At 41.6% G+C, this 144,179-nt stretch overlaps 2 protein-coding genes across 2 annotated transcripts; one reads left to right on the top strand and one right to left on the bottom strand.

Moving 5' to 3' along the window:
* Positions 1 to 12,197: 12,197 nt before the first annotated feature.
* Positions 12,198 to 25,889, bottom strand: abhd15a (abhydrolase domain containing 15a). The gene is made up of 3 exons (XM_004543821.3): positions 24,924 to 25,889; positions 16,348 to 16,700; positions 12,198 to 14,479 (listed from the first exon to the last, which is right to left on the bottom strand). Exons 1-3 carry the CDS (start codon positions 25,470 to 25,472, stop codon positions 13,828 to 13,830), a joined length of 1,554 nt encoding a protein of 517 aa, XP_004543878.2. The 5' UTR covers positions 25,473 to 25,889; the 3' UTR covers positions 12,198 to 13,827.
* A 48,775-nt stretch (positions 25,890 to 74,664) lies between these two features.
* On the top strand, positions 74,665 to 143,867 carry LOC101484372 (cGMP-inhibited 3',5'-cyclic phosphodiesterase 3A). The gene is made up of 15 exons (XM_012917068.5): positions 74,665 to 75,775; positions 121,792 to 122,037; positions 127,012 to 127,157; positions 127,231 to 127,346; positions 127,464 to 127,707; positions 127,948 to 128,024; positions 128,711 to 128,907; positions 131,071 to 131,208; positions 131,457 to 131,568; positions 133,598 to 133,705; positions 134,318 to 134,517; positions 135,485 to 135,688; positions 136,386 to 136,547; positions 140,078 to 140,327; positions 141,054 to 143,867. The coding sequence occupies exons 1-15, from the start codon at positions 74,870 to 74,872 to the stop codon at positions 141,365 to 141,367; spliced, it is 3,420 nt and encodes a 1,139-aa protein (XP_012772522.3). The 5' UTR covers positions 74,665 to 74,869; the 3' UTR covers positions 141,368 to 143,867.
* Positions 143,868 to 144,179: the final 312 nt, after the last annotated feature.

Raw genomic sequence — 144,179 nt, 5'->3', positions numbered from 1 at the left:
TCCAGAAGCCTGGTAATGAACTAATCATTTGATTCAGGTGTGCTGACGCAGGGTGTTATCTAAAACCTGCAGGACACCGGCCTAGAGTGTTAAACTGTTAAACCAGTGCTAGAAGACAGTGAAAAAAACCCAACAACAACCAAAAAAACCTTTGGCATAAGCCAAACAATGGCTTAAATTATGACAATCACTCCATCGTACTCGAGCCCTGAAAATGACAGAACAAAACACAAATGTTTAGACAGTTAAGCAAAATACAATATCAAAGATAAATGACGAAGACCGCATTCATTGCAACATGCTCTTAAAGTCATTTAGTGCTCACTTTGAAGAGCTACACATTAAATGAGTTATATTGCTATGGTGTACACAGGTGCTGCTGTCCTGTCTGTTTTCAGCCTGTGGCACATTTGCTCTGTAGAGTGAAAACCAGTTCAACAGAGGGTGTGGATATTAACTGTTGCCTTAATAATGTGGCTTGTATCAACTGCCGTACTTATATGTAATAATTATCCCATGAGCAGCTTGGCTCAGAATAAGTACCACAAATACATATATCAGCATACATATATATATATATATAATAGGGGTGCAACGATATTCGTATCGATATTGAACCATTCGATACAGTGCTTTCGGTTCGGTACGCATATGTATCGAACAATACAACATTTGTAATTTCTTTTATCAATTTTCCTTCTGACGATGCTGTCTGTGTTGAGCGCTCAGTGAATCTGTGTTCAACTACTCCGCCTAGGCTGCACTGTCGAGCGCAGATCCACTGAGCGCTCAACACAGACAGCATAGTCAGAAGGAAGAGCGCAGGGCAAGCTAGCGAGACAGAAGTTAAGCTCTCCTTGCAACAGGCAAATTGAACGTCATTCAGATCTGGCGTTTGGAATTATTTTGGTTTTCATGTGACGTATGACCCTGAAGGTAAGCGAGTCATGGACTAAAGTAAAACAGTATGTTGGATGTGCCATGCAATGCTCAATTACATGGGTGGGAGCTAGTGTGTTAGCGCAGTTAGCTCGTTAACGTGTTGGCCGTCTAGCCCCATGCACGGAGTGATCGGCGGTAGCTCGTTAACGGAGATTTGCCGTGTTGTGGCGTTAAGGTCATTTCAACGAGATTAACCTGAAAGCACTAGTGGGAACACAACGAATATGACTGCACATTTACGCCGACATCATCCTAGTGCAAAGACAAAAACAACAAGCATGCTACTAACTTTAGCCGAGTCATTTAGACAGCTGTTAGCACATGATTCTCCTTATGCTGCTGAGAATATAGCCCAGAAGAAGCGGATAGTATAGCTTTTATTTTAGAAAGAGACATTTCTCTGTAATAAACTCTCTTTTCCAAAGATGAGTGATTCCTCAATCAGATACAGGGCTTGCAATATCGCTAGCCCGACGTCCTGGAGCTAGCGATTTTTTTCAGTCGGGCTACCAAAATCTATCTCTTCCCTGCCCGTCGGGCTATTGTAGGAAAAATATATGTCAATACTTTTGCATTCTTTCAGAAATGTAGCTGGGTAATTATGTCATTGGCATCGGTGAGCCACTGTCAATATGTGACATATTGAAATCGCGTTTGAATTTGCGCTTGTTTTTTTGCTTTCACTTTGCAATCGTGCGAACTGTGTATAGAGAGCGACAGCACTGATCTGTGAGTGATGATAATTTGTGCACCAATTCCTCTGACATCGTCTTATTAATCGTTAGCTTACTATGCAAACATGACAAGTGAAATCTCCCGCAGCTTACACATGTGAGAGGTTGATCGCGCAGAGAATCGCTGAGCTTATGTGAGTGAGCGTGTAAAAGCATTTCAGTTCTGCTGAGCCAAATAAGACAGGTCAGGGTGAAGAAGTGACAGCCAAAGAAAAGCTTTCCACAAAACGGAGAAGTTATGACAAATCAGACTATAAGGCAAAAAGAAAGTGCAGCTTTATGGTTTCATGGACAAAAGAATTTCTGTGGCTGCGATATGATGAGCTAAATAACCAGGGCTGCACATAAGTGGTCCGCAGGTGCGCATTCGCTGTCAAAATAAAAAACACGCACAAGGGTTAGGGTTAAATTTAAAAACTGTACTTTTGAGTTAAAATATATATTTATAATTTTAATAAATGACAAATTAAAAATGCATGAACATTTTTTTGTATCGAAAAAATACTTTGGTGTCACGGTTCGATATTTTTTCGATACAAAAAAAAAATGTTCATGCCTTTTTAATTTGTCATTTATTAAAATTATAAATATATATTTTAACACAAAAGTACAGTTTTTAAATTTAACCCTAACCCTTGTGCGTGTTGTTTTTTAGCTCGTCATATTGCAGCCACAGAAATTCTTTTGTCCATGAAACCATAAAGCTGCACTTTCTTTTTGCCTTATAGTCTGATTTGTCATAACTTCTCCGTTTTGTGGTAAGCTTTTCTTTGGCTGTCACTTCTTCACCCTGACCTGTCTTATTTGGCTCAGCAGAACTAAAATATATATCTGTCTGTGAAGGTTCTCAATCATCCAGGTCATCGTAGTGAAATATATATCCTGCCGCACTCACATAAGCTCAGCGATTCTCTGCGCGATCAACCTCTCACATGTTTAAGCTGCGGGAGATTTCACTTGTCATGTTTGCATAGTAAGCTAACAATTAATAAGACGATGTCAGAGGAATTGGTGCACAAATTATCATCACTCACAGATCAGTGCTGTCGCTCTCTATACACAGTTCGCGCGATTGCAAAGTGAAAGCAAAAAAACAAGCGCAAATTCAAACACGATTTCAATATGTCACATATTGACAGTGGCTCACCCAATGACATAATTACCCAGCTACATTTCTGAAAGAATGCAAAAGCATTGACATATATTTTTCCTTCCTACAATAGCCCGACGGGCAGAGCAGAGATAGCCCCGGGACGTCGGGCTAGCGATATTGCGAGCCCTGTATCTGATTGAGGAATCACTCATCTTTGGAAAAGAGAGTTTATTACAGAGAAATGTCTCTTTCCAAAATAAAAGCTATACTATCCGCTTCTTCTGGGCTATATTCTCAGCAGCATATTAAACATATCAGGTCTCCATAAGGAGAATCCTGTGCTAACAGCTGTCTAAATGACTCGGCTAAAGTTTGTAGCATGCATGCTTGTTGTTTTTGTTTTTGCACTAGGATGATGTCGGTGTAAATGTGCAGTCATATTCGTTGTGTTCCCACTAGTGCTTTCAGGTTAATCTCGTTGAAATAACCTTAACGCCACAACACGGCAAATCTCCGTTAACGAGCTACCCTATACAGAGGGGCTAGACGGCCAACACGTTAACGAGCTAACTGCGCTAACACACTAGCTCCCACCCATGTAATTGAGCATTGCATGGCACATCCAACATACTGTTTTACTTTAGTCCATGACTCGCTTACCTTCAGGGTCATATGTCACATGAAAACCAAAATAATTCCAAACGCCAGATCTGAATGAGGGTGGGGAGGTCCACTTCTGTCTCGCTAGCTTGCCCTGCGCTCTTCCTTCTGACCATCCTGTCTGTGTTGAGTGCTCAGTGAATCTGCGTTCGACTACTCCGCCTAGGCTGCACTCTCGAGCCTAGGCGGAGTAGTCAAATGCAGATTCACTGAGCGCTCAACACAGACAGCATCGTCAGAAGGAAAGTTGATAAAATAAATTACAAATTTTGTATTGTTCTTTTTTTTTCTCCCCTTTGGTTTTCTTTCTTTCTCTCCCCCTCTTTCTTTCATTCTTTCCCCCTGTCCTATCCCACAGTCATGTCTGTCCCGTTTGCAACTGAAAATAAAATAAATTCATAATTATAATAAAGGTCAATCAAATGGACCAATATGATGATCCACTTAAAATAAATCCTCTTGGCATCTTTCTTGGCCTCAAGACAACAATTCTGATGGCTATAGATCCAAACGGGACACAAAAAAAAAAAAATTGAAAAAAAAAATTGAAAAAAAAAAAATTGAAAAAAATTGTATTGTTCGATACATATGCGTACCGAACCGAAAGCACTGTATCGAACGGTTCAATATCGATACGAATATCGTTGCACCCCTAATATATATATATATATATATATATATATATATATATATATATATATATATATATATATATATATATATATATATATATATATATATGAGCCTCGAGGGGGAAAAACGCCTTAACTTGATTGATCAAAAGCTTTTATATCCAGGTTTTCAGAAAGTTGAACTCCTCTATTAAGCCTGTTACAAACATATGTGTGCTGTGTCCAACTTGTGTGACTCGGCAGACATCTATTTAAACTGCCAGCTAAATTTATTCCCCATGTGCTTAGCTCTAATTTTAAACAAGGTGCTAAATATACAGACAGTTTCCAAGCCAAAAGCAGAGATAGCTGCGTCATTGTATCTCTCAGAGCGGAGTCAACCCCTGGAGAAGGTGGTGTTGAGCTTTCCAGGCAGAAACCTTGTTAATGCTACCATCTGCTGGTCACTGACAGCAACCGAGCAGGAGGAGAAGGAGTAGGTCTCCATGGCGACGTCAGATGAGATGATTGGTTAATTTGGATGGACAAGTAGGTCGAGTGATCTTGCTAAAGTCATCTTCGGAAAACCAGGTCACAGGGAAACAGCAATGAGGAGGCCTATTTATGGACTTTTGGATGTAAAGCTGCACTCACTTATGATGTGATCACAATACAGCCATGGTTGGGCAGTGTGCCCTCTTATTGCTAACAGACTCTTGCTGTTTCTTCTAGCTTTATTTAAGCTATTCCCCACCTTTTCCTCACATATCTGGGTAAATAAAGCACTTATTTACCTTTTATTTAAAAAAAAAAAAAGGAGTAGTTCTGCTTTTGCTTTGAGCCCATGTATGGATTCAACAATATAATATAATAAAATATAATAATAAGATATTTCTGATCATGTACAATTTTCCAATCACTATACAGTATTTGTTAAATAAAGTGCTTATGAATATAAAATGGAAGGGATTGCTGCAGAGTATTAAAAACTATTAGTGCAGTATGGTAACAATTGAACTGTTGTAGCTGTCAGTATCCACAAGGTGGAGCCAGTGTTCAAAGTAACAATCTGGGCGTTCTTTGGCATAACAGCACTTCAAATACAAATCCGTACTTGACTGATAATGTTTTATACACATGACTGTGCAAAAGTCTTGAGCCACCAACCCCAATTTCTTTATATGTTGCTTCCAAGCAGCCAGACGTTGTTGTAATTTTTAAAAGTGGAGCAAAAAAAGAAAACAAACAAAAAAAACAAACAGGCCAGAAACAGGACCTGAGAGATGCATCTGGTCCTTCAGTTGACCCATCTATTGTTCCCTGAAGCCTCATCATGGAGGAGGTGAGGAGACAGGTCCAACAATAAGTATCTGTGAAACAGGGTGGAGGCTCTGTTCTCTGAAATTATGATAATAGAACTGTATTATACAGCTGAGATGTGACTCACTGCAGGTTTTCATTTTTTAACTATACTCCCCTGAATCAGCATGAAAGAAGAGATGAAACACCGAGAACCACCTTCCCCAAGACTTTCACTCTCGATTAAATATTAAAAAAACCTTCAGCTGGTGTAGCTTTTACTTGTATTTTACAGAACATTACAGGAAAGCTTAAAGTTTCATGCAGTTACTTTAGAGATATTTTAGCTATTGGATTCTCTTCAGTAGATGTGATCACAGAGAAAAATGCAACCAGCTGGCCAAAAAAAAAAAAAGACAAAACGGATGTTTAGGTTTGGGTCAGTGACGCTCTAATCGAACTTGGTCCGGTTGGTAATCATCGAGTGAGGAGTACGAATGTTTCAGTGTCTCTTCACTTCTCTGTTCCACTGTAAGCATCAAAAGAGTTGTACTGCGCACCGGGTTTGTTTATAGTGGAGGAGTTCTTGCCTCCTGGATGTTTACATGAGGGTACAACTTAAATAAAACACCAGAGATACTGTGGTAGACAGTTCCTCCCCTGCTTTGTTAGATTTTTAGTTTTTTTTTTTAAACCACCATCATATTTTTATATTCTGTTTATATCATACTTCAGTTCTCAGTGTTTATTAATGTTCCAAATATTAATTTAAAAAAGAGGTTGTTCTACTGTAGCATATTCACTGCATGTGCTGTAACTCACGTGTGCCATGCTGCTTTTTTATGCTTTAGAGTTAAGCACAGAAACTTATGATGATGACATCAAGATGGAGCTGGAATCAGTAATTACAGCAAACTGAAAAAAGACACAGTTGACCACACACACTGCTGCACTTTATGACTGTTAGAATTTAGCAAATATGTGAATCACTGTTTGCACAATCAGTCTCTTACAAAAAAGGAAACTGTACCTTTTGTTCTTTAACATTGCCTAACAGTATTTCCAATACATAATTTACACAACAAAGTTTAAAGCTTAAAGGAAACTACAGACCCTGCAGAGCTGAAACACTCGGCCTAGCTGCTGAAAAACCCTATCACAGAAAATAGCTTATTCAGTTTTATTCTGACTAAACTGTGCAAAAGTCTTGAGTCACCCCTCATTTCTTTACATTTTGCTAGAAAAACTGGAATTGTGTGCATTGAAATGTGCAGACAGAGTTTGTACATTTTTTTTGTGACCACCTTTATTCTGCAATACAGCCTAAACTTGCTTAGGCAAACTTTCTTGTCATTTCTTTAAGTAGTCTTCAGGAATAGTTCTCCAGACTTCTTGAAGGGCATTCAAAACTCTTCTTTGTATGTTGGCTGCAAGATGATCTTACACAACTTGAGTGATGTTGATGTCCAGGCTCCATGCCTGATAAGCTTTAGCTATGTGTTAGCTATGTACAGCTGAATCTACTTTCAGTCAGATGGAATCCAAACTATGATAGAGCCTCCACTGTGTTTGACAGATGGCTAACCACCTCCATATATACTTATGAAGATCTGGATTCAAATCTGGATTCGTGAGGCCATCAGACATATTGACACTGATTTTTTTGTCCAGTTCTTTTGTCATTCAGCATACCTCAACCTTTTCTCCCCGTTGACTGCCAACCTTTAACTGAGATCATTTCTGAGGAAGCTTCAGAGGTGGCTGTAGCTATAGGCACAGCAAGTCATTCTGCTCCTGTCTGCATGTCAAATTATCCTTGGCCAAGTTACTGAACTGATTTTATCAGAAAAATAGTGTGCCGCCCTTAAGAGAGCCTATGATTTAGTACAATCAAAGCAATGGATATGTCAGGTTCTGTTAATTGAATATCAGTCATTTTAATTAAATCAGTCTCTTATCACTGAAGCACACCATTGGGTCAGAATTAAATAAGCAAAGCGGGAAAGGGCAATTCAATCTTAATGGCTTAATCTTTTTGGAGGCTAGTGAAAGTCAGCGTTTATTGCGAAGAAACAGATTGGTCATAAATTATCCGACTTAATATCAGCAACAGCGACAGACCTTTTTTTTTTTTAATTTTTAAAGTGGGCACGTCTCCTGTCAGCACCTTTCACCATATGTAGGGTAGGGTAATTAATTCAAGAATAATTCAAGCTTCACAGTCTGATCATTTCAACACCAAATAGAAGCATGTTTAATGGGAGATGTATAAATGCAGTTTAGTAATAATAATAAAAATTGCCTTGAAGATAAGACTAAAATAAAAACATTTCATGTCACCTATGGGCAGACATGTTTGTGTGTCAACTGACTTCTACTGACACTACTGATAACATTGGTGATTATTTCTTGTCCGCTATAGAATGTTTATATAGTAAACTGATGTTTAGTATCTGTAAATATAGAACTTTATTTGCTACTTCATGGGAAATGAAACAGGGTGGCACAGTGGTGAGGTGCTTAGCACTGTAGCCTTACAGGAAGCACGTCTCGCTTTGGAGCCAGGCTAGGGCTTTTCTGTGTGAAGTTTGCATGTTCTTCCCGTCAGCATGGTTACTATAGTTTCCCCACAAAGATATGCAAGTGGTGGATGTGGATGGTTGCCTGTCTCCATGTGTTAGCCCTGCAATGGACTGGCAACCTGTCCAGGGTGTACCCTGCCCCTCGGCCTATGACAGGAGGGATAGAGTCCAGTGACCCTGTGTAGTGGAGATATCAAAGATAGGCACGGCTGTGGCACTGATTCAGTCTTTGAGCACTACAGTCACCCCGGTGTGTCGGCCAGAACACCACTTAAGGCCAAATTGTCCCAGAGTATGAAAGAAGAAGGGAGCTTGAGGTTCCGTTTGAGGCACTTTATTGTCACCAGTCAATTTCTGGGCCTGTAAACACAGTTGCGAGTGTACATGTGTGTGTGTGTGTGTGTGTGTGTGTGTGTGTGTGTGTGTGGTTTTCTACAAAGGAAATAAACAATGGAAATAACGATAAAAAAGAGAATAGACAAGTAAAACACTCAAATACAGACATAATATAATACAGTTAACATAATCAAATATAAAGATCAGCAAAAATATAGCACACTTCAACTGCTCACACTATCCGGTCTTTAAGTGATGACGTGACGAATCCTACTTCCGGGCCTAAAGTAATCTGCGTTTAATGGCTTTTGTGTTGTTAACATGTTTAATGTTTTGTATTTTCTTCTATTTATTTAAGTTTGGTCTTTTTACAGCATCCTGCTATGCGATTACATTTGTTCCTGACCACCGAGAACACTCACGTTAACTTTTATTGAGTGGAAAAAAAGTTAGCTTGTTTATATTATGCTAACATAGCTGTGTTGCTAGCGGTCACATAGCACATCATTATATACCAGCTAGCCAAACTTCAGTAACCCTACAAACATCACTGCTGTTTAGTTTTCTGTCTTCATTTATGTTGGAAGTGACTGTACGTTTTAATTTGTTTCCAAAACCCCGCAGTCAGGATATGCTATATTGTATTTAGATAGAAGCTAGCGAGCTAACTTCCTGCTAACTTCTAACTCCGTTAAATGTCACAAATTCCATTTTCATGGATGCCTGGATGTTAAACTCAATTGTTACACCCGGTAGAACAGAACGCTGATCATTTTATTAAAGATGAAAGACTTTAGACAGTTTTTCAACTCTCAGTAATGCCATAGTGATCGTTTGATATGGACCTGCAGCGGAGTTTAGGCCCTGACACGGCTAGTGACGTCAGACTTAACGACTGGATATGCAGCTAAACAGCATCCAGTGGACAGCCTCTTCCTCCCAGGCTGTCCACTGCTGCATAAGCTCCTGAGGTGGGTGTGGGTCATCCCAACCCCTTTTCTTGTCCCAAAGATGGCGGATGATTACCTTCACTTTGGTTGTGTAGGGTAAGATGAACCCTAGGGTGTCGTACTGGCCGGCCAGGACCTTGTAGATATTGCGCATCGTGGGGACTGCATATGGAACTTGACGATGATTGTAGCCTAGGACATCTGTGTGGAATAGCCAGCTCAATTCAAGGGTAAATTCTGGGGTATCTACCTTGTTCTGGGCCAGCCATAGCTCCACACTAGCAGAGCAGCTCTCTTCTGGAAAATGACTGATGACGTCACGTTTATTGCAGGCCCACTGTCGTAGGTCAAACCCTGCTGAGGCTAGGATGGCCCGTAACTTGTCGACAAGGTTCCTTGCCTCTTCCACGGTGGGGAAACTCTGAAGGCAGTTGTCCACATAAAAACACCTTTCGACTGAGAGTCTCACGTCATCATCTGGCTGGCTGTTATCCATGACTTGACGCTGCAGGGCGAATGTGGCACAGCAGGGGCTACACGTGGTTCCGAACGGGGGCACCCACCACTCGTAGGCTGCTGGAGGGCTCTCGTCGCCGATGTCTCGCCAGACAAATCTGAGCAGTGCACGATCTTCTGGTAAGAGACGAACCTGGTGAAACATGCCTTTAATGTCCCCACTCACTGCAACTGCATGCTCTCAAAAGCGTAATAGAACTCCCAGAAGCGACGCACCTAAGGATTGCTCACCATGTGATGAGGGATGTACCGTGCCTCCTGACCTTCTGTCACAGGTGTCCCAGAGTCCCACTTGATGATGGAGCCAGCCTTGATAAACTTCTCCATCTCCACCTTGTAGGCCTCAGCTCTTTCTGGGTCTTTGGCCAGCCTTCTCTCCACACCCCGTAGACGTGACATGATGGCGTCTTTAGTAGCCTGCGGTAGAGGCATCCCATTCCGGCGAAGCAGTGGGGGGGGGCATAGCGGAGTATGCCTTCAACCTCTATTTGGACAGTTCTGGTGTCTAGAATGCGTATGGCCTCTTGAACGAGTAACAAGCTTCTCGTTTCGGAATGGAACGATGTCAACCTGCCATAGTTTCTCCACATGTTTCATTAACTCACTGACCTGAGGTGCCACAGTTGTCAGTAAGCATTGCTGCGGTTGGGCAAGCTGGCCGACTATACTTGCTGGCCCTTGTAGCGCCTAGCCTGGTACGAATAGCAGCAGGCCCTCCTGGAGGTCCCAGCCTGACTGGTTCAACGGGGGTAACCAGATGGGGATGGTCACTGCCAATGAGTAGCAAAGGTTTCACATTTATCAAGGTGTGGATCGGAAGGCCAATCAGGTGCTTATACCTTTCTCTGAGTTGCTCCATGGGATAAGTGTGGCCTGCAAGTCCGATGCGTGCAGCAGTGAAGGCCCCAGCAATCTTGAACCTGGTCCTGGGCCTTGAGGGAGAGGAAACAGAGAACGACACTGACTCACCTCTGAGAGTCTGCACATCCTGCCTAATCGTGCGCAGTGGGACGTCCTCTGCGATCCCTTGCATGCCTAACTTCTCGGCAGCCTCTGGCAGAAGCATTGTCCTCTCTGACCCGTCATCCAGTACGGCGTAAGTGTTGATTGTTCGCTTGCCATAATGAATGCAGGCTTTGACGATCTTTAGAAGGACTCTGCAGCCTTCAGTGGGTCTGTCTAGATACAGGACGTCGGTCGCCGCCTTCGAGTCACAGCTCACCACCGCTGTTGTTGGTGACCCTTTTAGGTGTTCTAACATTGACATCATGCAGTACCTTGCAGGTGCTTCCCTTGGCAGAGGCTGCACGTCTTTCTCAGATTGCACTGGGCCGCCTGGTGTGACCGTGCGCAGCGCCAGCATATCTTGTTACTCTTTATCCACTCTGTTAGCTGGTCCTTTGTCAACTTGGATACCACTGTGCACTGACTGAGATAGTGCTCTTCCGTGTTTCAGAATGGACAGTATGGCTTGTTCTTACTGGCCACACCACCTGGCCTCACAGCCTGTGGCTTTGTCGTTACCTCCTTTGCACCATGAAGGACTGTGATGGATCTCTTACTCTGGCGCATCTCAGGCCTGGGTCACTGTTTCTCCTTTGTCCCTTTCACTGCTAGCTGCCCTTCAGAGTCTTGGCACGAGGGCTCATACTTAAGCCACCCTGCGAGATCTGCCAAGGTATGCATCCTCACACCTTGTTGGAACATGCAGCGGCGGAACTCTGCTCTCTGCTCGGGGGGTAGTTTACTAAGCAGACGAGCAACATGTGAACCACAGTGTAGTTCCACTTCTCCTTCTGGGCCTAGTGTCCTTAACATCCCCACTAGTGACTGTATCTGGAGGGCAAATCTCTCAAATGCCGAGACGTCTCCACGCCTGATGTCAGGTTGTCATTGTCAATTTAGCATTGAAGGCCTCCATAGTATCAGTGAAGGGTGTGGTAGAGTTGAGGTAAGCATCGGCTATTAATCTGGCCTCCTCTAGGTGCAGGTGATCAACCAACACTTGATACTTGAACAGCTTAGTCGCGTCCTTAAATGAACTTATATAAACTTATAAACACCAATAAAACTACTCTATGAACTTTGGGGCCTTTTATACACCCTGAATTAGATATGTGGAAGAAAATGGATGGATGATTAGTATGAAAATCTTCCTGCAGATAATGTGCATCGATATGAACAATATATATCTGACAGCTTGTTTGTTTTCCTCTAGGTCTCTGTATTTCTATTTCTATTTGTGTGCTTTTCTGACCGCAGGGCTGTATGTTGACAATGTGTCTGCCAGCACACATTTTGTGTCTTTCAGTGTGTACACTGCTGGGTTCCAGCTGTCTGAGTGGATAAGGCTCAATGAAAGGACAAATGCTACAGTGATTGTAACACACATGCACACACAGAAAGGCCGTGGGTACTTTACCATAATAGATAGTGTCTGTGAGCACTGATTTAAAAAAAATAAATAAATAAAATAAGGGGTTGACAAGACCACAGGTTAGCTTTAATGAGATCTGCAACATGGAACAAGACATAATATCATGCAACATATCGTTATTAAAGAGGAATCTGTTTAACGGTAGTAGAAGGATGCATGGTTATTAAATTCAGACCCAGCAGCGCGTCTTGGTTCACTCAGTATACTTTTAATTTCATCTTGTCACATAATATAACACATCAAACGTGGGCACAGCCTGTTCAATAAACACAAGACAACAATCATTTGTGCACTGTGGTACTTAATGTCCTGATTTACTGTATACTCACTGTTATAATGCACCTTGGCTTTTCCTTAATTAATAGGAAACAGAAATACTGAGTTTTATTTATTTATTGTTTATTGTAGAAGTATGAACCCAAAATTCTCCTACTCAGAGTAAAACAACAGCCACCTGCGGATCCCAAGCAGCTCAGGAAAAAGCCTCGGAGCAGGAAGTCAAAGGATACGAAATGAAAACTTACAAAGTGCTTCCATTCGCATGACACAGACCTATAAAAGCTGACTGGTTAAAAGTCTCACAGGTGTTCACCTATTCTGTTCATCACAGGATATTTTCTGACACAGAGGAGAACATACTCACTTAACTCTCTGTAACACATAGAAAAAACAGTCGATTAACTAATTAAACTCCTTTAACATTCAGCTCCAATTAGTCTGAAACTCTGATTCACTTAGGCATAAGTCTTAGTCCTCAATAGATATACTTGCAGTAAAACCAACAAAATACAATACACAGTAAGGTTTCAAAAGTCAAAGCAAATGTGGCTACAAATGTAGCAAATGGGGGAAAATGTGCAGCAGATGACTTGGACCCTGTAAACATATAGTGAGCTTGTTAATATAACTGAGAAATTCCTGCAACAGCTGACGTTACAGAGAACCTAAATCTGTCTGTAGAAAAATATAGAGACACTCATAATTTGTCGATTTTTTTTTAGTGTCACTTTTGAACATAACAACTGCTTGCAATCTTGTGGTCTGTCATTTTTCTATCCTAATGGTTTGTGCCCCGACTTAGCAGTGTGAAAACAATGCACGCACGCACACACACACACACACACACACACACACACACACACACACACACACACACACACACACACACACACACACACACACACACCGACTCAGTGCTTCACAATCCCAGCACTTTTCAAAGTTTGGTTGTCATAACACTTTCAAGTGAGTGCCACACATCCAGAGAACAATTTGGCCCCTCACATCCCAAATCGGAAAAAAAAACATTAGAAGCATTAAAGTCAGACGTCACTCGTGCCCTGTGGTGGTTTTTTTTTTTTTTTTTAGTTTTAGCAGTGCTATGAGTTCACATACATACACAACAATGCACATGTACACACATATGGCGTTACACCATTCCACTCATCTACATGTGCATCGAGCATCATGTATAATACAACAACGCATGAACAATGGGAGGCAAGACGAGTCAAAGGAGCCAGCAGAAAAGTCAGCTCTGTTGAGGACTAAAGTGTATCTGAATGTAAAAGTTAAAACTTTCTCCCTTTTTGGTTTACTAAAATGGAATAGCTGAATGTGATTACACAGAAACTCCACAGGGTACCTTTAATCTCCATAAAGCTTCCTCATCGTGTGTAGGATCTCTGCCAGCTGTAAATAGCATGGATATTATGAGAACAAGCTGGCACTCTTTTACATGTACTGACGCTGCGGTGGCGAAAAAATCTTCCTCCTGCAGCTCCTCCCAGGCCCCTCCTCCTTGAAGCAAGCTGCTTCGCTCTCTCCTCTGCATTGAAGAAGTCCGTGGTGGCCCTAAAGAATTCCAGTGAAGCTCTGTGGCTCCAGTTGATCCCGTGACTCTCCATCCCTCTGTTTGATGCAGCCACGGAGCCCACTGCACCAGCATCATTCCCTTCAGATTGGGTGGAGAAACCGCAGTGACCTCCACGGTCAGTTAGGAGGAGAAAAAAATGTGGATTTGTTTCAAAAAGTTCCAAGGGGACTGTGGACTGGGCGTCTCCACGGATAGGGTCATCCTTAGCACACACGCTCAAAACAGGAATGGCCACTTCATCCACATCTCTTAAGGGTTCATTGTGTTCCCAGTAAGCATCCCAGGTAATTGATGTATTGCTGCTACAGCCGTTTCCTGTTGGTGCTGCAGGTGTAGAGTCAGGATATCCAGGCTGACAAAACAGTGCTTCCTCCAGGCCACGCAAAGAATGGCTGGAGAACAGAGTGTCTGTCTGCAGGGTCTCAGCCAGCACGGTCCTGTATCTATCATTACAAGCACGCACACACACACACACGCGCACACGCGCACACGCACGCACACGCACACACACACGCACACGCACACACACACGCACACACGCACACACACACAGAGGGATGGTTACAAAGACAAATGAAAAAACAGTAAATCAATTCTGAAGAGCTGCATGGGTCTCATACTCCTCATTGGCCTTGATTTGAGAAACTTTGCCATGGTCACGATGTCTCTCAGAATCAATGACTCAACACTGAGCGAGCTATTTGTTGCTACAGTGACATGACTGTTTCCTAAATTGTATGTGCCTCTCCAATTGAAGGTTTGTGAGTACTTATTTGTCTGTTTGTCACACAAGTCTCCTTCTCCCTTTCAGCCCACAAAAACATTGCGATTTTCCGTCTTAAAGGACATAATTTTAAGTTGTACTTCGAACCGGAGCCTTATTGAGCTCCTATTTTTCTTCCCTTTGCAAGCTACCAAATATCATTAAAAGAAAACTTAAATTTTCATACAGTTGTATTTATAGAATTCTTTTATTTTGGTGTTGTGCTTTGTGTATGCCACATGATCACATGGCCTCATGACTTTGAGTGTACAATGCATATTTTACTCATTAGTATAGGTCAAATTTGTACATCCTGTGTCATAAACCCAAACATAGCACAAGCTCATGCTATGTTAATTTCAGCCACAGCATGCAAGCAGCTCAAATGAATTACCTTGTGACACAATGCCCTTATCCTTACATGGCTGCACTTTGACAATTTAAGCTGAATAAAACTGTTCCAGCACTGAATTCCTGAAATGTTACCGTGTATTTGGACAAATACACACTTTGTCTCGTCTTCTGTTGTTCTGGGGATGCAGCAATAAACCCCAAGAATAAGTCAGAATGGACAAGACAAATTAGCAGTCAAATAATTAGACGAGCTTCTTACATTATGGAGGATTTTACTTATTTAATCATCTGCCTTTTTTTGACTCGCTGTTGCGATATGGATATGCATAAATCATCATACAATACAAAATGTAGCCAAAGCTATAAAAATAAAACCCAAGTGGTAATATTGTGGAGTTAAGGCCACTGTTTTACTATCAGTCTGTCAATACACAGTTTTTTTCAGTCATGTGACAGACTCACTGCTCTCGTGGTCACAACATTACTCCATCTGGCTCATAGTGGACAGTACTGCAGGCCAAAAGTGTTGCTTTTTTCACCAGTCTTGAGTCTGGTGACTACTTGGATCTCTTGTGATCCATATTCTGACCCGGCAGCTTTATTTAAGTCCCTGAAAGTGACAATATCTCTCCTAGACCTGCAGTTCGGTGCCAGGATGAAAGATGTCATCCTGGCGTAAAGTATAGACAGGTACATGTATTTTGATCTGAATGGGTAAATAATGTCACCGTCTGGGAGGTGAAGAACTAGAAATTGTTCATCATTAAAGCAAAGGTAAGTAATACATAGCAAGCTTAAACAAAGCTACATGTAAATCTTACAATTTGTCAACTTGAACATTTACAGTGTAGGGCCAGAAAAGTTCTGGTAGTATAAATTTTTCACATTAATGTCATGTCATGACAGTAAAGCTGACTGATTATTTTCCAGTGTCAGGTAGGAAACATTTCTATGAGCTGCCACTAACAGCGTGTGTCGCTGGCCCTTCTGGCAGCTGTAAATAAACATTGATGTATGCATCTGATAGCACAGCAACTATCTGATATTTCGGCTAAGTTCAATTTGAAGACATTCAAATAATGGCTGGAGTGCAAAGGACTACTTTTGCCCATGAGGTGGGCATGTCCCAGTAGTTTTGACATCATGTAAAAACTATGGATAACTGGTTCTTATCCCCCCCCCCCCTCTCTGTACCTGCTGAGACATATTTTCTGGTACAGCACCAACGCCCCCTGCAGAGGCCAGCACAGCCCACTCTCAAACCAGCTCTGGCAGCGGAACACAGGAGACAGGCAGACAGCCGCCGTCACGTAGCTTGAAGATCCACACTCCCCCAGGTAGGACAGCAGAAGGCCCGACCCTGAGCTCTCGCTCACTGCATACAGTCTACCCGCAGGCTGCCGGTAGCGAATGTAGCGCACAGCCTCTCGTAGATCTGCAGGATCACCAAACTGCTGCAGTTTCACGGTTGTAAGTGGGCAGCTGTTGTGGTTGCGGCGATTGAATACCACGGGAAGGTAGCCATGGGACAGTGCCATTTCACACAACTGTTGAAAGAAACAAAGCAGATTGATTGATTATTTATTTATTTATACACACACACACACACACACACACACACACACACACACACACACAAGTAGAAAACTTTTTTAGAACACAGCATCTTCACAGCTGTAACACACAAACATGAATAACATTACTTTTATTGTATGGAAAAAAAAAACTATTACTGTAGGAAATCAGAACATGGTAAAACTAAGAAAGCTTTGCTTATTAAGTGTCCATTAATTAAGTGTCTAACTTTGCTTAAAGTGCACACGACTGTCTTACAGCATAGGTTTAACTATCAGCTCCCAACAGCACACATCAATGCTCAGATACACTTAAAACAGCTACAGACTATACAGGCTTAAGTTAGCATATTAAATATAAAGTAAATGACAGTACAATTAGAAAAAGACAGCGGAAGAATGGGTTATGCATCTGTAGGTTCTCCGTCATCCAGGACATGGTAGTCTTAAGACTTTGAAAAGAAGGTAACTGGACTTCTCCAAGGTTATTTTAAAGAGTTTTCACCTCTCATCTAAAAGGCTTCTCCAGTTTTAAAACAAGAACTACAGCACCATGTTTGGAGAAAAGCAACCACAGCCTATCAGCACACACACCTCATACCAACTGTCAAGCATAGTGGTGGAGGTGTGATGATATGGGCTTGTTTTGAAGCCACAGGACCTGGGCACCTTGAACTCACAGAGTCAACCATGAACTCCTCTCATCTGAAGTTGTATTCTAGATTCAGATGTGAGGACATCTGTGCAACAGCTAAAACTTGGCCCAAACTGGTTCATGAAGCTGTGGCGGGAGCTTAAACATGGAATTATATTTGTGGTAAAATATAATTATGAGCAAAGTATTTCACCTCACAAGCACAGGCACAATGCTGCTTATGCAATCCTATAAGGATCTGGGAGTTCAACTGGATCACGAGCTGGAGTGCTCAGCTAACACTGACTTCTACGAAGGCTCAGATCATTCAATGTATGCAACAGGCTGCTCTACATGTTTTATCAGTCTGTTGTTGTGAGCACCATCTTCTTTGCTGTGGCGTGCAGGCATCGAAGCAAAGGACGCAAACAGACTGAACAAACTCATCGGCAGAGTCTGTTCTTGGCATGAAGCTCGCCACCATGGAGGAGGTGATCAGTGACAGAATGCTGACAAGACTGCGGGCAATCATGGACAATGACTCCCACACTTGGGACAAGCTGAAGAACAGTTTCAGCAACAGCTTCCTTGAACTATCTGAAAGAACATTAAAGGAGGTCATTCCTTTCTGCTGCTATCACACTCTTCAATTCATCGACTTGGGTCAGGTCCACACGTGTGGAACAGAATTAATCACGCCTCAATGCATCCTGTCACTCTTGTACACCACAAGATATATTTGCATGCGCACTTGTCTTTTTATATTTATACCTATATCTCTATATTTATCTATTCATCTTAATATTTATCTATCATTATCTCTGTTTCTACCCTCATTTTATATAAGTGCTTGATGTTTGTTGTATATTTGCTGCTATGACAACCCAATTTCCCTCTGGATTAATAAAGTCTCTCTGATTCTGAATTAAATTCCTCACATGTAAATTCAATAACATACACAGGTAGAACTCAGCAACCAACTACACAGAGAATCCATTACAAGAGTATCCACTTGACAAGTGCTACAGCAGATTCACGCTCTTGCAGGCAGTGCTCGCTCTAATCAGACTTCTCATAGTGATTTCAAACGAGTAATTCCACAACCTTTGTGACTGAGACATTCAGATTATACCCTCAAACGAAATGACACTATGACAGCAACATAATTGCTCTTTAATACCATATCTGTTCACAATTTAACAAATAAACTTTGCTGAATTAACTGCCAATAGTTATTTTTTTGCGGCGTAATGACGGAAATACTGACATCAATGGATGGACTTTAATGCTTCCGTTGGGCTCTGCCCTCCAAACTGTCAAAATTTAGACTGATCAGAGAAAGCAGAATTCAGCTTTGAGAGCATAGTTGCTTGTGAGAGCAATAACACTTTATTTCTTTATTTATGGTACCATGATTGCATCAGTTTGCACAGGTATTTGCCCATCTAGGGCCCACAAAGAGGTTTTCAACCAAAGCAAATGTGCCTCTGTGCAGTCCTCCAAAATCCCAAATGCATTCTGCTCAATATGACGGCGATGCTGTCCACCATTATAAGCTTTATGAACAGGGAAGGCTGTGACAGTGGAGTTGACTAGGAATGGAAGAAGCATGAAGAAAACCTAATCAAGGCTTTTAAAAAAAGAAAAACACCATAAGAAACACAGACAGTGGCTGCAGTGGACACTTAATTGTTTTTAACACAGCATTTCATTTCAGCTTTTTGAATGTAGAGATGGGAATAAACTCAATAAACTCAGTAGCTCACTTCCTTTCAATTGCTGCTCTTCTTGGCAGTTGGATCCGCTTATCAGTTCCAATTGCACTTGTGCAACAATCAGCTGATTTTAGTTTGTGAAGGGAGGATGAAAATAGTGACAGTCTACAGCGTGGATATGGACATTACTTTTATTTTTATTGAAAAAAAATGTTGCAGATTTTGCAACAATGTTGCCGATGTAAAGCGCAAACATCTGCATTTGCAAGCACCTGCACAGACAGCATGCTAACGCTAAACTAGCTAAGAACCCAGAGTGATGTTAAAGCTGAGTGAAATTGGTGTGTGGAACTTTACCCTATAAGTTGATATTGTTAACTAGTGTTTGGTTGTTGTAACCGGGTATTGTTAACTATGAGGCAGCGTTTTTCAGGTCATTTTACGGAGAAAACATATTGTACTATAAAGAAAAGTGTTCTGTGTAAGATTACATTATTTTCTTTGATTAACATTGGACATAATATAGAGGGAAAATACCTGCAACACACACTAAGATTTGACCACATAACGTAATTTATTCTAGACAAATGTCATGTTTTTGATAGACTCTCAAAGCTGAGCCAATGAGAATTGATAAGGAATCAAATCGAAACGAGATTTAAAAATGGAACAAGAATTGCTAAATTTGATCAATTCCCATCCCTATTTGTATGTTAGAACTTCTCTCTTCTCTGCAGCTTGCTGACAGACCAACAACATCACCAGCAGGAGCCCACAGACGGACTGTATGACATATTTATGACATAGTCCCCGTCTGACAACAGACGCTCTTTGCAGGTAGATGGACTGTCTGAGCATGCAAAAGGACTGCAAACAGGCAGACATGCAAACATAATTTCCCCATTAACCTGCTGCAATGCTCACCAAACAGACACTCTCACGTGCATGATGAGTTTTTTTTTGGCTGCTGAGATCTACACATGCAGGTTGTTGAATTTATGTGCAAGGAATTTAATTGTGCATACCGCATTAAATAGCTGCCCCTGTGCAATAATATTATTTGCTCATGATTATATTTTTACACGCCAATTTTTACACAAACATAATTTGAGTTATTGCTGCTACAGGTTGGTCTACAACTTACTGAATCACGGGTTATTCTTAGTTCTCTAACTTTCCTTTTCACATGACAAACAGACAACATCAAAAAATAGTGAACCTCTTCGTCTTCATTTATTACCCTGGAAAAAAAATGACTGTGATTTAACTCTGGGAAGGTTTTGATTCAGAGCAGATCACAAATGATGAGTGATTTTCTAAATTACTGTGAAAAGCTCTCCATGCAGAGAGGGACTGAAAATGAGAAACTGCTGCAGTCTAGTCTCTAAATATTACCATTAGACCAAATGACCCATTATGTTGTCTGGAAGCACAGGGAGAAGATTTGTCTTCCCTCTAAATCTGCAGTGCTTCTAATCCTTTATCTCAGCACAAGAGAAGGAGAGTGCACAGACACACAGAGGCTTGTGACTCGGGACGACGGTGAGATTATTGTACATTTTGTGCAAATAAATGGCTGGATTTTAAATGACCTTTCACTTTAAATCTGCAGGAATCCCAACGGGCTGCGGGAAGAGCATTAAATATTTACCAGCTGAGAAAGACTGCAGTAGCAGTTTTGCCACTTCTTCGTTGTCTATATGAAAAGAGGATTTACTGTGCCAGACACATTACTAGGTCAGTGCTGCGCTGAGTTCTTATACCAGAACATCACTCATTTGCTCATTCATTAGCCTCTTCCTCAAATCATCAGGATTTGAGAGGAGCACACAGGAGAAAGGACTATTCACATATGAATATAAATCACTTCTGGGTTCAGTTAAATTCCTGGTGATGCAGAGAAACGCAGAGCGATCTTACGGTTTCAGCAGCATATTAGAGCTGTGACAAACAATGAGCGCTCCAGCTGTGATTAAATTAGGAGAACTGCCCGCCTACTAAGGTATTTTCCAGTCGCACAGTGTAAACAAACATCAGACGGTGCAGTTTACCCACAATAATGATAAAAAAAAGCTTTATCATTAAACCTCAAAAGGACTTGACGTTTTTAGCCTCAGCATTACCATTTGGTACTTGATCACGAAAGATTCTGTGATTTTAAAGTCGCTGCAAAGCACATGTCAGATCAAATGTACATGTTCTAGTTTGTGGGGATATATTATACTAACACTATGCAGTTGGTTTTGTTAGAGATTTAAGTTTAATTGTACTGCAACAGCCACTCCAGCACTTTTTGGCTGGTGCTGATAAACTGTCAGCTCCGTGACAAATTCCTCCACCCAGGGCTGCACACACTGCGCAACACCCCTTGTCCTCACACAGCGACAAAGACATTAATACCAGAAGGTTTCTAAAGGTCAGCGGTGCTCACATTCAATTAGGAATGCTACTTGATCAAAAGCCCTTCAGAGGCAACAACAATGTGTCCGCTGGTTAACAGTTTGCTATAATACTATTCAGCAGTCACATGTACAGAACGTCAACACAAATTTTTGCTGCAATATATTACCATGTTGCCGTTTATACCGCCATTCACTTTAGGCTATTAGTTTTAGACGTTGAAATCAAAAATAGAAATCTACAATTTAAAAAAAGTTGTTGCATTTGTTATGTATTAATCACGATTTCTGGTGTCCTGGTTTATTTAAATGGTTGGCAGTTTTATGACCAACTATTTGTATGAACTCTAATCAAAGGAAAGGCTGTTTCATATTAATTGTTTGGAGTAAAACACACAAACAGTAGAGAAACAAAAGCCTGTGTTGCTGGAAGAAATGGGTGAGTTTATGATGCAACTGCGTTGCTTTACAAAAACCAATGCAAGCAAAGCGTGAAACTGATTTGTGGATGTAACGTTGCATTAAATCGAGAACTTTGTGAATGGTTCTCAGAAAGTTTTAATTTCCACCCTTTCCAATTTGTTATGTTCTGTACAGTATATAAAATTTAAGTATAAAATAAAGCAGTCTGCATTGTTCACTTACACATGCACTGGTTACTTCATTAGGCACCAGTGCTTTACAGCCACCTGGCACCAGCTCAGTGCATTTAAGCACGTAGACATGATCAAAACGACCTGCTGAACTTGAAACTGAGCAGCAGAAGAGGGAAGAAAGGTGGCTTAAGTGTCTTGAATGTGGCAGGGCTGGTGCTGCCGGAGGCGCTGATCTGAGAAAGTAGATCAGCAGTTCACAAACTGCTGATCTACTGGGATTTTCCCACACAGCCATCTCTAGGATCTACAGAGAATGGACTGAAAAAGAGAAAATATGCAGAGAGCAGCAGTTCTCTGGGTGAAAATGACTTAGTGATGCCAGAAGTCAGGGGAAATGGCTTGAACCTGATATGAAGGCAACACTAACTCAAAATACCACTTGTTACAACCGAGGTATGCAGGAGACCATCTCTGGACAAACAACTTGTTGAAACTTGAAGCAGATGGGCTATGGCAGCAGAAAAACAACATGCATGGATTCATCTTCCCTTGTATCAGCGGTTCAGGCTGCAGCTAGTGCAACGATGTGGCACCAGCTGGTATTACCAAGGCGCACTTACTGAAGAAGCCATTGAGGTTATGTGCGCATCTTTATACATATCTTGACATATGCACATCTTACACCTTTAAAAGATGGAAATCAGATTTTTGCAAGGACAACTCAGGTTGAGCAGTTTGGAGACAAACTTTGGGAGTCACGGCTGAGATGGTTTGGACTCTCTCACTGCTCTGACACTATAAATTATAAAAACTGATGGGGGAGACGGAAAACAGATCCATGATCAGGTTTTTTTTTCTTGTGAAAAAGACAGTAAAGTATTTGATGAACAGTATGCTCAGGATTTTGGCACATTTATGCAGAGCTTGTCATATTTTGTTTAATACTGCTGGTTAGCTTTTTGATAAACATACTTTTTTTCCAGAATCGGGAATGTTGAGGTTTTATTGCATCCCTCACTGACAGAATCATGAGTGTTGATATTAAAAATTTCCCCACTTTTACTGAGCAAGTGCTACGCAGCTATTCCATCCAAGACGTTCGTAAGCTGAAAGCTGCTTTTTTAACAGTAACATAAAGAAATGGTTAAAAAAATGTAAGTGATAAAGTGTAGTTTACATGTAACCAAAACATTATCTAAACCCCCATGTAGTGCATTTCTCCATTGCTGCACCAGGCCAAGAAATAAACCACAGTAAAGTATTTCTTAATTTCAGTCTCACAGTTTAAGCAAGCAAGATGCAACTTGTTAACTGGAAAGGTTTATGAGGACTGGTGGGAGTTAGTTTCCACTGTTTCCAAGGCAAAACAGCCACCAGCAACTACCAGCAGCTGGGTATGAGGTATGCAAGTACATTTAAAACTCTGACCTGAATATAAAGGCAGTAAAAAGTAATAGATATGATAAACAATGTTTAATGCATATGAACCGTACCAGAATGAGAGAGACGAAAGAGGTCTAAGACAAACTGTGAGTAAAAGTATGAATAATTGATGAAGAGGTGGTTCATTCATAAATTCATAAATCCCTGGAATGGGATGCGTTAAAGAGGAGGCGACAGGAACCACAAGCCCATAAAAGAATCTACATGTTCCTTGGTTTCAGTCTTGTGTGACAGATATAGATGCATGGTTGTGTTTGAGCTCTTTTTATCTTTGCCTCTCCCTCCCACACACAGAGACTGTGACTGCTTTATGCATAGTGAGTCTCACCAATAGCAGAAGCAATCTTAATTGGTGCACATCCCTTGTGGTGCCTCAGTTTCCAGCCCTCCCAAGCGTAAATGACCGGGTTCATTGTAAATACTGTATTCTGATAATGGGTGCTAGTAAAAAAACCGATCACTTACTCTTCATCTCTACATCATTCAGAGGCTTTTCCTTGTGGTAAAGCTGTAGGCTGCACTCTCCGTTTTCTTTGCTTCTTCTTATTTCTTCCTTATTGTCACTCTCTATCCTTTCCTCTTTTTTTTAAAGAGTTGCCCTAGTTTAATGTCAGGCACATTTGATTTTCCAGTATTCCTGCAGACTTGTCATTTCTGACACAGGGCTGACAGTAAGCCTGTGAGTGCTTTACACACAAAGCTAACAGTATGAAATGAAGCATGATACCAGGTGGCCAGAACGGTGAATGAACCAACAAGCGTTCATGTGGAGCAGCACTTGCACTTCCCCGGCCTTCACAAGTCAAGCGATGCTTTGTAATCCCTCACTCAATTACCTCAGTGTATTGAAAGAGCAGTTGAAAGACTGGCGCAGCCACTGCATCTGCTCTTTTCACTGCTCTGCTCTTTCCTTTCAACTCAACTTGCCATGGCTTAAGCTCAAATGGCTATTTGGCGTCTTCTCTTTTTAATTAAGATGGCAATTCACTGTGCAAGGGTGTGCATTAAAAATTACCTTATTTGTTTCTGGTTGTATTTTATTTTTAATCATTTGCCCAGCTATTTAGCTCTTGAAATACTCAAACTGCTACACTTGTATTTTTGATGCAAAAACCTCCCCCAAATAAGACAGAACGAACTCCCAAGCGACTGCTGTATTTACATCACGTTGGTTTATGCTGTAACACTGATAAGAGGAACAGGGCATCTGTAAAAGTTCACAACACAAGTTGAGATTCATCTGCTGGGGACTTCAGCCATTTGTATCTGCTTCTGTCTCTAAAGCAGATACAAATGGCTTCCTGTTGTCAATACGCTGTATACAAACTACTAGCCTCCTCTTTGTTCCACAATATACTTCTTTACACTCAGTTAAGTTTTTATTGACATGCCGATAACGCACGAGTTACCTTCAGGACATTTCTAGTGATCTTCCCAAAAGAGTTTGGAATGATGAGAAGAACCGGACTGGTGGAGTGACTCGAAGTCCTGCGACGTTTCTGGTAGGATGGCACAGCCCAGTCCAAGGCCACCACTCCGTCATCACTTAGCTGCAGGTTATCGCGCACAAACTGGACCGGGCTTTCGTACGGCCAGCACGCCTCGTAAACACTCTGGAGAAAGGCGCTGGCCCGCCATGTCCAGCCGACACACGGTGAGTAGTTACTGAAAGTCCAGCAGTGCTTCAGCAGGTAGTTTGCCAGCGCGGAAGGTTTACATATTAGCGCCACGGTGCGTTGCTTCTCACCGGTCAAAGCGCCCACGCAGGCCGACTGGGCATCGTCGCTCCCCTCTCGCTCCGAGACGCACTTCTCCGTCTTGCCTTTCGCCACCTGCTGTAAAATTCCAAATCTCTGAAGCAAAGCATCGCGCTGGCTCTCGGTACAGAAATATTTGGAGCCTGGCCAGATTGAGACCACCAGGATCACAAAGCACAGAGCCAAAAGCCATTCCAGCATTGGCACGGTTCGGGATGAGCAAAATGCGACAACGCGAACACTTTCCACTTTATATTCTACATTTGCATATTGCAAATTAGTTAACAGAAAGATTAGCCGTCTTGCACCTTGCTGCTTTTGTCTGTTGGTGCTCAACTCCTCAGTTAAAGCTTAGTGCTCCCTCCGGTGCCAAAGCGCACGAATCCCCGGTCATTACAACCGCGCGGTCCCGATTACGCAGCGTTTCTGTCATTCCAGCTCCCACAACAGAGGCTAGTTAATGCCTTCAGTTGTGATTATCTAGCTGTAAAACACTCAGGGACAGTTCCGTTCACTTATCCACACTGCACTTTCCCGACACCAGCGCTTCCACCCAACAGTCTATAGCGCGAGAAATATCCGTGAGCAACGCGCTGCTGGAAACGCCCCCCACGATGGGTCCCATTAAGACCAACCCCTTATAGGGGAGAACAGGTATGTGTGGTTATCTGTGCTGTTATTTACTCTCCCATGAAAATACTTCCTGTAAACAACGATTTTTAAAAAAACAACAACAAACAAACCCGTACACTTCGTCTCCATCAGCCTCATGGAAAGAACCACACCCTCCCGTAACTGCACTTTGCTCTTCACACACGGTGGAGGCAGACCTGTGTACCGCGCACGACCATTATCAGATGTGACCTTGTACTCGGAAAGTGTGAGAGAGGTAAAAATGAATAAAGAGTGATCTGTGAACTTTTGGTGGAGACCCTGTTAAGGCTTCTGTTCATCTTCAGTTTTGCTTGGTGGCACAGTTTTTGTGATTTTCACTTGCAGTGGCGTGTCTAGAAAATTTTTGTTGGGGGGGCCAGGTAGGGGCACCGATTTGGAGAAGGGTGGCAGATTTAATTGGCAGATAATGTTTAAAAAAAAAAAAAATTCTACCAACCCTTAACCATAATTCAATAATCCTAATAACCAAATGCACTTTTAATTCTTATTAGAATGAGATTTTAACCACTACGGTGCAAAGTTTTTAGATACTGCGTTGATAAAGTACAAGAGATACAATCAGTGCTTTGTCAGTGCTTACTCAGCATTCAAGGACATCAATATTTGCATAGTATTTTTACTGACATATAGTGCACATATGTTTTGGGCAAAAACATTTTTGAAAATTAAAATACGAACATTTGTAACAAACAATTGACAAATTAGCCAATGCCAATGCAAAACTTTATCTGCCTGTTAAAAAAAGAAGATAATCTTCTCACAAACTGGTGTTTGATTTTGAAACAGGAAAAAAGTGGGGAAACAAATGAAAAGACTAACATTTGAATAAAACCTGAAAGCAAGTAAATACTTTCTATGCTGCCTTATGGTAAACTTTGGTAATATTGATAAAGAACAACACTGGCTGATGATGAAATACAGTCAGCTGGCATGGTGACACTGCCAGTATTAACCTGCAGGGCTGGACTGGGACAAAAAAATTGGGCATTTTGACTACAGACCGGCCCACCAGGTATTAAAGCCATAAAGCCTTTGAATGAAAACAAATGCTGTTGTGACAGTGATGTACAGTCTTGTTGGTATATGTATGATTTCTATACATTTTACGTCAGATAAAAACTTTGGTTGTAAGATTTAGATAATTATTTAATAAAAACTAGGTATTTTAAATGAGAATAAGAAAGAAAAGTATTTCTTTGTGCCCACCATTCCCTGTTAATGCCCTACCTGGCCCCCTGGCAAAACTTTGCTAGACCTGCCCCTGCACAGTTACCAGCTGTCAGCTACATAAAAAAGGATCCTGGTGTTATTTATCTCTCAGAAACAGTTGATAACTTCAACTCATGTCACCTAAAAGGTAAACCTGTTTCTCCATCACCTGTTCAGCTCTGATGATTCAGTAAGGACATCTCCTGGTTTCATCTTCATGTTTCCTTCTCACCACATATCCAAACAGACATCATGACCAGCAGCTTTACAGCTGTGGCTCCAGCAAACATCAGCTGATACTAGAAATTAATATTAAATACATTCTAACAACAGCTGATCAAGCTTAAACGTGCTGCTGTTGTTTAGCGCAATATCCGCTGGTTTCCTCTTTCTGGCGCAAAGTGGGCGATAAACAAACAAGAGAGAAAAGCCGATCAGCTGATCATTGATCAGTTTCATGATTGAAGTAGCAACAGGAGAGAGAGGGGGAGAGAATGAGAGAAGAAGAGGCAGCTGTGCAGCATAAAGACAGAATAAATCCAGCTTTGTGTCTTTTTTCCATTCTAGCTAAAGTCCGGGACAAACTGCGTCTCTTCTCAGCTCAATACGAAACGCGTAATATTTTCTCTGAATGAGGGACCATCCCATTTTTTTAAGGAGCCGTTGGCAACTCTACTAACCTTATGAATAAAATAAAGTTCACTATCAGTAACATCATAGCACCCACCCAGCTGTATAAAAACTCCATCAAACTGGCTAGAACGCAGTACGAGTTATTGCAACTGACAGTAAAAAGTCAGCAACATGAAAATAAACTCCACCTAAACTTGGTTTATATCTGACCCAGATAGACTGCAGGTCATAACTTCTTACCTGAAGTTCAGTTCACCTGACACTCGGACTGGCGGCTGCTTCGGGTCTCTCCTCCTGCCTCCCCTTCCCTCATCCACCTGTTGCCTCTGTGGAAGCCCCGTCATAGCCACCACCAAACAACGGAGTTATTTCTACACATCGACCTGCATCTGGCCAATCCACCACCTCTCATTGTTCATGCCATTACAAAAAAAATAAAAAATAAGTCACTGGGGATATGCCCGGTATGCCCGATGGCCAGTCCAGCTATGTTAACCTGCAACCAAATCTGCAGCTCCATACAGCAATGTTACGACTTAGATTATATCTTATAACTCATAACTCTTATGTTAGCTGCCCTCAGTAGCATACTGTCTGAAATATTCCACGGCTGCAATAATTCTTTAAGTGTTATTTTTTTCCTTGGTATTCTAATTTCACCGAAGTTTACTAAACTCAACAAACTTGATATTACTTACCGGGACATTTATTCTGTCCTCATTTTCTTTCACCGAAAAATTGTTTCCTGCAGTGCCGTCTTTCGCGCTTGGCTCTCCTACCTTTGCTAACGTGATGCGCATAGCGCAGAAGCGATGCTGCATTCACTTACACTCGGATATCTGAGCGTCACCGTGAAAACATAATCGGACATTTGATATTTGATTGAATTTTATTGTTTTGCCTTTGGGGTGGCACCTGGGGTGGCCAGTCTGGTTTGGGGGGTGGCCTGTGCCCCCCCAGGCCACCCCGCTGGACACGCCATTGTTCACTTGTGGGAAAGGCTGAAAAAAGAACAATTGTCATTAGACACACAGACTCTTCTGCAGTTTAACTGCGGGGAGATCCAGTTTGTACCCACTCATCTCTCTGGTGCCCGAACTCAGCATACTACAAAATTCAAATGAATGAAAAGAAATTTAACACTTTAACGATTTACAAATGTTTCTCTTCTCCACTGTGTGAAGGGCGGGACATTTGAACACCATGCATAAAAGATTTTTTTAAATCAGACACGAGGTGAACCCATATTTGTATTTACCATGGAATATCCCATTTGAATCTTTATCAGTAGAATCTAAAGCTATTACTAAAATACTGTTAATTAATTTTGTGAAAAGCTTTAGTGCTGTCATCTGTTTTTGCAGTGAAATATATCTTTAACACTCAGTCTAGAAGCACAACTAAGTGCTTCATCCTGATCTCACAGTGACAGTGTGGAGATGTAATGTGTACAGGCAAGAGGAAACACACCCAAACGGAAACTGGCAAGGCGATAGTGCATTGTGTCTTTGTGGCAAGTTTCAAGCCTGCATCAGTCCACTGGATTAGCCAGAAAGAACAAATAGCCGACACCAAAACATTGAGCAGAGAATAAAGAAAAACAAGAGACCGAAGCATTGTGGTAACACGCCTCACAGGCACCAAATATTTGCTTTTCTGCACTTTGTGTGCATCCATGCGTGCAGTGATGCTCTAAAGTTGGGTGATGACCAGCTTCAATTCAGTTCTTTAACTTAATCTCTAGAATGTGTATATGTGTTCAGTCCCCTTAAATATTGCATTCAAGTTCTGTTTTCATTTCCCAGAAAACTCTTTTTCCTCCACTGGTTCTGAAAATGATATATTACCCTTCTTGCTGCCAAACGATTACAGCCACGGCTATTCTTGGACAAGCAATCATTTTTGTTTGTTGGTGAAATCGGTTCATTTTGAAAGCTAATCAAGGAAAACTCTGACCTCTGTGCAGTGCATCAGACTATCGAAGTCTCTAATAAGCACGGGTTTGCAAGTGTCAGATCAGGTGTTCTCTTTAAACCAGTAACAAATCTCATTATGCATTACTTTCTGTATATATGTGAACCCAATATTTGTAAGCGATGTTCTCCAATATTTGGTATTTATAAACTTGCTTTACTAAAGTAAAATGTGAGGCTCATTCACAATGATCACAGTTAAATAAACCATCTTACTGATGTAATTTGTAATGGATAGAAAGGGTCAGGACTTCATGTGTTTTGGATTTTAGATTGACTTTTGCACAGAGGCCATTTTTCAAAGCGGTATTAATTTGAAAAACTCTTGAGGTCAAGATGTTGCAATCCAGATCCAGTCTTTGTTCAGTCAATACACTGACTCAAACAGTCCCAAGAGACAAACTGGCGTGGACCACAAAAATACATTTTGCATTGATGAGAAGAGATGAGGAGGAAAATGAACTAGAAATCGACCTGACTTCTACAAGTAAAAATGACTACAAAGTTTAGACTAAACAGATTGTGGTGCTTTTTTTATGTTCAAAACAAACATCAAATGCTGTACTGCATGAAAAATATCCTCATCTTTGCAACTACTTACACCTGACAACAGATTGTAGATCCCATCAAACATTAGGAGAATAAGATAAGATAAGATAAGATAAGATAACCTTTATTAGTCCCACACGTGGGAAATTTGTTTTGTCACAGCAGGAAGTGGACAGTGCAAAAGTTATGACGCAAAAATTAGAATACAATAAGAATAAATACAGTACACAACTGTACAGAATAGAATAAAATAATATACTATATACAGTAGAATAAAATAGAATAAAAATATACAATAAGATAAAAATAGAATACGAATGCTATATACAACTGAGTAAAAATACAACGATGCCAGAAAAGATTATTGCACTTAGTGTTATTGCACATGTGTGGATGTGTGTGTTTGTTCAGTTAAAGTCTTTGTTGTGGAGTCTGACAGCAGTGGGGAGGAAAGACCTGCGAAATCTCTCCGTCCCACACCGTGGGTGCCGCAGTCTCCCACTGAAGGAGCTGCTCAGTGCTGTCACAGTCTGCTGCATGGGGTGGGAGATGTTGTCCATCAGGGATGACAGCTTAGCCGCCATTCTCCTGTCACTCACCACCTCCACTGGGTCCAGAGGGCATCCTAGAACAGAGCTGGCCCTTCGGATCACCCTGTTCAGTCTCTTCCTGTCCCCAGCAGAGATGCTGCCGCCCCAGCAGACCACACCATAAAAGATAGCAGAAGCCACCACAGAGTCATAGAAGGTCTTCAGGAGTGGGCCCTCCACCCCAAACGACCTGAGTCTCCGCAGCAGGTACAGCCTGCTCTGCCCTTTCCTGTAGAGGGCGTCTGAGTTATGAGTCCAGTCCAGTCTGTTGTTCAGATGAACACCAAGGTACCTGTAGCTGTCCACAGCCTCAATGTCCAAACCCTGGATGTTCAGTGGTTGCAGTGGAGAATGCTTGTGCCTGCGGAAGTCTACCACCAGCTCCTTGGTTTTACTGGCGTTGATCTGGAGGTAGTTCAGCTGGCACCAGTCCACAAAGTCTTGAGTCAGTCCTCTGTACTCCTTGTCGTCCCCATCAGTGATGAGGCCGACTATTGCAGAGTCATCAGAGAACTTCTGCAGGAAGCACTGGGTGGAATTGTGGGAGAAGTCTGCAGTGTAGATGTCTGTAAGAATGAGTGTTTTCCCAGGAGTGCTGACTGAATAAGAAAAGAACTGGGCCAATATGAAGATGTAGCCCAGAGGCTGCATTTTGCACCCTGGATGAAGTCTCCTGGCTGAGGTTCTGCTGACATTTACGTACACTGTGTAAGAGGAGACACAATCAGCATAAAGAACTAAATGCAAAAGTTAGAATATCTTGCTGCAACAGCTTAATGAATCAAGAATGGATTTTTACCTAAAAAAACAAAGCACGATCAAACCAAATTCTAGTCTTTAACTTTTTTTAAAGGTAGTTTTAATATGAGAATTGTTCCAATTTGAATATGAAACTAAGGCCGACAAACAAAGTCCATATACAGTGCTGTGAAAGTATTTCCACATTTCTGATCCCATTTCTTTTCCTTTTTTTTCCTTTTTTGCAAATTTGTCACTCTGTTTCAGGTGATCAAACAAATTTGTAATATTAGACAAAGAAAACCTGATTAATCATTTCTAAAATGATTTTATGTATTATTGGTAAAATAGCCATCCAACCCTACCTGACAGCAGTTGTGTCACCCTTGAAGAGTCTTTCACATCCCTGTGGAATAATTTTGGCCGACTCTTCTTTGCAGAATTGTTTTAATTCAACCACATTGGGGGTTTTCCAAGATGAACGGTCTGTTTAAGGTCATGGAAAAGCATTTCAATTGGATTTAAGTCCAAACTTTGAATAGGTCACTCCAAAACCTTCATTCAAACTGATGGCTGGACATTGTGTTTCAGGATTTTCTGGTAGAGATCAGTGTGGAATACACCAGGCACAGACACACGCACACACAGGTAGGTACAGCCAACTTCCACATTTATTCAAGTGTTGTTGTTTTGACAGCTGACTCAGTCACACAGTCTGACAGCTCACGAGCCCAGCTGATCTCTCCCCTGGCCGCTCCTCCTCGTCTCACTATAAACACAGCGGAGGGAGACCATCATCAGTCCATAAACAACATCAGCTGTTCTTACCGGCCTTGCAGCGCCGCCCTGATGAGCTTTCCGCTCCACTCCTCCCCTGCAGCTGCGCCCGGGGCCACGCCTCCGCCACACACCCCCACCGCCCGTTCGAGGCCGGGGAGCCGTCCGGCCGAGCCAACTCCCCCCCCCCGCGAGCGAGAGAGGAAATCGGCCACTGCCATCTGCGCCCCCGGCCTATGGATCACCTTGAACTTAAAGGGCTGCAACGCCAGATACCACCGGGTGATCCGGGTGTTGGCATCCTTCATGCGGTGGAGCCACTGCAGCGGGGCGTGGTCCGAACAGAGGGTGAATGAGCGTCCCAGGAGGTAATAGCGCAGGGAGCCGACCGCCCACCGGATGGCCAGGCACTCCTTCTCCACGGTGCTGTACCGGCGCTCGCGCTCTGCTAGCTTCCGGCTGATGTATAGGACAGGGCGGTCGGCCCCCCTTACCTGCTGGGACAAAACGGCTCCCAGCCCTCTGTCCGAGGCGTCAGTCTGCAGAACAAAAGGGAGGGAAAAGTTAGGAGTGTGAAGCAGCGGCTCCCCACAGAGAGCCTTTTTCACCTGCACAAACGCCGCCTGGCACGGCCCCGTCCACTGGACCAGATCCGGGGCACCCTTTCGAGTGAGATCGGTCAGGGGGCTGGTTAGCTGCGCAAACCCCGGCACAAAGCGACGATAGTAACCCGCCAACCCCAAGAACCGTCTCACCTCCTTTTTCGTCCTGGGGCGCGGGCAGGATGCGATAGCCGCCGTCTTCTCCACCTGTGGACGCACCTGCCCGCCCCCCAGGTGGTACCCCAGATACTGCACCTCCCTCCGTCCAACCGCGCACTTCTTCGGATTGGCCGTGAGCCCCGCCCCCCTCAGGGACTCCAGGACCGCGGCCACCCGCAGCACATGCTCCGCCCAGGTGTCGCTGTGGATGATCACGTCATCCAGGTAGGCGGCAGCATACGCTGCGTGCGGACGCAGTACCCGGTCCATGAGACGCTGGAAAGTGGCCGGGGCCCCGAACAGGCCAAACGGAAGTGTCACGAACTGGTACAAACCGTACGGAGTGGAGAAGGCCGTTTTCTCCCTGGCCTCGGCAGACAAGGGAATCTGCCAATAGCCCTTGGTTAAGTCCAGTGTCGTGAAAAAGCGGGCCGTGCCTAACCGGTCCAGGAGCTCGTCGACCCGAGGCATGGGGTAGGCATCAAAGCGTGACACTTCGTTCACCCTGCGATAGTCGACACAGAACCGTATAGACCCATCCTTCTTCGCCACCAGAACGATGGGGCTACACCAGGCGCTGTGCGACTCTTCTATTACTCCCATCCTCAGCATTTCCGCCAATTCCCTCTGCACGATTTTTCGCTTGTGCTCCGGGAGCCTGTAGGGCCGTGAACGCACCGTCACGCCAGGCTGCGTCACGAAATGGTGCTCGATGAGGGACGTCCGGCCGGGCAGGGGGGAGAACACGTCCACAAAACGCTGTTGCAACGCGACAACATCCGCTCTCTGGGCCTGTGTGAGATGGTCATCACAAGGGAGGGAGGCGGGAATGATAGAATTTGGCACCTCAGGCCCCAACTCATCTCTCTCCTTCACCAAGCTCACCAGAGAAGCGGTTTCAACCTCTCGCCACAGTTTGAGGAGATTGAGGTGATAAATCTGCGTGGCTCCTCCCCTGTCCGACCGAGCGACCTCATAGTCCACGTCCCCGACTCGCCGTGTGACCACAAAGGGTCCTTGCCACTTGGCGAGCAACTTCGAGCTGGAAGTAGGGAGTAACACAAGCACTTTATCTCCCGGTGAAAATTGCCTGAGCCTAGCCCCTCTGTCATACAGGCGTTGCTGACGCTGCTGAGCCTGGAGCAAATTCTCCCGTGACAACCTCCCCAAAGTGTGGAGTTTTGCTCTCAGGTCCAACACGTACTGAATCTCATTTTTGGCGGGGCTCGGACCGTCCTCCCAGCTTTCTTTAATCAGGTCGAGCACCCCACGTGGCCTCCTGCCGAACAGCAGTTCAAAGGGAGAAAATCCCGTGGAGGCCTGGGGCACCTCCCGCACTGCGAATAACAGAGGGTCTAGCCAGTGATCCCAATTGCGTTCATCCTCGTTAATGAACTTCCGAATCATGGACTTTAAAGTCTTATTCAGCCGCTCCACCAGCCCATCAGTCTGAGGGTGGTAGACGCTGGTCCGAATAGATTTAATGCCCAGTAATTCGTACAGTTCCCGCAGTGTACGAGACATAAACGACGTGCCCTGGTCAGTCAGTATCTCTTTCGGGATTCCGACTCGGGAGATGACCTGAAACAGTGCCTGCGCCACACTCTTTGCAGAGATGGTGCGCAGCGGAACTGCTTCCGGGTACCGCATTGCGTAATCCACCAAGACTAACACAAAGCGGTAGCCGCGTGCACTCCGGTGAAACGGCCCGATGAGGTCCATGCCGATGCGCTCAAACGGGACCTCAATGAGGGGGAGAGGGCGCAGCGGCGCCTTCGGTATGGCCGGCTGGTTAACAAGTTGGCAGTCCGGGCAGGACGCGCACCAGCGGCGCACATCCGCTCGGATGCCCGGCCAATAAAATCGGGCCGTTATTCGCTCCAGAGTTTTCTCATAGCCCATATGCCCTGCCATGGGGTTATAGTGGGCCGCCTGGAAAAGCGTTTCCCGGCGGCCCTGCGGCACCAACAACTGGGTGTGTGTTTCCTCTGTCTGAGTGTCACGACTCACTCGATATAATCGGTCGTTTAATAAGACGAAACGCGGGTAGGTCTGCGCGGCCTCAGGGCGCACCACGTGACCATCAATAGCCATCACTTGGTCAAAGGCTGAGCGTAGGGTGCCGTCACGAGACTGCTCCAGTGGGAAATCACCCATGGGGGACACTTCCGGGGCCGGCGGGACGTCCCGTGAGGGACCCGCCGGCTCCTCCCCCCCGGAGTCAGTGTCGGACGACCCCGCGTCACCGCTGAACGCCACGCACACGCTACACCCCGCTTCCGGTCGTGATCGCACCCCCGCGTACTGTCCCAGTAGCTGATGAAACCCCGGCCAATTGGTACCCAGAATCAGGGGGTGCGACAGGCGCGGGCTAACCGCCGCCGTTACTCTATGCGTTTTGCCCTTATACTTTAATAACAGCGGCACTATGGGATACCTGTGAACGTCACCATGCACACACCTCACCTCCACCCATTCTGCCTCCAGCAATGCCCCGGGGCGAACCAAGCTTTGGTGTACGAGGGTCTGCGTGCAGCCCGTGTCCACCAACGCCTGGCGTATACCCCCTCGAGTCCTTACCGGAATACTGTATGTCCCTCCTGGACCGGGGGAGGGTGCTGGGGCGCCAGCAACACGAAACACCTGCCCCACTTCCATAAGCGGACAATCCCTCCTCAGGTGCCCCGGCTGCCCGCACTTCCAACACTCCGGCCCCGGCGTCTGTGCTGCTCTCCGTGGCTCGGGGGCGGCTCCACTTGGCTCGGCTGCCCTGGACGGCACCAACGCCGCGAAAGGGTTAGTGGGGCTCAGCGCCGGCAGCCGCTCTGCCTGCCCTGGTGCCGGCACACGGCGCCTCGGGGCCGGCACCGGGGCCTGTTTGTTCGGCCTCCGTCCGGCGTCCCCGGGTTCCCCTGCTCCAGCGGCAAGGTGGTCCTCCGCCAGCGTCACCGCTACCTCCAAGCTTGCGGGCCGGTGGCACCGGACCCATCTCGCCGTCTCCGCTGGCAATCCCTCCGTGAACTGCTCCAGCACCACCTTGTCCACCAGCTTCGTCTCCCCCTCCGATGTTCCCGGTTGCAGCCAGCGTACCGCCGCGTCGCGCAGCTGCCGGGCCCAGGCGAATGGTCGGTCCGTTGTAGCCAGCCGACAGGCCCGGAACCGCCGGCGGTGGTCTTCGGCGGTGAGCCCTAGCCTGTCCACCACCGCCCGGCTCACGTCCGCGAAGCTGCTCCTCGACACCGGGGGCAGACTCAGGGCCGCTGTTTGTGCCTCCCCGGACAGCAGGGGGAGCAGCCGCGGAGCCCACTCCTCCCGCGGCCATTGGCAAGCCTCCGCCGTGGCACGGAAGGTCTCCAAAAAAACCTGTGGGTCGTCCCCGTCCCCCATCCGGGGCACCGCCACCGACAGTGGCGAGAGCTTCGGCGTGGCAGCGGCCCCGACCAGCCACTCCAGAACTTGCGTCTGCCGGTCCGTCTGCTCCCGCAGCGCGGCCAGGTGGGCACGCTGGTCGGCCGCCTGATCCCGGCTCATCGTCGCCATCTCCGCCAGCATCTGCGCCAAGAATTGCAGAGGCTGGGCGGGTGGCGCGGCCTGTGGGTCGGACATTTCCCCACCGGCACTTTCCTGGGTTTCGGCACCACTTGTGGAATACACCAGGCACAGACACACGCACACACAGGTAGGTACAGCCAACTTCCACATTTATTCAAGTGTTGTTGTTTTGACAGCTGACTCAGTCACACAGTCTGACAGCTCACGAGCCCAGCTGATCTCTCCCCTGGCCGCTCCTCCTCGTCTCACTATAAACACAGCGGAGGGAGACCATCATCAGTCCATAAACAACATCAGCTGTTCTTACCGGCCTCGCAGCGCCGCCCTGATGAGCCTTCCGCTCCACTCCTCCCCTGCAGCTGCGCCCGGGGCCACGCCTCCGCCACAATCAGAATTCATGATTTCATCAAATACAGCAAGTCTTCCAGGTCCCGAAGCAGCAAAGCTGTCCCAGACCATCACACTACACCACCATGCTTGACTGTTGGTTTGATGTTTTCTTTTATGAAATGCTGCTCTAGCATCACTGCAGATGTAATGGGGCTCAAACCTTCCAAAAAGTTCCGATTTTGTCTTGTCAGTCCACAGACCTGATCTTGGGGATCATCAAGCAGTTCTTTGGTAAATGTGAGATGAGCCTTTGCGTTCTTTTGGTCAGCAGGGGTTTTCTCCTTGAACTCTCCCATGGATGCCATTTTCCCCCAATCCGTCTTACTGTTGAATCATGAACTCTGACCTTAACGTAGACAAGCGTGGCCTGCAGTTCTTTATATGTTGTTCTGGATGATGCATGCATGGATTAATTTTGTTAGGCAGGCCACTCCTGGGAAGGTTCACCGCTGTTCTCTGTTTTCTCCATTTGTAGATAATAGCTCTCCCTGTGGTTCACTGAGGCCTTAGAAACTGTTTTAACCCTCTCTAGACTGATAGTTGTCAATTATTACTGACATGATGTGTTGATTTTTGAGATCTTTTAACCTACTAAACTTTGTCAAACAGGTTCTTTTTCAGTGATTTTATTGATTTAACAGCTCTGACAGTAATAAATTACTTTTTCAGGGGGGCAGGTAGTTTGGATAGCTTCTGTTCCTGTAATAAAGGACATCATCCTTTAAAAACTGCATTGTGTGCTTGCTCATCTATCTTTGTCCAGTGTTAAAATTAGTTTTATCATCTGAAACAATTAAATGTGCAAAATATGCAAAACAGAAAACAGACTTTGTGACTTTTTGAAGAAGGCAAACTTTTGTTGGAAGCTTCTTTAAAAATACTGAAAGGGAAAAAAGGTTTAAATCACTGAATCCATGGTTTTTATCTAGAAGCCTGAAAGTAATAGAAGCCAAGTTTCAATTAAAGGTTAATGTAAGTTCGAGTTTTGCGTCTCTCATCTTTTATACACATTGCAGTTTCCGTCTCTTAGAAAGGGTGACTCATGTACAGTTTCATTCTCAGAAATTTGACAGATGTCATCACCAGATTTCCAGTTTTGAGATCTGGATTTATTTCTTTAAATTGTGGAAATGTATAAGATCTTATCTTCTATGCTTTACATCCCGCTCAGTCACAGTGGTGATCATCATGCTTTAGCTCACCGCAGTGTTGCCAATCTAGCAAGACTAACTGACTTGCTGTTGTTGCTCTTCCACCACAAACACAGGTCTCTGTCTGCGCTCACCACAGTGCAGCAGCACCCAGATGATTGTGTGCACGGTATGAGAGAAAAAAATAAAGTCAGTGTTGTGCTTCTACTTTCTTTCTAAGGGATCCTTCTCTATATAGAAGTCTTTGTGCCTGGCTAGCTGTAATTTGCGAGCTCAAACAACTGTCACATCTGCACATACAGAGGAGACTGCTCTGCTGGTCTCACACCGTCCTCACCCCCTCCTCTCCAGCCTCAACCTGTCATGTGCCACTATGGAAAAGCCAACAACCTTTGACATCAAAACAAACAGTGACTCTGTCATAGTTCCACACGCACATCCATAATGCAGGGAAACGTTTGGCTGAGCCACAGTTTTGTTGATGTTCTCCCGTTTTCTTCTCCAACACACCTCGACGTTTAGGAAAGCAGAAACCTCACAGTCACCTCTCACCCAGCTGCTGTAATGGCAACCATATGCAGAGCTCATGTTTACGCTGGCTTTAACTTCTTCAAACACTGACATGTACTTATGTGGTGATGCAGTAGATGTCCTCGTCCTGAACCCGGACTGTGACGTAAGCCTTTCCCTGACTGAATTATATCCATGATCTAACAAACATATCCTCTTCCTCTGGTGAATATTTTGAAGGGTTGCAGTCTCCGGAGAATGTTGGACACACAGAAACAAATGTCTCCATTTGCTTTGATAACATCATTAAATTTGATATAAAATGTAGAGAACACACATTATTCTCCACATCTACCACAGAGTAAGAGAGATAAAAAATGAGGTAACTGCGAATGTTTTCTAAAGTCACTGCCTGTGACTTTCAGCCACAGTGTAGTTTTACTAACCTCTTGCACATGTCAGTGCATGACCACTTCCTCTCAGACGGCCTTCCTGTCCCACTTAAATTTCCGTTGATATTAAAACGTAAATTTTAAACATGACATGTATAAATCTTGTCATTTTGCAATGACAAGATTTAAGTGTATGGACAAAAGCAACTCACTAAGCTTTACCTGCACACCCTTGCCAAAAAAAAAAGAATAAACTGTAAGTCTGAGCTTATACATGCCAATACAGGTTAGTATGAATTTCTTCATAACAGCCTTCTGTTTCATTGCTTACAGCTGCCATTTGCCTTTTGGTTTTTGTCATCAGTCATTTGGTGTTGTTTCAACTTCAGCTTGATCCACAATACTGGCAGCAGAACCGAATACCCCGTGAACTGCAATATGCCGACTCCCACAGCCCTGTTCTAATTTTAAAGCCCATCAAGAGGAAAGCTAATCTGAGACTAATTCTCTAAACATACCCATTCTCTCAAATTAAAGGAAAGATGAGGAATAGATTGGAAAAACAAAGTGTTGATGCACCAGTAGTCAAAGAGGGAGGAGTAAGAATTGGGGGTAAAATAAAACAAAAAGAGGAAAAAAAGGACCTGGAGAGTCTCATAGAAGAAGATGCTACAACTTAATATGATTGTAAAATATGCAGAATTATGTAGATCTGCCCTGAATGCTTTCATAGTTTGCTTCTTGACCCTCTTCTCAATAGGGATGCCTAATGGAAAATAGATTAGACGGAGATTAGCAAGTCTTGGCTGTCACCACAACAGTCCTTACTCCTATTCCTGTGCTCTAGTTTTGTCTAAGAAATTGAGACAGGTCTACTGTTACGCATACTGTATAATGTATTAATAGGATAGTATGCCAGTGTTTTCCAGCAATAAACCTACATGCACACTTTTAAAAAGCAAATCTGAAGTGTTACTTTAAATAAGGCTCTGAATACCTAATGGTGGGTGATACGTCAATACACAAATATCTGCCGTATCACTTATATCACCAAATAGATTTCTGCATTTGTTTATGTCTTTGAGTCTTTTCATTAGTTGGAGGCTCACTTTGAAAATGTTAATAACAAGCATTTCTAAGAATGTTATTACACGTTTTCATTGATATTTTATATTATTGAGAAGATTTGAAGTTTTGAATCCAGATTCCACGCGACATGGTCAGAAACAGTCAAAAAATCATTAAGAATATGAAATCCTGTTTCAGCATCACATCAAACTGTATTATGAGTTATCTTCTGTTAAAAAAAAAGTCTTTCCATTTTGAGGAAATCAAATCATCACAAGGAAAAGCATCAGCAGGAGCTCGCAGCTGGGAACAACATGATCTCGTGAAATGTCAAACGTCTCTTAATGTGGGGTGCTTGGCAGGTTTTTACTAATAAACACTCTTTAGCTTCACTTCCCAGACGTGCGAGGAGTTTGGACAAATAGATCAAGAGCTGACCTGCACATGCACAATATCATTTCATACCTCTCGGTCATTAAAGGAAGTTACGATTAACAGGGGAAAATGTTTTTCATCACATGATTCTAAATTGCAAACATGTGGTCTGACAGCACTCAGTCTGAAGTGTTTACTGATGTTTTTCAAGGATATATTGGCAATTTTATGGGCTGAAAATAGGTCAATACTACTGGAGCCACTGGTGACAGTCAAACATTTGCAAACTATCTGCACTATTAAGAAGTATGTAAAAAAACAAAACAATGTTAACACCTTTCAGTCAGATGCGATGATTCCCATCTCCCTCCTCTGACTTTGAATGATTGTCTGTGAAACATGCCCTCGTTTTCATCCATCAGTCCAGCCATTCTCTTCCACTTATCCTTATCAGGTTTGTGGAGGCACTGGAGCCTATCCCAGCTGTCATAGGGCAAGAAGAGAGGTATAGAAATTTAGGCCATTTGCTGTTGTTTGCTCAGCTTCTACTTTGTATGCTTTAAAAAAAATAAATATGTGGTTATTTTTGATCGTTGTAGGAGCACCACCAAGCTGCTTTCTTTCCCTCCAGATCCTCTTTTGAATTGGGCGCAGTCAATTAACTCATTCACTGCCATTGACGTCTATAGCCGTCAATTGCAGTGAATGAGTCAATGGGTTTAACTCATTCACTGCCAATGGCTGGCAGTGAATGAGTTAATTTAATTAATGAATTAATTTTTGCATAAACCCACATCACAACTTTCTCTGAAGTCCCCAGCTCCGAAGAGCCCTCTAAAAGTGTGTTGTGTCACATTTAGCATTTAAAAACTGCAGTGAGTGGAGAAAAAGGGTGCTGCTCCAGAAACCACCTTATGATTGCTTTACTTGCTAGCAGACTGCTGCAGCTGCATGTAGCTTGCAGCTTGTTTGCAGAGACTTGCTAACAAACCAGCTGGTTAGCAAGTGGTTAACCAGTCTTTAAACATGAAACAATGCTTCACAACCAAAAAAAACCCAAAATGGAGAACCTTTACCTACAAAGTAAAAGATAGCACTTTTTGCACTTTCACTTTCACAATTGCAAGGAGATTTTTGTTGCAGCATGCTTTAACTCCTTAGTTTCACGTAGTGACAGCCAGCATCCCCCGAAAAACACTTGCATGGCAGCCAGGCAGGCAGACTGGAGTTTACAGTATATTGCCTTGAGGTGATTGTTGTTGTGAATTGGGGCTATAAAAATAAAACTGAATTGAATATAATTGTATAATGAGGGAAGGCAGTTTTACAGATCTATCTATCACTAGAGCAGCAAAGGCTAATTTCCTTTTCAGCTGTAGTGTAAAGGCCAGACACTATAGTGCTCCTCTGAAGGACCAGTGTTCAGGATTTAGTTTGAATGCATTGTAATTGTACTGTGTGTGCGGTGGCCCTGAGAGGCCAAATGGACTGCAACTTAAGAAAACACCAGCAATAAGAAAAATGCTGCAAAAGCACACAAAACAGAATGGAAATAGGAAAAACAACAACGGAAATAGGAAAAAACGACAACGGAAATAGGAAAAAACAAAACACAAAGAGGGAAAACGAGTACAGAAATAGGAAAAAGAAAACAGAGATAGGAAAAAACAGATTTCCGAAAGCACAAGGGAAGTGTTTCTGGGAAGACAATAACCCGACGGACTAGTTGCCGGAACCCAAAACATGATAGGTGTGTTTTATCATGATTCATATAATAGTGATGATGGATTTTTAGGCTAATGGTTAGTCTAACGACTTACCTCTCATCTTTTCTTTCCTCACAAATCCTCCACTTCTTTTAAGTATCACCCAGCGCAATTCTTAGCATATTTGGTTCCTGCAACTGGTCCGTCGGGTTATTGTCTCCCCAGAAACATTTCCCCTGTGCATTTGGAAATCAGTTTTTTCCTATTTCCGTTGTCGTTTTTCCTATTTCCGTTGTGTTTTGTGTGCTTTTGCAGCATTTTTCTTATTTCTGGTGTTTTTTCTTAAGTTGCAGTCCGTTTGGCCTCTCAGGGTTATGTAGAGAATAACACTACATTTTATTTGAAGTGGGAATTTTCAACCGGGACACCCAGATTTCCAGTTGGAGAAGTCTGACCCAGCCCAACTTCATCACATACTGCAATCCAAGATGGCAACAATGCACGTAAACATTAGCACCACTGTACACATTGTAATCTGTGCTGTGACTGTTGTGTATTTATGATCTGCACAATAAGCCCGGCACTAAGCACTGACCAGGCTATTTCCATGAGCATGCATGTTTTTTGTTTTTTTTTTCATTCCATCCATTCTCTTACGCTTATCTAGTTCAGGGTCAAAGAGGGACTGGAGCTAATCCTAGAAACCATAGGGCTAGGATAAGCTTTTTGTTTGTTTGTTTGTTTTTTAAGGAAAGAAACCCCCCAAAACAGAAATCAGAACAAGAATTTCTTTGTGTTGCAAGTGATGGATGAATGAACGTTGTTCTGGTAAGAACCAAAACAACGTCTGTTTTATTTTAACTCCAGAGTGGTATGACACCCAACTCTGTCATCTCACTTCTGAGCTAACTGGAACGCAGCATGCATGTTTAATTGGTTAGCTTTGGTACGTCATTGGCCACCCACCTAACCTCTACTTGGCAGAGATGTATAATAAAACTCAAACATTGACTCAGATCATTCATTCGTTCTTTTGTTTATTTAGTTTGCAAATAAGGATACAGCATCATTTTGTCTATGAGTTCCTCATGAGCTGTAACTCTCCCAGTGAGTCTTATCAGTTAATTACGAATCTTTCAGCCATTGTGCAAATAATTCAAATGCTACCAGAATTACGCAGAGGAATAGAGGAATCATCTGCACTTTAAAACTGAAAGTTCCTGCAGTTTAAGCAACACTATTTCTTGTTGGACATGTGTAGAAAGAAATCAGGTGTCTGTTCTTGACCTTTTACTGATAGTTGTGTTACAGCTCTGACGATATCTGTGTTTGTTCTCGCTGTCATTGTTTATAATCCAGAGGGATCTCCTTAATGACACAAGCTTCAGTAATCAAGGCCATGTGAAATTGGGAATTCATTTTTTTCTTTTTATTTGCAAGTTGGTGAGTCATGAGAGCACATTATGAAATGTGCAGGTTGACATGCTGATGTCATAGCCAAATCTTTAAAAAACAAGCTGTTGACTGATTTCTATTTATTATTTATTACAATAGAGAATGTAAAGGTCAAAATGAAGGCTAATGGCCATCCTTGTGGCTAATAGAACAATATGTAAGGACAACAATGCTCATTCAATCTACAAAGAACTGAATAGTTGAAAGCTTGTCCCAGTTGTTCATGCTATCATTATATCATCCAGTTACACTTGAGCTGCTGCAGTAATTCAGGCTATTTTGTTTATCCTTAGCATGGCCTGACACTCTCTTTGAACCATGCAGACTAAATCCACACTGATAAGACTTTGTTTGCTAAAATTCACAGTTCTGCATTTTAGCATCCAGTAACTGTTGAAAAGTTTGCTGCCCCACAATTTTCAGTTTGAAAGCAATAAAAACAGACTGTTTGGAAAGATGACAGAGACCCTCTTTTGCTCCTTGATTGGGTCTTATCAGTCACGAGAAGTATTCCCCTGATTTGTTATAGCATGATCCATCATGTTTGACTACCAGTTGTTAAGTCAACATGGATAACAAATTACATTCATTGCTGACCTTTTCTTTTTGTGCAAGCAGGTGTTATATTCTGCCTTTAATCATGTTACAGCTGCATACATGTGCAGAAGCCATGCCAAGTGTGCAGTGAGTCACGTTATCTGCACATCATGTCATGCATAGAGAGAAATGATGTGCAGCATGTGTTCTTCCATATGTGATGTTTTTATGCGTATTTATGGCAGCATAATGGTGCACTGGACTCAGATTCACTGGGGTTAGGTTAATTGGCAGTTCCCAATTGGCTATAGGTGTGAATGTGAGCGTGACTAATTGTCTGTCTCTCTGTGTTAGCCCTATGACAGGCTGATGACCTGTCCATGGTGTACCCTGCATTTCACCCTATTAATACGGGGTGAAACAAGGCTCCACGGCCCCTCTGTGACCCTGAAATGTATAAAATAGAAGAGGTTCGGACAGATGGACGGATAAACAAAATGTGACCACTGCCTGATGGATAAAAGGTTCTTGTGTGTTTCATTTTAATAGAAGCCTATCCAGGAAGTCTATGCTCCAGTTTTGTTTAGTTAAATTCTGGGACGTCTTGGATGTTACTGAGCACTAATTAGCAGTTTTCTGTGTTTGTATGCCCTCATCCACTTGTGGCTAAAAAAAGTGCTTCAAAACAAGATTTGAAACTAAATTGGTGGCCAAAACTAAATGGTTACAGTAAGAAGAAATCCCTTCATAGGAAATTCAAAAGGCGCTGGCATGATACATACTTCCAGTTAAAATACATGAGCCTTAAAGTAGTCCTATCTGTCAGGAATAACAAAGGACAATGCATCTCCATGCACACGAACAAATGAATCACATTTTGTGACTATTTCACAACTCCCCATGAGACTGGGCCGTGTTATTTCTGCTAGAGGCAGACTCAGAAGGTCATGCTGCTTTCCAAGGGTCAGCCTGTCAACTCTGCTAATGGCCGGGGTGCTTCAGTTACTGTACGGGTGCATATTATTACCCACCTTCTTCTTCCCTATTTCTTTGCCATTCACAGAAAGAGCTTCATCCTAAGAAATACCGCCCTGTTTTTGTTGAATTTATTGCTAAATGCAAGCATAACATTTTCATTCAAGTGCAAGAAAGTTTTCTTTATCTAAGTTTCCTTGAAGTGTACTGCTCATTTCCGTGGCCTCACACACACACACACACACACACACACACACACACACACACACACACACACACACACACACACACACACACACACACTTACTTAGAGCCTTCACATAGCTGATTGTGTGATGAGCTCTTGCTCCACCTCTTGCGGGGTGAAGTCAGTGCACATAACTGTTAATTACAGTCACTGAACTGTTATATTTATACACAAACCCAAGAAAGATAATGGCGAGATTTTCTTCCAGGTTCTTACTTCATTCTTTTCCATAAAAGAATTTCTTAGGATTTAAACTGCAAAGTCCAACATTTACTTTGGTTAAATATTTAAGATTTACAATGACTGGCAAAACTTTATTACGATTGAGACTCTAGTATTACAGCCTTCTGAAATCATACATCACATGACATAATGTTGAAGGTTATAAATCACAAAGAGGATTACTTCATTCTGCCTGTTCCTTGACGGTCAAGGCTGCACATAAACTATATGTCCCAGTACACTGAACCTCCCAGCTTTCTGCATACTGTATTTTACAAGTTGGTTTATTGACATTGTTATTTGTCCTGCCTGAGTGAGCGAAATATATATTTAGGAAGATTAATGTCATGAAAGAAGTTGGAGATGATTTTGCCGGTTTACAACAACAGTTACCTCAAGGTGTTTTACATTGCAAGGTAAGGACCCCATAATGTTAGAGAGCAAGCAGCTCCTAATGGTGGGAACGAAGAGCTCCTATTTAACAAGAATATTCCTACTGGCAGGCTCAGGGAGGGGCAGCCATCTGCTGAGACTGGTTTGGGGGAAAGAGGCTGTAGCAGCATAAATAAGAGGTGATCACTCCAGACTGAGAGGTAGTTGCACAGGAGAGGGGCCAGATAGCTGAAGGTTCTGCACCACTCTTATTCTGCTTTTTAGAAACTCTAAGAAAAACAAGTAAGCCTGCAGTCTGAGAGTGAAGTGCTCTAATAAAATAACAGGACACCACAAGGCTTTTATGATCTGACGGGGCCTGATCTGACTTTGTATGTGAAAAGAAGAATTTAAATTCAATTCTGGATTCAACAGGGAGCCAGCAAAGAGAAGCCAATATAGGAAAAATATATGATCTTTCTAGCTGGTGTTAGTTTTATTATTGGTGTGTTAGATCACACGGAGGCTTTTCAGGCAGCTTTTAGAACAGCCTGATAACAATGAAATACAGTAGTCCAGCAAATGCATGAAGACAGAGACAGTTTGTTTCTAACTTTAGCAGGATTGTGCACACAAAGGAAAGCATTCATAGATATTTGCTTAATGTGTGTGTTGAAGGATGCGTATTGGCTAGAAATTCCTCAAAAATTCCTCAAAGTAGTGCTGGAGGCCAAGGTAATGCTTTTATGATTTTGTTATTGCCAAGTACAATACTCTCTGTTCTGTTTGAATTTAGAAACAAATTTGGGATCTATACAATGTATAAAATAAATATGAATACAGTAAACGTTCATTTTTATTTCTTCAGCCTTCAACCTTAACTGCAGATCAACAACAACGTGGTAGTCACCAATTCCTGAAACCTGGGAACTTGATTTACCGTCTTTTTATGATTTGTTGACAGCTACTAGTGCAAACACGGTGCTAAGATAAGAGCATGTTGACAGACTCTGAAGGTGAATAAAGTGCAGCATAAAAGCGTGTGCGGCTTTTCTGCAACATGAGACTGGATTTTACTTACTGCAACATTAACCCATTAGTCAGAACATCGAGCCGCGAATAAGAGTGGAAGACTCAGATGCCTTTCACTTCACTGTTGCAGTCGTTCAAACATTTTCATAAGCTATAAAAAAAAGTGTTATTTTTGTTCCTGATTGTTCTCTGTCACTTCAAATTCACACTTAGAGAGTACAGTCTCACGTTATTTAGAGACTTGCAGTCAGTTAAACAGCGATGAGAGTTTGTGATGTTCTCTTGAAATAGCACCAGTGACATCAACAGTGAATGGCAGGAAGGAAGTTCAACATGAAAGGATGAATGCATTCAGAAAATGGCCTTTACCACCGCAGACAACAATAGTCAAATGAGCCCGCCCCACCTCAGCAATGACGTGATAAAAAGAAATAACAATAGACCATGGCCACTTTGCAGCCAACATTCAACCAAAATAAAAAACCTCCAAGACTGACCGGATCCACATTCACGTGAGAGAGATGCGATTTGAAGTATAAAGGAAAATAATAACTAAATGTATTTTGCTGGATGGTCTGAGATTCACTACTGACAGATCTAACTAGAGCATTCCTTCTTTAACTGAGATAACCTGAACCAATAAAGGATGCTGCCCTTTAAGAGAGGAAATAGACTAACTGGCCACTTCATTAGGTACACATGCTAGTTAGCCAATCACAAGGCAGCCTACTGAAGTTCAAGCTGAACATCATAATGGGGAGGAAAGATGATTTCAGAAATTGTTGATCTACCGTTTTAGCTCAAATGTGAATGACCTGAAAAAGAGACGATATCCAGTGAGCAGCAGTTCACTGGATCATTACAACCAAGGCATGCAGAAGGCCATCACACCATGAAGCAGATGGGCTGTACTAGCAGCAGAAGGCTACACCAACTATCACAAGTAACTGAGGCTAAAATTTGACCAGGCTCACCTAAATTGGACAATTGAGGACTGGCAACCTTTCCATGGTGTATCCTGTCTCTCGCCCTGCTTAGACAAGCAAAGGAGACCTTAAATTTTCTTCTGCTTAGATAAGCAGAAAAAATGGATGGATGGAGTTCACTGTCCTCCACAGTTAGCAGATCTCAGTCCAACAGAGCATCTTTGCAAACTGGTAGAATTGGAATTTTACATGTGCAGCCGATAAACTGTGTGATGCTATCATGTCAATATGGATCAAAATCGCTGAGGAATGTTTGGGGTCCAGTACTAGTAAGGTCTACTAAATAAAGTGCCTGGCTTTCTCCATACATTTCTTTTGCTTGTATATTTTCCAAAAATAAAGCTACCCCCCCCCCCCCCCCCCCCCCCCCACAATTACTTTATAACCACGATTTTATTTTTCTGCTTCATAAAAAACAACTGCCGAGAAGCTGCATTTCATTTTAATTCATTTCGTTGTCATTTGATTTTAATAGGTTTTTTATACACAAGGAATAGTGAGGAATAATGAATATACGGGACAAAGGATGTTAAAAATGGAGCTGCGAGGCAGAAAGAAAAGAGGAAGAGCACAGAAGGTTCATGGATGTAGCGGAGAAGGACATGCAAGATAGTTGGTGTGATAGAGGAGAGGAAGCTGGAGATAGGGTGAGATCGAGGCTAAAAACCGAGGAAGTATAAAAATACTTACATATGCATATCATACACACACGGTTGGATTACCAGAGAATTATATTTGACATTTAGAAACATATTCACCATGCACTGAAGTTCTCTGGACCACACAATAAGGCTATCATGCCTAGATAGTGTATTTGTGCATGACTGCATATGGTCTGTTTAAAACTCATGTTGTTGCCTCTCTAGAGTGAAATAAAGCATGTCATATCACAAATTTGTATTCCCATTCTGGCTACACTGATTTGTGTGAAGCAAGACAGAACATACATTGTTTACGAAGGCAGGATGCCAGCGAGGGCAGTAACCCTCATTACTGTTGAACTTTTTTGCATTTTTGTGCTTGAGTGGCCACATCCACTATGACAAAATTATTTTAAAGATTTATTACAGAGATTATAATAATACTGATATCAGAAACTGCACTTAAAGTCCATGGAAGTACTCTCTGACAGGTGACAGTCTGAAGAGTATTTTGCCTGCTTTGTACTTTGTCTGCTTCTCACATTTGTGTATTGCAACTTTAATTAAAAGTTAATTTCCCTTGCCCTGGCAGAGTCCTGTCAGGGCTGGAAGTCTGACCGAGGCGGGAGGAATTCCTGAGGCCCTGCCATCGACTTCCACGCCTCCATAAAAGGTGTACCTGCACAAGTAATAGAATATTTTTATAAGTAGCTTTTGTTCATGGCTGTGAGTAAAAGTAAGGCTTCAATGTCCTGGAACAATAACATGTTTTTTTGTTGTTGTTATTGTTTTTTTAGCAATTAATATGAAAAGTGTAATTTCTGAAGAGAATAAAAATGTCAGACACTTCTAAGACATGCTGTCACTTAAAAAAAGAGAAAATATAAGGAAAGGACCACCTGATCACCAGATGATAAATTTACTAAAACTATTGATAAAACGAACAGAGAGATACTTGATGACATCCACGAAGCATGAAAGGTTTTTTAACGACTATAATAATAAATATAATATAATTATTTTCTTCATTAAATACAAAAAGTTGGTTTTAAATTCTTTAGTGAAAAGCAAATTTACATTTCAGTTCTCCAAAATACCCAGTCTCAAAACATACGAAATGCTAAAAGTTGTGTTTTATTGTGTTAACTGAGTATTGTGAAAAATCAAAATCAAAGTGTTTTAGAAGTCATTAAAATGTGTTCAGAATTTCCAAAATGGATGATGAGTCCTCGCATAAGTCATTACACACTGATGTTCCCTACATGAGCATCCTTAAATTAATTTCATTATTAGTGAAATCTGTCAGTATTGGTCTTGGTATCGGCACTGGTGGTACTGGTGCTGTATTTACTTAATACCGGACCAAAGTTTTCAGTTTTGCACAGCACTAACCACAGCTATATAATGAAGCCTTGGTGTTCTGTTGGCTGTCACCTCCCAGGTGGAATTGGTCAACTGGTGCTTTCGTTTGTGATAGTGGATTGCCACGTTCACCCATAGTTTGCATGGAAACACTGATTTGTCAGCATCTGCCTGCCAACTAAAGTAGTAATGAAACTGTGAACAAATGAGAAGCATGACATTTGCCTTCAAAGTAAAAGCTGAAACTAACTGTTAGAACCATCGTGTTTCAAAAGCTGTAACTTTTAATTCAAAGCGAAATCTCGTTTCAATGACGGCATGCTGATAATAGAAGGGAAAAAGACTAATTGTTCAAACTCTTGATGCTGCAACAGACTCTTCAGAACTTCCTGATTGGGGTAAAACTTTTAAATTTGGAGTCCAGGGGATCAAAGTCAAACAGAGGTGTGAACGTATGACCTGTTACACTCAGTGTTACACAACATGTGACACTTTATTGAAAGTGCTTTATGCACAAAAACTGGCTGGGTGTTGCTTTCCGACTACTCGAGCTTTCGCTCCTGTACACTCTGTCCCTCTTAATATAGCTCTGTCTACTTCCACTCTTCCAAATCCCAGGGCGCTACTGAAATAGAGGAGACATGATGGAAATAATGAGGGTCAGCTCTGGCCTCCAGCCTCTCCTAGCTCCCTGAAACAACTGCTCCACCCATCCCCTGCAGCTGACCCACCAACCACACCCCACCACAGGACGAAACCTCAAGTGTGGACGTCTCAAATCTCCTGCATTTTAGTCAAAGACCATTCTTTAATTTATGGATCTATATTTATTAGCGTAGAAATCTCGGTAGAAGAAAGGAAAATGTTGTATAACTGATCTGCAGTGCATGAAATGAAGTTCTCTACAAGTCGGGACGTTTCAGTGTTCCTTCCTGACATGTTTTCTGCTGAAGGAGTGAAACTAAAACTGTGCAGCATTTGGCAATCGAGGGAAATAAAAGTTTACTTTGCCTGTTTTTCTGTAGTCCTTGCATAAGAAAGCAGTACTGTACAGAACTCTTACAGCTGATGGATAAACTTCTGGCTGAGTTTTGCCACAGAGGAGCCCCCTGGCAGGGAATGAAGAAGGAGGAAGAGGAGGAGAAAAAAAGCAAGAGGAAATTGAATTAGAGACGGGAGACTAAACAGAGTGCTCTGAAAAAAGACACTTCTTGCACTACAGTTTTTTGTCTCTCAGTGTATTGTAGATTTAAATAGATATCATGTTTTGTATAGCTGGCTTTCAAGTCAAAGATCAGCTGTGGGAAATGTCTGAACACAAAAAAGAAAGAAGAAAGGCCTAAAACCTATAAGCTATAAACTGTCATATGCACCCATAGCAGCGGTGAGTCATGCTGTACATAATGTAGTTAAAAATATGTGTTACAAAGAATATGCAGTATCTGGTTGCTAAAATTAGCCAACACAAAAAGAAATTTTACTGGGTAGTTTTTGTGCTTAGGAATATATCTTTTTTTTGTAGCATGATACAAGACTTAGGCATTACATAGGTGTGTCTTGAGGAACTTCTGTTCTTGAACTGTCATTTTTTAAATACCTCTGCTGTCTTAAAGGAAGTCATTAAAGGACTTTTACATCAGACCGATGCACTTTGCAGCATCAAAGGGAGAGAGTGAGCGCTGGCTGACAGGATCTCTATTTCCCAAAATAGAAAGTGAAGTCAGCTGTAGTGTGTGTGACAGAGAGAAAGTGAAGAAAAGAAACACAGAGCTAATGAGAAATGTGGGGGTTCACAGACTCTGGAAACCTCATACACAGTCACACACTCACACTTGCTAAAATGGAAACACATATTCATGTTTCGGTGTTCCAGTTACAAACATGCAATGCAAAAAACAGGTGTTCATTAATATACTGAAGCTTACAGTGTACGGAAATCACAGCAAATTCACATATTGATGAATAAAAACGTTCATACACACTGTCACATAAATACACTAACTGCCCTTTTAGCACAGATGATAAAAACAAACTCGGAAAGAATACTTAGGTCCTATTTGAACCTACTCAACTGAAAATAGCATTTTGTTTTTCAGATAAGATGTCTTAGAAATTTCTCATTGATTCTGTATCATGTTACATAAAAGCCTGCATAAATATCATACAGTTTTTGCTCTGCCCCTTTACCCAATTAAAAGGCAGCCATAAATCATAATCAAGAACAAAATGCCATGCGGACTGAGCACGAGCTTCGTACTATAGAGACTCGAGCAGGTCTGGCTCCCCTCAAATAAATAACACAATTCCACAGACACACTTTACTGTTTATTTTCATTCATTTAAAAAGGCTCAGCCAAGACAAATCCAAGTGTTGAATCAGATCGATTGCAAAAGCAAACCTATCTGTCTGTGCCGATGTGGCTAAATCAACCCTGTTGTTAGTGCTACACATCTCGTGATAATGCTGGAGGGGGGAGGGTGTGTGTGTGTGTATGTGACTGGAAAGGAGCGACAGTTTACTAAAAGCTCTATGTGCCATGGGCAATAACCCAAACATCCTCTCTCCTGCAGCATCTCCAAACAGCATGATAAGGGCCAGTAATTTAGAAGAGAGATAGGTGTAGTATGAGCAATAGATTGTAAAAACTAATGGAAATTCTGAACTGGCATCCATTAATTTTTTTTTTTTTTTTTTGCATTTCAGGGAGGAGGGTCTGGACCCCTCCCCTCCTGTCTGTTATCCAGGCAATAGCAAGTGCAAGAATATGAAAAGCAAACAAGTTTAGGGATGTTTTCATTCTTTTCCCGTTTTGAATATCTCATCTCCAACAATGACGACTCTGTTGCTCTTGTTCTTTTTTAATATTTTAGTCAGCAGCTTACTTTAGAAACTCATTTCCATTGCAAATATATTCAACAAAACCAGGATGCTGGAAGAGTAAAATTTGGTTAACAGCATCTGCAGTGTAATAAGAGCATCCAGGGACTATATTGCAGCTTTCATGCAAAGAATGCTTGAATGATTTTTCAAAGTGCTCTTTCACATCAAAATGTGGTTTAAAGCTGCTATCTTCAGGCAGAAATTGAAACCTCTGAAACATATATCCCAATTAAGCTTTTTATAAGCTTTTAAAAGCAACAACTTTGCTTGATTTATGAAAAAAGTACAATTCAAATATTCCATAGCAGAACTACATAAGAGCAGAAATCTAACACCAAGATTGTGGCTCTAACAAGGTCCAAACACAGAACTATCAAACAGTGTGGAATTCAGATAGCCAAAACAGCAAAAGCCCTCACACTTTGTAGCTGACACAACCATTTATGGTAGACAAATGCATCCCCAGCTCAGATCTCCCAGCAGCGTAGTGCATCAATCACACTGGTGGAGGGTGATATAAAGAGCAGAACCCTCAAATGTAGTGCAATAGAGTAGAATAGAAGAGCAAACCCTCAGGAAAGAAAGCAGCATTAATTTCAGAAAAAGAGAAAAAGAAACAAGCAAACTGAGCTGTTAGTGCATGAACAGCACAAGGACGGTCGCAGCGACTTTTGGCTGATATGAAATGACAGGCTTTTTACTGAGGTAAGAGAGGGCAAAGGTAAAGCAATGGGGAGCACTTTGCCCTGCCATGAGGCTTTTAAGAGCTTCGATGAGGGTTGGCGTAACTTCATTAGTGTCACAGGGCGGCAGTGAGAGCAGGTGGACTGCACTGAAGGACTCGAGGGAGGAGAAACAATCCCATCTGCAACTAAACAAGCAATTACAATTACAGTTACAAATAGTCTGTGCCACCTGCCTCGGCTATGACAAATAGAAGGCGGATGAAGATTACTGTGCAATTACGATGTCTATCTAAGCCATCTGTCTAGGTGCTCGTGGTATAAATGTGTTCTTCCTGGTTGCTTTTAGTTTGTGCGTGTACGTGTGTATTTGAGTGAGATTTTGCGGAGGTGGAGATCACACTGCTGTCTGCCGAACAACAGGGAACGAGTGAGGGCAATGGGGGCACTCATTGATCTGGACACTGAACATACAAACACACACACAGAGTTAACTGTGTGGAATGGAAAGATTGCCTATTTGTTGCTACGGCAACAGTTTGATTAAGTTCTTACACCCAGAAGGGAGTGCTCAAAAACAGAAATTTCCATTAGTATGCATGTGACAGAAAACACACGCTCTCTGTAGAGAACATGGCAATTTAGATAAGTGGGGGTAAAGTATACTTAGTTAAAAGGGTTAAAAAAAAACAACCACTAATGATGAGCAATAAAGATTTTTTATAGACTTAATATATCCAACAAACCTGGATAGATCTGAATTAAACTGTTTACAGAAGTAAATGAAACTACCTATGAAAAAAAAAATCCATAAACCAGTTTTAAATCTGTTATCTGAGAGACTGTGGATGTTCTGGGGGCATTTTATACACCTGCGTATAGAGCCTCTTTTTGTACTTACAACTATCTCAGTTTTTTCGCATTTTGAAAGGTTTTATTTCAAAGCTTTTTAGTAATGAGCCACCATAAAAATGTGTTACAACCCTGTTTTGTTGGGACCCAAACAGGGACAATCCACTTAAACAACAACAACCTCTTGTTATTGCTGTCTGACACTCTGTGAAAGAAGCTTAATACTACACTGGATGTAGTGTTCAGATACGGAGAACCTATATGTTATATATGATCTTAATAACCAAAGGGCTGCAATAATTCTACAATAGAAACTGTCAGTAATTGATGCATACTTTTTTTGGATGACCTGTGAATCTTTTGTCCTCTAGCATCAGCTAGTGGATGGTAGAAGCTATTGTCACAGTGTCAATACTATACATCTACAGGAATATAGCAAAGCATTTGATATTTGCTCTGCTTGCCATTAGGGGGAGGCCTTATTCTTTTCATTTCCAGCTGTGGGTAGCCTTGGGGCAGCTCATTACTTTTACTGTGGCTGAGACAGCGAGAGTCTGAAAGCAAACTGAAACTAGTGCTTTTCCTCCACATTAAGGATATTTAATACACTCGTTTCTTTTTGCCCTCTATATTTATGTGCACATGACACATTGATGTCTTTCTTTCTTAATTTATTTTTACTTATCTACTCTCTCTATAATGATTCAGTTATTTGGCCATGATCCCTTTTTTAAAAAGAAAAATAACTGTTGTTCTTATACAGTTGTACATTCTCAAAAAATCCACCTAGTAGGGTAATCCTGGCACCGAAATATTTTGCAGTGATTCCAACAGTGCCATCATGTGGCTAGTTTAGTAACTCACAGTGTGATGAATGCAGTCCACACCAGTGATTCACACATTTTCCCCTGACCTTTTGATTTTAACCAGCATCAAGGACGCACTAACAGCCTGAGTATCTGGGAAACAGTACCAAGATTTGTTGATTGATTATAACTATGTAAAATATGTGTATGTCTAGGTTCTTCTGTGTACCTTTTTCACTGTGAATAACAAGAGTCAGCCAGAGGGAAGACATCATGAAGCACTAAGTGCATATTTTCAGAAATGTTGTAACGTGAAGGTAACGTCTATTTATGTGTATGTTAGCACACACTAAAAATATCCACAGTGTCTTCCCTGCTGGCAATCAGTCAGAGTATATTAGGAGATTATTTGATCCCTAAGAAAAAAAGCAAAAATACAAACTATTGCCCCTCAATAATGGTGACATGCCCAGAGTTTATTCTGCCTCATGCCTTAGGACAACTGGAATAGCTTCACCGCTATGACCACGAATTGCACAAGTGGTTGCAAAGTGGATGGATAGTGCTCCCTTAATTCTTATGCAGACTACAGTTTGCAGGCTATTGGTCCCTCATTCGCGTTTTTGTCTCATATCATGCATAGTGCAACAAAACAATGCAACTGCAAGATGTGCTTTGGCATTCAAAATATAGATGCTACCTGACACACGGACTGAGTGACATGGTCAGTGTGGTTTTCGCCTATATATTTATATGCCAACACAGTATTGCATAAAAGACTTTTGCCAGACTTTTTTTTAAGTGGTGTTGAGCAATATTTCTCAGGCTTTCTGACAATCTTTCTCTGGACATTAGTTTTCACTCATTTTGAGTCGACTCCTAAATATTCTTATATTCAAAAGAATATTTGTGCATTAAGCCACTTAGCACTGACCTGAATAATTTAACCTTTCAGTTGCTTTTCAGTCCATTTACTGTTCACCAAACTGTCATTAGAAATTGTCTCAGTGGGAGAGAAGCTGTTCTTAAGGAACTCAGTAGGGAGAAAATGCTGAGACACAAGAAAATAACTGAAAATCAGTGGCAACAGGTTTTATGGAGGGGCAAATCTACATTTTTCTAATGTTTTTTGGTTCAGACTGTCACAACAGTGAGTGTCTTTAGCCATGTGTAAAATGTAGTAGGGGCTCTGTCATGGATTGGGACTGCATTTCAGCCAGTGGTGTTGGGCATCTTGTTAAAATTGTTGGACTTATAAACACAGAAATATCCAAATCAAATTTTGATTCACCATACAATACCACGTGTAAAACATCTGATTGACAGTGTGGTGCAGTCAAAGCATAAAACAGAACTCATTATTAGCAGTGCGGTATCACCGTGGTGGACAACAGAACAAACACCAGCCAAAGAATTACTTGGATATTACATGGTTATTACTTTGGTAATTGCATAGTAATAACTTAGAAATTACCACATTATTACCCTTTTGTTTCCCCTCGTTACCCTACTATTACCCCTTTATTACCGAGCTGTAATATTAAGTGCTTCCATTGCTTTTTATTCTCTAGTAATTACCATAAACTATGCTTTAAATTTTTTTGCCATTGTAGATCTATCCTTTCTCTTTCACGTACTGAAAATGCTGACTTTATTCTGTCCACCAGAGTCTGGTGGAGCTTTAATCCACTGCATTTGTAGATTCCATCATCATTGGATCAAATGTAATATGTTTCTGTATGATGATTTTTATTATTTTTTTTAAATGGAAGGATGGTGCTTTGAAGAAAGGTGCTGTTTTTTGAAGGTCTATTTGTTCCCTCAAACTGAAAGTTGAGTTATTATAATCATTCAAATCTAAGGACAACAGAAGGATTGAAATATCCACTGAACCTTTTAGTCAGGATCAGGTAGATGCAAACCCTGACACCCACAACCACACCTACACATGCATATACACCACACACAGTGACACAAACAAACAAATGAGTTCAGGTTTACTGAGGTCTGTTTATGTGTCTGGCAGCCACATGCATCACTGGCTGGTTTTGACTAAACCAATCAGCAAATGGCTCACTTGGCATTTCCTTTTACCGCAGCGAGTGACCAAAAAGACTGTAAAGAATAAAGAAAACGATGAAAGGTGCACGCGCGAGTGGGGGAGACATCAGACCACTTACTACAGTGACGTGGATTTCCTAATTGTACGTCAACCAGAAGAGCTGTGTCACGCTGAACGGACCAATAGGAGGCACAGAAATGGGGCCATTTATGGCATCAACGCTGGCATGAGATGAGAGCTGCCTGCATGAGGGAGCTTTCCATTGAGTAGACAGACGGAAGGAGCATACAGAAATTCTCCAGTCACTGTTAATACAAAAACACAACCCACATGCACTACACCTTTCCACCTACAGCAGGTGGATGTGCTTGCTGTATTAGCTTGAAATAAATCCACACAATTCAATTCTTGCAGAATAAATGATATGAATGTAATGTGTCTCCTTCTGTAAATGTGCTGTTGCTAAATTAAAGGTTTAAAACAACCTTTAATAGAAAAATTCATATGCATTTGTCACAGTTCTGGGTCACCCAGCATTTTCTGTTTCTTATGTTTTGGTGTTTTTCTGTATTATGATTTATATCTGATTCTTTAGCTATCCTGTGTTGATGAGTATTATAAATCGATGTTTCAATTGGGTTCTAGTCATGAGTTTAGTTTGATGTTAATTCTTCTTTAAGTCTCTGTCGTCTCTGGGTTCCATGTGTTATATTCTTTCAGTCTGCCTCTCAGTGTCAAGTCTGAGTCTTTGTGATTTGTTTCGTGTTTTCTGTTTTATTTTGATAGTCCCAGTCTGATGTCAGTGTGTTCTGTTTTACTTCTCCCCTGTCTCGTTAGTCTAATTTCTCCCAGCTGTGTCTCCCTCCTGTTTCCCGTTCCCTGATTACTCCCCAGTGTATATAAGCCCTGTGTTTCCCTTTGCTCTCTGTCGCGTCGTTAACATCTGCTCACCCTCAGATTTCGCTGTGTGTTCCGTTACCTGTTTTGCCTGCCTGATAGTTTATTTCCCCCCAGTATAGTTAATCTTCTGTTCAGTCTGCAACCTGCAATAAAGCTGTTTATTTTGAGTTCAACTTTGCCTCAGTGAGTCCTGCATTTTGGGTCCTTCCTCCCTGCCTGCCTGCACACAGCCATGACAGAACAACCACAACCTGGACCCAACGGATTCATCCCGGGAGTGTGATCTCTCCCGCATCCACAGCCTGGTCAAGCGGATTTCCCACACTAAGGACGCTAAAGTGATGGCAATGGGATTAACGCTATTGAAGCGGTCCTGGAGGGGTATCCTCATCTGCGCCCGCTAAGAGGATTTATGGGCTTGATGGACCAGCTGCACAAAGCCCAGGAGGTGCTACAAGCTCGGGAGCTCGCAGCTTTCGCCCGTAGTCTATCCCAAAGCCCCCGCTGCCGCCGCAGCGGCACACCGGCGACCGCCATTGGAGAGAGGAGTCTCAACACAGCTGCCGTGGAATTCCTCCTCGTGCCATTCTGAGCCTAACTTACCGGCCTTCTTCTTGGCAGCAATGTGGTCAGAGGATGAAGAGCAAGCCTTCATCGCTCCAACATCACCAGTTTCCTCCATCACCTCCATTCCCTCATCGGAGAGGAAACGCCGTCGTTCACGCCGCTGGCACCCCTTAACTCAGCCAGATTCTGGGACTTCTGAGCAGCCGGCTGGGGTGAGTGACAAAAACACCAACTCTGTTCCATCTGAGGGGGGCTGTTTCACCAGGAGACACAAATAACTCTGTTCATGCTCCTTTAGAGCCTAGAACTAAAACAAATAATCTGAAGCTTAACTCATCGACTGAACATTCAAAAACTGTGCATATTGCTGCTAACCTTGCATTTTCAGAAACTATTGAGCTAGTGCAGCCTGCTTTTCCCTCCGCTGGCAGCTCAGCTGAGCCGCCTCTTCCTCCTTTTCCGCTGAGAGCCCAGGCGAGCTCAGCCAGCCTGCAAAAGACTTGTTTTCCTGTTCACTCAGAGCAGAAGAATCTAAGACTGTTTCCTCTGAGCTCTTCCAGCTAGTTAAACCGTGGTTCAGGGACTCAGGAGGACCTCCATCCCTCATTTCACTTAGTAATAGCTCAGTCTCCGGTGTCCCCCGCTACCCGTAGCTCAATCATCTGCTCCACCACCAGTTTCATTCTCACCTCAACCGGCACTTCAGCCTTTAGCAGCCCAGTCTCCTGCTGAGCTGCCCTCTTCACTCACTCATGCTAAACAAAGAGATGCACTCATTAAGACTGTCTTGTTCCCTCAAAAGCTGGTTTCTCTAGAGACTGTAACTCTCCCAAGGCCTTCCCAGAGGCTGAGCTTCAACCCTCAGCTGACTCTGGACCCCTGGAGACCAAGAAGCTAGCACAACCCGTGTTACCTGAGAACTCTGAGCCCTCTCAGCAATCATTCTCCGCTGAGAGCCCGGGAGAGTTAACCCAGTCACCTCCGCCCTCTGTTGGGAGTTTCTGTGAACTATTTCAGTCAGCAGAGGACTGCACCTTGCTGTCAGTGCCTGAGCCAAACCCATGTGCTGCTCAGCTCCAGTCAGCATCAACCTTGCCAGAGGTCCCCGCACCTGCTGGTTCTGTTTTGTCTGCCAGAGGCCTCCGTGCCTGCTGGCCCTGCTGGAGGGTCCAAGGGGCCTGTTCAGCAGCCTGCTTCCGCTGGAGGGTCCGAGCAGCCTCGGCATCTGCCCCGCCTGGTGCAGCCTCGGCATCTGCCCCGCCTGGTGCAGCCTCGGCATCTGCCCCGCCTGGTGCAGCCTCGGCATCTGCCCCGCCTGGTGCAGCCTCGGCATCTGCCCCGCCTGGTGCTGCAGGTCCACGTTTGCCGCCTCAACATCGTCGGCCGTCTGCCAGGCAGCTTGTTCGGCATCATCGCCACCGTGCGCAACCTCCTGACTGCCACCACTGCCTTCCGCGTGGCCGGCCTCTAGACCTTTTTCACCTGTGCCGCCGCCGCTGCTTTTCACACAGTTGGCCTCCTGAACTGTTTTGGCCGCATGCATTGTCGGCCTCTGGGTAGGCCCTCTGAACTGTTTGCTGGTTCTGTTTTTCTTGTGCTCTAGTATTTTTGGTTTTGTGTATTTTGGTTTGTTTTTGGACTTTGTTTTTGTTGTTTTTGTTTCCCGTTCCCTGATTACTCCCCAGTGTATATAAGCCCTGTGTTTCCCTTTGCTCTCTGTCGCGTCGTTAACATCTGCTCACCCTCAGATTTCGCTGTGTGTTCCGTTACCTGTTTTGCCTGCCTGTTAGTTTATTTTCCCCCAGTATAGTTAATCTTCTGTTCAGTCTGCAACCTGCAATAAAGCTGTTTATTTTTAGTTCAACTTTGCCTCAGTGAGTCCTGCATTTTGGGTCCTTCCTCCTTGCCTGCATGCACACAGCCATGACAGTATTAAAATATGGCACTATTTTGGACATTTGAGAAGCATAATGATGATATTTATGTGCACACTCCTGACTAACCTTCACGTGAAATCACACAAAACACACATCACCATATGGAGGGAAGTGAGGACCATGAAGGAATCCAGTTAGGCCTCATGTTTCTCACCTCAACAAAGAGCCCACTCTCACACACAAAGCACACAAGGGTGGTGATGAAGTGGCCACTCCTCCTTACTCATGAAAAACAGTGAAGACCACAGTACAGTATCTGAATTTTCTTCTTCTCAGTATGTACCTATGTGGTGTAGGCAACTAAAATGATATCAGACATTCAAAACCTACTATAATTTGAGAGCTTGGAAATAAAATTTCAACCTTTAACTTTTAATAACCTCTAAAACCCGAGTTTGACAATCCAAAACTGCAACCAGGAACAAGCCGTGTGCGCTGATTAACATCATTCATGGCCGCTATACAGAGTGTGTAAATAGCACTGTTTTCAGTGTGTCAACAGTAACAACACTGTTAATGGTACAATTTATTGATCCCATGCAGGTAGAAATAAGGAGCCATGCTCCCATGTTCATTTAAAAGTGAATTGCGAATGAGCGTTGGTTAATCTAAAACCTTATAAGGACCTTGAAATCCCATCATTTTCTGTGTGCTGATCCTCGAGGCACCGACAGTGACGCTGTAGAGCACAGACACAATACATGCATGCAAAATGCAAACCCACTCACAGACTCAACAGCACTGATTGGTTTCCACAGTCAGGGGCCGGGTTTTAAGAGAAATGTTTTGTGACTGTGCACGACCTTTCAGCATGGCATGAATCACCAATGCTGGATACCCTAAGATGGGACGTGAAGTGTTGCTACGTCTCCACAAACTTAATCAGTGAAATAGCTGAAAGCCACTTGGCAGAGATGTTTTAAGTGGCTGGCTATATGTGGTTATGATTTCTGGTTGTTGATGGATTTCCAGGAAATTTAGCAGCTATTGCAAAGAGTGTGGTCACGAAACGGCCTCATAGTAAGGGGTAATGATTCTGCTATAAGCTCAGAGTAACTCAGGGAACAGCAGCAAGCTCCACAAACTTATAGAAATACCTTTGGGGGCTGTGGGAAATTTATAACCACACAGACTGATGCGAACCAGCCGTTCTTCTCAAGACAGGACACGTGGAGTGCCAGCTTATCCAAACTGTTCTCACATTGTTGACATAATGTGCAGATGTTTGGACTCTTCTTTTCTCATATATTTCTATGAAGAAACAGACCACATCATGTTAGTAATAAAATTTCCCTAATATATAAAGTTTTGGGAACACGCTGTTAAAAATGATGTATAACAGACAGGCCAGCTTCAATCATGTATAATAATACTGGTGTATTTAACATGGGAACTTGTTTTGAAAAAGTTCAGCTGAGGACCATAAATTATGCTGTTCCTCTGTAGAGGGTGACTCCCCGGGATTTTACTGTGCATTAATCTGCATTTCCATCGACCCCTTTTCTTGCTTTCTCACCCTCCCCCAGCTCGCTGTTGCTGTGAGTCCATGACTCCTATGGGAAGGTGTTGAGACGATAAGAAACAGACAGTCTGGAAAGCAGGAAGAGGCAGAAAGGGGGCAGGGTGAAGTGATGAGGCCTTTACAGCTGCGTGTAACGGTTCCTTTGCTCGCTATTCATTATTCCCAGATGCATGTAAGACAAATCCCGGTTTTAGTGGAAGCACACATGTGTGCGCAGGCATTCGGACACATGATGCACAGATTAGGATAAACTGCTAAATATATCATGAGTGACTTCAGCATTTTGCGAAAGAGTCAGATCGCCAGGTGGTGCTTTTTTTGTTACATAACACTGACGTGCTGTTCTTTTCATAGACTACTTTACTAAGAAAAATGGCAGAGTGGGACACATTAGAGAGAAACAGGAAGAAGAACACGGGGGAGTGAAATGTTTGACTTTGTAATGTCTTTATTTATGAAAGCTGAAAAGCATACAGTTATGCTTGACCTGAAAGCTGCTCAGCACAGCTCCAGTCCTTTGCCATTTAGTCAGTACCACTGCGATGGTTGCTGTGAGGCAGCAGGGAGTGTTACTCATTTACCGGAGTGTTTTTTTTGTTTTGTTTTTTTTCCTCTAGTCCTGAGGATTTAAAAAAACAAGTGTATGAACACAAACCCAACAAACTAATCTTTTGCTTTCCATGGTGTGCAGATATTCGCCCTTTGTGTGTGAATGTCTCTGTTTATCAGTGTGTGTTACTATGCTCCATATATTTTGTATTATATACAGTCACAAGAAGGAAAATTCACAATTAAGAAATTAGCACTGAAACATGAAAAAGTAAATAAAAACAGCTGCTGTTCTCATTGCTTACATTCCCCTTCTCTTTTACTGTTTGTGCAAGTTGCAATAATTGTCATTTGGCTTTTGGGTGGAATGGAACTTGCCCATAACATCTGTAAGACAAAAATAGGAAGCACTGCCGGGCTTTAACTACACCGAGCCAAAGAATTTCAGTCTAAGTGCACTGGCTGCCGATGGATATGTATGAGGTGATCTGAGATGGTTTGAAGAGGAGAGCGACAGAAATATTAATGCCAGAGCAAATTTGTTTGGCAAGATGTTTGGCTCTTAACTTCTGAACATGTTGTGTATCCTTAATTGGAATCCTTTGAGCCAAACATAATATGTTTGCATTATCTGGTACGGTGCCGTACGGCGAATAGGGAATAATCAAAATCCCAAAAAGAAAACTGTTTTACTCTTCAGAATACTGTGCAGGTGCATCCATTGCATAAAGACGGGGATTCTTGTAATTTTAACAAATGTTGACCTACATCCATGTCATTGCATTAAATAAGCTGCTTCCTGTGTGTTTTGATGTGATTATCATGACTGATCCAAATCATATCTGACTGATAAACTCAAAACTGTTCTTACCTGAGGATTCAAATCAGTTCATAAGATGAGCGGCAAAAGTGTCACTGAATTATTAGTGTTTATGTTGATAAAAAGTAAATAAATGGGGGGAAAAAACAGTAAATCTATACTTTAATGTCTGTTTGATACAAGCAGCCCCACCTCAAACCAGCCATTGTCCAGGTTACCGGCTGCTTTGCATCTCTGCATCTCCCTGTGTAATTTGAATTTAGCAAGTATTTGCATTTCACAAAATTACAAACAGTTTCACTGTATGCAAAGCAAAAATCTGTCTAATACAGTCCTGCATTATAAATGCTCAGCTCTATATTCTTTCACAGATATCCTCTTGAGTTTGCCCAAACAGTCTACATCTGTTTGTGGACTGTAGGTGAAGGCCAGATGCACTGGTGGGGTGTCTGTAGTGATGTGGATGCTGTGTACTAGTCCTGTTGTGAGAGAAGCGAGTATGAACATGAAGACATCAATTTACTCTCCTACCCTCACCTAGTCTCGCTAGCTCTGGGTAGTAACCAAAAGAATGAGATCGCTGATGCAAGCAGTGGAAATGAGCTTCCTCCAAAGTGTGTCTGGGTCACCTTTGAATTGGGAGGGGGGTGGGGGGTCAGAATAGATCTGCTACTCCTTCACATTGAGAGAAGCCAGCTGAGGTGATTTGGACAACTGATTAGGAAGTCTCCTGGGCACCTCCTAAGGGTGGTGGAACTCCATGGTGGAAGACAGACAGACAGAGTCACAGATATATTGTGTGACTGTAGCTGGAGTCGGTTTTAAAGCAACAGTGACAACTTTAAAGATTATCTAATTCTGCCTTATTGGTATTTTCTGTGACCATATTTTCAATAGTAAAACTGTTAACCCCTCTCCATTCTCTAGGGAGTTTGCATTCTGATCCCTTGAATCCAGTCAATACATAGCAAACAGCTTGATGTAAAGAGAAATAGATTTCTCTTTGAGGCTTACATTTACTGAGAGATTGAGACAAGGTGATGCACAGGTATTTGTCTTTGTGTTCCGCCTTCATTCATAATATGAGTTCTGGGCTTTTCTCACCACATGAGCAGTTGTAATAAAACTTGCAGCAGTAATAATTCGGGAATCTGCCCTCACAGTTTTTGTATTAAAAATAAATGTAAATATGTGTATCTTTCTGTGGTAGGGATAGAGCTTATAATGAACAAAAAAATAGTCCAAGCATTCACAAATTCTGCATTGCAGAGTCTGCAAACCGGGACAAAATAAAGGGAGGTCATGATGTTAAAATGAAACAAGAACTGTGCTAAATTGACTTGTTCCGTCACTTGCAGTAAAATCAGCAGGGACCGGAGGTCTGAGCCCTCTCGGTGGATATGAATGTTGCATGAAAAATGGCCACTGCCAAAACACACACATAAAAGCACAAACAAACAAATCCTCCCTGGAAGCAACATACCACCTCTCTATAAGAGTAGCTGTTATGGAAAGACAGATGACTAGCATCCAGACAGTTTCCTGCTCCTCAACTGACTAAGAGTCGTTTGTATGGATGCTGCATCCCCGTTTTGTTCCTGGTGGGTGTATTTGCCTCTGTGTCCACATCTGTGTGTCTCTGGTTGTATGCGTGTTGTGTGTGTGCGCGCGTGTGCGTGTGTTTTTTTTCTCCCTCTTTTTCTTTCTGTGCTGGTGTTACAGTTCATGCATGTGCAGCCATGCATGCAATTGTACAAGTGTCTTGTCCTGTCTGCCTGAATACATCTTCATTTGAGCATTTGTCTTTGCCGGGAAATGTTTAAGAACTGCAACTGCAAGCCATGAATTTTGGTTTAAGGGGGTTATTTGCACCTAACTAAATCTTTTATGAAGACAATAAGGGCTGTCTGCCTGTCTGTCTAGCTATTGATAGTTAAATGTTTTCAGACACATTATCTTTAGTCTTTATATCAGTTTCCCAAACTACTATGCCAGAAGTCATCACATGTATATACTCACATGTGCATGCATCACATGTACTCCCTTTAGCATTTTTTTATTCCATTAGAGTACATTGCCGTCCCTTCTCCTATTTTTCTCCTCACCGGCCTATATTTTGTGTTTGCTTTGTCTAATATAAGACTTTTGGAAAGAGATAAGCTTTCGGTTTATGTGCTGCTCTGAGTGCACTGAAAACCACATCATTAGCGAGTAAAACCTGATAATTATTCTTCCAGCTGCCCACACAGAGCGACATATGCTGCAGCGGAGCAAACAACAACAAACAAAACATTATTTTGAATAGCAAACAGGTATAAATAGACAATTAGCATAATGTTCAAAAGAACAACTCTCACTAGATGGGATACTTAACCCTGAGGACAACAAGAGGCCCCGGGAGTTGTCCGCATAAATACACACAAACACACAGCCTTTTGATACACCTCTGCACACACCCACACACCTGCCTCTTTTTTCATGTCTTGTGAGCCCAATTGACCAGACAGTTTTTTTTTTGTTGCACCACAGATGCAAAATACCCATTTGCATATTAATCATTGAGTAGATGCAGCATATTATTTTTGTACTGAATTACTGAATATATGAATTAAACACTAACATCCACGGTATGCAGTTGCTGGCTCACTGCTCTAGGATGGCTGATGGACATCTTGGTGGCATAATGAGCTTTGTGCCCGAAACTGGATTAACCTTTGTTTGGAAAAAAGAAAATCAAAGAGTTGTGTGGTAAATAACACACTGTAACCCAAACCGTAAGCGTTCAAAAGTAATGGGATAATGTTACATGTTTCTCAGGCAGCTGTGTGCCATTCGAACAAAGGTACGGACAAAAAAAAAAGAGCTTTACAATAAGGAGGCATTGTCTAAAGGGCTGCAGAAGTGATTGTGAGAACAATGAAGGAAGATAAAGAGGCTCATTACATTTATTGGAGGGGGCATCAAAGGTTTGCAAAGACCAACATTTGCATTTGCAGCTTTTAAAAAATCAATTCTAATCAATAACCAGCAATAATCACTAACCAGCTGCAGGGCTGACCCTCAATACATTTGCACTTAATTCTGCAGTTAAAAGCTGGGAAAACTTTGTCATGTTGTTACATGAAAAAATATGGCATCATAGCTGTAATACAGTCACAGACTATTCTATATATAGGGTTTATTTATTTACCAAGTTTAAGTGGGATTTCTCAAGCGCAGCAGAATGAGTAGCCCTACATCTTGTCTCTCTCTCTCTCTCTCTCTCTCTCTCTCTCTCTCTCTCTCTGTGTGTGTGTGTGTGTGTGTGTGTGTGTGTGTGTGTGTGTGTGTGTGTGTTATCCCAGCAGATCACAAAGGTTTGCAGAAAGCTGGACAAGCACAGCAGGAGAAGGTCAGGCAGAGGTGGTAAACACACAGCAATGGAGGAACTGTACACAAATAAATTAAACTGAGACCAGTGGTGGAATACAGGTAGAAATCCTGGACACAATGCTATGTACACAACAGCCACTTTTTGAAATAAACCAGAATTGTCCTGTAAGTAACACACATGCATAGATGCACACACCCAGACTTACAGCCCTGATAAGCATTTTTTTTTTTATCCATGGATTCCTGAACGGTTAGCAGGCACAGCTTATCACACTGCTGACGCAATGCCATCCCGCTGCCCAATAAAGACATTCTTTCAAGTTTGACTAACAGGGACTGACTGGTTTGGTTGTGTTTCCTGATCTCGCCTGATGAGCTCAGGGAGCACTTGGAGAGATGAGACTGAGCAAACCTTACTATGGCTCTTCTGCTATTGTGAGAGAATTATAGCGAATTTCTTTTTTTTTTGCTCTTTGTGAAGCACAAAAACATTTAAACTCATATTTCATAAATTTCTCTTCTCTGTTACCACACACACAGAAACTTATAACGACACGGGTATTTGAGCTGCATGTTTCAGGTCATTAGTGGTGAGAACTGGCCACTGTTGCAAGAAGCAAACAGGATATGGCAAATGTTATGCTGCACTAACTCATAAACAAATCTTAATCCATCATATGGTAACAGTAAACAGAGTGGACTGAACAAGGAGCATGTGTATGCGTGGCGCAAGCTTGGATTTTGCATGTGTGCATAGCAGGAAGTTCATATTTTCCTATGTTGAAAAGCAGTTCCAAGAAGTTCCACTGAATGTAGTTAAAAACAGAATAAATTTCATAGTTTTCTAGTGATGATCCCGCCAAGCAATTTGACACTATTTGCCATTTAGGATACGACCACATAATTGTAGATGTCTCAGCTAAATTTAGACACCGCAAGTGTGGAAAGTGAAATGTTTGGTAGATGCTAAAACGACACAAACAAAGGTCAATGTTAACATTTGATGCATTTTTTGGAGCTTTTGTTATTTTAAATTTATTTACATTTACAGTCCATACAGTGACCTAACAGCTGAAAAAAATATCTACTAGATTTTTCATTTTTCATTTAAAAATTCCATTAAAAAAAGGTCTGTATTTGAACTGTGTGCTTATGCAGGTTTTTATGAGCTCTTAATTTCTCAAAAAAGAAGAATGAGCATTAAAATAATTTTGCCCAGAGCAGTGCTTAATATACTGTAGATGTTAACTCTATGTGCATTCTTCCTGCACATCCCCGGCTTTAATGCCTCTGTTCCAGATGCAAAAACAAACACAGAAAATCATTATACCTCACTGTGTTTTTTTCCAATGTAATAAAGGTCTTGTATAAGAGTTGCATGCTTCTGAACCATTTTGTCGATCCAACCCAGCTTTTTCTAAGACATCCTCGGGCCACTGCTGATTTGGTGGGCTTTGTTTAGAGCGAGTAAGTCGTGGGTCTTTGGAAGGCATGCTGTAATTGAAACGGTGCAGTTTGCCCATCCAAGCTTTACGGTGTCGAAAGAGCACCATCAAAGAATATTTTTTGAGGGGTAGCAAAACATGGAGAGGCAGAGGAAAGACGTGAGAGAGAGCAGTCATCTCACTGCTTTACAGCCTCCAGAAACATAGTCTGTCCTCTCTCCTCATATTTGCACATGTACACAACCCCAGAGGCATGGAGTCACTGACACACACACACACACACACACCTACACACACACACACACACACAGGTTCTCAACAAGCAGCTGCATTTGGTTTTCATCTACCCCGTGATGTCTTTCTAGCCCGGTGTGTCAGAACATATTCAACAGGTTTGTTTTGTTATGCAAAGAGGTTATGACAGCAGGAACGCACTGTATAATGTCTAAAATGCAGAAGTTTATACAGGAACACAAACAGTAAGACAAGGTTTATGTACAAACCACAGGTCGTGACACTCTTAGTTCTGGTTTATGTTTCAAATCCCCTAAAAAAAATAGCACCTAAAGGTCTTTGTTAATCTATAACCAAGTTAAACAGCTAGCGTCATTGTGACTCATCATATCATTTGCAGTGGCTTTAAATTTCCCTTTGTTTTTCAGTACAATATGTGCTCACAATTCCTACTGATATATAGTTTTTACCACTGCCACAGAAAATTGCAATGAACTGGTATATATTTCTGAATTTAATGTTTAGGATATAAAGTAAGTAAAGTAAGTAAGTAAGTAAAATGTATCTATAATCACATTTAAACAGCTTTAACTGAACAAAGTGCCATACAAAGTACACTTATATCAACATTGTACTTTTTTCATGTAATTACCGGTACATAAAAAGTACAATAGTAGACAAATAGAATAAGGAATTTAACACTAAGGAGACATAATGAAAACAACAACAACCAAAAGACAGCTTAAGGACAGACAAAGGTACAGATATAAAAATAATGAGAGATTAGTGTGGTAATGTAAATGTAAATGAGATGTTAATTAATAGTTTTCGGATCATAGCTGAACTAATTAATGCAACATAGAAGTTTAATTTCAGAAGAAAACACAATGCCTTTCAGAATCTGCTCAAAACACAAACAATGACACTTAACAGTAACTTGAAAACACTTTGTTCATTCACATTGTTTGATACGGAGAAGAATAGGAGCTGAATCAATGAATGATATCTCTGACACACTCTTAATAAATGCAAATGTTTGCAAAAACCCAAACATACATTGGTTGTGATGGGGTTTCTCCTCTGGCTAGCTACTCACGGTCCCCATAATCCACAAAGAGTCATTTGACATACAGGGAGTGCAGAATTATTAGGCAAATGAGTATTTTGTCCACATCATCCTCTTCATGCATGTTGTCTTACTCCAAGCTGTATAGGCTCGAAAGCCTACTACCAATTAAGCATATTAGGTGATGTGCATCTCTGCAATGAGAAGGGGTGTGGTCTAATGACATCAACACCCTATATCAGGTGTGCATAATTATTAGGCAACGTCCTTTCCTTGGGTCAAATGGGTCAAAAGAAGGACTTGACAGGCTCAGAAAAGTCAAAAATAGTGAGATATCTTGCAGAGGGATGCAGCAGTCTCAAAATTGCAAAGCTTCTGAAACTGCAGGATCTAGGACTGAGTAGCTCCCTCTGCAGCTGGATCCTTAGCTTCCTGTCTGACAGACGCCAAGTGGTCAGACTGGGCAGCATCACCTCATCCCCCGTCACACTGAACACTGGTGCTCCACAGGGGTGTGTACTGAGCCCTCTCCTGTACTCACTCTACACCTACGACTGCACAGCCACTAACAACTCCAACATCATTGTGAAGTTTGCGGACGACACTACAGTGGTGGGTCTTATCACCAACGGTGATGAGACGGCTTACAGGGAGGAGGTCAGCGCCCTGACCCACTGGTGTCAAGACAACCATCTCACCCTCAACGTCGCAAAGACAAAGGAGTTGATAGTGGACTTCCGGAGGTGCAGAGAAGTACACACCCCCATCACCATCAACGGCGCTGCTGTGGAGAGAGTGAGCAGCTTCCGGTTCCTTGGTGTACATCTGGCTGAGGATCTTACGTGGTCAGTACACATAAACAAAACAGTGAAGAAGGCGCAGCAGCGCCTCTTCTTTCTCAGGAGACTGAAAAGATTTGGCATGAGCCCTCGCATCCTCAGGACCTTCTATCACTGTGCCATTGAGAGCATCCTCACTGGATGCATCACCACCTGGTATGGCAACAGCACCGCCTACAACCGCAAAGCTCTCCAGCGAGTAGTGCGGTGCTCTGAATGGATAATTGGAGGTGAGCTTCCCTCCCTCCAAGACATCTATAGGAAGCGGTGCCTGAGGAAAGCGGGGAGGATCATCAAGGACTCCAGTCACCCCAGCCATAAACTGTTCAGACTGCTTCCATCAGGAAGGAGGTTCTGCAGCATCCGGTCCCGTACCAGCAGACTGAGAGACAGCTTTTTCCATCAGGCCATCAGACTGCTGAACACGTCATAGACACCTCACCTTCACTACTGGAACTTTAACATTATGCACTCCATACTGTACAGTAACGCCACTGTTTTGCACATATTCAACTCTGTATATTTTTATATATTTTATTTATTGACTCTATTTAATTTGTAAAATATGTGTACACACACACACACACACGTAGAAAAACATTTAGTATACACATCCAGAAATTTTTTATTTTTTTTTTGCATATACTATTATATATTGTACATATATTTATTAGTTTCAGATTTAGCCATTCGTATATTTTGCCTGTTTATGTTATTGTATTTTGCACAACTCTGTTGCTTGTGAAGCTCGCACACAAGAATTTCACTCGCATGTGCTGTACCAATGTACCTGCACATGTGATGTGACAATAAAAGTGATTTGATCATCGAACAATCAAGCGTTTCATTCAAAATAGTCAACAGGGTCGCAAGAAGCGTGTGGAAAAACCAAGGCACAAAATAACTGCCCATGAACTGAGAAAAGTCAAGCGTGCAGCTGCCAAGATGCCACTTGCCACCAGTTTGGCCATATTTCAGAGCTGCAACATCACTGGAGTGCCCAAAAGCACAAGGTGTGCAATACTCAGAGACATGGCCAAGGTAAGAAAGGCTGAAAGACGACCACCACTGAACAAGACACACAAGCTGAAACGTCAAGACTGGGCCAAGAAATATCTCAAGACTGATTTTTCTAAGGTTTATGGACTGATGAAATGAGAGTGAGTCTTGATGGGCCAGATGGATGGGCCCGTGGCTGGATTGGTAAAGGGCAGAGAGCTCCAGTCCGACTCAGACGCCAGCAAGGTGGAGGTGGAGTACTGGTTTGGGCTGGTATCATCAAAGATGAGCTTGTGGGGCCTTTTCGGGTTGAGGATGGAGTCAAGCTCAACTCCCAGTCCTACTGCCAGTTTCTGGAAGACACCTTCTTCAAGCAGTGGTACAGGAAGAAGTCTGCATCCTTCACGAAAAACATGATTTTCATGCAGGACAATGCTCCATCACACGCGTCCAAGTACTCCACAGCGTGGCCGGCAAGAAAGGGTATAAAAGAAGAAAAACTAATGACATGGCCTCCTTGTTCACCTGATCTGAACCCCATTGAGAACCTGTGGTCCATCATCAAATGTGAGATTTACAAGGAGGGAAAACAGTACACCTCTCTGAACAGTGTCTGGGAGGCTGTGGTTGCTGCTGCACGCAATGTTGATGGTGAACAGATCAAAACACTGACAGAATCCATGGATGGCAGGCTTTTGAGTGTCCTTGCAAAGAAAGGTGGCTATATTGGTCGCTGATTTGTTTTTGTTTTGTTTTTGAATGTCAGAAATGTATATTTGTGAACGTGGAGATGTTATATTGGTGTCACTGGTAAAAATAAATAATTGAAATGGGTATATATTTGTTTTTTGTTAAGTTGCCTAATAATTATGCACAGTAATAGTCACCTGCACACACAGATATCCCCCTAAAATAGCTAAAACTAAAAACAAACTAAAAACTACTTCCAAAAACATTCAGCTTTGATATTAATGAGTTTTTTGGGTTCATTGAGAACATGGTTGTTGTTCAATAATAAAATTATTCCTCAAAAATACAACTTGCCTAATAATTCTGCACTCCCTGTATTTCCATGTGAACAGGGTGAAAAAACAGTTTTGATACTTAAATTGTGTCAAAATGACTTTTTGAGGCATTTTTAGTGTAAGATGTACTTGGTAAATGTGTGCGGATTTATTTTTTGTATGTTAGTTGAGTTGTGTTACCAAAATCAAGTCTCTTGGACTCTTGGCATTTTGTTTCCACCCAAACAGGTCAGACCGCTGGGTGGAATATTTCGGTTACATGAATGACAGTATAAATATATATCAGGATGCATGAGTTTGATTAACCGACCATGCTACAGATAACTCAATAAAACCAAACCATATGCTCACATCCAGTTGTCCTCCAACACTTACCAGTAATAGATGACATCGTTACTACACTTCCTCAGTATACCTGGAGAAGGGTGTCTGGACAATGTTTCCAAGAGGAAAGGACGAGGAATGTTATTATCATGGCTACCTTTGCCAAATGTGATTTATTGTGTGTCCCCTGCAGGGGCCAGCATACTGTACCCTGTACAGGAACACATCTCAGTTTTTATTCGTTTTCTTTGACATGGTTGCGAGTTGGAGACTAGTGCGTGTTAAACAAAATGAGTGTACGTGGTGATTTCCTTTGACCAGTTCAGTTTAGCTGTAATGCTGACGGCCGCTGTGGAACACAATCAACCAGAATAAACAGCCGGAGTCAAACTTAACAATCTAATCTCTTGTTCTGACATACTAACCAGCTTAAATACCGATGAACAATTTGTGCTGGCAAAATTTTCCCAGCACACTGCGATAGGATGACTAAAACCCAAGATTTATACCCTGATTGCACTTGACTGATTGCACCGACCCATGTTGTGTAACACCAGTGTCAGTGGAAATAACGTACCAAAGTTACAGCACAAACTACCAATGTGGGGAAGGATAGGCCTCATATTTACCTGATGCATTTACACACAAAACAAACTGCACCCAGTTTATTAATTGTCTGCTTATGACTTCTTTGTCTTTCGGTAACATCTGTACTGCTTTACATCTTAAAGAACCCCAGTTTGCCAGTGTTGTTGTTGTAGTATTTTTACAGAAAGATATGTGAGAATTACAATAGCATTATGCAGATGCAGTCTCCTTCTAAATCCTCTCACAAAATGTAGGCCAAACAGGTGAAGGCCGCTAACTTGCCCTGTCCCGGTCTGCCACACAGGAGGCACAGGATGATGTGATTTAGGATTTTAATCCGGAAAAAAAGAAAAAAAAAAAAACATGGGTCGCAAGATTACTAACAGAGGAAAGCATTTTCTCTTTTTTTGGACTGTGCTTTTCATTTCACTGCGTGTTTTTAGAGGTACACAGTGCGCACAGCAATGAAAGCGAAGGTAAATAAATAATTAAGTCATGAAAGATTGAAAGCTTGATGAATGATATTGTTTAAAGCTGCATGGTACCAGTGTGCATAGCACGACATCCACGTTTTGGTGTTCTGTCATATTTACAGTGCACAGGACTTCTAAAATGTATAACAGGATCGTTATAGTCAATTCTCGTAATGACCCGCTCCATCTTCCCGAACAAGCCAGGAAATCTTCGTATAAACATGGCATCCATCCACTGCGAACTGAGTCACATCCAGGGCGAGACCGCAGCCTGCAGAATGAACAGCAGAAACACACGGAGGAGGGGAAGAGCCAAAACGTGATGGAGGAATCACCGGAGCGGCAAAAAAAAAAAAAAAGGAAAAAGGGGGGATAATTTCTAGTGGGAGGGGAGAGAGAGAGAGACGAGGAGAGGTTGAGGGAAAGGAGAGAGAAAAAACATGTAGAGGAGTTGGGGTAGTGGCCTAGATGTGTGAAACGCCAGGGGTTGCCTTTTTTTTCTTTCTTTTTTTGGTTCACTGCTTGACTAACACAGTCAACCCAATAGTGGAACAAATATAACAGGGACGTCCTGAAGCACCAAACTAAATGAAAAGTTGTGTAGACCTCTCAGTTTTGCGCTTTTTAAATAATATGCAAACTTTAGAGTTGGGGTGATCCTGAGTTTTGGTGCACAGAAATACAATAAAATAAAAAGAGTTCTTGGTGGTATGTGCAAACTAAAACACCCACACAGGGACTAAATCTATCTCTTTTATGCCGCTTGACTGATAACGATGGCCTTGGAGGCAGACGGAGGTTCATCAAGGAGCGCTCCTGAAAAATATCCCCGGGCGGCGTTGGAGCGCAACGGCTACGTGAAGACATGTGTCACCCCGCTGTTCCAGGACGCAGGGTGCCAGTCGTCGTGGCTCAGACTCGCCGTGACATGGACTTGCCGAGGAGTGTCGTCTGCGGTCTGCGTTGCCTCCATCTCCGTTACTCTCGCTCTGCTGCTCAGATTGGTCGACTGGGATGCAGGCAGCAGGACCAACGGAAATAGCAGCGGCTCCGACCCTCGTCTTCATTTCGCGGCGGGCTGCGCTGTCGAGCTGCTTTTGAGCGTGTGTTACTGCGTCTCCCCCGCTTTTACACTCGTATGTGCCTTCTTCTGGGTAGGGCTGTATCTGATTCGCTGCGGAGTACTCATCCGCACCGCGCTGTTTCTGTTAGCGGTGTGCCACTTGGGCGAAGCCGCGGCGCATTCCCTCCTGTGCGGCGCCGAGGAGCAGCTGCTGTCCTTCTCCGCAACCCTGGTAGTCCTCGGCTGCCTAGGCAGCGGGGCTCTGCTGGTCGTCCGGCTGGGTCAGGGAGTGTCCATCCTCGTCTTCATTAGCGTCATCAGGACCGTCTCACTTGTCTCCCTGAGTCGAGTCCGGGCCAGTTGGAGACCCTACCTGGCCTACCTGCTGGGGCTGCTGGGGGTTTTGCTTGCGAGGTATGCTGACCGGCTCTTGCCGGCCTCAGGGACCAGCGGGACGGGGTGCTGTGGCTCTGTGACCGGGGCGAAGGAGGAGGACATCCCTGTCTTCAAAAGGAGACGGAGGTCCAGCTCCATAGCGGCCTCGGAAATGATGGCTCACAGTCAGAGCAACAGCAAGTCCCACCGCAGGACTTCGCTGCCTTGCATTCCGCGGGACCAGGTAAGATGTAACTTTGGACCGGACCTTACTGGCTGTTTTGTTACTGATTTGCTTAGGAACTTTCAACCACTGGCATGTAATGCTTTCGAGTCCCCCTCTTTCTCTGATGGCATGTGTGAGAGCTTTACATGCATTTTTTTTAAACATTGGGCCAAAACGGAATAGGCCGAAGACACTATAATAACACTTGTTTTGATGACCTGTTTGCTCCATGCAGGGCCACATCTGTGTTTTCCCAAGATGCTTGTTAATGTAGTATTTTGGTGCTTTGGTCTTTTGAATTTCACGATCCTGTACATCCCTTTAAACACCGATGTTTACCTTGAGCCTACTCTGACGTTGTTCATTTGGTCATCATAGTTGTGCTGTGCTCTGTTTGGGGCTGCTGATAAGGAAATGGATGGTGTATTTATCACGCCAAGTTACCGCGTGCCTGTGTGTGTGTGTCTGTATTCGCGTGCATAGGTGTGAAGTCACATGTAAATATTTTTGCAAGCCTCTGCTTCTCCAGCTTGCAGGCCCGTGGTGCCTGTCAGACTTTTTACACATATTATCTTTATGGCAGCATAAGGGATTGTGAATAATGGCTCACAGCTTGTGATTATATATATATATATATATATATATATATATATATATATATATATATATATATATATATATATTATATATATATATATATATATATATATATATATATATATATATACTAAAACCGGGAAATTTAAATAAAACATACATACAAAATAATGTGACTTAATGTGATTAAAACTTAATGTGACTTAAAAAATACTTGTTAAGTAATGTTAAGTTTTTAATATATCACAGATGGTGCCTTCTTCTTAGAACAGTGCTCCAACCTCCAAACATCCATCCCTTCACACTCATGGATGCTACCTTGTTTGAATGTTCTTCGCCCGTCTTTGCCCCCCTCCTTCTTTTTGGTTCTTATGTCCTACACCGGCAAGCTGAGATAAAATGAATGTTATATGAAGCCACTCATTTTCAACTGAAAGTGTCACCACATGGTGCATAGTAATAGGGAGGCATGCTGGTGTTTTCACAGTGGGGATTCGGTGATCATCCCGAGTGGGTGAGCTTGTGTCACAGTCACCCGTGTATGGCTTAGCTACAGAAGCAGCATAATCCTGATTACGCTGCTCTTTTTCTTCAACTTTACCCTGATCTCATTTGTAGATTTTGAGAATAGAGAGAGAAAGGAAACATGGCAGAGAAAGAAAAGCTTAACAGTAGCAGTTAAATGGCTTGGTTTATGGTGTAATCACAGTGGATGATGGTGCTTTCTGTACGTCCACACAAAAACGTTGGTACTTTGTACACACTTTGTAGCTTTCTATTATTTATATTTGTCCTGTGGAAGAGGGAGCGTACCTCATATTGCTTTCTGGAGAAAAATATACAGGTGCTGTTTTCTGTGATTTTACTGAGACTGTTTGATGTTTTTAAGGAGAATCAAAACATTCATTAATGCCCTGTTAAAAAGAACGTTTCCTTCCTGACTTTTGCATTATAAAACATTATTATAATTAGCTATATATCCATGTTAGACTGAATTGCCATAGATACATTTTGTCTCACAGAAGCCTAAAATTTGTGTTTACCTGAGATGAACTCAGTGTGGGTGATGGTGAGCCACCAAGTGCCCCAAAATAGCAAAGGGAATACACCTTTCACAGTTTACTAATCTGGACTCACCCACATTGTCCCAACACACAAGTTTCATTCTCTCACGTCAAGCTGTTCCCACATCAGCTGTCTGACTCGTGATGCTGGGATGTTCACTGCTAATTGGTATCTAGGGAACAGTGAGTTAGTGGACTATCTGTACTATTAGAAGAGCTCCATTACCCATTCTGGTCACCATGTTTGGAACAGGAATAGTGACAAATTGAATTCTGAGAGTTAAAAAAAAAAACAATGAAAATTTTTTTAACTGACCAGATGCTGAGGACAGCGCGTCCTCTTTTAACCTTTTCCCACTGGGTGTAATCTGTAGGACCGACGCACGGACACAGATGTACGCCACAAAAAGAGAAAGAAATTCAAAGCAATTGGATTGCTCTTAAACCTCTTAAACTTCCACCAGGTCACCGGAGGGCCACCTGGGGTTAGCACTGGTTTTTGTTTTAGCCACACACATTACATAGGTAAATTTCCAGAAGCAAAATGAGGTTATATTAAAAATCAAGCACATTTTTGAGGTTGCGGCCTTTATCTCAGAGCCTCTCTTTGACACAGATGCTCACAGTTTATCCATACTGTAGAAAATGAAGCTCTCCAGAGTGCAGTTGTACCTGAGAGAAGCGGGCGTTTTCATCAAGCGTTGGTTGTACAGTATTTATGAAGCAGGCTGGTGCAGCCTGCCAAGCCAGAGGCAAGACAGGCACTCTGCTGAACAGGAAGCTGGGAAATAGCATTGGCTCAGCTCCATGGCTTTATTTCAGTATTTTTTTTTCTCTAAAGTGAATGGGATTAATTCTCCTGCTGATGCACCACTACGTTAAAGCCTGTTGGTTTCTGCTGTCCATACAAAGGAGTTTATAATATTTGATGATTTTAACATCCATTATGATCCTTCTGGATCAGCTCCACACAGAGGCCTTGTGTTTTGACAGGAGTTGTTTGTCTTTTAGCCAGGGTCTCAGTGGGATGGGGGATTTTGGGGAATAGTATTTTGTTTGTTGGGTTGCATGCAGCTGACAAACACTTGCTGTGTGCAACATGACAACAACCATAAGTATGTCGATAAGCAGCGTAATATTTACATTTATTTTATTTATTTTTTTATGGCGGTGTTTGCTTTTTCAGTTGCATAGCAGCAATATGGGTTTACTGAAATATTTGCACATTGTTTCACCCGAGGCTAATTTCACTACTTTATATCACGATTAAGGTTGCTCTCTTGTTCAAATCATTTTCATAATCTCTTCACCATATAAAGTATCTGTGTCAAACAGGAGGGGAAAGGCGGGAGAGAGACAGATTCTAAAGCAGAAACATGTGCTCTGAAATCTATTTGAGGGAAGGCCCACATTCTCTCACTGACGCACATACATTTCCAGGGAGACACAACCAGCTCCAGTCGCCAGAGCGCTCTTACTCTGAATGGCATCCAGTCTTAACATACAGTATTTTTTCTTTTACAGGATAATGATGGAGAGTTTTTAAAATCATTTAAAATGCATAGATAATACAGCAAGTTTTTATCTTCTCAATAATTGCCAGTAAAAGCACAGATGACTGTACAATATCAGAAACTGTGTTAAAGCTTTGCAGTGCAAATATAATAGGATTATGGTTCAGTGAACCTTGTTATTAGGACAAATAAACCGTATACAAACTGAGACGCTATAAAAAACACGAGTTGTGGGCTTGTTGGTTTGAGTATACCTCATGTTTTGTTATTTATTGTTGTTGCAGATGTCACCTGTAAACAGCAACTGTATTTATAGAAATAGCCACTTCCATAATAATTAGACAATTCCCTGATGTCAGTGTAGCTGTTTAATATGGTTAGCTGAGCTTCCCTGCCATTTTCACGTGTGTTCATTTTCCTATATGTATATTTACTGCAAACTGGAAACAGAGAAGCTTCACCTTCAGTGTAGAATTTGTGCCTTACCACCAAAACCAACATGTTTCAAAAGTTGCAACTTTTACTTTGAAGGGGAACGGATGCTGTTTCCGGGTTGCATCTCACTGGTGCTCTATGATAAGTTAGTGAGTGTTTACAGACGAATTGGAGTCTTCCATGAAAACTGAAGGTGGCCGTGCTAATCTGCTGGTCTCCAAAGAAATCACAAGGAGGTTTTTAGTGCAGCGCCCTCTGTGGGACCAGCAAGCTAAGCCGTCGGGGAATGCATGTATTTCTCTAAGGACTGGCAGTTATCAGGGCAACATTGATCGGTCTTTAGGCCTGCATGACCTGAGAGTTGCAATTCTCCAATCAGCCTGGGCCATTAGATAATAAGGCTGTGCAAGGTTGTGTATGTCATTGATTTATCTCACAGTACACCTGAAAAAATGTTGGACTTACTGTGCTGTGTATAGTAGATGAAAAGATTATGAAAACATATAGCACTGTGGAAAAGTCTTGGGCCACTCTCCATTTCTTTATTCTTTGTTAGGAAAATGGGAAAAAGGTGCGGCAGTTTATTGAACATTGTGCAAAAATACATAGAAATACAGTGTATGAGGTAAAAAGAGTTTAAAATTCTAAAATTTGGTATGACCACCTTTATTCTTCAGGACAGCCTGAAATCTCTTAGGCACGGTTTCTTGTAATTTCTTTAAGTGATCTTCAGGAATAATTCTCCAGGCGTCTTGAAGGACATTTAAAGCTCTTCTTTGGATGGTGACTGCCTTTTTGTTCTGTCTTCTGTCAGTCATCCTACACTGCTTCAGTAATGTTGAGGTCTCTGGGGATGCCAGTGCAGGACTGATAATATTCCACTGTGTCTTTTCTATCCAGGTATGGTTTTACTGCACTGACAGTATGTTTGGAATTATTGTCATGCTGAAAAATTAAGCTATTGCCATTCCAATACTTCCCAGATGGTACTGGAAAATCTGACCATATGTTTCTATCTCCATAATTTGGAGGGATTCTCAGTTCCAATTTCAAATTTATTGAAATTGAGGTTAAGTGGCTTCATGAAATCCTCTCAACATAATCAGGTACTGACCATGTTGGACTGAAAATGAGTGAAAAGGAAGTCAATCTCCTGGAGAACTATTGCTCGAGACCACTTTAAATTTTACAGAAATGTCTGACTCAGTGCATGCAAACTATAAAATAATGAGGGCTGGCTCAAGACTTTCACACATTACTATATCTATACATAAAAAAAAAAAATTTTTTTTGCTATACCTGAGCAGCTCTACAGTGTTTTCTACTAGATTATAGTAACATTTAAACAGCAGTAATTTAAGTACCTCAAAGAAAAAAACCCCAAAAGGTTATATTTGTGCATAAAGTGAAAAAGTGTGAGCAGGAAACTTAACAGTCTTGATTAGATATTACTGTTTATATATCACTACATTTCAGTTATAAACATATATACTCCTTTACTATTAAAAAGACACACTGAAAAACAGGGAAGATAGTCATAGTGATAAAACAGTGAAAACAGACTTCCTGAAGACATGGGTGAATATGTGTGCGTGCGTGCGTGTGTGTGTGCGTGACAAAGAGCTTTAAAAAGCTGGGGGTGGGGGGTAGCTGGAGTTAATGTGGGGTATAAGAGGAGTGTTGAAAGATTTGCAGTTTACAGCGAGGCAAAACGTGGGAGTGAGAGGAGATTCTCTGCCAAGCTCCGCTTAAGTGTTGATTGTAAAAGGACAACTATCTGATCCTCGTGTTCAACCTCTTTGCTTCTGTTCTAAACACACCTTTGCTCTGAACGCTCACATGGACTCACACACAGCTGAGGCAAGTTCGTACTGACTGCTTATAGTTTGCCTGGCAGTTATTGCGTATGTGTTTTTAATGTGTTTGTGCATATGTAAGGTGAAGATGGCCCAGTGCCACATGCCTCCAGAGAGAGGGAGAGAGAACACAGGGCAGGGGGAAAAGAGCAAGAGCAAAAGAAAGTGTGTGCAATAGAGTGGCCTCCGCAGCTTGCTCTTTAAAAGCAACAGCAAATAATTTTAACCTTTTCTGGTCATTTCTGTATACTGTACACGCGCTTACACACACACGCACATACAGTGGGTTCCCTGCTGGCTGTCCAGATGAGGTTTGGTGGCGCTGGACAAGGATTGCCTTGTTACTCGATTCAATGGTGTGTTTTAGCTCCAAAATATGTTTGGTGAGAGGTGAGGAGGGGTGAGGGGAGGGTGGTTGGCCTGGGCAGGGGGCAACATTGACAAGCAGACTCTAGACCTGTCCATACATCTGTCTGCAGGTATGTCTGCTTCTCTCTTCCCCTACAGTAAACACTCTTACACACTTTACTTTCATGACATTTGTCAGTTTAAGCCTTCACGAAAAACCCAACACGCCACCTCACACATCACACATTTAAGTGTTCTTTGTTGTTCAGCTTTCCCTTTACTCTGTGGACGCAGAGCATGGGCAGTTTGGATCAGCGAGGACATAAGCAGAGGTACATTTTTAAAACTGTATTTATGCAGGAATTGCTGGCATGTGTGCATCTCTTTCATTGCTGTGCCCTGGGTTTACAGACTTAGTTAACACCTACTGACGTACCTGGGAGCTACACAGCAGCACAAGCAGTGTTGGAGTACTGGTGACCCAACTAGCTTAAAGAATGCCCTTCTCCTTAATGTTTTCAGAATTATCAGGAAATACGAGGGATTTACCTTTTCAACAACCGGCATCAGATCATCCTGGCATCTCCAAAACCTGTTAAAAATATACTGTGGGTTCAGGGTGATTCTTGAGCTTGCAAAGTGATGTAAAAAATATTTCTAAAGTTTTGATGAAAAAAAAACAACAACTATTTTTCAGTGGCAACAAAAAATGCATTTACATATTAAAACTGGACCATTAACATCTTAACGGCTAAAGTCAGTCTAATTATTGTTGTATGTATTTAAATTGTTAGCTTTTTTATTTTAGCTAAAAAAATTATGGGAAAATATGTTTCATCATTTAAAGTATTTAAATGTTTAAATAGAATATTATTTAAATAGTATTCACAATATCTATATGTTGTTGAGTGCATGTTCAAATACAGGTGTGTGTGTCTGCGTAAGACTGTATGCGTGTCCTTCGTCGTGGTTTATGCTTGGTCAACAGTCTGCCAACACTGTGTTTATCTTGGACGCCTCCAGCCTGTCTGTGGATTACCCAATCAGATAATCAAGGATATAATTGCATCACATGCATCTGGGAGTGTTTTTCCCTTCCATTATCCCTCATAATGCACACATACACGTCTCGCTCACGCACACATACACGCTGCAGACACACGCGGCAGGTTTCATCTAGGCATAAGAATGCAAAGCTGTCTTTACCTGCTGTATTCTGTTTTGACAGAAGAGCATCACTGACTGCTAAAGTACTTTGAAGAGAGATACTCTGGCATACCTGCTCTTTCAGAAATGGGTCTGAAGTTATTATAATGATGGGGAAGTGGACATGAAACAATGCATGAGAGACTACCATGATATTTTGCTTCTGATGTTTAAAATAACTCATGGGTTTATTTTAGTTTGTAATGAGTCCTTTTTCCCCCTTCTTTTTTAACCCTAACCCTAACCCCACAAATTATCATCACTCACAGATCAGTGCTGTCGCTCTCTATACACAGTTCGCGCGATTGCAAAGTGAAAGCAAAAAAACAAGCGCAAATTCAAACGCGATTGCAATATGTCACATATTGACAGTGGCTCACCGATGCCAATGACATAATTACCCAGCTACATTTCTGAAAGAATGCAAAAGCATTGACATATATTTTTCCGTCCTACGATAGCCCGACGGGCAGGGCAGAGATAGATTTTGGTAGCCCGACTGAAAAAAATCGCTAGCCCCGGGACGTCGGGCTAGCGATATTGCGAGCCCTTTATCTGATCGAGGAATCACTCATCTTTGGAAAAGAGAGTTTATTACAGAGAAATGTCTCTTTCCAAAATAAAAGCTATACTATCCGCTTCTTCTGGGCTATATTCTCAGCAGCATATTAAACATATAAGGAGAATCATGTGCTAACAGCTGTCTAAATGGCTAAAGTTAGTAGCATGCTTGTTGTTTTTGTCTTTGCACTAGGATGATGTCGGCGTAAATGTGCAGTCATATTCGTTGTGTTCCCACTAGTGCTTTCAGGTTAATCTCGTTGAAATGACCTTAACGCCACAACACGGCAAATCTCCGTTAACGAGCTACGCCGATCGCCCCGTGCATGGGGCTAGACGGCCAACACGTTAACGAGCTAACTGCTCGTTAACACACTAGTTCCCACCCATGTAATTGAGCATTGCATGGCACATCCAACATACTGTTTTACTTTAGTCCATGACGCGCTTACCTTCAGGGTCATACGTCACATGAAAACCAAAATAATTCCAAACGCCAGATCTGAATGAGGGTGGGGGAGGGCCATGTTGCAAGGGGAGCTTAACTTCTGTCTCGCTAGCTTGCCCTGCGCTCTTCCTTCTGACGATGCTGTCTGTGTTGAACGCTCAGTGAATCTGCATTTGACTACTCCGCCTAGGCTGCACTGTCGAGCCTAGGCGGAGTAGTCGAACGATACCCAACATCCACAATGACGGCGAAACAACTAGTAGCTCAGTGTTCCAACATTCGAAAGAAGGGACTGCTCTCACAGCTAGAGATTGACGAGGTACAACACAAATGCTACGGCAAGGAGGAGTCAGGACGCCAGGTCAGGGGGGCGATATCATCACCCCCACCCGAGATTGGGTACATAGCCCCAAGTGCGATAGGAGAAGGATTGTTGAGTGCGAGAGGAACTGACCTGAAAAATAGGATCATGGCCAAGCTTGGAACCTGGATCCCCCGTAGCCGGTTACCAAGATTACGTGAAGTACCCTCAGAAGGTCTGCTAGATGATGTTAATGCAGCACTACGGGCAATACCTACAACCACAATTACCGACACTAACAAGCTGATCTATAATACGGCAGCAGTGATCAGTGAGATGCTTGGCCACAAGTTGAACAGCGACAAGGGGCAGTACCCTCCATGGAGAAGGAGGCTAGAGGGCAAGATCAAAGTAGCACGGAGGGAGGTTAGCCAACTAACGGAGTTGCAGAAAGGTGCGACAAATAAGGTGCCTAAGAAATACAGCAAGCTGTCCATACCTGAGGCCTTGGAAACTGCCAAGCAAAGACTCACAGCCTTGGCCAGCTGCTTGAGGAGGTACACCAGAGAAATAGAAGGCAGGAGAATAAACCAGCTGTTCTCCACAGAACCAGCAAAGGTGTACTCTCAGTGGCAAGGGAACAATAAGAGAACAGCACCACCAAGGCTGGAGACGGAGCAATACTGGAAGAGCATATGGGAGAAGGATGCAACCCATAACGGCAATGCTCAGTGGCTAGAGGATCTGAGGGCAGACCACAGCGACCTCCCTGAACAGGGTCCAGTAACCATCACAGTGGCAGATATCCAAGAAAGGGTCTCCAGTATGAAGAGTTGGACAGCACCAGGGCCCGACATGGTTCACGCCTACTGGCTGAAGAAGCTGACTGCACTCCACTAGCGTCTGGCAGCACAAATGAACCAGCTGCTAGTTAACGAGAGACACCCGGAATGGCTAACTGAAGGCCGGACGGTCCTGATCCCCAAGGACCCCAAGAAGGGACCGGTCCCCTCCAACTACCGACCAATAACCTGCCTCAGTACTACATGGAAGCTCCTGTCAGGCATCATATCGGCTAAGATGAACAGGCACATGGGTCAATACATGAGCGGGACACAGAAAGGAATTGGCAAGAATATCAGAGGCGCAAAACACCAGCTACTGGTAGACAGAACAATCAGCCGAGACTGCAAGACCAGACTGACCAACCTGTGCACTGCCTGGATTGATTACAAGAAGGCCTATGACTCAATGCCCCACAGCTGGATACTGGAATGCCTAGAATTGTACAAGATCAATGGGACCCTAAGAGCCTTCATCAGGAACTCAATGGGGATGTGGCGTACAACATTAGAGGCCGACTCCAAGCCCATAGCACAAGTCACCATCAAGTGCGGGATCTACCAAGGAGATGCTCTGTCCCCACTGCTGTTCTGCATAGGCCTGAACCCCCTCAGTGAGATCATTAACAAGACTGGCTACGGATACCGACTACGGAACGGAGCAGTTGTCAGCCACCTCCTGTACATGGATGACATCAAGCTGTATGCCAAGAGTGAACGAGACATCGATTCACTGATCCACACTACCAGGCTATACAGCAATGACATTGGAATGTCGTTCGGACTGGAGAAGTGTAGTCGGATGGTATCAAAGAGAGGGAAGGTAGTCAGAACTGAGGGGATTGAACTACCAGAATCAAATCAAATCAAATCAAATCACTTTTATTGTCACATCACATGTGCAGGCACACTGGCACAGCACATGCGAGTGAAATTCTTGTGTGCGAGCCCCACAAGCAACAGAGATGTGCAAACACAACAACACAAACGAGCAAAATACAAGAATGGCCAACCTGAAACTAATAAATATATGTACAATATATAATAGTGTATGCATTTCTGGATGTGTATACTAAATATTTTCCTACGTGTGTGTGTGTGTGTGTGTGTGTGTGTGTATACATTTTTACAAATTAAATAGTAAAAAAAAAAAATAATAATAATAAAAAAAAATAAAAATAAAAAATAATAATAATAATAATAAAATATATAAAATATACAGAGTTGAATATGTGCAAAACAAGTGGCATTTATATACAGTGTGGAGTGCATAATGTTGAAGTTCCAGTAGTGAAGCTGAGGTGTCTATGACGTGTTCAGCAGTCTGATGGCCTGATGGAAAAAGCTGTCTCTCAGTCTGCTGGTACGGGACCGGATGCTGCAGAACCTCCTTCCTGATGGAAGCAGTCTGAACAGTTTATGGCTGGGGTGACTGGAGTCCTTGATGATCCTCCCCGCTTTCCTCAGGCAGCGCTTCCTGTAGATGTCTTGGAGGGAGGGAAGCTCACCTCCAATTATCCGTTCAGAGCACCGCACTACTCGCTGGAGAGCTTTGCAGTTGTAGGCGGTGCTGTTGCCATACCAGGTGGTGATGCATCATTGCAGAAGGCAACATTGCAGACATAGAGGACAGTTACAAGTACTTGGGGATCCCGCAGGCAAATGGGAACCATGAAGAGGCCGCTAGAAAGGCTGCAACCACCAAGTACCTGCAGAGGGTCAGGCAAGTCCTGAGGAGTCAGCTGAATGGTAAGAACAAGATCCGGGCCATCAACACGTACGCCCTGCCCGTGATCAGGTACCCTGCTGGGGTAATAGGCTGGCCAAAGGAGGAGATAGAAGCCACTGACATAAAGACAAGAAAGCTCCTTACCATGCATGGAGGGTTTCACCCCAAGTCCAGCACCCTGAGGCTGTACGCTAAGCGGAAGGAAGGGGGCCGGGGACTGGTGAGTGTAAGCACCACAGTCCAGGATGAGACAAGGAACATCCAAGAATACATTGGGAAGATGGCCCCAACTGACCGAGTGCTCAGTGAATACCTCAGGCAGCAGAAACCCAAGAAAGAGGAGGGAAACGAGGAACCATCATGGAAGGACAGGCCCCTGCACGGTATGTACCACCGGCAGATAGAGGAGGTGGCTGATATCCAGAAATCCTACCAGTGGCTGGACAAAGCTGGACTGAAAGACAGCACAGAGGCACTAATCATGGCAGCACAAGAACAAGCTCTGAGCACAAGATCCATAGAGGCTGGGGTCTATCACACCAGGCAAGACCCCAGGTGCAGGCTGTGTAAAGATGCCCCAGAGACAATCCAGCACATAACAGCAGGGTGCAAGATGCTAGCAGGCAAGGCATACATGGAACGCCATAACCAAGTGGCCGGCATAGTGTACAGGAACATCTGTGCCGAGTATAACCTGGAAGTCCCGAGGTCAAAATGGGAGATGCCCCCAAGGGTGGTGGAGAATGACCGAGCTAAGATCCTGTGGGACTTCCAGATACAGACGGACAAAATGGTGGTGGCTAACCAACCGGACATAGTGGTGGTAGACAAACAGAAGAAGACGGCCGTAGTGATCGATGTAGCGGTTCCGAATGACAGCAATATCAGGAAGAAGGAACATGAGAAGCTGGAGAAATACCAAGGGCTCAGAGAAGAGCTCGAGAGGATGTGGAGGGTGAAGGTAACGGTGGTCCCCGTGGTAATCGGAGCACTAGGTGCGGTGACTCCCAAGCTAGGCGAGTGGCTCCAGCAGATCCCGGGAACAACATCGGAGATCTCTGTCCAGAAGAGCGCAGTCCTGGGAACAGCTAAGATACTGCGCAGGACCCTCAAGCTCCCAGGCCTCTGGTAGAGGACCCGAGCTTGAAGGATAAACCGCCCACAGGGGCGTGCTGGGTGTTTTTATATATATATATATATATATATATATATATATATATATATATATATATATATATATATATATATATATATATATATATATATATATATATATGTATATACACATATATATATATATATATATATATATATATGTGTGTGTGTGTGTGTGTGTGTGTGTGTATATGTGTGTATATATATATATATATATATTTATATATATATAGATATATATATATATGCAGTCTAAACTAAGGCATATCTTTACTTTACTTTTCTTGGAAGGCTTTCTGACGTTAGGAGGCAAGTTTTTGTGCTGCTGAAAACAGACATTGTGATGATGTAGACACTAACTAATTAACAATGATTCAGTGTCCAAACTTTAGAAACAATTATGAAAAAAATCTTTTCTTTTTATATTTTTAAATATAAATGCAATTTAATTAATACTATATGTTATATTGTTTCAGTCTGGAAAAATGCTATGAAAGCCTTGAAATACATGTGGTCTAGTACACCCCATGCCCCCCTTTAGACTCACCCCTGCTTGCTGCAGGTAAACTTCCATATAAAATAGGACGGCTGCCTTCAACCTTCAGCAAGCTCTATAATTTAACTAGTCTGGTATCAAACAAAGTTATCAGATCATCTGCTTATTTTAATACATCTGGAGACTTACTGCAGATTTTACGCTGTGTAAAACAAACAGCGGTGGATTGTTCGCTTTTCTTCATGTCGGAGTTTGTTGATTAGATGCTTTGGTGAAGGATTCCCGCTCGCTTTCTACCAGTGAAGGTTTTAATGGTGATTACAGGAACATCGCTGCTGTTTTGGACGTTAGAAACACGTTTTCTTTCCCTCAACCTGAGGCTCCGCCTCTTTGCTTCTTCGTGGTGTGCAAACAGACTGTGCCATCATCGATGAATCGTTGCAGTCCTACACAATAGACAGCTGAACTACATCACATTACTTACATTTTAGTAATTTCTGTGAGAAAAATAGTCATTTATAGTTAGGTAGAAATGACTATTTTGATTAAAAAAAAGTTTACGCACATGGAAATTTAAGCTAAACCAATTATGCTATGACTTGTTTTGACCAAATATATATGACAAGCCTCTTAATGTTTAACCAAAATACACTTTTTGATGATTTCCCCAATTCATGATCATTAAAAAACAAAAAGCAAAACTATAAATAAATAAATAAAATATCCAAGGCAGGAATGTTTGTTTCTGCTTCTCTGCGTCATACATTCATTGTACCTTTGCTATTGAAATTGGGATAAATGCCACGATATCGATGCTGAAAGTTGGGAAACAAAAAAAAAAAAGATTCTGCAACTCCATTTCTCAGATTTGACTGAATTTTTTTTTCTCTTTTTACTATATCATGCTGTCGTCACTCATGCCTCTGATATCAGCACACGATCACAATCATATCATCTTACTAGTTATCCTCAGCACTCAGCCCGAACTCCTAAGTTAGATGAGAATTTAAGGAAACGGTTGCATTGATGGTCCATGATTCCCTAGTTAACAGTCTGGTAGTCTGGTTACATCTGTGTTATAGACCAACGTTTCTTTCAATGACTGTGTTAATATTATTATCAACAGTAGTAGTAGTGTATTTATTTATTTTTTGATCTTATTTTACAAAGAACAGCTACACCCTTAAGCTAACACATGTCATTGGCTCACTAATTATGTTACACATGAAACAGTTTAAAAGGCTAATAAAAAGCTGTTGTTGTTGGGTTTTTTTTTAAAAAAAAACCAAAAAATTGGAAAAAGAAATTGAGATTCTTTCTCTCTCACCTATTATTCCCACAGAGGCGGCAAGAAGACCCACCTAAACCCAGGGGTTAAAGTGGGATTTGGCAGGTGGAGGAGCTTAAAAATTGGGTGTAGGGCTGCAACATGTGGAAAAGAATCACTTAGAAATAAGTCACATAATAATGTGCATTGTAAGCTCCATTAGAGTTTAATTTCTATACAGGTTGTGATGAGCTGGCCCGTGATGCTGCTGCTCTAAGATGCTCTGCTCTTTGTGGATTTAGCAAACTGAATTCAACATGATATGAGATTTCATGTTAACCTGATTTTCAACCTCTAGACACTATACAGCTGTTATGAAAGGTCGAAATTGGTGAGAGAATCTAATCAGCATACTTACCTTAAATTTAAATTGATGGCTGCTACCCTTGATGTAACCTCACACCACAGCCTGCTCTGTACCAGTCAAGCATAGTGCATTACTGTAAATTTCACCACAGTGTCAAACATAACTCTTTCCCTCCCCGGGAAATAGACGAACTGTATATTTAGCTGCAAAGACACAATAATATGCCAAGTAGCAGAGAAAGCATTTGTATCTGGTGATTTTTGTGGAGCTGTTTGAACAGTTGCATTTGAAATTTACCTGAAGACATTAGTCCATTTATGCTCAGTCCTCCTCAGTAGTGTTAGATTGATGCAAAAGTAACGAGAACACAGTTTTGACATGCGCGCCATGAACGCACCACAGGGACACGCAGTATAATGTATTAACCTGCCTATTAGATAACTCCTAGCCCAGTTTAACCCCTGCTTAAACCTATACACCAATTCTGTTACTGTCACACATTTAACTTCAGCGAGAGTAGATAGCACTACATTATTCAATTGCATTGTTACACTCTCCCACCTTTCAATGCTGCAGTTGCAATTAGCTTTCTTTACATCTCATTGCTACATGACAGTCATTAGCTCTCTCTCCTACTATACAAGTTTAGAGGCATACTCAGCATGATCATTCATTTATTTAATTTTATGTCCAGAAGCTATTCCCAGCATTGGAAAGCTGCTCTCATGTTTACTCTTGTTTTGCTCCTGTTGTTATTATTTCTTTCCCTTGCACCCCATTACAGTTTCTTTCCGGAAGTTGATGCCGGTGGTGATAAGGGTGGCTTTGACTGGGCTGCAATATTAACATAAAGCCACATTTTCCCTTGGGGTATTGTGCCTCTGGCCATGGGCAGTAGTAGCGAAACAAACAAACAAATATTTTCTTGTTTCTTTCTTTTTTTTTAAAATCTTGTCTTTGTTCACCCCTTTTCTGCCCCATCTTCTCTCTTTCTTTCACTTTCAATTGCTTTTTTAAAAATCTGTCCCTCTGTTTTCTCTCCCACTCACCCGATTTCCTCTGTGTCCAACTTTCACAGGACAAATGCCAAAGGCAGTATTATTGTGTCCTCAGCTGCCATCACTCACTGTGTTATGTAAGACATTGCTTATGTGTGTCTGTATGTGTATGTGTGAGCGCACGTGTGAGGTTTTGCTTGTGTCTTACCTCAGATTCTGGCCTTCTGACAGTTCACAATCATCCCCGTGTATCAAAACAGAGGCCAGACACGTTGTAAATCTAGAGCTGTGTGGTCTGGTTCGACTCTGACCTCTTGCTCTTTGTTGTTGTTTTCTGTTTTAAATCTGTACAGAATTGGCAGCAGAAGATGATCTGCCAACACAGGGCGTCACAGATTTGGTATATGGTATGTTAACCATATACCCAATCTGGATATATATAAACAAACTGAAGTTAAATTAATATATATTGAGGTTGCCTCCACATACATGCTTGGTTCTGGAATCGAAATTTTAGAGATGCCTTGGAATATCCTTTTCCATACAGTAGTTGCTTATAGCAATAGGCCACTCTGGGAATTCTCAAAAATCCCTCACTGAATTCTGCTGAGTTGGCGTTTTCCCCTGAGAACATAAAGGGGAAATGAGAGGAAGGCTCTAAGTATCGGTGTACCTATGAACAGCAGTTAAGTGTATTTGGAGTTCTTGGAGAATTTAGGTCAGATCCTGGAAAGGAAATTGTCTAAGGACTAGTAGAGATTTTACCATTGGGGTACTTCAGCACTCATGTGGGCAACGTTGAAGACATATATTGATAGGTGATTAGGAGGAATTCCATACTTGGCGGTTTTTGGCCACGATGAACATGATATTCAAGCATTGCCATGTCTTCTGTGGAGTAGTTAAAGTTTGAATTCTCAAGGAAAGCTTTACACATATTTCTACCAGAGGAGTTAGGAGCTCATCGGTGGTTAAGTGACAGGTTTTGGATGAGCTGTGTCTTTAGATGCTAAAGGGTTCTGGCTATTTTTGGCCCTTGTTCAGTAGCATGCCTCTTCAGTATCACAAGAGGTTGGGAACAGTGACTATACACTGTCAGAATAGGGTATAGGGAGTAGTCACGATTTTTAAAGGGGAGGTGGAGACACTGAATCCAGAGCACACTCTCTATGTTGATGTGTCATACATCAAACTACATGCTAAAATCACTGTTTAGAAATGCAGTTTCATGCAACGTAACAGAGCCAGCCAATCTTATACAATATCTACAATTTTGTGTGTGCCTTCAGATGCAGGCAGTCGGCAATCTGATGATCTTATATTTTATGCCACGGGTCGGCAATCCTGGGCACGCGTGCCACAGCTGGCACGCAGAGGGTTAACTGATGGCACGACCATAGCTGGACTGGCCATCGGGCATACCCGGCATTTGTCCGGTGGACCGATGTGATTTTTTGTTTTTATGGGTCGATGATTTTTGTTTGTTTGTTTGTTTGTTTGTTGTTTCGTCTTTTGTAACGATATAAACAATGAGAGGTGGTGGATTGGCCAGATGCTGGCCGATGTTTAAAAATAACTCAGTTGTTTGGTGGTGGCTATGGCGGAGCTTCCACAGAGGCCAGAAGGTGGATGAGGGAAGGCAGGAGGAGGAGAGACCCGAGGCGGCTGCCGGTCCGAGTGTCAGGTGAACTGAACTTCAGGTAAGAAGTTATGACCTGCAGTCTATCTGGGTCAGATATAAACCAAGTTTAGGTGCAGTTTATTTTTTGTTGTGCTGATTTTTTACAGTCAGTTACAATAACTCGTACTGCGTGAGCTAGCATGACGGAGTTTCTATACTGCTGGGTGGATGCTATGATGTTACTGATAGTGAACTTTATTGTATTCATAAGGTTATTTAGTAGAGTTGCCAACCGTCCCGTATAAAATGGAATCATCTCGTATTCAGAGAAAATATTACGAGTTCCGTATTGAGCTGAAAAGGAACAGTTTGTCTCGGACTTCAGCTACAATGAAAAAGACACAAAGCTGGATTTATTCTGCGTCTTTACGCTGCACAGCTGCCTCTTCTTTTCTCATTCTCTCCCCCTGCCTCTCCTGTTGTTACTTCAATCATGAAACTGATCAATAATCAGCTGATCGTCTCTCTTGTTTGTTTATCTTCCACTTTGCGCCAGAAAGAGGAAACCAGCAGAAAAACAACAGCAGCATGTTTAAGCTTGATCAGCTGTTGTTAGAATTTATTTAATATTGATTTCTAGTATCAGCTGATGTTTGCTGGAGCCACAGCTGTAAAGCTGCTGGTTATGATATCGGTTTGGATATGTGGGGAGAGGGAAACATGAAGATGAAACCAGGAGATGTCCTTACTGAATCATCAGAGCTGAACAGGTGATGGAGAAACAGGTTTACCTTTTAGGTGACATGAATGAGTTGAAGTTATGAACTGTTTCTGAGAGACAAATAACACCAGGATCCTTTTTTAAGCAGCTGACAGCTGGTAACTGCAGGGGCGGGTCTAGGAAAGTTTTGCCAGGGGGGCCAGGTAGGGCATTAACAGGGAAAGGGGGGCACAAAGAAATATTTTTATTTCTTATTCTCATTTAAAATATCTAGCTTTTATTAAATAATTATCTGAATCTTGCGAACAAAGTTTTTATCTGATGTAAAACGTATAGAAATCATACATATACCAACAAGACTCTACATCACTGTCGCAACAGTGTTTGTTTTCATTGTTGTGAGGATACCATAAAAAGCATTTGCATTTTCTGTTGTACAGTTCATTTGCTCTTATGGATAAAAAGTGTCTTTCTTTTGTTTCAAGATAGCGGATAATTATTCGCTGACAACTGCCAACATCTGTGAACAAATATAATTCTGTAAAGTTGTTTTATATATATTGTGTAACTGTTCATGTAGAGTGTTATTAAATTTATTGCTAATGCAATCATATGGCACATTGACTTCTGAGGAAATTTTAGACGGCACTCATCATCAAAAAGGTTGCCGACCCCTGTTTTATGTTATTATCTCTGACATAAGCTGCCCTCTTCAGAGTAACGGTAAAGAACTTGTCATCAAAAAGGCACTCTTTGTTTTTTATTCTTAAAGTTCAGTTGCAGCATGCACACTACCCTGTATGACACAGGTGTCGAACTCCAGTACACGAGGGCCGGTGTCCTGCAGGTTTTAGATGTGTCCTTGATCCAAGACAGCTGATTTAAATGGCTAAATTACCTCCTCAACATGTCTTGAAGTTCTCCAGAAGCCTGTTAATGAACTAATCATTTGATTCAGGTGTGTTGACCCTGGGTGAGATCTAAAACCTGCTGTATGAAGTGTAGTTTGCTCTTGTGATGGCCAGTATCTTGTCCAATGAGGCTTTCTTTCCAATAGGAGCTGATGATATGATAAGTCCTGATTCTGCTCTCAAACATTTTAAAATCTTATTGTTTACTTATAAAATCCTAAATAATATGGCACCTGATTACTTAGCTGATCTCCTCTGTCTGTATAGCCCTAAGAGAGCACTAAGATCATCCGGTCAACTGCTCTTAGTGCAACCTAGGTCTCAGCTGAAGACCAGAGGAGACTGTGCCTTTGCCATTGCCACACCCAAATTATGGAATAATCTTCCTCTAGACATTTGGGCATCACATTCTATTCAATCTTTTAAATCATGTCTAAAAACGTACTTGCCATTACCTCCCATTCGAGGTTAACTAGTGGGATTTTCATCTGGCTCTGCATTTATATTATGTAACAATTTTATATCTGTAGTTTATATTTTATATTGTGATTTTATCTGTATCATGGTTTTACTGGAAAGCACTTTGGTGTACTTTGGTCTTTAAATGTGCTAAACAAATACATTTGATATGATATGGTCAACTTAAACCAGCGTTCTGCTACCAGCTGTGGTTGGAGTAAACCTGTAACTTGCACAAGCTTTTGTTGAATAGTGCTCTGCTCTAAGGGAAATCTAAAATCAATAAAATAAAAAATAAAATACTTGCAGATAAAAGCACTATCCAAGCATTTCAGTTACACTTGAACTATTAAAAAGTGATTTTGACACGTGTACACAAAAGAATAGTGGTGAGTGGAAAAACAAGATATCCTTAACGAAGTTTCTGAGATACAAATCTTTGCTTCCAATCATATCTTTCAGATTCAAATTAGAGCAAAAACTGGGCACCGAGACTTGTGAAGACAGTTTTTAGACCTGAGCTGATGTGACAGGTGTTTTATCCAGATAACTATATGCCCAGCTAATCATGGGATTGCTTCACATCATGAATTCAATTTAATCTATGGGTGGAGCTGTGCAGATGGTGGATTGGGATGCTACCAAACACAGATTGTATTGACCAGATTGTACATTCCTTTCATCAGTTAGGTTTAAATATTCATAAATACCTGGATACTATTTATAGACATTTTTTTTCAGAGAGATGTGGTAAACCATCACAAAGTGAGCCCTTGGTTCTCATCTGAAGAGCAGATGAATGGGTCGGGCTAGTGATGTGTTCACAGAACAACACCACATATACAGACACACACTGTCTGCTTTGCTGTTTCTCCCTGATTTGATTGCTCAGTCAGACAAACACACATACATGGAGTACATTTATGGCCTGTTTGGTTTCTGTAAGATTAATCTCGTTTTAATGTTAATGTATTTTATTTTTTCTTCTTTTTCTTTTTTCCTTAATACATGTCTCTTGCTTCCTCTCCCTTTATTCTCCACCCACTTTTTTCCTTCTCTACTACTTTCTCACCAGTCTCATTCAAGAAGCAATTCAGTGACTGAGTCCTGATTGTATGAACTTGCTCTGGTTATCGTCTTTAAAAAGTATCATTGAAGAACAAAACTTCCCAAAGTCGTTATGCATGCAGCGTCAAATGTAAGACCAGTGTCTGAATGCTCATGCTATTCCCATGGGACCCAGCCTGAAATGCTCACGCCCGACAATGTCAGTGTCTATCAGCAAGAGCAGAAAGCTGACAGAGAGAAGTGGGTTGCGCGAGCGTGACGCACTCACCTCTCACAGTAATAGGAGGAGAGAATGACAAGCTGGCGTCAGTAGCCTAACATGGGTACAACAACACAGGGGAAAAGCACTTCACTTAGCCATGGAGCCTTGGAGGGAAGTAGGGAAGGAGGAGGAAGACTAGGATGAAATGGTATTTATGCATGCATGGCGACTTATTTGTGCGTGATGCAGTTTTCTCAGTGAAGTAAAGATGACAGTAGACTGTGCAGTTATATGAATGCACAGGACGACTGTTATTGACTTCTTTATACATTAATTTATTATCCATCTTATATTATTTCTCTTTATTCTTGTTTATGTTTGTTTTTCACTAGTTTACTGGATCTCAAAACTGTTGGAGATGGCTGCCCCACCCTGAGCGTCGCTCTGTCTGAATGTTCTTCCTGTTAAAAAAAGATTTTTCTTCCCACTATCGCCAAGTGCTTTACCTTACAATATAAAGCAGCTTTTGTTGTGATTTGGCACTACATATATATAACATTTAACTGAAGAAAATAAAAAATGGAGTTAAATTGACTTTTGCATATAGGACTTTTCTACTCAGTATGAGCACTCAAAGTGCTTTCGTACTACAACCCGCGTTCACACATTCATACGTTTTTCTATACCTGAGCACTTTTAACCTAAGTTAAGTTGCCTAAGGATACTTCAACATACAAGCTTAAGGACACATGGATCAAACCAAATCAAATCAAATCACTTTTATTGTCACATCACATGTGGAGGTACACTGGTATAGTACATGCGAGTGAAATTCTTGTGTGCGAGCTTCACAAGCAACAGAGGTGTGCAAAAATACAATAACATAAGAACAAGCAAAATATAGGAATTGCTAAATCTGAAAGTTATATGAATAAATATATGTACAATATAAGAGTGTATGCATATTACTGAATGTGTATACTAAATATTTATATCTACGTGTGTGTATGTGTGTGTGTGTGTGTGTGTGTATACATATTTTACAAATTAAATAGAGTTTCTAATGTAGTTTCTTGAAAACAACACTTAAACTGAAACAGGCTTGTGGCAGGGGTGTGGTCTCTGGCCTGCTGCAGCGGAGGGGCGCTACAGTGAGCGCTCAAGGCGATGCCCAGGTGTGGCAGAGAGGGCAGGTGTGACTGCTCGAGGTGATCATCTTCTTCTTCTCTGTATGTTGAAATAGTGACGGGGGGACTGAGAGGAGGAGGAGGAAGCAGCTGTTCCTGTGCGACTGGTGCCGGAACATCAAAATACAGTTGCTTAAACAAAAATAAAAACTAACCTATAGCGCATGAAATCCAGTGTGTGCGTCGGGTCCTTACCACAAGGCTGTTTTACAGCTGATCAAAAGTTTAGATTAAAGGCCAAATCTGTGCAAAAATGTGGATTCATTTTCATTTTCTGTCAGGTAGTCACACTGTCATGACCTTCTGAAGGCAAAGGCAAAAAACCTTTTTGAACTGTAAAACTACAAAACCACAACAGAAGTTCATGTGTCAAAGATGCAAAGGTGACTAGAAATACAAGCAGTACAAATCTGTACTTGTTGACAGATGCATACATGCATTTACTTGACAGTACATGCAAAGGCTTAGTCATGCAACTCCACTGTGAAACACAGAAGCACTCAAAGACTACCATTCGGCTATATTAGTGGCTGTCATCAGCACAATCCATGCACGGGGACAACAGGATAGACAAGAATGAACTGATAATAAGAACTAATACTTTTGGCTGCGATATAGTTCACAGAAAATTATGGGTCAGAATTTGGCATAAACAGCAAAAAAACCCAAAACAAAACATGGATCCATCTTGCCTTAGATCAGCGGTTTAATTTGTTGTTTGTTGGGGTGTAAGAGTGTGGGAGATATTTTTGGCACACTTTGGGCCCCTTATTACCAAATGAGCTGAAATGTCACAGCCTGCCTGAGCATTGTTGTTGACCGTGTCCATTCCACCACAGTGTACTAATCTTCTGTTGGCTGTTTCTAGCAGGATAACACACTATCTCAAATCATCTCAGTTTCTTGAACATGACAATGAGGTCACTGTATTCAAATGACCTCCACAGTCACCAGATCCCAATCCAACAGAGCACCTTTGAAATGTGATATAAGGGAAAATAAACATGGAGCAGCCGAAAAATCTGCAGTAACTGTGGGATGTTATCAACACGGACGAAAAATCTATCTCAGTGGTCAAATTAGGAGAGAGTGGAGGCATACCCTGGACTGCTTACCAGTACATCAAAGGGCTAAAACCAGTGTTCGTCATAAAAACAAATCATCTTAACAATATCCACAAGTTGTCTTTTGAAATCGTCCCTGTTAGTAATTAGGCTGAACTCCCCAAACGCAATTTCATTGTTCTTGACAATGAAAAATAAATAAATAAATACTAATACTAACACTAACTCATTCATAAAGTGTTGCATTTTAGCTCATTTCTGGGTTTTGGGTGTATTGTGGGACTTAAACCCAACCAGCAACTAACCAGTGAGGGAAAGTAGAAGTAAACAAGTGTTTTTTGTTTTCTGTGAGTTCTATTTGTTAACACCTGCCACCTTCAACACTGCAATCTCACTACTCAAATTTAAAGTTACACAAGTGTTAAATATTACTATGGGAAGCTGCCTGACAATTTTCCCCATGCCACTACCTTTTTTGCAGCTTTTTTGCAACATGCATTGGGCGGATCGGCATCATAATTTTCTGTTAATAAGTATAGCTATACCAAGCTGGTCTCCACTCTTAGTGTTGCTTTTTCAAATTTATTAAAGCGTTTTCACAAATTCCTTTTAATCATTTTAATCTTTTTTTTAACACCTTCAGAGTTGAGCTCCATATTAAGTCCATCAAACATCTGCTTGCTGACACACAAACTCTTGCTTGACAGAATGACGTCAGCCTGTAATAAAATCAATAAGCAATCATTGGCGTGGTCTGGTTTCACAGTGCATTGACAGGACCCCTGATGTGCTGATTGGGAACAATTAGCATCAGTGAGCGCCGCTAACAGGGTTTTGAGTGATGACGGTAAAGAGTGCATGTCTGAATTCACGTGTGTGTGTGTGTGTGTGTGTGTGTGTGTGTGTGCGCGGTGTGGGTGGGTGGGTGGATGGATGAGTCATCGTTATCCAGCCCAGGAGCCCCATCTCTCTCCCTCACTCACACACACTGTCATAAACACACACATGCAAACCATGCATGCACATGCAGCTTTGCCAGTTCCATCTGGCAAGCTAGCTGTGTTCAGGGGGTAAAATGGAATTCTCCGGGTCAAAATGAACCAGTTTTTATAGATAATGTAGACTGCTTTCACTGCATGTTGTGAAATATAACAAAATTATGATACTGAGCAACAATATGACAGAGAACTTACCTTAATGAGAGGCCAGTATCAGAAGCCTAACAAACTCAAGTGCTACAACAGGGAATTAGTGACTTTTAAAAGGGTATTCTGCAACGATTTTTTTTTTAGGTAACCCAAAGGATAAATATAAATCTTACCATGCAGTCTCTACATAAGTTATATTTATTTTCTAACTCAGCTCTATTATGTCCATATTTAGGCTGACAGTATCATTTTTACAAACCAAGGTTTTATGTTTTACACAGATTTGCTTTTGATCACCTGCACACCTGCCTGTTTAATTTAAAAATGTTTCCAGTCTAAGGCGAGGTGCAGAGTCACGTGCTTGTGAAATGCTCACAGGTACAAAACCTTTCACCATTGATATTCCCAGTCCCATAAATATACTAAATAATATACTAAATGTATCAATCTAATAGATACAATCCAAACTTACAAAGAAATCAGACCTCATGTTAAGAAATTATTGTTTTTTGAAAATGGAAAAGCATATCATAACTAATCATTCTGCTGCATTATGGTCATATTTTACAGCATATGCTCAAACTGCAGCAGCTATTCTTAAGAAACTTTGCTATAGTGCCATTTCATTTATTATCGGAAAGAAAGGCATCAATTACACTGAAAGTTTGTCTTCAATAATATATAGACACAAGACACAAGCATACTTGTGTAACCAATTGAATTGAATTCAGTTTTATTTATATAGCGCCAAATCACAACAAAAGTCGCCTCAAGGCGCTTCATAGATGCAGAGAAAAACCCAACAATCATATGACCCCCTATGAGCAAGCACTTTGGCGACAGTGGGAAGGAAAAACTCCCTTTTAACAGGAAGAAACCTCCAGCAGAACCAGGCTCAGGGAGGGGCGGAGCCATCTGCTGCGACCGGTTGGGGTGAGAGAAGGAAGACAGGATAAAGACATGCTGTGGAAGAGAGACAGAGGTTAATAACAGATATGATTCAATGCAGAGAGGTCTATTAATACATAGTGAGTGAGAAAGGTGACTGGAAAGGAAAAACTCAATGCATCATGGGAATCCCCGGCAGCCTACGTCTATTGCAGCATAACTAAGGGAGGATTCAGGGTGACCTGGTCCAGCCCTAACTATATGCTTTAGCAAAAAGGAAAGTTTTAAGCCTAATCTTAAAAGTAGAGATAGTGTCTGTCTCCCGAATCCAAACTGGAAGCTGGTTCCACAGAAGAGGGGCCTGAAAACTGAAGGCTCTCCCTCCCATTCTGCTTTTAAATACTCGAGGAACAACAAGTAGGCCTGCAGTGCGAGAGCGAAGTACTCTGATAGGGTGATATGGTACTACAAGGTCATTAAGATAAGATGGGGCCTGATTATTTAAGACCTTGTATGTGAGGAGCAGGATTTTGAATTCAATTCTGGATTTAACAGGAAGCCAATGAAACAGGAGACATATGCTCTCTCTTTCTAGTCCCTGTCAGGACTCTTGCTGCAGCATTTTGGAACTCAACTTACTCATGAGTTGAGTTCAGAGACCTAATACACTCAACAAAAATATAAACGCAACACCTTTGTTACTGCTCCCATTCCCCATGGGATGGACGTAGAGACCTAAAATTCATTCCAGATACACAATATAACCATCCCTCCCAAACAGTGGTCACAAATCAGTCCAAATGTGTGGTAGTGGGCACATCTGCTATATTGAGATAATCTATCCCACCTCACAGGTGTGCCACATCAGGATGCTGATCTGACATCATGAGTAGTGCACAGGTGTACCTCAGACTGCCCACAACAAAAGGCCACCCTGGAATGTGCAGTTTTGTCTCACAGCAAAATGCCACAGATGCCACAAGCAATGAGGGAGCGTGCAATTGGCATGCTGACAGCAGGAATGTCAACCAGATCTGTCGCCCGTGCATTGAATGTTCATTTCTCAACCATAAGCCGTCTCCACAGGCGTTTCTGAGAATATGGCAGCACATCCAACCGGCCTCACAACCGCAGACCTCGTGTAACCACACCAGCCCAGGACCTCCACATCCAGCAGGTTCACCTCCAAGATCGTCTGAGACCAGCCACCCAGACAGCTGCTGGAACAATTGGTTTGCACAACCAAACAATTTCTGCACAAACTGTCAGAAACCGTCTCAGGGACGCTCAACTGCATGCCCGTCGTCCTCATCGGGGTCTTGACCTGACTCCAGCTCATCGCCGTAACAGACTTGTGTGGGCAAATGCTCACATTCGATGGCGTCTGGCATGTTGGAGAGGTGTGCGCTTCACGGATGAATCATGGTTCACATTGTTCAGGGCAGATGGCAGCTGAGAATGTCCCAGTTCTTGCATGGCCAGCATACTCACCGGACATGTCACCCATTGAGCATGTTCGGGATGTGCTTGACCGGCGTATACGACAGCGTGTACCAGTTCCCACGAATATCCAACAACCTCGCACAGCCATTGAAGTGGAGTGGACCAACATTCCACAGGCCACAATTGACAATCTGATAGACTCCATGCGACGATGTGTTGCACTGCATGAGGCAAATGGTGGTCACACCAGATACTGACCGGTTCTGGGTCCAAAGACACCCAATAGCGCAAAAAAATGCACATTCCAGGGTGGCCTTTTGTTGTGGGCAGTCTGAGGTACACCTGTGCACTACTCATGATGTCAGATCAGCATCCTGATGTGGCACACCTGTGAGGTGGGATGGATTATCTCAATATAGCAGATGTGCCCACTACCACACATTTGGACTGATTTGTGACCACTGTTTGGGAGGGATGGTTATATTGTGTATCTGGAATAAATTTTAGGTCTCTACGTCCATCCCATGGGGAATGGGAGCAGTAACAAAGGTGTTGCGTTTATATTTTTGTTGAGTGTATAAGCACAACAATAGAAAGTTGGTAACCAGTGCACCATGTTACAACTGAAAACTTGAAAAGATTGCTTGCTAGTACTTCGAAACCAGAGTTGACCACATGTACATTTCTAAGAATAGTTGTTTTAGTGAATTTGTATACTCATTTCCATATCTCTCTGTCTATACATACATACATACAGATAGATAGATAGATAGATATCCTAGGGTGACCAACAGTCCTCTTTTTTTTTGCACTTGTTTACTTGTAAAAGCCTATATGAACTTTTTCATCTTACCATTCATTAACTGCACAAGAGAAGACATCATATATATATACATGTGTGTATATATATATATACATGTGTGTATATATATATATATATATAAACACCCAGCACGCCCCTGCGGGCAGTTTATCCTTCAAGCTCGGGTCCTCTACCAGAGGCCTGGGAGCTTGAGGGTCCTGCGCAGTATCTTAGCTGTTCCCAGGACTGCGCTCTTCTGGACAGAGATCTCCGATGTTATTCCCGGGATCTGCTGGAGCCACTCGCCTATTCCAACAACGCCCTGTTTTCGTCTCTTGCTCACCGATGCCTTCTTGTTCCAGTAGCCCACTTTTCGTCAGGGTGCCCTGGTTCCTCAACACCTGACGCGGATCTTGTTGATCCGGGCGACGTCCGAGCCGGCATGCCTTCATATTTATCTGTCTGGCTCATGTCTGCGGTAGGCTTGCTTAGCATAGGGGGTCTAGCCTTAGGACCCTTACTGGATACAGACGCCCCAGGCAGGAATCAAACTTGCGATCCTGGGTTCCAAAGGCGTGTAGTTTACCCACTACGCTATCCAGCTGCTTGGCGCCCAACTTGGGGCACGAACCCACGACCCTGAGATTAAGAGTCTCATGCTCTCCCGACTGAGCTAGCTATATATATTAGGGATGTAAGAAAATATCGATACAACGAAATATCGCGATATTTCACGCAATGATACTGAATCGATATTTAAAATCAGTGTTATCGATTTTTTTAATTGAAAAATGACATGCATTTACTGTTTATTTCTTTTGTATGTTGGAATTCAAACTCCGGCCACAGGTTTGCAGTTTTCACCGCCTTTACTATGACGTAAAAACGAGGTCTCGCGATAACTGTAGAAGCGTCTACCGGTAGTTTGCCAAAAGAACGAAGTAGAACAGTCAGTGGACATGTGTGATGCTAGCTAACTGATGACTGAAGAGGAGAGGATACAGCCGGCCCCCGCAGCTTTCAAAGCTGATGTGTGGACTCATTTTGGATTTAGGACAAAAGAAGGAAGTAAAGACTATGACAAGAGCTATGCAGTCTGTAAAATCTGCACCGCCAGAGTCAAATATTCCGGTAACACAACAAATTTACGAACACACGTGTCTAGACACCATAGCGACGTAGCGTCAAATGCTAATTTTAAAACGAAACGAGGCGATCCCTCTCAACGGACAATTGAAGAAGTTAACTTTTCGAAACTACCAGCAACTTCAACTCGTGCAACAAAAATAACGCAGTCAGTACTTGTTTTTATTTGCAAAGACATGCGCCCTCTGAGTGTTGTGGAGAATAAAGGATTTCGTAATATGATTAAAACGCTGGAGCCCCGTTACACCGTTCCTTCTCGACAACACATCACGGACATCGCTCTGCCAAAGCTGTACCAAGAAGTCAAAGCGACAGTGCTGGACTCTCTCAGCTCGGCTGAGACAGTTGCTCTGACATGCGACGCTTGGACTTCGAGAGCCACTGAATCGTACGTAACTGTTACAGCACATCACATAACGGACCAGTGGAACCTTCAGTCTCATGTACTACAAACCCGAGCCATGCATGACAGCCACACAGGTGAGCACATTGCAGCGTTACTAACTGACGCTGTGGCTGAATGGGGATTGAACGCAAAGGACCTTGTTGTTGTTACCGATAATGCACCAAACATGGCTCTCGCGGCTAGACTTGCAGGCATAACGCACATACAATGTTTTGCACACAGTCTGAATCTCGCCTCACAGAAAGCACTGAAAATACAATCCGTGGTGCGACTTCTCGGGAGGATCCGACGTGTAACAGCCTTTTTCAGGCGCAGCACCACAGCCAGCAACCAGTTGAAGCAGAAACAGCGCCTCCTTCAGCTACCAGCTCACAGAGTGATCACGGACATAATTACGAGATGGAACAGCTCCTATGATATGATAGAACGATTTTTAGAACAGCAACCAGCCATCTGTGCAGCTCTGCTTTCTGCAGAAGTTAGGAAGAGTGAAAAAGAAATTTTCACATTAAGTGAGTCTGACATCACATGTGCAGAAGAAGTTGTCAGGGCACTCAAGCCTATGAAGGACGCCACCCTGGTGATGTCAGAGGAGAGTATGCCAACCCTGTCCATCATTGCTCCTCTTCATGCCAAGCTTGTGATGGGTGCACAAGAAAGTGTTGATGATACACCGACAGTAAGGGACATTAAGACTGCCATAGCAGAAGATCTGGGAAAGAGATATGTAAATGAGAGGGAGACACTATGGATGGCATCAACTGTTGATCCTCGGTTTAAGGACCTGCCCTTCCTGTCTGAAGCAGAGACCAGTGAGACCTATTCCAGACTGTTGGACACTGTGGTGACTGTGATAAAGAAGGAAGAAAATGTAAGTAAATAAATTAATTTATTTGGAAAAATTCAACTGAAGTTATAAGCAAGTGAATAAAGTAAAAAGCAAAAAAAAATGCATATTGATGACATTTGTCATCAAATATTAGTGAAAAACAGGGTGAATCTTGGATTTGAATTTTGACTTTCTGACATTAATACTATTTGAATTTAATGTTTTTCAGCAGCAAAACAATGAGGAGACTGACAAACAGGTGGAGGAAGAGAATGCCACAGAGGAGGCTCATCACCCACATATCAAAGACAACTTTGACTCCATCCCTCGGCCACCCCTAAAGAGACAGAGGACCTCATGTGCATTGGTGGACTTGCTCGGAGCTACGTTTGCCTCTACTAGTGACAATACTGCACCAAAATCAGAACATGATGTTGCTGCAGCTGAGATCAAGAGGTATAGAGATGAGACCCCTTTGCCTCTCACAGGAAATCCTCTCAGTTGGTGGAAGGACCATGAACAGGAATACCCTCAGCTATCCAAAGTAGCAAGGAGTTTCCTATGCATTCCTGGAACAAGTGTCTCTGCAGAGAGAGTTTTCTCCTCTGCAGGAGACATAGTAAATGCACAGAGAAGTGTCCTGAGAGCTGACCATGTCGATCAGCTTGTATTCCTGCACAAAAATCTGGAAATTGAAAAATAAACACTGAGAAAACACTACACATGTAAAATCTCTGATATGAGAATGTTTGACATTTTGGTTGAGTCTCATAAGCACTTTTATTTAGATGAGTAAATTCCTTTTTTCAGGTTGTACTAAAAGTGTTCCATTGATGGACACTGCAGAGCTGTACTTTATTTTATTAACACTTAATTGTAATAGCACTTTACATTTTTTGTTAATGTTTACTTGGATGGATTCTTCAAGCAATTTCATTTTTGATTTATATTTGTTTATGTTAAGGACACATAAAAAGTACTTTGTTTTGATGCTCCATAGAGCAGTTTTTGGATAAGTATTTTACAATCATAGTACTTAGAAAGACTTCAGTGTTACATGTTTACTTTTTTCATGTTAAATACTTGATATTTCAGTAAAGTAGTTTTTGTTTGTTTATTTGACATGACTTCTAATAAGGCAGATGTTAATTTCTCCATTCATTTTGAACTTAGAGAGTGTTTTTGTTTCAGATGTTTCATGTCAAGCATTAAACAGTTTGGACTGTTTACTGTGAGTTTTCCTAATTAAATTGAGTCCTACTAAACACAAATATCTGTCTGGCTTTCAGTATTTCAATATATCGTATCGTCTACCCTGTATTATGATACATATTGTATCGCCAGATTCTTGCCAATACACACCCCTAATATATATATATATATATATATATATATATATATATATATATATATATATATATATATATATATATATATATTACATCAGTTATCTCAGAAGCTTACTGAGATAAAATGAAATAGGAATTATTTCTGTCCTTCAATTCCCACTTTCTCTGTCTCTCTCTTCATGTTGGCTATGTGTAGTGCATTTCCCTCCTCTCTTTTTCTGTCTCAGCTGGGCTCTAGTAAGAACAGTTGCTGGTCAGTAGGGGTTTTGGTCTAGCTTGCTGGGTTGCTGAGGAGTGGAGCGTTTGAGTCGTGACACCGGGCATGTGTGTTTATGTGTTTGTCAGTGCACACGTTAACCCGTCAAGATGAAATCCATGCTCCTTTAGCCTTTAATTGTCATTTGTCATTATGTGACATAACATGCACAGGCTCACACAGACTGCTGCTTAGTGTTTTAGAATAAGATTTTTTAACTCTTGTAGACTAACCTAACTGGTTTCACACTGCCAGCGTGAGCACCAGAAAAAACACAGATGTCGTTTCCATGTTTTTCCTGTGGTTGACTAAACTGTGTTTTATGCAAAACAAGAGAGTGTTTTTTCAACCCTGTGCGACTGCTGTTGTTATTTTTAGCTTTCAGATATTTTTTTCAATAAGAAGTAGGTCATCATGTGAACATAGTTTTTCTTGTCATAATAATTGGATCGATAACACAGAACAGAACTTCAGGAGCGGTTAAGATTAACAAAACCCATTTGTAATATAAATATCAAAGTACAATATCTAGTCTAATCTAAGTTTTAGGCAAAGTTTTAATGTGTGAAAACGAGTTGTTCTTTTCTGGTTTTCCACAGCAGACTTTTACATTTTTTTAAGTAAATTCTATACAAGCAAAGGGAGACTAAAGGTACCAAACTATACCAAACAGATAATAACAGATTATGACTGTGTCTTTGCTGTGATGACAGATGAGACCAAGACTGAGCTACCTGCCATAGACAGGCAGTAGATAAAGATAAGATACTATAGTATGCAACATATAAAGATTCCAATTATAGTCTATAGTCCAGTTTTTATTTATTTTTGGCTTGAACAAACATTGCAGTTTTTTTTTATTTCTTTCCTACCCTGTTTAGTACAAAATTCACAGCAAATTATCAGTGGAAGCTGCCGTCCAAATCTGTTGTGTTTTCAGAGATTCATGCAGTTATAGAACATTTATGTTCTGTAGGTGAGTATTTATCAGTCTGATGGTGTCAAAGACTAGTGTTGTATAGAAGTGCTGCCTTTGTAAGTTTAACAGTTTTTAAATGTGGCCCAGCTTTAGGTGCAGTGAGGTTTGATATCTGTGGTCCTGAAGTCAACCGCGGACAAGTCTGTGATCCTATTGTCTCTATGGGACCTGGTCTGCTTCTTTCCTTCTCTGTGTATTAATGTTTGTTTTTACAGTCATTAAAGTTACACCACAAAAATTATTATGTTATTATATCTATGTTATTGTTAAATATCAAAATGTTGAAAATGGCCCAAACTGTAGAGATCCTTTTTAAATATCTTCTTTGCATCTTCTTTGAAAATCATCGACTTAAAAAAATATGGAATCAATTTTATGTTCTGCATATATCAGAAAACCTAAAATAGACTGAAATAGAATAGAATAGAACACCTTTATTGTCTGTCACAAAGCAACAGAAATGTATCTTTGATACAGCTCAAGAGAAGCAAACTGCAAACTGCATTAGACATCAAAGCAAACATTATGCTGATAGTAGTAAGTCAGAAAAAAGAGCTCCCCCTGCAGACCACAGTATGATGATGCATGTGCCAGGCGACCCAGCAAAATTAGACTGGTGTGTGTGTGTGTGTGTGTGTGTGTGTGTGTGTGTGTGTGTGTGTGTGTGTGTGTGTAGATGCACCATCCCTTTGTACATATGATGTTGACTTTTCAGTTTGTGTCAGTGAAATAACTAAAAGTTTAATTAAGACTAAATAATGGAGCTGTCAGAGTTTATGAGGCTCAGGAGTACATTAGACCGCTGTGATTTTCCTGGCCTCTTATAGACTTGACAGCACAAGTGTATATGAGCTGTAGTTGGAGGCTGTCAAGGGACAGCCGACCACATAGGAAGGTTTAATGGCCTGTGGTAAATATGGATGCTGAAATGCTTTGGATTTCTGCTATAATGCGGCTCTATTTTAATGCCTTATCTCTAAAACAAACATTTTCACTAATAAAGAAAGGAATGTAATGCATTTAAATAGCTATATATGCAGTGTATATATGTATAAAGAGTTACATGTAATTCAGCTTTCCTGCTTTTTCATTTTGTGACGTAACCGCCTTCCCATCCTCAGGGGCTCACATTAAACAAATCCACTGTATTAGGCAGATTATCTCATCTGCCATTCAAGATGCAAAGTCATCTCCAGTGGATGACGGTTGCACTGTCAGGACATCACATTTGATGAAATCAGCGTACAAACAGACGTACACTCACAGACACACAAGCATGCATACTAGGCCTGGGACCAGTTATCAGTTAACAGTTATTGTTAATAATAATTAAATGGACCTAATGTTGCACAAGAAGCATGATGCACATTGCCTTTATGCAGGCAAGTCAAACATTTAAATATTAAAAATGTTGTGTAACCTGGGGGTGTATGGTATAGCCCTGAGTATGTAATGATATGATGTCACATTGTAAAACATAAATTGTAAATAGTGTAAATTACTATTTATTTTTCTTATAGCTCTAATTCACATTTGTCTTATGACTTTTCCCCAGTGTGGGGTTAATAACGTTTATGTCTATCTCTATATATATGATGACAGACAAAAAAATATTGAACATTTTAGTAGTGGATGCAGCTTTCAGGCAGCAGCATTCATTAGTCCACACAAAATTAGTGGCATTTTCCATACTTCTTTTCCAGTAAGCTATGTTATTGATGGCGGACCTCTAGTGCCATGAGTTACCAGCAGCAGCAGCAGCAGATTTATAGTGTAATAGTAGGGACACAGTATATACAGTAATACAGAATAAGTCCAGAAGTAGCCTAGGTATTAGTTTTTATGGAAATATTAAGTAAACAGACTGAATAACTGTTTAAAACTTTAGATCAATATCTAATTGAAAAATATGTATTTTTTACCTGGTGTGTTGTAACTTGGGTCAAGCTTTTGAACCATTTCCTTAAGTGGTTACCACCATTGACCCAGATCAATGAGTTCCATCCACTCTTTGCTCTTCTCCTCATATGGAAAACAGTAGTGAGTGCTACAGCCATGTGATGGGTTGCAAATCACTACTAGCATATCCTCCTTCATAGCCTAGTTAAATATGGTGTATTTTTGCCTAAAGTGTTGAAACAATGTGGTTATGGGTTTAGCAGGAACAGTATTCTTGTATATTTTGTAAGGCAATGTGCTTTGTTGGAGGCCTGAACTCTTGTAGTTCCCTTTTTTTGGTACTAAATGAGAATCGAAGGCCAACGAGTTACTTTTGCTCTCAGACATGTCTGGGCTTGCATGGTTGACGTGTGCGTTAGCGAATGTAAACACAGTGGTTGATATTGTTGATGGCGCTTATATGTCATGGAAAATTTATACTGTTATTATCATTGATGGAATGATATAGCACAGGCTTCCCGTAACACTGATGAGCTTTGTTAATGATTTGCTCTTATTTACTCATTTACTGTTAATGTTCATCTTGAACGTTTCTGCTGGTAAGCGCTGCTGTTTTTGCCACTGTTACAGTTTTCAGAGGGAAACTGAGATTTTTAGGAGAGCCTAACATTAGTTGGCACAATGTTGAGGCAGGTGGCCTCCCCTCCCCGAGTCTTGTTCTGCCAGAGGTTTCTTTCTGTTAAAAAGGAGTTTTTCCTTCCCACTGTCACCAAAGCACTTGCTCACAAGGAGTCATATGTTTGTTTGGGTTTTCTCTGTTTTGTCTATCTTATTGTAGAAAATGTACATTTAATAAATGTTAACTGGTCATATATAATTTGAAAGGATTCTTTGTGATCTTTAAATGAAAAGTAATTTATAAAGCGTACTGTGTATGCACCTTGTCTCTAGGCGCATAGGTAAAATACAACATGGCACATTCCACAAACCAGCACTCACTCTTATGTATTTTTAATGAATTCATTAGTTCATGAGATCACATTTTGTTGGAAGACATAATTACACACTAATCAAAATATGTTTATAAGTACAGCATTCTTTTTTTCCTATTAAAAAAAAAAACTTTAAAAAAATACCTTTAATTTTAGAGGGAGTATCACTGGTATACACAGTGTCACTAGTTTGAATGATTTGACTGTTATAAATAAAGACATACCTAGAACACAAAGGTACAACCTTTACATACATCTAAAGAACTTTATTCAGATGTATTTTAAATTATTTTCAATTCTACATTGTCCTTTTTCAAACGCATGCATCCATCTGTACTACTAATACTACTACTACTGTCCTGAACAGCTGTTCATGAACAAAAACTGATAATAGCTTTGCCCCAAAGTGTGCAAGCCGTTGCTTGTTTTTACATTTATCATTGGCTTGTTTTGTCCTGGTTTCTATGTGCATGTATTTTTCTACCATTACATGAAGTTAAAATTGCAGTGGTTGCAATTTTAAGTTAAACTATTTAGAGAATCACACAGAATTCTTGTGCTTAATTCTTGATGTTAAATCTAAACGTTAAAAACTTCTTTACCAGTTCACCAGCTTTCAGCATCGTGGAATATAGGTCAGAGAAGTATAATTAAAAATACTCACAATGGACAGTTTCTGTTCTTTGTTAAAGTGCCAAACAGTTACCTCTTGCTTCCATCTGGGGCCACTAGTTCTCTAATGTAATTTCAAACTACCTGTACATTTTGAGAAATCCCCCTACTGGTCATCTTTTGAATCAGCATGTCTAGAATGATGAGTAGGCAGCCGTGCTCTGTTAAAGACGCCATCGTTTTAAGCATTAACCTTTTCAAAAATTGTTATCAGTGTGTTTACCTGAATTACTCTTTTTACCTTATTGAAGGAAGTCTTAAAAAATAACTTCATAGAGGGTACAGATACAGGATGGTGGTGGGAGAGAGCTGAAGAGAAGCAAATGTAGATCAGCCCTCCAGCATTAAGGGTGCACGTGTCTTTTTCTTTTTGTTTATCAGCTGTGCCTGCTCTTGTTTATTTTTAGATGGGAAAAAGGAAGAGAGGAGTGGTAAGCAAAGGAGGGACCGTAGAACAAGAGAGATGATGTTATGCGCCCAGATAGCACTCTATAGTTTAAGTAGAATGATCTTTGAGAGCAGCTTCTGTTCGTTAGCTTTTATCTGCAGATTATGTGCCATCCAGATTGGGACCACAAGACAGCTCTGGACGGATTCTGGGTCAATGCAGCCCAGAGGGAAAGGGCAAAAAAGGATGTGTGTCTTTGGCAAAATTTCCTCTTCTAATCTGAAGATTTGCTGAATATCAAAATAGCTTCAAAGCAGATCTTTATTTTCATAACATTAAACTCTTTTTGTTCCTGCTCAGCTGACTGTGAAAGCTGTCCGGTCTTAAATAATCTGTTTTAACACACTCAAGACATTTCGGCACATTCCTATTCATGTTTGACTCACTTCTGTCTCTCCAGCGATATGTTAGTGGGGCACGTTTGCATTGTTGTTATTATTGTCTTAATAATTAATATTTCAGGTTTTGATTGGGAATTGATCTCAGCCAGGTAACAAAACTAATGAAATAAAAGCTAGTTTTTATGCTAGTATGTTTACAAGTTTCAATAAATCATTGCACCAATTTCCCATTTTCCTAGCAAAAGAAAAGAGTGGTGGCTCAAGACTTTTGCACAGCACTGTAACATAGTGGTATTATATCACATTAACTTAGCTCTCAAACATTCCCGTAGGAAGAATTTTGACAGAGCAATGTGCAATTTCATATTTATATACTACTAAATCACAATAACAGTTGCCTCAAGGTGCTTTATATTGTGAGGTAAAGATCCTACGATAATACATAGAAAACCACAAAGTAAAATCTGATGAATGCTAAGAAGCGTCATCCTTGGAAAGGGGCCTCTAACTTTTTAAGATTCCCATATTTTGAAGTCAATATGGTCTTTTCGGGAAGTGTGGCTCTCTCCATACTGTGGTGATTTATTTACATTTTTTTATATAGTAGCTAAATCATCTGTTTTTTTCCCACAGTTGACATGTAATTCCAGTTTTAGCCAACATCCAACCATGTTAACAGACTTTTAATGAATCAATATGTACCTCAGTGTCCTGATGCTGAGAGTGCTTTTCTGATAACACACGTTACCCACTGTTTGGTTGTCATGCATCATCTGCTATCACAGGAAACCCTTGACAAGTAGAAGGCGTAGTATAACTGTGGCCGACTGAACCCCAAACAACTATTTTATGGTCCATAGATGAATCACTTTGATCTTTGCCCCAATGTGTCCTAGCAACCAAGTATTTTCAATATAACTGATTTCTATGTGCTGCAGGTTTTGTCGTCCCTGAACCACCAGTGAACCAGTTTTCAATTGGTAGATGTGTGGAAGCAGGGGCGGGTGAGATGATGAGGCGGGGGGGCTTATGAAGCAGCAGCAGCGGAAAGGAGACGAGAGAGTGCGAGGAAGTGTTTGTGGGCTACATTGTTGAAATGTCAGTTGCTTTGGATTGAGACTCTTATGTGTCACTTACTGTGACATTTGAATTAAGGTTTAAGGAAGTGAGGACAGCATAAAGCTGTTGACTTCTCCAGGAATCTTGTTGCAAATATCACGAGTGAGTGGCTCTCTTCGAGCTGAACGTTAATGATGCAGAGGAGGCACTCAGCTAGTACCATGGGGCGCCACCAGGACAATCTTCTTAAACAGGTCCAGTATTGGTTTGATTCACTCTTGGCATAGGCTGCTTGTTCTCTATGCTTTGTGTGTGTGTGTGTGTGTGTGTGTGTGTGTGTGTGTGTGTGTGTGTGTGCGCTCGTGCATACACATGTGTGCAAGCCATTTTATCAGTAATGATGAGATGGTTTAAATAGGACAACTTGAAGCAATGTCTAAATTAAGCTTCTTGATAGAGCCTAGTTTTTAGGTCACAGAGTCTGGCGTTCATAAGAAGGAGAGTGAAGCCTCTACTGAGAGATTCACTGTCACTGTTGTTCTTAGGTGAAGTAGTGCTGGGGAGAAGCAGTTTTATCCGACTCCAGCACAATGGTTTGTGTAGTTTATCCACCTTTAATCCAAACACTCTTTAATCAATATCTGCTGATCTGTGTTTGCATTTCAGTTCTGCTGAGTATGAGCAGGAGCTAAAGGAGCATTCATTGCAGAGATACAATTTTGCAAAGAAATGTAGCCTCTGGAGCATTAACAATCTTCAACTGCTCCCCTTCCAAAATATATACCATCCATTATTAAACAATCAATTGATTTACTTAAGGATTAACTGTTGGTCCAGCGATGAAATCCTGTAACTGTTTGTAAATCTTTAATAGTCCTCTTGGCGATTACAGAATTCAGAATATGAACTTGGCCGCTGGCAAGCCGTGTTAAATATCACTACTCCTGAATTAGTTCATAAATCTGAGAGGAATGAGTTTTTTTTTCATATTTTATTCTTTTATTTACTTCATATACAGGAAAAAAAAAACATTTGTCAGCTCTCCACTGTAGTGCTGTATTTACAGTTGTTGTAGATGAGACTGTGGAGGAGCTCAGCTGGTCTGCTAGGGTGAGCTGTTCTCTTTTTCACTTGATTGGCCATGGCCTGCCTGTGGCCATAGCTTCTCTCTTTCTATGTGCCTATCACTCTCTTTCTCCCGTTCTCTCTTTCCATCCCTCTTTTTTGCTTAACTCTCTCTCTCTCGGCTCTCACCATCTGCCTTTATGCCTGATCTGCCTGCATATTTTCTAACTGTCTCTCAGGAGAGGGCTGGGGGATGGGGGTAGAGAGGAGAGAAAACTGTTATAGTGGGAAGTGGTGGATATGGGAAACCTGAGGAAAAATCCTTTGTGTATCATCTTCATTTGTGTGGAAAGAGTTTGAAACTTGTATTTGACTTGAATGTATATTCCCATGGTTATAAAATCACTTGACATATTATTAGGTACACTTTGGTAGTACCAGTTTGGACTCATTTTGCATTGAGAACTGACCTAATTCTTTATGGCTCAGATTCAACAAGGTGCTGGAAAGAGATTTTGCTCTATATCTGGACACACACGCACACACACACACACACACACACACACACACCCTGCTTCAAGGTAAGGGTTATGGGTATGCTCTTCTGCACACCTTGGTTGTAGTGAGCGGATGTTTCAGTTACCGTTGCCTTCCTATCAGTCATTTTCCTCTGACCTCTTGGCATTTTCACCCAGAGAAATGCCTCTCACTGGATATTATTTCTTTTTCTGGCCATTTTCTGTAAACTCTAAACTAAACTAAAGATCGCTGAGCGGTAAAAATCCCAGCAGATCAACAGTTTCTGAAAGATTCAGACCAGCCTACCCAGACCAACAATCACGCCACCATCAAAGTCACTTAAACCACCTTTCTTTTCCTTTCTAATGTTTGGTTTGAACTTAATTGGTCTTTAGTTTTAATTGCTGCCATGTGATTGGCTGCTCAGATATTTGCATGAACCAGCAGTTGAACAGTGTCATAAAGCGGTCCCTGAGTGTATATTTACAGTATATACATAAACTATGAACCCTTTGAGGTCAGGACTTAAAATCACACCAAAAATAAAAGGTAAAAAAAATTTTCTTTGGAATTTTTTGAGCACTGTGGTGTTTTTCCTTTTTGACCACATTCTATGTGTGTCAGTTCAAATGCAATGGAGAGTGGTTTAACCTTTAAACACTGATGATGCAGTTTGACAAGTAAACCAAATGAGGATCTCTGTGGTTTCATAGGAGCCTGGCATACACAGATCTCTTTTTATTTCTCTGTGTACATCACCAGAGTCCAGTCGATTTGTATTCTGTTACAGTGAACTCAGTTTGAGAAAGTTTTATGACCCATGTTTCTATGTGCACTACATGCTGTCTCGGTCTGATCCCAAGGCAGGTTCTTGTACATGCATACCTCTGTGTTTGTGTGTGTGTCTTTATGCACATCTTCATGTGTCCACTGTTGATTTACTCATTGACCATTGCTCCCCCAGTTGTAGCCTGTGGCCCTTCATACTGGGAGAAATCCATAAACTCCTTCCTCACCTTTACACCAACATGTTTCAAAACAGATCTCTGTAGCATCCATCAGCTCAAATTCTTTTGCATGATGTACTGAATCTACTAGCAAATGCACAGACATAAAATTTGATTTTCTAATCTAAATTCATTGCAAGACAATAAATTAATCTAGGAAGTTAAATATCAGAGAATAACATTGCCATAAAACAGCTACATCATGTCTCCGTGTCTGGGTGGGTATCTACAGGTGCACACAAATTGCTGGTTCTACTATGTCACTCCCTCTGTGACATTAGCTCAACAACTCTATTACTGCCAGGTAAGAGGTGAATGTCACAATAGCAGGATGTCATAAAGCTCTGGAGTGGTCTAATGGGTTTTGTTCAGGTTGAGGTAACACATGCACACTACCGCGCACACGCATGTACAGACACATGCTCTTCCAGTAAACTATCACCTACGTCCTTGTTGCATTTACTCATCACAACTCCTGATGTGTTTGAAGAGCTAATAGATTTTGTTTAAAGAAGCAAATTTTGAGAATCAGCTGTCACTTAGTTGGAATATGGAGGGGTGCCTCTCCTGTTGCTGTCTCAGCTTGATCTTTTTTTCCTCTGGACCAAAAAAGAATTGAATTACAGTTTTTCTCAAATGCTAAAACACATTTCACAAACGTTACCACCAGGTCCCCCAATGTCCAAACACAACACCCTTCTCTAAAGCTACATAAACACAACCACACCTTCCCACTGCAAAACTCAAACTCCCACACCAAGAGAGCAGCTCGAAGCTGTCAAAACTGTAAACACTATACACAGCATTACACACTACAGCAAAACAATTGAAAACACAATGCTCAATTTGTGAGAAGGTTCTTTGTTCCATAACTGCCAATGCATATTTTAGAAACTATACAGTAACGGATCGTCGTAGATCTCTGCAGAGGATTAGGCATTTAGATTTGTGAGTTTCATATGAGTAGTATAAATCTATGGAAAATCCTGCATGTACGTACACTACTGTAACACAACTCAATGCAAAAACAGAATCTATTGCACACAACAGTAATCTTGAAAACATGAACAGGGTGTGAAGTTTTTTTATTTACGTTATTCACACCACACACACACCACAATCACTGTGCGGCATCATGTCGCTGAGCTGTTGCTCGCATCTCGTCCGTAATGATGGTGCGAGGTTGTCTTGCTCTCCCTCCTGGACCTTCTCCTCTCCCATGTTGGCCTTCTCCTCTTCCTCGTTGGTCGCTCCTCTTCCTCCTCTCATTTGAACTCCTCTTCCTCATTGGCCTGCTCCTCTTCTTCCAGGGCCAGCTCTTCTCAAAACAAATTTCCCACGTGTGGGACTAATAAAGGTTATCTTATCTTATCTTATCTTATCTCCCTCCTCTGCATCAAATTCCTCTTCCCCTGACTCTGCCTTCATCCATTGTGTTTGTTTGGAACCTTCAGCATACTGTGCACTCTGAACTTGCTTTTACATGTGGGTACAGCATTAGCAACAAGTGTCTTCAATTTTGAGTCATTGTGTGTAGTGAATGACGCCAGGTGTGTTCCCTGTGTTCAAAGATTGGTGACTGTGGCAAGCATTTTGCATCACATGGGCTTTCATTTGAGGATATGAGCAGAGTTGTTTTGCAACATGTGTTTTAGCAAGGAAAAATGTGTTTAGATTTATGAGTACAGAGGGTTGTGTTTTGTGAATTGTGTCTTCATGTGACATGTGTTTATGGTACTGGAATATGGTGGCTACATTTAGTAAATGTGTTTAGACTACTGGTCATTTGGGTTACAGGATTGGCTTTTGTGTTTTAACATTTGAGAAAAACTGTATACACGTGTGGCAAACACAATAGCTTAAAAAGTTTGGAATGAATTCTGACAAAACCTTGTAGAGGTTTAACTGGCTAACATCTACAGACATCCACAGATGACAGTATGATGGTAGGTCATTATTATTTGTTTTATATATAATACAAAAACTACCAGGACTGAAATGAATAGCAACAGATTTTGTTCTATAACTTTAACATTATCCTACTGATGTAATTTAATCAACAACAAAAGTTGGGTCCTTGGTATTAAAATATAGTATAAGTGTAAGAAATAAAAGAAAAGGTAGTCTTCCACACTTGACCTGAACTTTCAGGTCTTAGATCAATTTCTAAAAGTGCTCTGGATATCAAAACTCAGTACTACAACACACAGGCTGGTGGTTTAGGGACAAAATATGAGAGAGTTTGAATCAAAAGTAAAAAATATGCAACACTTTGTTACATATTAGTATTTGACAATTTCAAGTATTAAAAGCTGGAAAAGTTTTTCTGTTTTAAATCCTATATAGAGACCCTCTGTTCCCATATCACCAAACCCCAAACCAAAAATCTGCAAAAATAACTTAAGTATTTAAAAAATGACAAAAAAAGAGTAATATACATCCTCAACCGGACCAAAATATAAAACAGTTATTTGTGAATTATGAAACACTACTAGGTCTATGTCTCTCTGTTCTAATTGCCTTTTAGTAAATGATTTAATAATTGATCCACATATTGATTCATTCTGCCTTACAGAGGCCTGGTTACAACAGGATGATTATGTTAGTTAAATGAATCAACACTCCTGAGTTATACCAATGTCAGAATCCTCGAAGTACAGGCCGAGGAGGAGGAGTAGCAGCAGCAATCTTCCACTCCAGCTTATTAATCAACCATAGACACAGAAAGAGTTTATATTCATTTAAAAGCCAAAGACTTGGCCTTGTACACCATATACCATAATTAGAAAATGGCAAAAAATAGTTTGGTCCCACATTCGCTGTTGTGATTGGTGTGGGGGTAGGGATAGGCTTGGGGCGTCGGGGGATTCCCCAGGAGCGTCTTCCTTGGAGGGCTCAATCCGGGGTTGCGGTCATGGCCTGTTAAGGGCTCTTAGGTGATGGTTTCCTCGTGGCTGCGTGCAGCGGGGATAGGGGAGGGTCTGTGCTGACGGACATGGGTTACTGACCTGGTAGCCTGGCTGCCCCTAGGTGGGTCCGGGGTGGGCATGGGGTTCTGGGGGTGCTCCGTCTCCGGGCCGGGACCCTGGCTGGGCCTTGGGAGCTTGTGTCCTGGTTGGTGTGTCACCGGGGTTGTGGGCGGGTGGGCATATGGGAGCTCAGCCCTGGTGCGGGTTGCCACCGGTGCATCAAGCCACCTGAGGGTCTCTTTAACTGATGGGAGAGGCTGTTACATCTTTGCAGGAGGTCTCCTCTCTCCAGGAACTCACTCTGCAGGTGGGGGAGAGATATAAGAGAGGTGGAGGAAGAACTCAGCCTGGGTGTCTATTGTCTTGTTTATTTATTTATTTAGGACAGTGCATGTTAATGAACATAAATGTAAAAAAAAAAAAAATTACATGAATGTAAACATACCAGATTATAGCCAAGGGCTAATTTCCATCTGTTGTCCTTAAGCATAAAAATAGACATAATAATTCATAAAAAATTCATCATTCATTCATAATAAAAACTCCATCACCAAACTTACACATACACACCATTGTGTAGTCTGGGAGATGAGTGGATGATGGGGTGGGTGCAGTTTTCTCTGTGGTGGGGTTGGATGGGCTGCCCCTGCTGACCTGGGCCCCAGTCCGGATGGGCCTGGGCCCCCTTGCCCTGGTAGGTTCCAGAGTGTGGGGTTGCCTACTGTGGTCAGCGGGCGAGCTAGCCCCCAGGGAGGGGCCTCTGTCCCCTTCTGGCTGCCTGTGCCACAATTTTATCTCACAACTTAGACATTCACATTACTCACACTCTCATTACACATACATATAGGACCTTGGGGGTGGGCACGCTACACGGCATCCAGAAGACCGTCAGGGTGTACGACCTCACCTCTGGCGCCGTTGCCCACCTCTCAATTTTAAATACACGTAGACATTGAGGGCTATCGGGAGGGGCTATGCGCTTACCTGCTGCTCTCTGGCAGGTAGCTCCATGCCCTCCTGGGTATTAAATGCACCTTAGAACACACATGCATCAACACTACATATGAGCGGGCGGAGGGAGGTTTGGAGTCTTCATACACCCCCATTCTCTGTTGCCTGTTGGGGCGGGGGGCTGGGAGGAGGAGTTGGCCATCCGATTGGGGTCTGGAATGTGGGGCCTCCCTGCTGCTGCGGAGTCCGGGCGGTCTGCTTCTCTCCACCCCAGGGAAGAGGGTAACACTACCTGGGTCTGGGTGCAGTTTCCCCCTCTAGGGGCAAGAGTACCTAGACCTGGGGTATAGAGTGCGCTTGGGGAGTGTGATTGTGTGTACAGTGTCTATTTATGTCTGTCTCCACATTGGATGAGTGCTGAGTATTTGCATATGAGAGCATGAGGGTGGGAATGGATGTTCGTATCTGTGTGTGCCTGTTTGTCTGTGTCCATATGTCAGGTCAGGTATCAGACGCCACCTCTCTAGGGACTATCATCCACTGATCCACTAAATCAGTTTCTATCTGATTTCTGGCACTATATAAATAAAATTGAATTGAAGTGATCTTTTTGAAATCACAATAGAATAGCATTTTATTTAGACAGAGACATTAAATAATAATATTTAATATCAAATCTTAGTTTGGGGAACTGATCCCTGCAAGCATCAAAGTTTAACTTTTTCAGCCCAATTATTTAAGATTTTAAATTATAAAAATCTTTAAGATTTTTATCTTTTGCTTTTTTATCGAAAGGAGACCTGTCCAAAAAAAAAAAAAAAAAAAAGACCAGTAGCTAAACAGAAAAGGTACTGATCCTTCACAGGTTCAAAAGCATTATTTTATGGCACAGATCATGTAAGCTTCAGTGAAGAGACACAATACTCGATCACTTCTACATCATTTAAAAGTAGAATGGGAGGGAGAGCCTTCAGTTTTCAGGCCCCTCTTCTGTGGAACCAGCTTCCAGTTTGGATTCGGGAGACAGACACTATCTCTACTTTTAAGATTAGGCTTAAAACTTTCCTTTTTGCTAAAGCATATAGTTAGGGCTGGACCAGGTCACCCTGAATCCTCCCTTAGTTATGCTGCAATAGACGTTGGCTGCCGGGGGATTCCCATGATGCACTGAGTTTTTCCTTTCCAGTCACCTTTCTCACTCACTATGTATTAATAGACCTCTCTGCATTGAATCATATCTGTTATTAACCTCTGTCTCTCTTCCACAGCATGTCTTTATCCTGTCTTCCTTCTCTCACCCCAACCGGTCGCAGCAGATGGCCCCGCCCCTCCCTGAGCCTGGTTCTGCCGGAGGTTTCTTCCTGTTAAAAGGGAGTTTTTCCTTCCCACTGTCGCCAAAGTGCTTGCTCATAGGGGGTCATATGATTGTTGGGTTTTTCTCTGTTTCTATGAAGCGCCTTGAGGCGACTTTTGTTGTGATTTGGCGCTATATAAATAAAATTGAATTGAATTGAATTGAATCTTTTACACTATACAGTCTATTTCCTTAAGCCATTCACTGACAAAAAATAAGCATCTTCTTTAGGAACTAGTCTTCTTAATCTTTTGATCTTTAATTGTTGCCTTGCATCGTTTAATTATGGCATTAATCAAAAAAGCTATTTATTTTAACTTTTCACTTAATTAAGCACAGCAAGATTGGTGAATTCTCTCAAATGTCAGTTCTTTATCTTTCTCAAGGCTCACTTTATTGCAGACACTGCATTTTGCATGCAGAGAATATGTACATGTAGAAACTGCCTTGTGTGTGTGTGTGTGTGTGTGTGTGTGTGTGTGTGTGTGTGTGTGTGTGTGTGTGTGTGTGTGCGTGTGTGTGTGTGCGTGTGTGTGTGGGGTGACATGTTTGGTTGTGTGATGGAAACTGGTATAAACTAAAGAGAAGCTGATTAACCGATGTTGACATTAATGGTGGAATCCATGACTGAAACAACACGTGGCCTACCTCTGACACAGATGAGCCTTTGGGGTTTATCAATCAGTATGTTGAATCAATAATAGCTAAATATAGAACAAAAGGTGGAGGGGTAGGAGGAGTGGGGCTTGTTAGTCAGTTTTCAGGATTTTGACCACTCTCATTACTTATTATTAACCTGCTGTAACCATATAGTACAATCGTAGGCTAAAGGCAATTGTTTCATCTTATTTATTTGCTTTATTTTATTTATGCTTTATGCTCAAAACACACACACATATACACACAGACAATGGTTGCGCTGCTGTGCAACCACAGTATACAGACAAACATTTTTCCATTCTCTTTTAGATAAAAAAACTTTAGTATGCATCAGTGTGTAAAGACTTTTTAAATCCACAACATGACTGTATTACACAAGAAAAAATGAACAATGGATTATTAATTATTCACCTTTTCTCTCATTTTGTCTTCTAGTCATCGGGCACCAGTGTGGTGGTGGACATCGCAGTGATGGGTGAGGCTCATGGTTTGATCTCAGACCTGCTGGCAGACCCATCATTGCCCCCTAACACCTGCAGCTCTCTGAAGGCTGTCAGCAATCTCCTCAGCACCCAGATCAACCTCCAGCCACTCCACCGACCTCGCACCCCTGCAGACACCCACACCTGCTCTGACTCTGAAGATGGGCCAGAAAAAACAGAGAGACTCGCTATTCCAAAGGTTATTGCTTGTCTTTCTAGAAAAGTTGAGTTTGTGTAGTTCTGGCTGTTTTGTGGAATTTTACTTACAGCTAAAAACAAAGTTATGTCTGGTCTTCCAAAAGGAGAAGAAGAATCACTACTATTCAGTGTAAGATTTACAGTTATTGTAGATACATATGTTTAACTGTTTAGTGTGCTAGGCAAAGCAGATAAACGTGAATAGAAAAGTCAGTGCCAGTGCAAATTGTAGACACAGTTCTAAAACATAAATGTTAAAAGTAGGCTCAGTGGCTCACACAGTTTTTAGGTTACTGTTTTGAACACTTGTGTTTGTCCTGTTGCCGTCTTGTTTTTCCTGCTTTTTATTTTAACTGGTTGTGACAATGCTTGGATAAAATATAAAAATATGTATTCCCCAAAGGTTGGTAAAAACTTCCTTTTTTACTTTAGTCGCATATTTATATTTTTTACAGATTTGTCTACAAACACTGCTCTCCAAGCTGTGAAACGTGCAAGCTAGAAATGGAGACATGTTTTTGAAACAGGCTGCAGAGCTGAGCTATAACTGTTTACTTTGAAGGCAAAGCTTGTTCATTTCTAATTTGCGTCACATATTTTCAAGTTTTGCATACCACTTGGTTAGTAATTTGCAGGTTTTTGTAGACAAACATGAATAATGACAGGCAACCATGGCAACCTGCTAGCAACAAAACCAATCAGGGAGCAGTTTGTGGTGCAGCACCTTATTGCAACTAGTTTTACCAAGCAACAGCCAGAAAACTTTGGGAAACACATTTTTCCATAGGAACCAGTGCTGAACCAATAGTCAGCTCAATGTGTGAATAATCTCACACGAGAAACCTCAGTTAGCTAATGCTAGCTAAGTAGCATGCATAGATAAAAGTGTGGGGTTTTCTTTCTTTTTTTTCCTTTTTTATCTTTGTTGTGATCGTAGTTTTGGGTAGAACGGGACTAAAACAAAAGTAATGACAGAAAAAATTAACAGCCTCCAGCTTTGGGTGTGTGTTTTAGTACAACCAAATGCTAAACTATGGCGTTATTTTTGTGCCACTATTCTGAGCGCACGTAAAAAAAAAAAAAAATGGAGCGCATGTAAAAACATTTTGCAGGTGCATGTGTTGCATTTTGAGGAGAAATTTATTTTGAGCAAAGAAAAGCTAAATTTGAGTGAACAAAATTAATTGCTGCGTGCAAAAAATGTATTTTAGTGTTTGCTATTATCCATACACACACACAATAGCAGCCCCTCTCGCTCAGTTTTTGCATTTGCGCTCGCTCGCAATGTGTTGCTTGCGCTCTCAACATTTCTTCCCGTGCGCGTTCAACTGTTTCTGTACACAGTTATATTTGTGCCACAAAACCAGCCAGTCACAGACTTGGATGCAAAAAAAAAATCGGATTGGTCTCAGACTGAAGAAGTCACTTCAGTCACAAAAGTCACTTGGATAAACTTTTGGAGATTTACTTTCCTGGATGATTAAGAATGCATCAAGACATATATATGTATGATTTGTATCACCTTCATGTTTCCCTCTCACCACATATCCAAACCAATATCATGACCAGCAGCTTTTACAGCTGTGACTCCAGCAAACATCAGCTGATACTAGAAAGTAATTAAATAAATTCTAACAACAGCTGATCAAGCTTGAACGTGCTGATGTTGTTTAGCGCAAAATCCGCTGGTTTCCTCTTTCTGTCGCAAAGTGGGCGATAAACAAACAAGAGAGACAGGACTTGTGGCAGAAAAGCCGATCAGCTGATCATTGATCAGTTTCATGATTGAAGTAGCAACAGGAGAGGGAGGGGAGAGGATGAGAGAAGAACAGGCAGGTGTGCAGCAAAACACAGAATAACTCCAGCTTTGTGTCTTTTTTTCATTCTAGCTGAATTGGTTAATCCAACCTTTCGTTGTTTATACCGTTACAAAAACAAGCAAACATAAAAATGAAAAGTCACCATCGGTCCACCGGGCAAATGTATGCCCAATGGCCAGTCCAGCTATGCGGTCAGCTGGTGGGTAACAGGCATCTCCGAAAACGTTTAGAGCACTTTTGCAAATATGCGATGTCTTGATAATTCGAGCAGATATTTGAAGTTTACACAGCACCATTCTTGCATGAAAATATCTTTAAAGTTTATTTGTGACCCAGAAAGAGTAATATTTCAAACTCCGCCACTCTGTGTTCCTCCGCCACTGCCTCGTTTGAGTTTTGGACGAAATGGATTCTGGGATACTGCATTTCGTCATTTTGAACTGATTGGAGACCAAAACAGCCAATCAGGGTTTTTTGCATCCAAGTCTGTGATTGGCTGGTTTTGTGGTACAACTATAACGGTGTACAGAAAGAGCTGAACGCACACGGGAAGAAATGTTGAGAGCGCAAGCAACACATTGCGAGCAAGCGCAAATGCAAAAACTGAGCGAGAGGGGCTGCTGTTTGTGTGTGTGTGTGTGTGCATGGATAATAGCAAACACTGAAATACATTTTTTGCACACAGCGATTACCTTTGTTCACTCAAATTGATCTTTTCTTCGCTCAAAATAAATTTCTCCTCAAAATGCAACACATGCACCTGCAAAATGTTTTTACGTGCGCTCAAATTTTTTTTTACGTGCGCTCAATTTTTTTTTACGTGTGCTCAGAATAGTGGCACAAAAATAACGCCATACTAAACAAGTAAAGGACGATCTAACAAGGAAAGATACATGCCCAGCATTATATCAATCACAAGACAGCCTCCCCCTATCTAAAAAATGTCTTTATTATCTATATTGTGAATATTCACAAAACTAACACTGAAACATGTGACTGATATCATAAACCTATCCAGAAAATGAGTAGTAAGGGCATGAGGAATAGCTCAAGTTAGAAAGAGAGTATTTTTTTCATATAAATCTTTTTACAAGAGGACTCATCTGCTGTCTGTTAGAAATAATGTAGGTTCAAGGCACTTTGCATTGGCTTTACTGTTCAGATTCGTAGACAGATTCATCCTTTATGTATTCTTTGTTTGTTTTAATTTCAGGGTTTAGAACCCCACTCAAAGTTTATGCAGAAAGATGAAGAAGTAAAAGGTTTTCATTGCTATATACTAGTGATGCTATTGATTGTACCTAAGCAGTGATGATCAGCAGATCACCCTAACCTCAAAGGTTCATGGTTGCCCATGAATAACCAATGAATAGAGGGACATACAAAAAATGAAAACTGGCATCACTATAGTTATGCCAGACTTATTATACTTCCCTCTATTATATTGAGTGAGTAAAGTAAAAAGTATTAATAATGTGCTCATAAAAACACAAAAATATTTAATTATATTTAAGCTATGTTTTTTTAGTTGTATTGTTGTACACACACACACACACACACACACACACACACACACACACACACACACACACACACACACACACACACACACACATACAGGTATTTACCAGGTATGTCTCTTTTGGCACATATCAGCGATCTTTTCCATTTCCTCCCTCACTGCTAGCCTGGTGGGGGCCTCTAAGATAACTAACAATGACGCAAATTCTTCCAGGGGGCTTTTTAATGTTTTACAAGGCCAGTGCTTCAAAATGTATGAAGGCACTCAACGTGAGCAAGGAAACTAAATAAAGTGTGTGATGCAATGCAGGACGGCCTACCAGGAAAGTGACTAGCAGCTTTAACAATGCCTGAGTGCACTCAAATGCCTGAGCCATGTAGTGGAACTCAATGAGATGCTGCCTCATTTTGGCTCACTGGGGATTTGTGAGACTGCATGTGGCAGTGGGTAATGTAGGTGATTCAACTCACTTGCACTGGCCTGTTGTATGGCTCTGAACTAAGGACAGACTATTGGTGACTGAGCTACAACTAAGCTTTGACCTTGCACAGCGAGACAGCAAAACCCTGTTTTTTTTCTTAATTTGTAGGTTTTGCTTGTAGTTCTTATTGAAAGTGTATCATTTGGCTGTTTATGTTATCAAGCTGCTACTGTTCAGGATATTTTTCTAATATTTAGCAACTTCCAGCTTCTGAACTAGCTTGTGTTAAACAAATTTTCTCTTTATATTAATCCTAGCAAACTTTGAAAATGGTTACATTTTTACAAAGTTACTATACGATTTTATAAGATTGGCTCATAACTTATTTTTTATGCAGTGAAACCAATTTTCAAGTTTTTTTGTCACTTTTTCAAGCTACATTATTGTTGCATGAAGATGTTTCAGATATGCCCTTTAAAGTGGAATACCCCATAGTAATAATAAAATTTACAATAGAAAAAGCGCCAACAGCCATTCTCTCTCAGCCCACCCTTTTCTCTTTTACTCGCCTCCTCAGTCATTCGTTCACACTCTGCTTGAGATCTTTGAATAGATTAAGTGCCACAGAGCAGAGTGAGCATGTGTGTATGTGAGGTTATCTGCTTGAGTGGATGCAAGTTTATTTTAGAAGAACATCAAATGTGATCCTCTGCTGCCCTCTATATTCTGCTGTAAATGTGTTTGTGTGCTCCCTTCAGAAAAATATGAGCTCATTAACTGCGTTCAGCTCATGGATTTACAGAGAAATGTCTAACACTGGGTTGATTAACACCATGGGGACGTGGTGCATGTCTCCCTTCTACTCTCTTTCACAACTGTCAAGTGTGCTCAGTGTGACCCTGCTTTCATCTGTATCTGTGGCCTCCACCTACAAAGCCGTTCCCTTTTTTGGGGTTGCCTCTCCGGTGCACCGTTGTCACTTTCATTTGCACCAAAGTGGGTGAAATTGATTCACAGTGGTTTATGCTTCCTAACTGAACGCAGTGATATCTCTGAAGTTTGACTGATTTTGACCACTGTGACGAAGAAGCATTCTCTTCATCATTTTTAAGCTGCGTTTTATTTAAAAAATCCCTTTACTTTTTAGAATTTCATAATGTTGCCTTAGCTACTTACCATTAGGTAACATCTACATGTTCATCTGTATTTCAGCGTCTCAGGCGGAGTCTTCCCCCAGGATTACTTAGGAGAATTTCATCAACTTGGACCACAACCACATCAGCTACAGGGCTGCCTACCATCGAGCCAGGCCCTGTACGCAGAGACCGCTCAGCCAGCAACAAACACACTACAGAAAGGTAACACGTCTTACTCAGAAGGTTTAACATTACTGTCATTTCTTTATCTGACTTTTCTCCTCCAATAAACCAGTGATTTTTGGAACAACTCAGTGATGATGACCATCTCAAAGAGTCGCTCCATGTCTGCCTCCTGTGCTGCCTCTGTCACATCCAACCACCTGTACAGCAAACCACTGGGAAGACCAGGTGTGTGTCTGTGAATCTATTTTACTGCAGAGTGTAGAACATTTCAGTTATTTTGGGTAAAAACAAAACAAACAAACAAAAAAAGCGAGTATTGATTTACAATGCAATCTTTTTCAGGTTTCCCTCCCTCCAACATATCACCTCTGGGCTCTCCTTGCTCATCTCCTCCTGTCCAGGGCACTCCTGCCTCCAGCCCTACGATAAAAATATGTTCAGTGCAGCTTCCTGAGCCGGCTGGGCCACTAACAGAGCTAGTACCTGGCTCTGTGGCCCCCAAAAGCCACCACAGAACCTTAACTCACAGCCAGAGCGCTCCGAGCTCCACCACCACTCACTGGCGGCCTCCATCACTCTGCGGCAGGTAATTTACACGCTATCACATACTAAATCAGTTATTTACTTACAATATATAGAGCGATTCTGACCGCAGAAAATTTGATTGTACAATTTATGTGTCATCTGCGTGTGAGTGGGGGAAATTAGTCACGTCATTAGTTTGCTCTGAGAATAAAGCAACATCCAAATTACCAGATGAGAGAGATCAATTAGGATGGACCGGTGTGTATACTCTGAATGCTTGTGTCTCTCTGCTCTCCGTTAGCTGTGGCAGGCCGTACAACAATCGACTAAACAACGGGGTAGAGTCTGAAGACAAAGGAGACAGAATACCCCACCCAGGTAATCAAGTAAAAAAATACATATTTTTCTGTTTATTCCAGATACAAATTAGAGCACAACTGATATTTCAGCAGATATCAGTTGTTTGTCAATCTACTGGTGTCGGTATTTACAGCAGCCAATAAATGTAAATTGAAAAAGTAAAGAAGAAACAACAGAAACACCCTTCAGTTATATACAGTTGCATAGTTTACGACATTCAAGCAGAATGTAAACAAGAAATCCACCACTCGTTATGGCAATAAATGAGTTTGTTTTTGACACAAATTTTAGTAAGGATTCATAAATTTGTTTGTTTCATGTGTCTGAAACAAAAACATATCGGCTTACATATCGAGGTCTTTTAAGGTCTCGACCTTAAAATAATCTTATATAAGGCAGGATCTAAATCAAGGGCGCTTCACCTAGGACAGCTGAAGTTTTGGACATTTGGATTTTGATTATGTTTTCATGGAGTCATTATAAAAAAAAGGTCTTATAGTTAACATTAACATAGGATTAACTCCAGTTTTTAGTTAAACAGAAACATCTTTGTGTTCTAGTGATAATGTATTCTCAACAGAAGAAACACGTCTGTGTTCACTTCTAATGTGTTTAGTCCTTTTTAATGTGTCAAATCCAATGTGGCCATAAGTACTAGTGTGATTATTAAAGCTACCTTTCTAAATCGTGTCATGTTTTTCCAGATGAACGCGCAGTAGCGTCATCAGACTATGATAGCACGTACGACAGCACCTATGAGACCAACCACAGTGACAGCAGCGACTTTGCACAGAATGAAGAGGAAGCAGAGGGAGGCAAGAAGCCTCCTGAAGCAAGGGAAGGTTGCAGGGAGTATCCGAATGACGGCATTGTTCTTCACCCTGTCCTGCTCTCTTCAGAGGTAGACAATCAGACCTCACTTAATGTCCTTCCCCCAAAATAATTTCATTAAGAAGGAATAATTGAATCGACAATAAGAGCAGCACTACATCATTTGCGAATTATGTGAAACCATCTTATGATGTCATGAGCTAGCTATCCTCTATTAAGCAGCAACTATCTTTGAAAGTTACTTTAAAAAAGCTGGTTTTGCTTTAACAATATAAGTCAATGAGGCACAAAACAAATTTCCCACGTGTGGGACTAATAAAGGTTATCTTATCTTATCTTATCTTATCTTATCTTATAACATTACGGTCACCTGTCTAATATTGTGTTGTTCCACCTTTTGCTAGCAAAACAGGCCTGACCGAAGGTGTGCTGTGGTATCTGGCAACAAGATGTTAGCAGCAGATTCTTTAAGTCCTGTAAGTTGCCAGGTGGGGCCTCGCAACATCCTACAAATGTTCGACTGGATTGAGATCTGGGGAATTTGGAGGCCAAGTCAACACTTCAAACTTGTTGTGCTCCTCAAACCATTAATGAACCATTTTTGTTTTGTGGAATGATGCATTATCCTGCTGAAATAGGCCAGAGCCATCAGGGAATACCGTTTCCATGAAATGGTGTACATGGTCTGCAGCAGTGCTTAAGTAGGGAACATGGATTTCAGTATCCTGGTGCCAGGTGTTCCAAAGTAAGCAACAGGCATTGATTTACAAAGAAAACATGACTCATCAGACCTTCTTCCATTGCTCTGTGGTCCAGTTTTGATGTTGTTGGAACTTTCAGCAGTGGACACTCTGACTGGTCTACAGCGATGCAGCCCATACGCAACAAATTGCAGTGAAATGTGTATTTCGAAGCCCTGCGACAGACTGGCGACCTGTCCAGGGTGTACCCCGCCTTTCGCCCTATGACAGCTGGGATAGGCTCCAGCGCCCCCCGCGACCCTGAAAAGGATAAGCGGAAGCGAATGGATGGATGGATGTGTATTTCGAAACCAACATCAGCATTTTGAGTTACAGCAGCTCATCTGTTGGATCAGACCACACTGGCCAGCTTTCACTCCCCACATGCATCAATGAACATTGCCCGCCGATGACCCTGTGGCTTGTTCACAGCTGTTGCTTCCTTGTATCACTTTTAATAGATACTGACCACTGCAGACTGGGAGCACCCCACAAGTGTCATAGGTAGGACCCAAACGTGGGCCTCACGGAGCACAACGTGAAAACTCAAAAACAGGTTTATTGATTTGAAAACTTAACCAAAACATGAGGCAGGAACAAACCATCTAAACTGGGAAAAACATGAGCAGGAAGAAACACACTTATCTGACTGATGTGATGGGGGAAGCAAAACTGAACATCATACACACGAGAATGAAAAGAACTAAATAAAACAGGAAGTAAAAACACTGAGACCACAACTAAGACATGTGAACTTGACACAGCGATTGGAGAATAAACACACAGAGACATGACTGACTGGGGGGATGAAGAAAGGGAACAAAAACATGATAACTAAACACTGACTTACCCAATAAGGAACACAGACTGGAAACAAAGAGAAACTAACATAATCAAACAAGAAACTATGAACCACAAATAGACATAATGAAACTCAGAGGCACTAGGAAAAAATGAATAAATAGAAGACTATGAAGCTCCAAACCAAAACTCATCTTAACCAGAACGAACCAAAAACCCTATAGAACAGTGAGAACTATAATACAAAGATAACGAAAAACAATGAGAAAAAAGACAAAAGTGTGGGTCGACGAACCAAGGATCATGACATCAAGAGCTGCAGTTTTGGAGATGCCCTGACCCGGTCTTGTAGCCAACACAAGTTCGCCTTTGTCCAACTTGCACTAATCCTTATGCTTTCCCATTTTTCCTGCTTCTTATGTAAAAGGCTCACATGGCCCCTAATATATCCCACCCACTAGGAGGTGCCACGACGAAGAGATAATCAGTGTTATTCTCTTCACCTGTCAGTGGTCATAATGTTATGCCCGATTACTGTATGTCTACAGAGTGCATTAAGTAAACCAATATTCCTACTGTTGTGTCACTGTGATGACTGAAATTTTTAAGTCCTAAAGGTTATTTTACCTTACGTCCAAATATTTCTTTCACCACCCTGAACTTCTCTTTGTTCACTTACCTTTGCCTGACAGGACAAGCCAAACTTGGCCCCAGAGACTCTGTTAATGCCAGGGCTGGAGCCTCTAATGAGTCAGCTTAACAACTGGAACTTTCCCATTTTTAGTCTTGTGGAGAAGACTCACGGCAAGACGGGCTGCATCCTCAGCCAGGTAAATACTTTGTTAGTGAGGAAATGTTGCAACTTTAATGAAAACAAATGGTCATTAATTCAATAAACAGGAACTCATATTGTTGAGATTACATTTGCAGTAGACTTATGTAATTAGCAGCTTAACTGGATAAAGATGTTAGCTTGTTAATGCAGGTGGTGGAAAAATGAATTGATTTCTAATATGCATGATTTGATATCCAGGTGATTCACTGTAGTGTGTGTTTTCCTCATGGTGGCATCTCCCAGGTTTCTTATAGGCTGTTTGAGGACACAGGTCTGTTTGAGACCTTCAGGATTCCTGTGCGAGAGTTCATGAACTACTTCCATTCTTTGGAAAATGGATACAGGGACATCCCTTGTAAGTAGAAGGATCACATATTTAAGAAAAAAACAAAAAATGATCCATCATTACCTTTTGCTGCCACAAGGTGGATGTGTTGCTCATGAAATAAACTTTTACAGTTTTTCTCAAATGCTAAAACACATTTCACAAACGTTACCACCAGGTCCCCCAATGTCCAAACACAACACCCTTCTCTAAAGCTACATAAACACAACCACACCTTCCCACTGCAAAACTCAAACTCCCACACCAAGAGAGCAGCTCGAAGCTGTCAAAACTGTAAACACTATACACAGCATTACACACTACAGCAAAACAATTGAAAACACAATGCTCAATTTGTGAGAAGGTTCTTTGTTCCATAACTGCCAATGCATATTTTAGAAACTATACAGTAACGGATCGTCGTAGATCTCTGCAGAGGATTAGGCATTTAGATTTGTGAGTTTCATATGAGTAGTATAAATCTATAGAAAATCCTGCATGTACGTACACTACTGTAACACAACTCAATGCAAAAACAGAATCTATTGCACACAACAGTAATCTTGAAAACATGAACAGGGTGTGAAGTTTTTTTATTTACGTTATTCACACCACACACACACCACAATCACTGTGCGGCATCATGTCGCTGAGCTGTTGCTCGCATCTCGTCCGTAATGATGGTGCGAGGTTGTCTTGCTCTCCCTCCTGGACCTTCTCCTCTCCCATGTTGGCCTTCTCCTCTTCCTCGTTGGTTGCTCCTCTTCCTCCTCTCATTTGAACTCCTCTTCCTCATTGGCCTGCTCCTCTTCTTCCAGGGCCAGCTCTTCTCCCTCCTCTGCATCAAATTCCTCTTCCCCTGACTCTGCCTTCATCCATTGTGTTTGTTTGGAACCTTCAGCATACTGTGCACTCTGAACTTGCTTTTACATGTGGGTACAGCATTAGCAACAAGTGTCTTCAATTTTGAGTCATTGTGTGTAGTGAATGACGCCAGGTGTGTTCCCTGCGTTCAAAGATTGGTGACTGTGGCAAGCATTTTGCATCACATGGGCTTTCATTTGAGGATATGAGCAGAGTTGTTTTGCAACATGTGTTTTAGCAAGGAAAAATGTGTTTAGATTTATGAGTACAGAGGGTTGTGTTTTGTGAATTGTGTCTTCATGTGACATGTGTTTATGGTACTGGAATATGGTGGCTACATTTAGTAAATGTGTTTAGACTACTGGTCATTTGGGTTACAGGATTGGCTTTTGTGTTTTAACATTTGAGAAAAACTGTAATAGCGTGTCTATTTTTCCTGCCTGCTGTTTACTGTGCAAATATATACTGAAAATGTGATGACACGAGCTTGAATTTATAGTGTGACAGATTAGATTATTTGAAGGAATATATTGTAAAATAGCTCCTAATCAAATACAAATAGATTTTAGCCTTTCTCTCAAAGCCTCCACAGGGTACATCAAGAGGGAATATTTTTACATGTTTGGGAATACTATGGATAAAGCCTACTTAGAGGCATCAATATCCATCTCATACATATGTGACGTTAATCAAACTATATCAGTCTTGTTGTCTATTTGTGACCCAGATTTTAAGCCATTGTTTGAATTGGCAGATTTACTCATAGCACTTCATTCATTATGCGAAAGACTGTGACCCAACATGTTTACAAGTTGTGTTCTTATTAAAAAACCTTCCAGTGAAACTTAATTAATCAAATCAATCAATTAATAAGTGTTTATTTTATATGGATTTTTATGTTACATCTCCATGTCTTCCATGGATTGTAACATTGTTTTTCTGTAAAAACGAGAGAAGTCGCTTCATCAGCCATGCACTGATGCAGTAGTAATCCATAGTATACAGTATACTTATATGTATACCAACTTTACATATTATATCGCCAATATATTTTAAAAGGACACTGCTTGCATTGAGGCCCAATGAGGTGACTACCGTGATTGAGGGTATTTAAAACTAGTCAAGCTGGGACTTTTCCACTACGCTCTTACCACCCACACTGTTGTGAATCAGCACTTCATTTTACTCTCCTCAGATCACAACCGGATCCATGCTACAGACGTGCTGCATGCTGTCTGGTACCTCACCACTCAGCCTGTGCCAGGACTGCCCACCCTGCTGACTGAGAACGGAGTACACACTGGTGCGCTGTCTCCTACGCATACATTAATCTTCCTGATATTTCATGCAAAAAAAAAAATCATAATTTTAATTCCCGTCTGCCAGACTCTAGCAAGCCTGTTTCCACGTTGGTGTAAATCTTAAAGCTTAAGACACTCATAACTGTACCTAGACTGTACAGGACAGATATTCAGTCAGAGGATCAAAGTGCATAGATTGAAAATTAAGCTGACAATTTTGTTATTTATGCATTAATAACTTCTGTCACAAGGGACCAAGCTGAATAATTAGGACATACATTTAGTCGTTCTCATGGGTCCTGAACCAGAGCTAATGCTCACAACTTAACTAGATGTCGTCCTCAATTTTTATTCATGCTTGTTTACAAGTTTTGGACGGCATCACAAGTGCAGTGTGATAGCAAAATTACCCAGATATTCCCATATTTATTTTTATTGAAAGTAATTTTTTAAAATTATTTTTTCCTCCTGTTTGGTCAATGGCAAGATACTAAAAGTTAGTGATAATGCTGGCATGTCCTGCAGAATGAAGTAGACTTGCAGGCAACATTTGAGAGGAGCGATCAGAGGTCAGAGTCACTGATAGTTTGCCTGTGTTGTCTCTTTGGATGTAGACTCACAGAACGGCATTACACCTGGTGCCACAGGATTCCTGGTGTCCAAAATGAACCCTGTGCTGCAGGAAGGCTATGGCTGCCTGGCTGGTCTTATCCCTGCCCTGGAGCTCATGGCCCTTTATGTAGCTGCTGCCATGCATGACTATGACCACCCTGGAAGAACCAATGCCTTTCTAGTAGCTACCAGTGCACCACAGGTAAATAAATACAGGAAAATGTTTGTGACCTGGAAGGCTTGAGGGAGGAGCCGTAGTGATGGCTGGATAGTGATCAATAAGACTGACGGATGGGAAAGTTCATTTACTGGGAAGCTAAAACTGGGAATGGAGTAGTGAAATGTCATCAATAAGGTCGCCCTGAGCGTTGTCCACATCAAGTTGTTGTGTGGATATTCATTAACCAAGTCCCTTCAGCAACTATACTGATCTTAGAATACTAACTGACTGAATTATTAGTTATGTGATAGTAATTAATGTTTTAAGGTAGATAAGCTCACAAAACTGAATGTCAGTAAGACGTCTTTTCATTAAGTTTATGTTTATGAAATGCTCCAGAGAGATGATAGGCAGCATATTACCAGTATTTGTTTATTATGAGCAGTGTAAACCTTTATAACGGTTCAGATGTAATTATGATGAGATAAGGAGTAATGTAAGCTGTCACATTAACTGCGCTTTGAGCTAAAATCTGCTTGTTTTGCTTATAATTAATATGAATGAAGCCGCTTATCCTGTTATCAAATGTTGTTACAAGAGCGTAAATGGTGTGAATATAAACGTACATAATGCTCAGACATGAGTACTGTTGTTAAAGAGCTTTAAATGAACCAAATACAAACATCAACATACAGCCAAAAGCAGATTAAGTTGTTAGTCTAAGCAGTTTACAGTTGAGACTGAGGCAATGCAGATACTGCAGGTTTTAGGCAACATTATGGTAAAAAAGAAAGCCAGAATTAGCATCAACAAAAAAACGGATTCTTGTCAAAGTTTTGATTCATGTATGAGTTATTTTTATTTTTAGATTTTGGTGTACCAAATCCTACCTTAAAACCTAACATGTAATATTAAACATGGTTTAGTAAGCGACTCATTACTAAACTGGGAAGATTCATTCATTGACAGATATGAAATATTAATTTAAGTTTCTCCTTCTCCATTTTAGGCTCTTCTTTACAACGACAGGTCAGTCTTGGAAAACCATCACGCAGCTGCAGCTTGGAACCTCTTTATGTCTCGATCTGAGTATAACTTCCTGGTTAACCTTGAACACGTCGAGTTCAAGCGCTTCCGCTTCCTAGTCATTGAAGCTATCCTGGCCACTGACCTCAAAAAGCACTTTGACTTCCTCGCAGAGTTTAATGCCAAGGTAAATCAAATAAGCTACATAAACAGTATAAAACATGACCATCCATCATTCGTCTGTAATTACAATGCTGTTACTGACTCGACTTGATATTTGAATGCAAACTATGATGTGATATTTAGAATCCCCATTTAACAGTTCAAATTTCTAAATGTTGCCAATACAAACAAGACACAGAATTTAAAGCACAGTTTTAACGATAAACATTTTAACGAGACTTTTTATGAAACTTTGACCTTATCTGACCTTGAAGAAGAGCTCAGAGGTCAAACGTGACACATTGTAAATCCTTAAATGGTACTTTCTATATATTGACAATACACGTTTTCCACCAACAACTTATTAAATTTTACCTTGAAGACCTTTATAATCCAAATTCTAATGGATTGTTAACGTCACAATAATCTACACGCCTACAAAGTTTTATTAGAAATCATTCAAAAATTTTGAGCTATCATGTATATGGACAGAAAGAGTGATACACACATGCAAACACTACCAAAATCATAACCTCCTTGAAAGAGATAATAAACATTTACTGCAGGCTCTTTTCATTTTTTTTCTGTAAAGGTCTCTTTCTGAAGTAACAGAGAATGTCTTTTTTTCACATTGTCTTAAATGCAAGGTCTATAAACCTTTCTACAACTAATCTATAAGCTCTGTTTTTGTTTTTGACAAAAACATCTTTCTAATTCCTTAGGTAGGGGATGAAGGAGTGTCTTGTATTGATTGGACCAATGAGAATGATCGATTGCTAGTGTGCCAGATGTGCATCAAGCTCGCTGATGTCAACGGGCCACTGAAGTGTAAGGAGCTGCACCTACAATGGACAGAGGGGATCGTCAATGAGTTCTATGAACAGGTATGTTCATGAAAATGTCTCCAATATATTCAGAGCGCAGTTTTGTTAAGTGTTCCCTTAAAAATAACTGCTTTCTAAATGTTCAGCATTTCACATAAAACTAACAAAACACAAAAAAACACAAGAATTATTTCAAAAAGAATTATACCAAAATATTCTTTCTTTAACTCTACACTTGCCCAAATCTTTAAATTTAAACAAAAAAAAACAACTTAATAAAATCAACCATTTATTACTTATATATCAGTAATGGTTTAACACAATAAAACTCTACCTAAAATCCAGTGTGATCAGACTGGATATTTTGCTAAAGCCTAACTTGTGTGCCAAAGTACAAGCAATTGCCAGATGCCAAAAACCAAATAGTTATACAAAAAACTTTGAAATACAGGAAGTGCTGTGATGCACAGGAGCGCCTCTAGTAGTGTTTTCACTGTCATCATTTGTAAATAAACCAAAGTCCTGTTAGGAGTGGCTGTTGCAGAACGTTTATTAGATCATTAATGAGAGATATGAGGTCATTTTTTTGTAATAGATTACTAACATAGTTTATGTATGATAAATATCTCAGTATTATTTCCATATTTCAGTCACATGAAAAATTATAAAGCTATGACAAGTTAAAACTATTTTACATTCAGGGATTAGGAGTTATTAATTGTAATTCAAGCTAACTTTCTGTACAAAAACAATACTTATTGTGTTTGATGTCACTGTTTTACTAACGAATCCTGTCAATATCAACCAATATCTTGTGAGAGTTAACCAAAAATGTTCTCATCTACAGCCTTATCAGTGATAAACACAATGTGATTTTCAGTGAAGGAAAATCCAAACACAGAACATTCACAGGAGTCAGTCAACATGACAAATAAATCCAGTGGGCAAAAAAGAGTAAAAAAAAAAAAAATCTAAAAACAGAGGTCAGAGTTCACACAGAAGAAAACAAGGCAAGACAGAAAACACAACAAACACTAAGAATTCCCGGAAACCTTCCAGATTCCTAATTTCTTTCTAAGTACATTCTTCATTCCTTTCTTTGAATCCTCTTAACGTCTTAGCCCTTCTGCCAGACATGTGAGTAGAGGAGGCGAGTAAGAGACACGGGGAGTCAATCAAGGAAACAGGCATTTAACTAAATGAGACATCCTGGCTTTGGAGTCGGATTTTTAAAACAATGTCAAGTAAATATGATGTTTGGCATGGCGGCATCCTAAATTGTTTTGGTGCAGACCAACTACTGCTGTGTTTCATTATTTCAGATGTCATTCAAGCATAACAGTGTGCTTCACAACTTTATTATTGAGGCCATCTTTCAAATAAATTGACATTGTGTCAAGATATCATACCTTTTTCTTTTATCAAACAAATACACAAGTAGTGAACTGAACAGTTCCTAAAATAACTTATTTGTAGATCCCTCCTCCCAGTGTGGTGTGTGTATTTCAGCAGTTTAGCACAGAGGTAACAACACTTCCACAGAAAGGATACACCTGTTGATCCTTCGTTACATCTGCTCTGGCAAGCTTTCTGTCTCCTCAATCCTCTGTCCTTCAAATTCATTTTAGGAACTGAGACAGTCATGTAATGAGATTGCTGTCCAGGTCACAGGCAGGGGGACGGAAAAGACGAGAAAAGAGGAAAAGTCTCTTGACTACACAAAGTAGCAAGACAATGAGGCAGGGAATAAAGGAAACTGGGAGAGTGACATTACAGAGGTGACAGGAAATTGGAAATTAAAGCTAAGAAACAGACACAATGAACTAAACCTTTAAAAACTTCCAGTATGCATGAAAGGCATTTCATTTCTTGCCCCTAGAACATTTCTCTAAGGTATAAATGTGTAGCCACATGTTCCCTCTGACAATAACTGAATATTGAAAACATTTACCTATTAGCTCATGTATTTATTACAGCCGCTGTAGATGGATGCCTGGCAACAAATCCTGCTATAAACTCACAAGACCATAAAGATAACAAGCAAGGATTTTGTAGACAGCATAGCACTAATTTGAAAACTTTATTTATTTCTCAGCGGTACCCACAATATAAATTCCTCTCAAATCAGGTCTTTATGTTAGACATACAGGCTGGGACAGAAGCTTGTTATCACAAGGTTGCTTTGACAGCCACCAAACTTAGCATCAGAATGTGTATTATCTATTTAATCCTTTTTAATGAAGGGAAAACTCAGAGAAAGGATATCAAACCAGTGTTCAGCAGCGAGAAACCTCTAATCTGAACATTGCTGATTCCCGAGGAAAGCGACATGCCTCTCATGTCTGCTGCTTAGCATTCTGGTGTTCCTCTGGAAGCTTTGGCTCAGTTGTCTTAAAAAACTTTATGGATTATGTAAGTCCTTTGAGTGACAGCATCCCGGGGGGATGGGGGTTGGGGGTGAGAGACAGGGTGGCGAGGGACAGAGCGTATGCGCATGCTTTGCTTTCATAGAGGCGCATGACCTAAATGTGCCATCCTTTGACAGCACTCATTCACAGTCGCACTGAGGAAGATCACAAGTGGAACGAGGCTCTCTGTGACATCAGAGTCAGCGCAGATATAAACGCACACACACACACAAACATGCGTGAATTTTCATCATGCACTGCAATGCACCAATTTAATATTCTACACTTTAAAAATACTCACTTAAAACAAAGTTTCTCTGTTTGATTGTGCCGTGTCTATAAATACACACACACACACACTTTTCACACACAACCACTAGTGCAGTGCACTGACGCCATCCAGGTTTCTGGTTTCCATAGCAATTGGAGCTCTTGGCCCTCTGTCCTCCCGGTGAATAGCTTTGAAAGCTCTAACATCATATAACAAACATAAAAGCACAGTACAGGACTGTCACGATGTATTAAAATACAATACAAGCTGTGTGGTCGTGGGTAATCCAACACAAACCACACGATTTGGGGCAGATATGACTCCGCTTTGGTTTTCTTTATGTGGCCTCCATTTACAGTATACGACTGTTACATAGATAAATACTTAAACAAATCATAATTACAGTTTATCTGATGCGGAGTCGTGCACCCAATCTATACATACACAGCAAAGATAATTAGATTTGTGTCTGCATTTACTGGTGGTGACCATGTGGTTACAAATATAAAGATCACAGTCACCATTACTCTGGAAAATTTCTGCAGACAGCCTCATTTGGATGACTGATACATACAGATCGGCCATAGTTTGAACTGATGTTTTTCTATTTGTAGTCTTCTTGACCTACTTTCAAGAGACTGTGCCCAGAGGCAGCATATCTGGAAGTTTCTGTGCTTGCCACTTGAGTTATACAGAAGACTAGATGCATAGCTGTGTTTACCTTTGAGTGATATCGTGTTTAATTCATATATTGATTTATTTTAATACAGAAATTAGTTTATGCTGTGTAAAAGCCCTTATTCTCTGCCATCTTTAAAAATGTACAGCTCTTGAAGGAGAGAGTGCAAGACACATCATTTATATTTAATAATTCCTGTTATTCTTACGTTTTCATATTTGTACTCTGCCAGGGCGATGAAGAATCATCCCTGGGCCTTCCCATCAGCCCGTTCATGGACAGGTCTGCTCCACAGTTAGCTAAACTGCAGGAATCATTCATTACTCACATCGTGGGACCACTGTGCTCCTCCTACGACTCAGCTGCTCTTATGCCGGGACACTGGGTTGATGAATCTGAGGGAGACCAGGAAGGACAAGATACAGAAGAGGAGGATGAGGATATGGCAGATGAGGATGCGTCAACAAGTTCTGACACCTCGCGTATGTCAGTCTCTTGATTATTCATGTTGTAGGGAATACCTAACGTATGTCGCTGAATCGTTCCTGTGAGTATTCACTGCATGGGAGGACATGTTCCAGGATAGACTTTCTGTCATTATTTTTGACTCATTTATCGACATTTAATGCAGCTAGTTTCTGCTGCTGTGATAGATGCAAAAAAGACACACAGTATTAATAGTTGAGAACACTATTAATTACTACACATATTCCTAATGGGATAAATAGTTATCATTTGCTTTCTTGCAACAACAAGTGCAACAGTTATCATCAGCATCTATAATTTATTATTTGAAATTCCAGTTCTTTTGATTTTCATATATATGATGCTCATTTCATCATCCCCCTGCAAGTGCAATGTTAGTTTCTCTTTTTACAGTAGTTACGTGCGTCACGCTCCCTTTATTCCTGTAAGTAAAAATAAAAAAAACAAACAAGGAAACCACAGTACTCTTAAATTTTGCTTTTAGCACAAAAATAATATATGTGTGTATATATATATATATATGTTAATTATCTCACTGTAAAGGTGCAGACTCACTGTTTTCCTGTTTCATGCCTTTCTCGTAACGCATGTGTAAAATGAATATGATTCCTATCTTGTAGCTCTCTGCAAGAGAGCAAATGAGCATGTTTCCCGAAAATCTTCTATTTCTACTCTTTTTCAATCCCAGAATCTTCTCTAACTGTTGGTTTTCTGTCTGACAGAGCGGCAAGAAGCCAAAAAGGTGAGCAGGAGGAAAGTGTTTTGCCAGATCACACAGCATCTTTTGGAAAACCATGAAATGTGGAAAAGAGTGCTTGCTGCAGAAGCCCAGGAGGAGGCTCAGGAAGAGAATCCAAACTGCATTGGCAAGCCCACCGATCCAATAACAGCCATTCACGAGGAAGAGGAGGAGCAGGCAAGCAAAGAGGAGTTGACTGATGGCCTTAATGAAAGGGAAGAGGTGCCAGCTATAGAGGAAGAGGAGATCTTTCCACAATTGGACACTTCAGGAGAAAAAGAGGAAGAACCTGAGTGAAATGATGAACTCTGACCTCCTCTTAAACCAGGAATCTGAACGTTGTCCAAAACGTTTTTGGGTTTTTTTGTTTTTCTTTCCTAACTAAACTCTTTATATGGTAGCCAGCACATCACTTTGACACAACACTGTAGAGGATGTTTTGGGTAAAATGTGCCTAACAAAAACAGGGTTGAGGACAGGGATAAACTCGTACCCAGTGCATCTGACGAGGAGAGAGATGTGAGATGAGCAAGAAGATGAAGCGACAAATGAGGGAAAATAGAGAAAAACTCAGACTGAGTAATCAAGATGGAGTGCATTTGTTTGTTTTGCTGTTTGTTTTAGTTTGGATTTGGCACCCAGACTGCTCATCTTGCACTATGGGCCAACCACGCTGATTCACATCTTCACTCCACCAGTGAGTAATACACTGTCACCCCGCTCCCCCCTCCCACACACACACTCCTGCCTTTAGTTCCCATGCTATCAGCACACTTTGGAGCCACGCAGCTGCTCGAGGATGTGCACCAGGCCCCTTCTCCGTGAACACAATGGGATGAAAGCCAGCGGAAAAGCCGTGTCCACTGAGCCTCTGCCACGTGAATTTCAGGAGGAGATTGAAAAAAAGAGCCAGTGGTCATGCATTGTGTACACACACTTCACACAGACACACACAGTGCTATAGCAGAAACACACTCCATGCTCAGAACAGATAGGAAGTTTAACAAAGAACTCTGTTGCACCAAAAGCTTTATTCTCATTCAAGGAAAAACATACAAAGCAATGTTTTGTTCTTGTCAAACAATGTTAGTCAGCAATCATTTCTCCCTTTCTTTTGTTATAATTGGTTCAGCGCACCTACACGTTTCCAGTCTGCATAACTCAGGAAGGCAGAAACCCTTAGAGATCGAGAAACAAAAAAAGGACCTCTAGTGTTCTTGTCCTTTTAATTGTCACTGCTTCTGCCTTTTTTGTCACTTCAGTGCGTCCCCAGCAGAGTGTGGTTCTCTTTGTGCAACACCTAATGCACATTAATATTAATCACACTACAGCTAACTCTCAAGAAAGAAACCAGTCGGTAATATAAGGTGTTTTCATATTGCAAGCACATATAATCTGTGCCCACATTTATGGGACCTCTCAACTTGGATCAATCTTTAAGGGATTTGTTAAAGAGAAGAGATTCTGTTTCTCTCCAGTGTAACTTCTAGGCTGGTATGTAGGCCAAATGTTTCAGAAAGTGCAGTAATCCGCCATAGTGGACTAGGCCAGAGCTGAGTCACAGCTCCAAATTACCCAAGAAGATTTACGTTAATAAGACATTTCAACACTGTGAGGCTTATTGCCATGCAGGAGGTGCTGTGCGCCCACAAAAAAACTATACATGGAAGCGTATGACCGGGTCCACACGCATAGGGGTATTCTTTCAAACAGGGGTTTTCTTTTGTTGTTCTAAGTAAATAAATCTGATAAAACACCCTTAAAATGTTTCTGTCCACATGAATGCAAAAGCAGTTAACGAGCCAAGAGTCAGTGATGTACATCTACAGTTGCTTAAAATTGCCTCATGTAAACAAAAGATATGATAGCGTGAACTTTGACCTCTCGAGCCAAAAAACCTTTGGAAAGAGTTTAGAAATATCAGCACCATGAAGCCTATCTGTGTTTTGGAGTGACTTTTAATGATACATAGAAAAAGCTGTTAAAATAACTTTAAAGACCTAGTTGTTTCACTTCCATAAAAAGCCAAAGAAAGTTATAGTGGAAACAGTAAGCCCCTTACATTTCTGAATCCAGCTTAATAATTAACCACATGTACACAAATATATGATATTTACTATCTATTTATTGAATGATGTAGTTTACCTACTATTTTTTGAGAGACTATTTCTCTTCACTCTTTTATTAATGTCACTGTTTGCGCTCGTCTTTGATGTCCTTGGACATTCATATTTGCTGTAATGGAAGAAAATGTGTGAAAAAAAAGAACAGCCTCGGTAATGAGGCTTATTAATGGAAGAATCCTTTCAGCTGGACTTGGAGCTGCTCATGAGAGGTCAGAGGGGTCTCAGATCTTTGTCACAGTTCAGCTGATTCTTTCTGGTGTAAGTCTTTGAAGATGAGCCAGTTCAGTTGGATTCAAAATCATGTGATGATCCACTTCTCCAATTCTCCAAACCATATTACAGGGATATGCAGTGTAGTGTATTTGATCTGACGTCAGAAAAGCAACAGGGGCTCTTTGTGGATTCAGATCTCAAGAATTTAGGTTACTTAGTTTCTTCATGCAGTGAGTTGTAATGGACAGTTGTTTTTCTTTTATCATATTTGCAAAATAAAAAATGGATGCATTCATTTTGACAAGACTTTTTTTGGGAACCTGCCTGACACTTGAGGTAGGATCAAGGTAGAGATATCGAAGAGGCAGTACAGCATTGTTGACCTGTAGCAATGGATTTTCTGCTTCTGTGGTAAATCTCTGTAGCAGTTTGACAGATTTTATTATTTCATAACGCAACAATTTCAAATCCCTCAAAGAGTGTAAACAATTTGAAGCCACAGACGTCACGCGTGACAGGCTAGCTTTGGCTTGGCAATTCTACTTGTACCTGAAGTGATTAGACAGGGATTAGAGGAGAGCATTAACAGGGCGGAAACATTTACAATGAAAACAGCAGCGCTGAAATTAAACCTAAAAAGAAAACTGTGACAGAAATATAAAAAGCAGCATTACACTTTTCAGTAAGTGTACACTTTATGCAGTTAGATGTTAAACACTGGATCTCAGTCACTAAGAAATACATCAAACAGGCTTGTTTGCTTATTTTTA

Source organism: Maylandia zebra, linkage group LG14 (assembly GCF_041146795.1).
Source record: "Maylandia zebra isolate NMK-2024a linkage group LG14, Mzebra_GT3a, whole genome shotgun sequence".
Taxonomy (NCBI): domain Eukaryota; kingdom Metazoa; phylum Chordata; class Actinopteri; order Cichliformes; family Cichlidae; genus Maylandia; species Maylandia zebra.
The sequence above is the reverse complement of the archived record's forward strand: the minus strand, read 5'-3'. Positions and strand labels throughout refer to the sequence as shown.

Bases quoted from the DNA above. Each gene is read 5' to 3' on its own strand.
- abhd15a (XM_004543821.3), bottom strand. From the start codon at position 25,472: ATGCTGGAATGGCTTTTGGCTCTGTGCTTTGTGATCCTGGTGGTCTCA. The intron at 16,701-24,923 runs GTAACTCGTGCG...TTCTTTCAACAG, and splicing joins TCACTAGAAATGTCCTGAAG to TTGTGTGAAATGGCACTGTC. The intron at 14,480-16,347 runs GTACAGAGAGGG...TTGTAATGATAG, and splicing joins CAGAAAATATGTCTCAGCAG to ATACAGGACCGTGCTGGCTG.
- LOC101484372 (XM_012917068.5), top strand. From the start codon at position 74,870: ATGGCCTTGGAGGCAGACGGAGGTTCATCAAGGAGCGCTCCTGAAAAA. The intron at 75,776-121,791 runs GTAAGATGTAAC...TTTGTCTTCTAG, and splicing joins CTTGCATTCCGCGGGACCAG to TCATCGGGCACCAGTGTGGT. The intron at 133,706-134,317 runs GTGCGCTGTCTC...CTTTGGATGTAG, and splicing joins TGAGAACGGAGTACACACTG to ACTCACAGAACGGCATTACA.